Source organism: Erpetoichthys calabaricus, chromosome 15 (assembly GCF_900747795.2).
Source record: "Erpetoichthys calabaricus chromosome 15, fErpCal1.3, whole genome shotgun sequence".
Classification (NCBI taxonomy): Eukaryota; Metazoa; Chordata; class Cladistia; order Polypteriformes; family Polypteridae; genus Erpetoichthys; species Erpetoichthys calabaricus.
Genome location: NC_041408.2, coordinates 24,484,508 through 24,615,574, shown reverse-complemented (window position 1 = coordinate 24,615,574; position 131,067 = coordinate 24,484,508). Strand labels below are relative to the sequence as shown.

The 131,067-nt window shown below is 39.5% G+C and overlaps 1 protein-coding gene across 2 annotated transcripts; it reads right to left on the bottom strand.

Moving 5' to 3' along the window:
• Positions 1-9,541: 9,541 nt before the first annotated feature.
• btbd3b (BTB (POZ) domain containing 3b) lies at positions 9,542-70,723 on the bottom strand. Of its 2 annotated transcripts, XM_028820443.2 has the most exons (5): positions 70,353-70,723; positions 47,704-47,953; positions 46,190-46,280; positions 42,778-42,896; positions 9,542-12,170 (listed from the first exon to the last, which is right to left on the bottom strand). In XM_028820443.2, exons 2-5 carry the CDS (start codon positions 47,838-47,840, stop codon positions 11,138-11,140), a joined length of 1,380 nt encoding a protein of 459 aa, XP_028676276.1. In that variant the 5' UTR covers positions 47,841-47,953; positions 70,353-70,723; the 3' UTR covers positions 9,542-11,137. The 2 variants fall into 2 exon arrangements, with proteins under 2 accessions (XP_028676276.1, XP_028676275.1); XM_028820442.2 differs by lacking the exon at positions 70,353-70,723 and having other exon boundaries at positions 47,704-48,418.
• Positions 70,724-131,067: the final 60,344 nt, after the last annotated feature.

The following is a 131,067-nucleotide window of genomic DNA, read 5'->3' as shown; positions in this document are numbered from 1 at the left end:
TTTGGTGCTGGAAGCACTGAGTGTGTGCTGGGACTTTTGGTGAATAAAAGTGTGTTTTATAGTTGTACTGGTGTGTCTGATGGTGTTTGGACCAATTCTCACAATGGCATCCTATCGAAAAAATAATTTTGAGAGCGGTCTGGCACCTCAGGCCACCACACACACATGCCGCATGGAAATGGCCCGCACATGCACCACGGACAAACTGCAACTCTCCCCGCGACTGCCAGCTGTTCACAGAAGCGCCATCTCCAACCCGATGGAGTCTCGTCTCGCAGGACATGAAAGTATCTCTCTGAAAAAGTCACGTCTCATCCCAGGATTTTTTTATTCTAATAGAGAGATTTATATATCCCAACTTTTGCATGGAAAGTTGTGTATGCATATTTTCAGGCCTCTTTTTCTGCATACACAAGTTTTATAAATCTGACTCCAGGTTTGTTTTTAAAGGAATACTCCACCTAAGAATATTTTTTCCTATATGTTACTTACTCCTTTTAGTTTGTAGTGATGGACAAGAAAAATTTTTAGTTTTCATGCAGAATAGTGAAAGTTTCTAATATAACGAGCGTCTATGGTGACCAATGCTGGACAACAACAAATAGTATCAAAAACATCCACGCTACTCGTGTCATATAATTCACATGTAAAGTTGTCTATTTCTATTCTCACAGTTCTAAACACTTGCATTATTTCTCAAATGTTACATAAATCACCTCTGGAAAAAGCTTTTGTGAACAATAATGGAATGCATACAGAGGAAACATTTGAATTGACAGACCTGCACCTCATTACATTTATATTCAGAGCAGTGGTCCACAACTGGAGTTCCTTGGAATTATTTAGCGGCAGCCTGTGAAACTGCACGGGTGAACGGACCTTCTGTTTCATTGTGCTACACAAATAATGTGAGATTAGCTCATGGACAGTTTCGTATTGTTTGCTGTGGTCCAGCATTACTCATCACAGACGCTAATCAGATCAGAAACTTTGTGATGTGTGTTCTGCATGAAAACATGAGAGTAACATTTTTTTTCTTGGCCATCACTACAAGGACTGCAGCCAGGCCTTCAATGGCCTGTTGGGCACAGCCATCAGCAGTGTGTGTCTATCTGTGGAGAGAATATCGACCACATTGAGAGGTTTACTTACCTCGGCAGCAACATTCATCTCTGGTGACTGTTCCTATGAAGTCAGTAGACAGATTGGGAGAGCACTGGGTGGGGCATGAGGTCACTGGAAAGGGGTGTGTGGCACTCCTGATATCTTTGCAAAATGATGAAGGTCCAAGTCTTCAGTGTCCTGTTGCCTCCTGTTTTGCTATCTGGTTGTACATGGATAGTATCCACTGACCTGAGATGAAGACTGGACTCCTACGGTACTGTGTCTCTTCAGAGAATCCTAGGGTACCGCTGGTTTGACTTTGCGTTGAACGAGTGGTTGCTCCTGAATCCTGAATGAGGCACTTTGGGGGAGCGTCAGTTATGCCACTACAGGCATGTGGCACGATTCCCAGAGGGTGATCATTATTTAGGACCTGAGCAGCTGGACCAGGCCAATGGGGACCCCCACGTAATACCTAATACCTGGCTGTGGCAAATAGATGGTTATTTTTTTGTGGTTGGGGGGGGGATTGCCAAACAGGATCAGAGATGTTTTGTCAGGTGGTGGGTGCAGCAAAACATAGTACCAGTCCATGCTCCCCAACCTGACTTGACATCACTACAAACTACATGAGGTAACATTTTATACATATTTAAACACACACACACACACACACACACACACACACACACACACACACACACACACACACACAGAGGGGTGGCCAAAAGTACACGAAACATAATTTATTCTTGCATTATTCATTATTGTATTACTTAATCATAATTTGTCTTCTTATTAAAGTGTGCTCGAGAATTGTGAAATTGTGTCACCAGTGTCTGAGGAATCAGCACTGAATTTTTTTTTTCTAATACAGTGCAGGTATTTCAAAACAATTAAGTTTTACATTCTGTTACACTCCAAACAAACCATTCACAATGTGTTAGATACTGACCACAAGTCTAAAGCATTGACTTTAGACCTAAAGCATGGTGGTGATGAAATACTACATTTGTAGCGGAGCTTGAAACTTCAACTCCCAGCAGTCCCTGCAGTGGCTCTGATTGGTCATCTGCAGAGGGTGCAGGGGCTGTTGGGTACAAAGAGGCCGGCGTGATATTTAAAAGGGGGCTAGTGTTACCAAATGAGGAAGAAGTATTTTGTGTTTCGTTGTCTAAAGTTCTTATCTTGTCTACTTTCCGTTGCGATGCCTGTGCCTTCTCATTTGGACCTGGATCGTTTCTGGGGCCAGGTCTGGATTGTCTACTGTCCGACTCTTATGGGAGGCTTGGATGTGGATTTATGGCCATCCTGTGAAGAAAGGAGCGGTCCTGAACCGTCCACTCGTCTTCACCATTTCAGGAACTACCGGTAGGACGATCTTTACATTCCCACTCAACCTGTGGATCTCTGGACTATTTACCTTCATCTTTACATCAGTTGCCGTTTTTTCATGGACTTTACTGTGTGTGATTATTATTGTGGTTTATTATCGTGTTGATTGTACATCGCCGTAAGGGGAACTGGGGTGGGATCGTTGTCTTCATTTATTATTAATATTCTTTATTTGCGGTTTTATTACCGGTGGCTTTTCGTTTCTGTTTGTGAGTGCGTGAAGGTTGGGCCAAGGCTGGGAGCATCCCTGGAATCTCCACTAAAGAAATAAATAAATCACCATCTCTTTGACGGTGTGAATCTTAGGGGCACCAGACTGCTACAAATTGATGGAACTGCATTAAACACCAGTCTGAAATGTTTTGTTTTTTAATCAATATTAATTTTCATTTTCTTAGAAATATTCTATCATTACTGCATTACCATTTTGTGTGGCAGTTGGTCATGGGTGCTGTCATGACGTTCATTGTGCTTCCAATTGAGCCTCTTAATGCCTGACTCGCACATTATATGCAAGCTGAAAAGGTGGTGCAGGTTAACGAGTGTGAAAGGAGGTCCAGTGGAAACCGTCATGAGCAGGAAGGGGTGGAAGTTCTTTCAATTTAAAGCAACAAGAGTAGGAGTTGTGAGACTTAACCTTGATGACCACCTCATCACTTAGGACATCCTGTCATTTCTTATCAAAGGCAGATAACCGCTGCCCCTTTGGTTTAGTGATTTGAGACTAGCGTTAATGTCACAGCACAAGTCCATAATGGTGCCAGACTTCCAGGCCAGTTCCACTCAGTGTTTGGCTCATAAAGGGTATCAAAGAGAGAACCTTGAAAGCTGTAATGCCAGCAGCAGCAGCATAAAATAACTGTATGCAGAATTTTTATTTTAAAGCTCACTTAAAAAATAATTCTACTGTTACTACAGACAATGGCTCTTTTAAAACTCCCTGAAGTCATCAGAAAAATTTAAAAAGACAAACTAATTAACTGTGCTAGTGTTTGCGTACAAAAGAAACTGATTTTATGAAAAGGGACACTACTGCAAATCCCCTTAAGCACAAGAGAGGGGGGGTGGAAGGGAAATAACAGTATCGGCATCATTGCGTTTGTGTAATTCCTATGAAAAGATGCAATAAAAATAAAATGGAAGTCCCAGGTTCAGGACTAATCCTTTATGCTTCAAGAGCACAAGCAGCATTGTTCACTGTTGCAGCGGTGGCATTTTAACTTGAATCCTTGGGCAAACATGATGAACCTATCAGCAATTTGACCACACTGACTGGAATAGCACAAGCAGATCTTATAAAATATGCATTGCTGAAAAACTAATTCAGGCACAATATGAAAGTAGTGTACTGGATTACCTCAGCAGGGGGCTTCTTGTAATGGCTGTATGTGAGAAAGAAAAATCAGTAAAAATAAGTTTGCCATTTGTCATACACTTCACACCTCTGCTATTCAAAGCACATCATGAATCAGACAGCCTAATCTTTACTGGAAATATGATGTATTATACATCTGCTGATGGGAAAAAAAAAAACCAAACTAAACACTAGAGTTTAGTAAAGGTCTCCTCCCACAGTACCACCTTCAAGTTTTGAGTCTTGATGTAACTCACAATGTAGGACATCCTTGCAGGTACTGACAGTGTTTTGTTAGGTTGAAGTGCCACAAATACCTTTAAAGACCTGCATTTAAGGAAAAAAGAAAAAACAAACAAACAAAACAACTACTTATCAGCCGAACTCCTACACATGCTTAGTTCTGGTCAGGTTTACAGGCCTATTACAGGACAGTCACACATAATTAGAAAACTTAAAAGCTGAATCACAACCTAACCAGCATCTCAGACACCAACCTGATGCAACTGTTTCCCAGCAGGGGGCGCTTGCTCCCTGGGATTGTGTTCTTTATAGAAATGCAGGACATACTTGTATGTATACACCTCTTCAATAACCATAGCTGAAAAAAGAAGAAGGGAGAAATATGGAACAAATATATATTATTTAAACTTGTTTTTAAATACAACTTTTCTTTCCAATATACAATGTAGACTACATATTTATACAGGGTAGGATTCAAAAGTAATGAGCCTTTGTTCAAAAAGACTAATTTATTGAGCAAATCGGTACAACTAATTAATAGTCTTCAAAATAGGCACCTCCTGCATCAATACACTTTTGCAGGCGGCTTTTCCATGACTCGAAGGCATCCACGTAGGCCTGTTTCCGGGATGGCTGCAAGGGCTGCCTTGACATTTGCTTGGATGTCCTCGATCGAGTCGAAGCGTTTTCCATTCAGCGCTGATTTTAAGCGCGGAAACAAGAAGAAGTCAGAAGGTGACACGTCCGGACTGTAGGGAGGCTGGGGGACCACCGGAATGTTCACCCGGGCCAGGTAGGCGCTCACGATGAAGGTGGTGTGGCTGGGCGTGTTATCGTGGTGAAGCTTCCAGCTGTCCTTGATGTCCCTGATGTCCCTTCGCTTGCGCGCGACGCTTCTTTTCAATGAGCATGGTCTTCGTCTTCAACGCGTACCGTTGCTCCAACGAACTTTCCATATGGCTGTGTAACGCACTACCGCACAGGGGTTCCCATCAAGGCCGATCCTACCGCTCCGAAAGCTCGGAGTGGTAGGAGCTCCGTTGCGTTGTGAAGCCAACACCCACTGTCGCCGTCGCTGGCAAGTGGGGCGCGCGGCGAGGTACGTTCGCGTCAGAACAAAATGAGGCTCATTACTTTTGAATCCTACCCTGTACATACATATCCAGGCCGAAAAGAAGCGATTGGAGCACTACAATCACCAATCGGTGGGGAATGCTGCTGATTATATTTCTAGTTCAATGAAGAGGAGGAGGCATACATGGCTTCTAGAAGGTCCATCATCATTATAAATACTCACACATTTTGAATATTCAATGAACTTAAACTTGCCAGGTATCGGTGACTAACATCTGAGCCTCTGTTATATAAGGACTGTGCTCTTCTAAGACCTAAATACCATCATTTCTTCCTAACTGTGCACCAGCTCTACTCGCTCAAGTGATGGGTCAGGCCTGCTATAATCAATCAAAACCCTGCCTGAAAGAGCCATCCTTAACTGAGCTGCATGTATGCTAACACAGGTTCACAAAACACAATGATCAAATAGTTGATTTTCAATTCTGGTTACAGCAACATAGAAGGCATTAAGTCAAGGTCCAAGTCTTATGATGCCACTATAAGCACTCATATGAATCCAACTGTAATTAATGATGACAGAAGGTGCCCATAGTCTTAGATGAGTAAGAACAAGTTGACACCTCATTGGGACCTGTAAGCGATTTTGTCAGCTCAACAGCTAAATTACTGTACAGTATGTTGTTTAAGGCCAATACCCTGATCTCACAGGAAGCTTCAATTTTTATATACTTCAATATGGATGCATCGGCACAATTCTCTTTGAGAGCTGCAAATAAAATGTATCATTATGAAGACAATGAAGTTTGTGTTAGGCTTGCCATTGCTTCTTAATAAATGCACCAAACTCCTGCAGAATAATAATAGGAAAACATTTGTCCAAGTTATGAATTGCAAAGTAAAGGCAGTGATTTCCATGTGGTCAATAAAGGAAGAGTGACTTGGTTCTAGCAAAGCTGCAAATTATACAAAAATACAAATCGTTCACCCTTCGTAAAAAATAACTCTAGACACTGACACACAAAAGTAGTAAGGAAATCAACGTAAAAAAGAATTAAAAGCTACTATAAATTTTCATCATGAGCAACACTCACTACTTTTATTTGGAACAGTGCTTTAGTACATGATACAGGCTCTGCCTTCCATCCCAACATCTTGAAGTAAAAATAGGGTTACCTAGATTAAAGACAGACATGGGCTATTTACATACAGAATAATCTGGGATGACAATCAAACATCAACCAAACTTATAGCAGTCCTGGCAGGAACAGAGGGAGAAATTCTGTCAATTTGTTAACAGGACAAATCACTGCAAAAGGCAGTTCAGTAAATCTATACAAAAGAGCAGCTTATGTACACCCACTCAGCCACTTCTCTGGTTGAAGCTTTACTAAAATCTACCAAGGTTCTACCACTATAGTCTAATGGAAAACTGTAGAACACAGAAAATATAACTTGATACTTTAAATCCCAGGTCTTTTAGATCCAAACTGATGACAAAAATCAAGATCTTTGAGGCAAATGACACATCATGCCAAATAACACACTGCTCACAAGGGTTTGTGAAGCACTGGTCTGGCACATAATAGCTCTCCAAATACAGTGCATCCGGAAAGTATTCACAGCGCATCACTTTTTCCACATGTTGTTATGTTACAGCCTTATTCCAAAATGGATTAAATTCATTTTTTTCCTCCGAATTCTACATACAACTCTCCATAATGATAACGTGAAAAAAGTTTACTTGAGGTTTTTGCAAATTTATTAAAAATAAACAAATTGACACAGCACATGTACATAAGTATTCACAGCCTTTGCCATGAAGCTCAAAATTGAGCTCAGGTGCATCCTGTTTCCCATGATCATCCTTGAGATGTTTCTGCAGCTTCATTGGAGTCCACCTGTGGTAAATTCAGTTGATTGTACATGATTTGGAAAGGCACACACCTGTCTATATAAGGTCCCACAGTTGACAGTTCATGTCAGAGCACAAACCAAGCATGAAATCAAAGGAACTGTCTGTAGACCTCCGAGACAGGATTGTCTCGAGGCACAAATCTGGGGAAGGTTACAGAAACATTTCTGCTGCTTTGAAGGTCCCAATGAGCACAGTGGCCTCCATCATCCGTAAGTCGAAGAAGTTCGAAACCACCAGGACTCTTCCTGGAGCTGACCGGCCATCTAAACTGAGCGATCGAGGGATAAGGGCCTTAGTCAGGGAGGTGACCAAGAACCCGATGGCCACTCTGTCAGAGCTCCAGAGGTCCTCTGTGGAGACAGGAGAACCTTCCAGAAGGACAACCATCTCTGCAGCAATCCACCAATCAGGCCTGTATGGTAGAGTGGCCAGACGGTAGCCACTCCTTAGTAAAAGGCACATGGCAACCCGCCTGGAGTTTGCCAAAAGGCACCTGAAGGACTCTCAGATCATGAGAAACAAAATTCTCTGGTCTGATGAGACAAAGATTGAACTCTTTGGTGTGAATGCCAGGCGTCACATTTGGAGGAAACCAGGCACCACTCATCACCAGGCCAATACCATCCCTACAGTGAAGCATGATGGTGGTAGCATCATGCTGTGGGGATTTTTTTCAGCGGCAGGGACTGGGAGACTAGTCAGGATAAAGGGAAGGATGACTGCAGCAATGTACAGAGACATCCTTGATGAAAACCTGCTCCAGAGTACTCTTGACCTCAGACTGGGGCGACGGTTCATCTTTCAGCAGGACAACGACCCTAAGCACACAGCCAAGATATCAAAGAAGTGGCTTCAGGACAACTCTGTGAATGTCCTTGAGTGGCCCAGTCAGAGTCCAGACTTGAATCCGATTGAATATCTCTGGAGAGATCTTAAAATGGCTGTGCACCGACGCTTCCCATCCAACCTGATGGAGCTTGAGAGGTGCTGCAAAGAGGAATGGGCGAAACTGGCCAAGGATAGGTGTGCCAAGCTTGTGGCATCATATTCAAAAAGACTTGTCGATGCACCTTTGGCAGCAATTACAGCCTCAAAGTATTGAGCAAAGTCTGTGAATACTTATGTACATGGGATTTCTCAGTTTTTTTTATTTTTAATAAATTTGCAAAAACCTCAAGTAAACTTTTTTCAATTTGTCATTATGGGGTGTTGTGTAGAATTCTGAGGAAAAAATGAATTTAATCCATTTTAGAATAAGGCAGTAACATAACAAAATGTGGAAAAAGTGATGCGCTGTGAATACTTTCCGGATGCACTGTATAGGCAGATCAACACCACACCCTAACACAGGTGCATCTTAACAACAATTTATCATCAATACAGTATTAACCTATCCAACAACCTGCCAATACACCAGAAACATGATACAAGTAGAGTAACCACCTCAGTTACTTGTCTTTAACACAAGTGAGCAATTTTGAAACTCGCTTTTTCACTTAATCTGGAGGAAAGTATGATGCATCACATCTGAAAGGACTGCATTCCTAGCAGACACATGCCGCCACACACTAGCAAGTGGAAGCTCAAATGGAGATCGATACTATCATGGTTTCAGGCATTATCTACAGTATTTGCTTTCTTAGTGACTTGAAGGAGAGTATCTTACCAGTTCCCCCCCCCACGCAAATTCAAATATATTTTCATTTATGGAGTTTCACTTCTACTGCTTATATAAGGACATCCATCTTTGCCTTCTGTTCACATTTTTCAAGTATGAGTAGCTTCTTGTCCCATATTGTAAACGCAGACATCTGAAAGTGGAACTGGATACAGCATGATCTAAAATTAAGTGATCTGTTTCTCATTTCGTCTCCATCATCACCCATATCCCTGGACATTTCAGTTTTAACTCTGATATAATAAAAAAAAAAACACTATCCAGTCTTCTGCTGTTAAAGCAATATCACCCATCCACAAAAAATTAACCTTATTAATGAAATGCAGTTGTCATCCAAATGGCTCTCTTAACCTAGCCAAGTAACAGTTTAACAATTGTACTTCTTCAATACTATGCTCACTTGTTTGAAATTCAGCTGACATAACCTTGGCCTTCTTGACATTCAGCAGTTATCTCTTCTTCCAGAATGTGAAATTTTGTGCAAATTATTTGAAACAGATTTTTTTTGGCCTTAGAAAAGAAGAAACAGACAGAGAAAATTGAAAGGCGAACTTGTCAAAAAAAGATAAAAAGACCTACAGACGAAGCATTTGACTGAAGACATGAAAAAATAAATTCAGCAAAACAAAAACCCACAGAAAGTTGTCTATCAAGATGGTTTGCCTGCTGGCAGAATTCTGAACAACCATCCCAAGTGTCTGTGAAACATACTGTACGGCACTCAATTCTTGGAAATTGCAAAAACTGCAAAGTGATAATCAGAGCAGACTGCCAATTGTGCATATTTCCTTTATTCAGAGAGCAATGCTCAACATAAAAATTTTACCACCACTTTTTACATAATACGGAGTAACTTGTATCTGATGCTATCATACACATTCATGTGTCTATCAGCACTGTCACATCAAAACGTACAGTACAGAAACATTCACTGCGAGGTACTTTAATAAGCAAAATAGACATGTTTTCCATCAGTGGAGGCTGAGCCAAAGAAGTCAGTTGCCACCTCACCTTACAATTGAGTAAATGCAAAAGCAAAATTAGTGTAGAGTGTGTTAAAATACATTTTTTTAACTAAACTTCTAATGATTATGATCAAATTGACAGGTAAATACAGAGCAAATCATAAAGCTAAAAGAAACCCAAAACCAGCAATACACTAAAGTGTGAACGAGTGTTATTACTGGCATATGGAACGGTCCAAAGAAATAGCCTCTGTATCTGCAGATCAAATACACTTTAAACAAATACCTTTTATTAATGAATCTTTAAAACTTGGTTTCCAAAACAAAAAGGCAATCCTTAAAATAAAAAAAAATAAAAAAATGATATCATATACAGTACAGAGGAAAAAACACAACAGAAATGGGCACAAATGGCCCCACTTACTGCTGTTACCTGATCCCGACAGAAATTGAAACTTCCTTAAAGTCTATGAATATACAGTTTTGTTAAAATTTGGAAGGAGAGCAAAAGGTAATGTTGTCCACAAGTCATTTAACAAAAAAGAAAAAGAAAAAAAAAAAAGTCAAAAAAATTCTGTCTGAGGTGTAAATTTAAGTGATTTAAAACTGTCATATAGTCCCTTAAATCGACTCTGCTCCTTTGCTCAGTTGTTCATCTATATTGTATTCACACTTAGTTATATAGTACAAGTAGTTTACAGTAAATTAAAACTAAAATAAAAAAGGTGCTTTGCTTTGTTATACTTCTGGTGCATGGTTCTCAGTGAGGAAAAAGAAAATCTGCTACAAGTTGCCCAATACTGTTGGCAACATAAATAAATATCTACTGCATGCCCTTAAACCTTTATCTTAAGTTGGTGACCTCATTCAGTGCTGTCAAATCTCCTTTTGTACTTTAGTTAAAAAAATATAACATTACACATAAATGCAGCATACAATTTATGCAAAAAACAAAATATGGTTTTTATAGCAAGTATGAAACTGCCCCTGAGGCTCTTTTTTTGTAACACGAAGCGGAGAATAATTGACCAACTTGCATTTAAATGCTGAAGTTGCATGTTTTAGTACAGAAATCCACTTTGCTTGCAGACAGTATGTAACTAAGGGCAGCATCAGACCCTTTATAGCACTACTAACTTTTTATTTTTGTTTAGCCATTTTCATTAATGATGCACAGCATCAACTTTCTTCAGAAAACCCCATGAATTTCCAAAGCCTGCGATTGGTGAAAATTCAGTTACTACAAGTAGAAAGTATAACATTAAAAAAATAATAGAATGAAAAGAAAAGAAAAACTGACACTGTTAAAATAAAGCACTGACAAAGTTAGCATGATATGCAATTATGTGAAAAACAGAACTCAAAAGTCTTAAGATAAAAGCATTCTGGGGTAGCCTAGACAACATTTAAGCATAGAAAATAAGTTCTGGGATCTGCCCACCTTGTACCCCTGTCCCATTAGTGCTGTCAGATGAACACTGAAACTGGAAAGTCACTTTACCACACTGTACTTCTGTCATTCCTTCCTGTCCAAAATAGCTAAGTTCATTTCCATCAAGAACTACACTAGCAGTATAAAAAGTATCAGGCTCGATCTGCACTGGATATTCAAACCAGACAGGGAAAGTGTTGCTAGAGCCATCAGAAAAGTACTTGCTCAGGTTCTGACCAAGAATGACACCTTGTCTTTTGAGCTCAATCTTTGCACTATACTCTGTAGAGCCACAGCTGGAGCCATATAGACCAAAGCCTGCAATAAAAACCCGTTTGTCCACTGCAAACTGGATGCTGTCACATCGACCCCGGTAACGCCACTGGTTGCTTCTATATGCACATGACTGGAAGCGATGGCATCGCTGAGGGACCAAGCCCTTCCGGGGCTTGCACACAAACTGCAGTTCTGGTTTTTTAGCTGCTGTGTACCAAAGGAAGATGTCATTGGTTTCACTGAGGGTTAGTACTCCAGACTGAGCAGCACCATTAGCAAAGTCATCCAGCGCCATGGTAGGGATGCGTATTAAGTAAACTGCTTTTTCCAAGACCTTCCTCTTGTTGTCAATAGTGACAGTCAAATCTTGCCTCTGGCACTCGGCCTCAGCCCAACTGAGAGCAGATTCAAATACAACAATCTCTTTGGCGTTGAGAGTTTCTCTGCGAAGAATACTCTCCAGCGTCTGAAAATCAATATCACAAAAACCTTCAGATTTCAATGCCAGCTCAGCTTGAGCATCGATCACTTCCCAACATCGTTGAGTTAAGTCTGGCTCCTCAAACAGGCAGCTCTGGGACAGTAGCACACAGGCATTCTTGGCACTCAGGCTGGTTTCAAGGAAGTTGACACAGGCTCGAGCAAGATGGGGAACAATGTACTTCTTAGCAGCATACAGAGTGGCTAAAACTGTGTCGGCACCAAGGTCAATTTCATCACAATATATGTACCTGCAAAAGAAAAAAAAAACCTTTATTGTACACAATTCAAGTAAACATGCAAACAAGCAAACTCATGATTCAAATGTAAATAAGAGTTAAAAAAAAAAAAAAAAAAAGTCAAGAAATTAAATTTTGCTGTGCTTTGTTTATGCAATGTTTGAATTTACTGGGTTGTAGGGATCTAGTCAGAATCTGTATTTAATTCACTATATCTGCATATATTTATTATATTCACAATCAGACAATATAAATGACAACTGTTGTGAGAAAACAGGACATACAATGAAAACTTTTTTTAGGCTTTAATTCAATGGTCAGCTGTATCTCTGCTGCTCACTTCTCGAGGTAAGAACAGTCTGCTTCAGCACCTTGAGATTCTTTGTTGCTCTTATGACTGTAGACATGTGAACCCTCATGCTGATGTTTTTCAGCAATGTACTGGGTGCTGATGGCTAATGGACATCCTTGCTTTGCTTGTCCTGCCCTTTATGATGGATTGTACAGCATATACTTTTTGATGTACTTTCTTGGATAACACCGCAGCATTTGGACAAACAACCCATGTCACTTGTGTCATGAAGACAGAGACCTATTCACTTGAATAAAAACACATTGTAGGCCCATACACTTGATTTTAAGCATCACCCTGTATAGCACTGTGATCCAAAGGTAGCTGAGCTCTTCACAGCTTGAGATGTTATTCAGATTATTTAACAGACTGCAGAGTACCAAGACTCAAGTTCTGAATTTGGTACATTTTAGAATAAGATGGTAATCTTGTTAGGAAATTTTAGCATGGTGAGCAGAGCCTGAGGTACTTGAGGATTTTCAATTATCTAGTACTCTTTTGGTTGAATGTCAGCTGTAACAGGGACACACACAGTTATCAAGACTAGTTATTTTGCTTGCCTGCAAATCTACAAAAAAGATACAGAACATACTTTAAATCTTCACTTTCAGCAGAAACACATTCATGACCCATCACATAAAGCATGGCAGGTTTTTTTATGAAGCTTATTAGCAGAAAAAAAAGGGTGAGATGGGGGCTGGGGGAATAATTTCAGCACTGTGCTCTATTACTAGTAATACAGCACCAAGAAAGGGTAAGGGAACCAAAAAGGACCTTACTGAAAAATGTTATTTGAGGTGTAAATTATGTAAAACTAGCTGTGTCAAAGGGTGTAAGTATAGCGCCATTGGTTAATCGGATGTATCAAAAGTACTAAGTACATATTTTTCTGTATAAAATATTTGCTACTTTATTTTCGTTTTTTAACCAAGATAAGTATTAGTTCACTTAAGCTGCTTGCTACTGAATATGCTACTTGGTGGTGGTGAAAGAAATTATAGCAAAGCTCTATATTAAAGGACATCAACAAATTAGGATATTCAGTAATGATACAAAGGTAATTTAAATTTGATTCATTCAAAGGTAAAAACTACTAAAAAGTGACTCTCCATTAGCATCAAAGCCTAAAATCAGTACTGCCTCAGGTTACAGTAAGTTTGAATAAATATCTTTAAAAAAAATGTTACTAATTACATTTATTCACTCAAAACTGCTTATCACATTTTGAAAAACAGTATCTCTGCCAGCTATAGAAAAAAGTTGTACTTCATTCTGTTAAGATGTGGCTTTGCTCCATCACTTCATTTGCCTGTCATGTATTTTTTTTTTCTTCTCTTATTTACTCTTTGCTTTTTTACTTTCTCGTATACGAACTATAGGGAAAGTATTATAATTGTCCAAAGATTCAATGTCGAGATTCATCAAAATCTTGAAATGGAATTTTTGGTGGATTCCAATACTTTACTAATACTTCATATATGAGAAAGTACTGGAATCCACCATAAATTCCATTTCGAGATTTTGATGAATCTCGATGTTTTAGACCTCCCTGAGTGTCAGTGTGTCTGTGGGTGTATGTAAACACAATAACTTGAGTATGTTTTTACTTACAAGCATTAGGTACAAAACATAATTTCTATCAACCTTTGGGCTATTTCTGTTAACCAGTAAAGTGGTACTTTACTTTTTATTCATGCAGCTGTAGAGTTTGATTTATTCAACGTTACTTTTATAATAATTATTCAATATATTATTAATCCTTAAACCTCTGGAACCGGCTATAGTCAGTTCCCAACGCAATTTGCCAGCATGCCGGAGCAGAGTATATCTGGCGACGTACATTCATTGAACGCCGCAACCGGCTATAGTCGCTTCCCAGTGCAATTTGCCAGCATGCTGGAGCTGATCAGTCAGTGCCGTACATTTGTTGAGCAGCCAGCTCATGACCACTGCCACCCCCTGCAACATCACTGTCCCTAGGATTCAGCCACTAGACTAGCCTGCAAGCATCAGCATTTACCTCTGTGTACTTGCGTGCAGCCTGTTCAAGCGCAGTTGGCTCAGTGATTTACTGAATTTCATCAAAGGCGTCAGTTGAACCTTGTACATATTGTTCCAGTAGTTTTTTTTAATAGTTTTTATAGTTCACTGCTAGTGTGTAAAATGATCAGTGTTGCAGTAATTGTGATGCTCTTTGCATGAAAAAAAGTGCATTCCATTAAAATTTTACTTTTTCTTTTTGAATTGTGACATTTACTTAAAAAGTACAGCGAAAAAGTATCTGGCATCCAGGGGTGCATTACCCCAAGTATGTGGCAGGCAATGTTCCCTCTAAGCTGAGCGCGTGAGTGATCGCTCACACGAATTCAGAGCGTCGCTCATACTTCCCACACGATCGCTCATTCCGACAGCGTCGCTCATACTTATCGCACGATCGCTCACTCCGACCGTCGGAGTTGGTGCTCATAAATTTTTGGCTTAAACAAAATGTCGCTCATAAACAACGTTTTTTGCTCACTATATGCTACTGCTTAGAGGGAACATTGGTGGCAGGTTAAGTGTTAATTTGACTTCTTGATGATGGTTCTTTAATGTACGTACACAATATAAAAAGATAATCATTGTTCTGCGGTTTACTCCTTAAATATCCATCCTCGTATGAGAAAGTCTAGGGGAGACCACTCCCGATTTTTAACTTAACATTTAACATTGATTGATACTGCAAACTTAATGATAATAACCAGGTGGACAACAGTGTTGTCTTTTTCAAAAACACTTGGCTATGCATGGATTAAAAAATGTAATCCTTTAATTACAGATTTATTGTCACATATTGCGGACACAGTAAAATGAACTACACGCTTATTCAAGTGTATCATGCAACTACTGTTCAGAAGTCTGAATCTCGCTTCTTGATAATGTCGAATTCAATATCATAGTAAGTAATCATAAACAAAGCAGCTGAGCTTCCTTTGGAATATGTTACATTTTGTGTGGGAGTTTGCAGCAAGTACAGTTTTGGCAGCATAATTTTGAGAAAAGTGTCCAGATTAAAATAAACAGGAAGGATGTGTGTTTTATAAATGTAACATACCTAAAATGAGACAAAAAGACATACTCCAAGATAAACTCTGTAATCCAGTGAGACAATGAAATTGTTATCCCAAATTGCTTCTATAAGCAGCTTTCATTTGCATAAACTGGCACTCCCCATTTCTCTGTGTGATAGCTGTTAGCACTGTGGCTAAATGGCAACACTGTGCATTAAAATGTCCCACTCTCTAGAGAATTATTAATGACAAATATCAACAAATAAAACAATACATGTCTGCTAATTCTCTTTATTCTAGATAGATAGATAGATAACAACATCAATGAATTTCAATCAAATCCGTAAAGGCATTTTTAAAATTTCAATGAATTTAGTATTTCTATTGTGGGGAGCTTTTTACCCCTAAATATTGATAAATTGTAATGTCCTACCTTAATTTATGTCTACAGCCCTAGATGTCCAATCCAGCCAAATTTTAGCTAAATGGGAAATCGTATTTGTTGTTGTTGAGTCAGTTAACTTTGCCATCCATCTATACCATACATACATACTGTACATACATACTTCCACCTCCTGCAAGTGAACTATTATACTTAGCGCAATGACAGAAGTTGCAAAAATCAACCGGAATGTTCAAGCAAATTATAGAAAAAAAACCCAGATCTAAATCCATTAAGTAGTTCTCTCATGAAAAGCAGACATACAGACGTAGGATTATATATATATATTTTATGAGAGAGAGATACTATATATACATAAACATATATACACTATACACTATATATATATATATATACACATATACATATATATATATACACATATATCTACTATGTATAAATACATACATACATTTCCCATCTTTTAAGGTGACTCTCAGCGTGCCCATCACTACCTGATATTTGCTAACTTGGTAGGATATTAAACTGCATCCAGCCCTGCAATCAGTCCTTCAACTTACAGGGAAAACTTGTGGGTTGGTGGCAGGATTAGCACTCCAACCACTGTGAAAAATACATGCAGCTCCAAAAATGCAGGAGTATCTCAGCTGCAGCCACACATACGAAGGCTGCTTGCATTATGAAGGGGATGGGGTCAGGCTGGTTGGGGATCAGAACTGGTGCAGTGATGAGGCGTCACCCGCTGCACTGCAGAACTCAGTCCCAATTTGAGGCGACCCACCTGAGTAGGCGCATGTTACATCTTTTCTCTCTGGGTACTGTCTCTTCAGAAAATTCTTGGGTACCGCTGGTTTGACTTTGTGTCGAATGAATGGTTGCTCATGGAGTCTCAAAAGAGGCACATTACCTGCATTGTGAGGGAGCACCAGGCACCAGAGCCATGTGCAGTGCTTAACCAAGGGTGATCCGGGTCACAGAATCCTCATTGTCGAGGACCCAAGCAGATTGGGGTTTTTTCTATAATTTGCATGAACATTCCGGTTGATTTTGTGACTTCTCTCATTGCGCTAAGTATCATAGTTAGCTTGTGGTACCAATGTATTTGAGAGAATCCAAGAGAGACACAGGGGGCTGAGGGGAGGGGACCCTCCTCACTCAAGCGACAGCCGCGGGGCATACTGACTCTTGACTTCCGGTTGAGTGAACACTGGTGTGACTGGTCGCTAGTGCTCGTCAGTAACTTTTTATCTTTAACTTTTTTTTACGATTAACTTACAATCTAATGGACTAAGCAACTGTTTATTTTCATTTTTGGCAGATTTATTCGTTGAGTTTTATTTTTCAATCATTTAAAGCTAGACTGATTTCTAGCTCGACTGCTGATTTGGCTGTGTATGAACTATTTTTCAGCCTATCCCCGCTTTGAAACTTACTTTGCTTTGTTCACTGGACATCTGAGTTGTCTGCGTCTTCGCTTAACATGTGGACCGGTAGGATATTTATTTGGTTCGTGTTTGTTTGGTCCGTCCTGTCACTCGCTATTCTTCCTGCAACAGGCCTGCTTCAGTACTCAGCTGCCGAGCTCCTCCGACTGCGCTTCCACCTATCCGAGCCTCTGCTGACTGGGCTGTATCTCCGCCCAGATATTGTATTCCTCCCCCATCGAAGATTCATCCACCGCGGGTCCCGCCGGAGTATCCAAGCTGACAGTTCAAAAATAATAAACTCCATCTGGTCCAGTTCTCGACGTCTTCCACGTAATTTAGGCAAAGTAGCTGACCACACCCTAGCCCGGTTAGCTAACACAGTTGCTAAATGCGATAACGCCGTTGTCAACTTCGGTCTGCTGAACTTCCGCTCACTTATGAGCAAGGGGCCTCTCATCCATGATCTCCTCACTGATCGTAAGTTTCACTTTTTCTGTCTAACCGAGACATGGCAACAACCTCATGACTTTTCCCAACTTAACGAATCCACTCCCCCGGGGTTTGTTTACATCTCTCAACCCTGTGGCTCTGGCCAGGGAGTAGGTCTCGCGTTAATGTATCAGTATCATGAGAAGTGGAAAGTCCTGCCTTCAGTTCTTTTGAATCTCTTGTGTGTCAATTAACTGGACCTATTCCTACTATTATTGTAAATGTTTACCGGCCCCCTAAATCTAATGAAGACTTTCTGAACGACTTTGCTGTTTTTCTTACATACTTATCTACTGCTTCATCAAACATAATACTTCTGGGGGATTTCAATATACATATGGATAATATCAATGTCCCTATTACTAGAGACTTTACATCCTGCCTTTAGAGTTTTGGATTCCAGCAGCATACTGATGTTCCCACTCATTCTGTTCTGTTCATGTTCTGGAGTTACCCCGCTTGATTGTACTGCAGATGAACTCCCCATAACTGATCATTTTCTTATTTCATTCAATGTTAAACTTGCACTTTCCAATACTAAGCTTTCTCGTCTCATGTCTGGACTTAATGGTATACTTAACTCTGTCACTTCATTAAAAACTAGATCTGTTTCTTTCTCCTTTTCTGCTCCCTGGCTCATGCCTGAACTTCAAGTTGCCAGCCTTTGGCTTTCAAAAGCTGAACGGTTGTATAAAAAAACTGGACTCTTTGTTCACAAAGAGATGTACAAAAACCATATACTTTATTACAAGGACTGTATTGCCCAAACTAAATCTAACTATTATACTCACATTATTTCTTCCACTGAAGGCAACACCAAGTCATTGTTTTCACTGCTTAATAATATCACACAACCCCCAGATTCTTTACCTTCTCACCTTTACTCAACTGATTTTTGCAATTCCCTTATGTCCTTTTTTAATGAAAAAATCCAGAAGATTCATCAGTCTCTCGGTACGGATTCCTCCAGTACTTCATTTGAATTTCACCCACCAACTCACTCATTTTCCTCTTTTCAGCTTCCTACTTTCTCAGAAATCTCAGATCTTGTCTGTAAGTCTAAGCCATCCACCTATCAACTGGACCCCCTCCCTACAGTTCTGGTCAAAGCCTGCCTCCCCTCTCTGGTCCCTCTTATTTCTGCTATAATCCACTCTTCTCTCACTGCTGGTACTGTTCCTTCATTCTTTTAAAACTAATGCAATAACCCCAATACTTAAAAAACCTGGCGCAGATCCGACTAATTTCAGTAATTTTCATTTTATTTCTAAAATACCCTTCATTTCCAAAATTCCTGCAAAAAAATAGTGGCTATTTAACTTCATTCTCATTTATCTCAAAATAATCTGTATGAACAGTCTGGTTTTCGCCCCCTCCACAGTACTGAAACGGCACTTATAAAAATTACTAATGACCTCCTTATTGCAGCTGATTCTGGTTTAATTACTATTCTCATCCTCCTTGATCTAAGTGCAGCCTTTGACACTATTTGTCACACTACTCTTCTCAATAGGTTATCTTCGATGGGCATTACCCACACTCCACTAGATTTGTTCAGATCCTACCTCTCAGGCCAGACTCAGTTTGTTCAGCTTAAAACTTTCACATCCCAACCCACCGCTGTTACTTCAGGTGTAACAGAGCAGTTGCTCTGCTCCCCCAGCTCTGGAACTCACTACCATCTGAGCTTAGAAATATTGAATCATTTTCACTTTTCAAGTCTAAACTTAAAACTGCTTTTTCTCTTTGATTACAATTGCTCTGTCTGATTTTAATTTTTGTATTTTAGTTTTGTTTATAATCTGTCTTTTATCTATTGTTCGGTGTCCTTTAGTGTTTAGAAAGGCGTCTACAGATAAATAAAATTCATTATTATTATTATACCTTACATCCGCTTAGCTAGCGAATGAGAGAACTACGTAATGGATTTAGGTTGGGTTTTTTTCTAGAATTTGCTTGAACATTTCGGCTGATTTTACGACTTGTCTCATCGTGCTAAGAATCATAGTTCACTTGCAGGTTCGCAATATATTTGTGCTAATCCAAGATAGAGGCTGCAGGCAGAGGGCAGGGGGAAGAGTGACGTCAGGAGTGGGAAGTCGGTCTACCTCTACATTTTGAAGTGTACCTCCCCTCCGCTTAACTAGCGATACCTTTTTGTTTATTGATTTTTAAAGTTCTTCCTGTTTCACTACTATGCGGGCGGAGCCGCGGACTGACGGCTAGTTGGGTTATACTATTGGTTAATTTACCATTTACTCTTCACCTGTAACTGTAACAGGATTAATGATCTATGCTTTTCTTAATGCGCGGGGTAGTTGCAGGGTTTGATATTGTGCAGGAATGGATCAGATGCTCTAAACAATATTTGAATATGATCCTTCACAGGCCCACGCTTAATAATCAAAAAGCACAACACTTTACATATACAATGAATAAAAAAATAAGTATGCAATAAAACAGCACATAATATTTTGGAATCCTGCATAAATTTAAATGTACACTAACAGTACATTAAAAGGACATACTAGTTAAATAGATCCAAAGCACATTTTTAATGACTGGGGACTCTACCTTAATCTTATTACAAAAGTGTTTCACAAACATTCTTCAGAAAAATAAATAAAAAGTACTAAATTCAGTGATCTTATACAGCTCTGTGACAGTACTTGTCAGGGGTTTGGAAAATGAAAAAAATAAGCATATTCAAAAGAAGGAAACATGAGAATATCTTTTTATTTAGTATGTGCAATGAATGTAAAGTGCATATACAAGTCCAAAAAAATAGGTTCTGTCTAAATGTTAGACAAAAGTGAGCTCTGTTCTAGATATATTTTAGTTTAGACTTCGCATTTTAACTGTTGGAAACATTAAAAAATAATCCTAGGAACAGGACTATGATTCAGCTTGGTTATCTCAGGCCTCAACAATATCCACAAAAACTATGCTACTACTTTACTTATGGTGTCCAAATTCATCTTTACCATAAGTAACTGCAGATAAAAATCTCAACAGTACTTCAGCAAAAACGAGACATGAAATAGTATATTAATTGTTGCCTACTATTTTCTATACATCTTTAAAAAAGATAAACTCCTTGAAAGCTGAAAAGTGTATCTCTCATTAATTTCACCATCAATATTTCAAATGCAATTTATAGAATTGGTTGCAGTTCTGATCCTAGTTTTTGAACCTTGAACAAATTAGAGACCCACTGTCTAAAATTATGTTATCACGGAGGAAGAACCCAAAGAAGATTTAACAAGAATACAGCAGTGGAGGCAGAAATGGCCTCGGTGAGAAATTCAAGTTCCTTAACATAAGCCAATAGCTAATGGACAAAACTAAATTCATTATACAAAGTTTGCCCTCTATTTTTTTTTTTTTTTTTTTTTAAAGAAAATAAAGAATCTGTTCTGCCAGCTGACTACAGAAAGCTTAGTATCTGTACGACAACAAATTCCACCTACACAGCATGGCCCACTCAGTTCCCATCGAAAATAATGTAAATTCATGAATTGTTAAGGGAGGGGGAAAAAGACTAAGCACTCTTGATCCCCCATGACAGCATACAAAATGAAAAGCCTACTATGGTTTGGTGGGATCTCTCAGGCACATGGACAGGATAATGTATGCTGGCAAGAGCACATCCAACAAAGTGAAAAAGTGATTTAACTAGTTTCTATTATTCTATTTAAGAACAATACTGGCATGAATAATTACTTGAACAACTACTACACAGCAAGATAAATATACCCAGAGTTGATGGCAAGAGGGTTTGTTTTATTGAAATCAACAATATATGTGGTATCTTTCATAAAATATCACTCTACAAACCTAGTAAGGCCAAAATATGAGATGTACAGATCAACCACAGAAAAAAAAATATTCTAGATTGAGCTTGCAAATGTTTTGACATCAAACAAAATACAGTAAAGCAAATGTACAATTGAGCTGAAACTCAGCACTCTACAGTAAGCATCAGTGCTGTAATCATAGAATATTCCTTTAAAAATACATGATATTAAATACAAGAAATGAGAGGCCCAGGCTCAGACATGACTGAGCAGATTGATTGCTCCAACTTCATATTCTAAGAAAGCAGTTCTAAATAGAGAATGCTGCAGAGCTAAAGGTAAATCAGCACTCAAGTAAAGTTTTATAGCCAAAAGATTTGGGACAGAGTGTCTGCTAACATCAAAACATGTCAGATGTTTAAACAAAACACACAATGATAACATGATTACCTGGTGTTAAAAATACACTTTGTTAAGTTAAAATCAGAGTTTTGCTCCAGTTGGTCCAAGCTAGGACTTCCTCAGTACTGCTTTGATCATATTATAAAATGAAAATATTTTGTGAAAACAGACACGAGAGGAGATTGCAGGACCCCAGCTGAGATTAGAGTATGACAGATCATTCACACATACAGTATGAGTCTGCAAGAAAGGAGCACACAATGGCATTTGTGAATTACCTATTCTCTAACTATAACCAAGATGAAATATTCAAAGTACTGTTGAATACAACTCCACCGCCATTGGCATTGGAGGACTGGAGTAGATGGAAGGATCAGAAATGCGTGTGAGAGTCTTTTTTTTTTTTTTTAATTTAGCTGGAGATATCAAATACAACAGTAGTTTATATTATGTTGGCAGATGTATAATTATGGACATTATACGGGCAGGCAGTAATCTGTCCAAGGCCAATTTAGACCCCAAAGTGATGTTCATACAGAAAAGGATGTAATCAACATTAGTACTAGGCTACATCTGCCAAGTATCACAGTGGTTGTATGCTGGTAGCAAGTACATTTATATTGTTAAACTATATTGTTCTATATTCTCACTAAGTAAGCTTCATGTACTGCAGACATGCAAATTTTACTATATTTAGCCCTTTACGAAAACTATGAAACAGAGCCATGATCCGAGTTAAAAAATATACATACATATGATCAGGTCTGCCTACAATATAACAGAAAATACAATGGACTCAATCTGAGCTTTAGCTCTGTCCCATGAGTTCAAAAAGCAAGCCATTATCCAATGTACTCAAACATTGCATTGTAGTAAAGAAGCATCAGTCTACACTTCACACAAGTCAGTTGTGGCTACAGGGTTTGATTCTCAGTAAGCTGGAAAAAAATTCAGTTTAATTAGCACAATGCAGCAGTTCTAGGATACACCACTACTAAAGGGAATGAACATGAAAGTCTGCAACTATCAGCACTCTCCATTACATTTGTCTGATGTCACCAATCTCTTCAGTTTTTTCCACTTTTATCTCCATTTCATTCTAGCAGGTAGTGAATTAAACATGATAGATTGCAAGTTACTTGTCAGGATTAATAAGACACTGCCACACAATCTCTGACACAAACTCAATAAAACCACAGTAAATAAAAAAATATAAAGAAAAACGTCAAGTACATGCAATAAAGACCAAGCACTGCAATTGAAATGTGCCTTTGGTGGAGTTTGGTCATCATACATGACTTGGCACATGCTTAACTGACTGGCTGCAAGAGCTAAGCATTCAAGGTAGGTCCACTAATAGAAAGGACACTTACACATAACTACAGAGTCAGTTATGTCAGGAATGACGAGATGATTGAAATCTGTGTAATGCATGATTAATGCAGGTTCACTGCAGGTTCACATTTTCAGTACTTGTACAAACTTGTGAAATGACAGTCTATACCTTTAAGAGGCCAGGACTGGTCTATCAGGGGAGAGTTCAAGTGGCAGGAAGTTAATAAAAGGAATGGTGGTATAAAGCAAAAAAAAAAAAAACACACCCCACACACGACTCCCCAAATATTGCTGTATTACAATGAAATTCTTTGCCTAACACAATTTGTCTATAGTTGTACCTGCCACAGTCTGGAATCTGGAGTTCACTGTCAGATTGGTTGACACCATGTAAAGGAGGTGTGCCTCCAAGATTGGTTGGATAAAGCCAAAAGTGGGATTTAAATAAATTGTCCGTTCTGGGAGGAAGTTTTTCTGCAGAATTGCAGTTCAAATCCCTGATGCTTGCCTACAGAGTAGTCAGTGGGTCTGCTCTTATATACAGACACTTCTGAGGTCCTATGCTACTTTCCATCACTCAGGAGATACAAACCTATGTCGGGTATCAAATCTCAAGCCAGACTCTTCTCATGTCTGGCTGGTGTAATGAGCTGCCCACCTACAACACACCTACAACAGAACTGCTGTCTCCATCACTGTGTTTGAGTAGTGTTTGAAGACTCTTGTTTGGTGAATTTCTTTGTAAATCTTTTCTCGATTATCATGACCTCCTTTGTAAGCTGCTTTGGATAAAAGTGTCTGACAAGCAAAGAAATATAAAATGACTGATAAGCAATTAAATTTAAAGTGTAAATGTAAACAAGATGATTAATGTTCAGCGGAGGTAGGTATCAAGCATAGACAGAAACATTTAATTGCAGGGTACATTAAGATGTACTGACATTGAGTCAATTCAGTGTCACCACTTAACCAACCACATATTTTTGGGAGGTGGAAGGGAATGGGGTTACTTGCTGAAAATCCACAAACACGCAAGTAAAATATACAAACTCTACACAGTGACTGGACCAAGTTTCTGGGTTCTGTGACACAGAAGAACAAACAACTGCACCAGTAAGCCACCCATTATTTTGCTCCATTTCTTCATATTTAGTTAATACTATTGGCTTCTTCCTTGTTATTGTATGTGTTTCAACTATTTGACTACCAAAGCAAAAAGAAAATACATGACCATTACAAGTTTACCCTCAAGGTAAAAACGTTTCAGCTGTCAAACTGTCTGCATAATTAAGGCACAGCAAGCAGATCAGCACGAAAATAATATGGCATGGATTTAATATTGTTTATGAACATTTGAGAATGCCAGTTCCTACAATGCATTGTATCATTTAGAATATATAAAGCAAATACTAAGTGAAATGATGGTATACCAACAGCACATAAGAAACATCAACAAGTATGGCACTTTGTTCATGACACAAGAGAAGCAGGTACAGGTTTGATCACAAAGTGGGGGTCATTTTAACCAAAAGAAGAATGATATCATAAAAGCTTCACTACAGTAAATGCAGTTCATTTTTAAGGCAAGACACAGACCATAAAAGTAACAGTGACTGTATTAAGACTGCAGACTAATCTGTGCTGCCACAGGTTCTGCACACATCTCTGGCAAACTTTTGGCTTTTGTTCTCTTTAAACAGCAATTAAATAGAAACTGAAAACATTTGTGTGTATTGCATATCAATGTTTTCTGAAGAGGTTTGTTCCAGTATTTTGTTTGTTTTTAGTATATACTTTCTGACTTTAAAAAATCCAATTGTTTTTTAAATTATTGAAAACAGAAATGTATAAATGTAAAACATGGGTTAATGTAATTAAAAATAAAGACAGCACTGCACATTAATTACACAATTTGTATACAGTGGTCACCATCTCATAATAATACAACATGCTTGCACATACTGATCAGCTGAGCAAGTGAATCACTAGCTAACGGAGTATGCAGAACATTTGGCTTTGTGGATAAGGTGCCTTAGGATACCATTCTCATGTTGGAATACACTTCCTTAGTTTGCATAGCGTATATGGGCAGTATTCTCTGCACTGCAACAAATTTCAACTGGTCATGGGTGAATTAAAGGAGGAACGTACATGTGATAAGTTTCAGCAAAGCCCTATTTTAAAATAAATCTGGCATTTACGAAAAATTAAAACATGCATTTACTTTTTGGTTTTCTGTTGACAGTTCACTGTCCTCTACTCAACAAGGGTGCTTACTACAACATTTTCAATTATCCAGAGTGGTGAGGTTAGACAAGTGAGGATAGGTTAGTCTTCTATGGCTTACAACCTTGATACATTACTTTACTAGTATGATGCTAAAAGGAATTGGCCAGAGTACATAGAATTTTGTTTCCTGGAATCACTGCTAACTCAGCAAAAAAAAAAAACATCTGCTTTACCCTTTAATCGGAAATGTGTTTGTTATATAATTACAAAATACACTAACGAGAGGGTAAGGAAGAAAACAACCTAACATGTTCATCAGCATTGCATAATCATTCCTCTCACTGCATAATAAAATTATGCCACAGGCAAGCACAAGAACTCATGCAAGTGAAATCTTTAGTAATCGTGCAGAAAGAGTTACAAGCATATACTATTCAGTGGACACAACTGTGGTACTGAAACCTATGAGACCACGACTGCGTCTGCAATTGCTTAGCATTCCCTGAGCATCTCATTAGATTCAATTATACATATTATACACACATACACTTAATATAACACACACAAAAAAAGAAAAAAAACATGATTGGGTCAATAGGGAAGAGCAAAAAAAAAAAAAAAAAAAAAAACCCTACTACAGATGTGTTCAATTATAGCGATTGAATCGAACTGATAGCCCAAAAAACGTGTATCAAAATGTACAGGCGAGTCCTGGGTAGCTTGGCCTTTTTTTCCCCTCTACCTCAGACTTTCATTTGATTTCTAGGATGGTTACTCTTAATTGCTGCCACACATACTACAAGACCCAGTTCTTAGGTGTATTACTATATATCCTCTTTGGAAGAGGTGTGTTCTCCCATGTCAGTTGTCTTACCGCCAAGGTCTTAATTTAAACTTCACAAATAACTGATGTGCTTTTATAGTCCTAAACTGTCTGGATGCAATGGAGTAGTGCATGGGAAAGAACCACTCTGGTTTCATAGGACACTATCTGTAATTATCCAAACTAAGTAACAGTATACAGTAGACCCCCACAAAGTCATGGTTCAGAGTTCATGGCCTCAGTCGTTCGCAGATTTTTCCTTAGAACCTAACTAATATCTGTTAGCGGAAACCGCAAATATCCTCCGCAATTTTTTTTATGGCTTTTTCCATGGCAATACCGTACTGTAGAGACAACACAAACCATAGAGGAAACGCAGCTTGGGATGGTGAAAGTACCCAATCCGAGAGCGTTATTCATTTCTCCTTGCTGCTGACTGACTGCTGCCCTGTGACGCATCTCCGGCAGATGCAGCCCAGCATTCCACCATCATAATAATTTACCTTGTGTAGCTATCTCAAGTGTTTCGCCGAGTGTATTCGTGTTTTGTTTTGTTCTTCGTAAAGCCCTAAGATGCCGCCCAAACACCTTGCACCTTCTAAGGCTTCAGGCAATGAACCTAAGCACCAGAAGAAGTTTAAGACACTCCAGGAGAAGGTTGAACTACTGGATTTGCTCCAGGAACTAAAACGTTATGCCGCAGTAGCCACCCGAGTTGTAAATCCTCTGCTTTGCTATGCAGTCACTATCTTCATCGTACTGCACAGCTAATTCATCATCATCATCTTCAATCAATATCATTCATTACTGGTGAGTACCCATACATTTTACTGTATTTTTTATTAAATTATTACGTATTTACCCTACTTATACCAAAGAAAACGACAGCACATACCAAAGTATACGGGTTTACCTTTACATTCTTTTTTTTAGGATAATGTATTAAGCAGAGTTTGAAATGAAATTAAAGTGTTTTGGAGGCATATTTAGGGTTTAAACGATAAAAATAGGTATGTTTGACCACATTTTAAATTTGAGGATGCTCTAGGAACATAACCCCCCAGAATTTTGAGGATCATCTGTATGCTATTTTATTTATTATATTATATATATATATATATATATATATACACACACATATTATATATACATATACAGTAATCCCTCGCTATATCGTGCTTCGACTTTCGCAGCTTCACTCTATCGCGGATTTTATATGTAGGCATATCTAAATATATAACACGGATTTTTCGCTGCTTCGCGGACAATGGGTCTTTTTACTTCTGGTACATGCTTCCTCAGTTGGTTTGCCCAGTTAACTTCATACAAGGGATGCTATTGGCGGATGACTGAGAAGCTACCTAATCGGAGCACACAGTTAAGTTCCTGTGTGCTGATTGGCTCAGCGACGGAGTGCTGCATTAACCAGGAAGTCTCATCTCACTCACTCAGCATTAATGTGCTCCTGCTACTGCTTCAGGGGCCATGTCCAAGCGCCAACAGAAGATGCAAATGATTGCAGAAAAGGTAAAAGTTTTGGATATGTTGAAGGAAGGAAACAGCTACACCGCTGCAGGACACCATTACGGCATCAATGAGTCCACGATTCTTTTTATTTAAAAAGGAGGAAAAGCATATAAGATCTATGGCCGCAGTGTCCTTTAACCAGGGCGCAAAACGAGTTGCAAGTGGACGTAATAAGGCAGTAGTCTGGATGGAATCTGCTTTAGGGATTTGGATTGAAGACTGCCGGAAGGAGAACAACGGCGGTGCTACACAGTCGCCTGAAGATGCTCCTTTAGAAGAGCTGTAACGCTCTCCTTTGTTGTGCAGTAAAATTAAACTCATCGTTATCGGACAAGTCGTCGTGTCATTGTTGGTGAGTAACCATAATTAATTATCTATGTACAGTACTTATTACATGTACATAGTTTACTGTCACTGTACACACATTTTACTGTATACAATTTTTCTTGCATTGTACGGATTTATTGCTGGTGGCCCGTCTGTCGTAATGGCTGTAACATAGGTGATATCAGAGACACTTGATATCTTTAAAATATTTAGGTTTTACTGTATATAAACTGTGTTTACATACATAATTTCAACGAATCTTACCTAATATCTAAGAGAATACAAAGGGTTTATGCTGTATAATTGTGTGGGAAATGTTTATAATAGTGTGGGAGAGTTTATAAGGGCTTAAAATACATAAAAAGAACCATATGAACATATGGTTTCTACTTCGCGGATTTTCACCTTTTGCAGGGGGTTCTGGAACGCAACCCCCACGATGGAGGAGGGATTACTGTATACACACACACACTGTATATCAGACAAAAATGCCTTTAACAAACATTTGGGCATAAACCCAGCATATGCAAACTTAAGTAGAACAGGGTCATAATAAATAAAACGTTACAACCTGTACCCCCCCAATGAACTGTGCTATATATTGCCTTTGATTCTTGTAAGTCTAAGCATTATCCTCTGATGAAGGCTCCTGGTAGGGGCTGAAAGCTCAGGAATAAAAACTACTTTATGATATGTGATTCATTTTTTCTCCCTTTGTGGATCTCCAGCTGCTAATATGCAAACCGTATCACAGACCTTCGCTTCCATTATATATGAAGCAAACAGGACTTCATACATATATTATATATAATATATATGTAAGAAGTCCTGTTTGCTTCATCAGGCCGTGATCTTCAGCTCTGTCTGGATTGGTTCGCAGCAGAGTGTGAAGTGGCTGGGATGGGAATCAGCACCTCCAAATCCGAGACCATGGTCCTCAGCCGAAAAAGGGTGGAATGCCCTCTCAGGGTTGGGAGCGAGATCCTGCCCCAAATGGAGGAGTTCAAGTATTTCGGGATCTTGTTCACGAGTGAGGGAAGAATAGAGCGTGAGATTGACAGGCGGATTGGTGCAGCATCCGCAGTGATGCGGGCTCTGCATCGGTCTGTCGTGGTGAAAAAGGAGCTGAGCCGCAAGGCAAAGCTCATAATTTACCAGTCGATCTACGTTCCTTCCCTATGGTCATGAGCTATGGGTACTGACCGAAAGAACGACATAGCAAATACAAGTGGCTGAAATGAGTTTCCTCTGCAGGGTGTCTGGGCTTTCCCTTAAAGATAGGGTGAGAAGCTCAATCATCCAGGAGGGGCTCAGAGTAGAGCCGCTGCTCCTCCGCATCGAGAGGAGTCAGATGAGGTGGCTCGGGCATCTGATCAGGATGCCTCCTGGACGCCTCCCTGGTGAGGTGTTTTGGGCACGTCTAACCGGGAGGAGGGCCCCGGGGAAGACGCCACCCTGACCACAAGTGTTTACCGTAAAGAATGCTACGCAGACAAGATATTACACTTCACCAGCCACCACCCGGTATCTCAAACGGAGCTGTGTTAAAACTCTATTCAGAAGAGTCCACACCCATTGCAAAATGAAGGAAACAAAAATGAATGAGAGACGCTATCTCTTCCATCTTTTCACTTCAAACGGATACTCAAAAACATTCATTAATTGTAGCTTACAAAGAAGACGCCAAAAAACTCAGAAAACAATCGACTTGAATCAGAACCCCCACCCCACCTGGCACTCACTCCCTTATCACCACAAGGTGTCTGAAGGTAGGGCGCACATCCTTGCCAAGTCAGGCATCAGAATAGCACACAAACCCACGAATAATTTGCGCATGGTCCCCTTTAATGCTAAAAACTAATCGACAGCAGAAACACAAAACGCAGTTTATAGTATTCCATGCAGTTCTTCCTCAGCAGTATACATAGGACAAATTTCAAAAAGAATCGCAACACGTATACAGGAACATTGCAACGGCGTCAGAAGAAAGGACTTACTTTCATTGATCTATACGCATACTAAATCAACAGGACATACATTTAACTGGGACAATGTACAAGTAAAATTTAAGGCCAGTACTAAAAGTGCCAGAGAGCTGGCCGAATCTTGGCTATCAAATGAGAACACCATCAACAGACACTTGGACATAAACCCAGCATATGCAAACTTAAGAAGAATATGTTCATAATAAATAAACTGTACACCGAATTACCCCCCCCCCCCAAATCACACTGACTTAGCCACCTCCCCCACTCCCTCCACGTAATTTTTTGCTATACATTGCCTTTGATTCTTGTAAGCCTAAGCATTATCCTCTGATGAAGACCCCTGGCAGGGGTTGAAAGCTCAGGAATAAAAACTACTTTATATATACAGTTATCCCTCGCTATATCGCGCTTCGACGTTCGCGGCTTCACTCTATCGCGGATTTTATATGTAAGCATATTTAAATATATATCGCGGATTTTTTGCTGGTTCACGGATTTCTGCAGACAATGGGTCTTTTAATTTCTGGTACATGCTTCCTCAGTTGGTTTGCCCAGTTGATTGCATACACGGGACGCTATTGGCAAATGGCTGAGAAGCTACCCAACCAGAGCGCGTATTACGTATTAAATAAAACTCCTCAAATATATTGTGAGCACGGGGGCTGTTCGCACCCCTAGAGGATTTTTGATTGTTTGCTTTTCTCTCTCTCTCGCTCTGACATTCTCTGCTCCTGACGGAGGGGGTGTGAGCAGAGGGGCTGTTTGCACCCCTAGACGATACGGACGCTCGTCTAAAAATGCTGAAAGATTACCTTCACGTTGCGCCCTTCTTCCCACACGGTGCTTCGCATACTTAAAAGCTCGAAGGGCACGTATTGATTTTTGATTATTTGCTTTTCTCTGTCTCTCTCTCTCTCTCTCTCTGACATTCTCTGCTCCTGACGGAGGGGGTGTGAGCAGAGGGGCTGTTCGCACACTGGCCTAGAGGATACGGACGCTCCTCTAAAAAATGCTGAAAGACTACCTTTACATTGTACATCCTTGCAGCTGCTTTATCTGGCGGTGTTTCGCATACTTAAAAGCCAAACAGTCCTATTGATTTTTGTTTGCTTTTTTCTGTCTCTCTCTGACATTTTCTGCTCCTGACGCACACTCCTTTGAAGAGGAAGATATGTTTGCATTCTTTTAATTGTGAGACGGAACTGTCATCTCTGTCTTGTCATGGAGCACAGTTTAAACTTTTGAAAAAGAGACAAATGTTTGTTTGCAGTGTTTGAATAAAGTTAACGTCTCTCTACAACCTCCCGTATTTCTGTGCAAATCTGTGACCCAAGCATGACAATATAAAAATAACCTTATAAACATATGGTTTCTACTTCGCGGATTTTCACCTTTCCCGGGGGGGGGGTTTGTTGGGGGGGCCTGGAACACAACCCCCGCGATAGAGGAGGGATTACTGTAGTAGTGTATATATAAAGGCACCTGACCTGTCACAGACTGACAACGGAGGCACGTGAAAAGTAAACAAAAAAGATTTAATTTCTTAGTCTGTGGGTTACGCCTTCCTTGTACGCACAGACACAACACAGTCCCAGAAGCACACAAAACAAAAACTAAAGCACCAACAAAACATCAAATCTTCCTTCACCACCACTCCTCCTGGCAAGCGTTATCCTCCTCCCGACTCTGGCTCCTCGAGTAGTGGCTGCAGGCTGTTCTTATAGCCCACTCGGAAGTGCTTCAGGTGATAATTAACCTAATTCAGGCTGCACTTCCGGGTATGGCTGAATTCCAGCCCACACGGGCTTATTAAGCCGTGCAGCTCCTCCCGGTGGTGGCCACGGAGCCCAACAGGGCTGAGCCCTGAGCCAGGAGGGCTGTCACCATGCGTTCCCATGGCTGCTCCCCTGGATCCAGTGTCAAAGGGGCATTCCGGCCGGGCATTGGACCTGGCCGTCTGCCACTATAATATATATATATATATATATATATATATATATATATATATATATATAGAACCAGGGGCGTCAGCAAGCCCCAATCCCCAACATGAACACAGTCCTGGGTTTAAATAAAGGTTTTTTTTTTTGTTTTTTTTAGTAGCACAAGCAAAATCATAGGTTCTTTCTCCACAATACTCTTCTCTCACCACCGCACTACCCTCCTCCAGTTGAGTGTTGCCTGCCTTCCTCCCAGGTTCGCCTGGATAAGGGAGTGAGGTCCCTTTTATTGAGGACCCAGGAGCACTTCCGATGCTAGGTCCACTGCCTGTTGGAAATACTTCTGGGTGATATGCAAGTCTCATATTTTGGGGAGTGCATCTCCCTGTAGCGCCCCTTTGTGCTGCCACACTACAACTCCTGGGATTTCCTGCTGGTTCCTGAATGGGTGCCGATACAGAGGGTTGCTGCCATCTACCACCTGGGGGGAATAAACATCCCCCAGGGATAGTTGTTCCCTGTCCTCCTCTTTTGTCGTGGCCAGGGAAGGTGTCCGGCCACACGTTAAGGCTGCCAATTCCAGGTGCAACCTCCTTCTCTCTCTTGGCCAGGATACCTTTACATTCCCACAAGGTGTCCAGTCCAGGTAAGGGATCATCTGGACTCTTGGCTGGTGTGCTCGTCCATCCTGTGTGTCTCCTACAATATAAATTTCATGTTCAAGAGGTCACATTCAGGAGAGATCAGAGAAGTGGAGAGTGGGGGTAGTGCAAGAATGTGATGACATGGTGAAGTTTGCTATTCTGCACAGTAAGGTTTATCTGCATACTTAATGACTAATTGTAAATGTGCATTTTTGTCACAGAATGAAAAACAACCAACAAAGCAAGAATGTACATTTCTAAATGTGGCTGATAAGCAATAAAATGCAACCATATTTCTTACTGCCTTTCACCCACTATAAACCTGTCAGTGCACTCTCAAATATAGCTTGATTTGTGTAGGCGAAGAACATAATCCATGCACAGCACACAGATTTTATTTATTCCTTCCTACTTATTTATCGAACTGTGCCAATCTTAGCAATTTAAGAGCACTATCATCAGATTAATAATTTAGCTTTATTACAGTATGTGGGTTGAAAAAACAAAGAGGAATCACTTTTATTTTACAACTATTAACTAAAGGTGCTGAAACTGAATAAGAGCTCAAACAGTAAACAATCAATATAATGGAAGCTCTTATACCAATATTAATTATCCAAAATATTCTTAGAACAACTAAACACAGACACAAAAGTAGGATAATAAAAAAAAAAAAGAGCATTTTAAATTCATCTCCAACCAGGTTCTTCATAAGGCACAGCAAGCCAATACAGCATGTAGAAAAAACAAAAACAGACAAACTGATGGGATCAAACTCTTACACTGTGTGCTCTATTTTTTTGCTGGTGCTCTTTGAAAGGTACTGTATACAGAGTCATCGACAGAGCTACAAACTGTAGTCTGACCACATGCAGACCACATAATGGAAGAATTACTGTATATATCAATCACTGTCAGTTTGCAAAAAACAACAGACTTTTTCTTTCAAGTTTGTTTTAATTTAATATTCAATACAAAAAATATATTTATGTTACTTACTCAAAGTAGTTTGTAATGATGACCATAAAAAAGTCCTACTCTCATGTTTTCATGAATAATGAAAATGAAGTTTTTTACATAATCAATGTTTATGACAAATGCTGGACAGCAACAAATATCAAAAATGTCCATGGAAAAAAAAAAATCATGTTATACGTATTAAAAAGTCTACATCAAGTCACACGATATGCTCACAACAAATGAAACATATCCTCTTAAAATGTTGTTAAATAAAACGATTCCAGAAAATGCTCTCATAAACTAAAATTGTTCATGCTCAAATGTGACATAACATTTTAACTGAAGATGGTAATTAGCATTTCCTAGAGGTAGATGGATACCCCAACCTCCGAGTTCAGGATTTTGTACTGGAAGCTTGCTATACATTGACATTGTCCATCAAAAGTTCACTAATGTTTTCAGGGACTAATAAAATAAGGATGAAATCACATGAGGAGGTCAAACTTGCACTGTTCTTCAATCCTGGCTTGGACTGTTTCTTTCAGGAGACATTTGCTTACATCTTTGTCCATAACAAACAAGAAAATAAGTTATAAGCCAATACAAAAAGCTAAATGATCTGTGAGGCTAGTCACATTTTCATTCTTAGGTTAAAAAAAGCAAATGTTGCCCAATAATGCACCAAAAACAGTCAGTCATTTTAATCCAGAAGTAGCACTAAATAAGAAGAATATCTATATTACTAAACGACAGTTTAATTTATGCACGGCGGATGCACCGAAGCGCATGCGCACTGCGCCGCGGCGCCCCAGAGTCAAATGCATGGGATTGGAACAGTGCACCCTGAGCCAAATCACCACTGCAAATTTGCCCAAATGTACGTGTTAGATCTGGATGACGCAGTTTATCAACGAATGAACCTTCCTGAAAACAAGCAATGCACAGAGCTGATAATTTGAAACGTGTGGCTTCCCAGAGTCAGTAGGTGGCGCCCAAACAACACAACCTATAAACTAAACTTGCTCTACTCCACTGTGCCAGCAGTCAGTGTGGCATATTTGGATCACATGACGGTAAATCAGTATTAAAAGTAAGTTGAATTATGATTCCTAACAGTAAACGACATCTACCTAATGACACGGCCACAGAACAACAAAGACGAGACCGCATAGATAAAAACAATAAGGAGTCACGGACTCCAAAACGAAAGAGCTCAACGATTAGTAATACACAAACGAGCCCGTATGGCTACGGCCTGTAAACTAAACCTGAGGTACAGCGTGCACGCCAGGTTGTACAGTATATATGCGAGACTGCATGGATAAAAACAATACACGAAGGCGCCTACAACGCGCTTCTGAAACACGCCTCATGACTAGCAGAATCGTACGTCAACGTAGCCGCCATACTTGGACTTACATGATGTAACAATTACAATTCCATTTTTATTTTAATAAATTGGTTAATGTTAGTACAAATATCTATATTTAATTCAATGAAAACTTTACCAGGACACTCCCGCCCTCCATCACTTTTCATTCCGGACGCAGGACGCACCGAGGCACATGCGCACAGCCCCTCAGCGCCCCAGAGTCAAACCCAGCGGCTTCCCAGAGTCAGTAGGTAGAACCCGAACAACACAACCTGTAAACTAAACGTGTTGTAATCCACTGTGCCAGCAGTCGGTGTCAGCAGAGGCAAAGGGATCACGGCTCCACAAGACGAAACCGCTTTAATACAGATATGTTTATTAAATGAATTTTCCCCGGACGCACCCACCCTCCATGATATTTCATCCCTCCAAATATCGGAGGGAACAGAAAGTGATTGCCATTCTTGGATTTGCGATTCTTTCGAGAATCGCGGGCTTACTGTTAAGTAACTAATAACCTGCATGCTTCACCAGCAGAATGAGGTTCTCCGTGCAAAACAAATGCTTTTTTCATTTCATCCAAATACAAAGAGGATAATGCCATCAAGACAGTTCTAATCTTCATATGTTAAGGAGAACTTGAGGATCGTGCTGGTGCATTCTAAGAAAGCTATACTGAACGCTCATTATTAATGAGCAGCGAGCCTTACTGCATTGCAATATAGCCCATCTGTACCATTTGTTCTTTCAATGATGGAGTGGTGAACACTGCCTCCAAACTAAGGTAAGAGAAATACATACTATCTACCTAGATGCCATTTTAGCTTTTTTTGTCTCAATGTCTTCATGAATTATCCTAAGTGTAAACCAATTTTCCTTTCTGGGGCAAAATTCAGGTAACAAACCTGGAAAGGGTGGCCCTCCACTGTATGATATTCTCATATACACAGCACAATTTCTCACAGCAAACAAAGTTAGAACATCTAAATAATGGAGCAGAAACTGGAGTATCTGATGGAGAGAAACACACACACACACATACACACACAGAGAAAGAATATGGCAGGGCCAGGATTAAAACCCAATCTTGTGGAATTTGGGCAGCACGGCTAACACCTGCCTCTCTATGCAAAGTAATTAAAAGGCTGATTTTAAGTTGGTTGAGTATATTGGGACCATAACTTTTTCACCTCTGAAGACTGCATGTTTGAATGCCTTGCACATTACAATAAAAGGAATCCTACCTGTCTTTGTTCACTCAACAACCTTTATGTACTACTACTGCTATTTTGTATAAAAAGACAACTCCATTCATTGCAAAAATATACAATAATAAAGTAAGGAAAGAAACTCTGTTTTTCAGTTGACTGACACATACATTACACTGTGTTTTTGGGCTTTACCAGAAACGTTTTTTTTCTATTTGTATTAAGTGTTATTCTCTGGTTTCATTATAATTTTATAGATGCAAGCAGTACTCGGAGCTTGAAAAGTTAGGTATCTGAAAAATAAAATTAATTTATTATGGGTCAACTATTGTGTCTTGTATGGTATATGCAGTACAGGGCAAACATGTAACAGGTGGTTATTTTGCCAGATTTAGACAAAACAGAAACTTAAAGCAACATAACTCATCTCCCAACCAGATCCATTCTTACTATATAACAACAAGCTATGGGGCATGGCAAAGAAAGGTGGAAATGAGTAAGCAAACGTTTTCATATTGCTATAAACTTGAAAAGAAAACAAGATTTGTAAAAAGTAGCACAAGGTGAAGGCTACACTTTTGTGATTTAAGAATAAGACTATTTCTTCAAGTGAATGAAAACCAGAAACCGACATACACAAAAACATGTCAAAAGTTCAGTCCATAAAAGATTTGTCAAATCAACTTTAAACACTGGATCTGACAAGAAAATTAGCAACAATGGACGTAGGAATTCACTCAAACCGTGTTAAGGTTGGAAAATCTGCCACAGGAGCTTCCATCAAACAAAATTTATGGATTAGAATACATATGCAACAGACATTCTGTATTTACTATTGACTTAGTAATCAGTTTTCTCTTTCATTTATTTATTTTCTTTTAAAGTTGAATATAAACTGTCTGCCAGTTCCAACACAGAAATGATGAGCAGCGTTTTGAAACACAACTTTTTTAAGAGGTAAAAAATATGCACATTTTATCATTGTATTTTGATGCACTGAACTTTGTATTTGTTACTATCATGCTGCTGGGCTTAGATGCAGGTTTCATTATGATTATTGTATTCTCATGTTAAATACAGGATATGGACAAGATGGGCAAGTAGAGGCATCAGACTGCAATGAAACACACAAGACATTTTCTCAATGAGCACAAACGCACAGCGAAAACTACACTTGAAAAACTGGAGTAAAGGAGGTGTGATAGCAGGTCATAGAAATCATTTCTATATGCTGGATCTTGCCCAAAGTGCTATTCACAACACAAGAAGCTTAATGTGTGAAATAATGGATAACTATTCTTACAACACTAAGAAAAAAATAATAAATAATAATAATGCAATGAGATAGAAAATTCTACAGCTACACTACCAACACCCTATTCATTACATATTTAAGAACTGAAAATGTGAATTACAAATTTGAGAGAATTTAGGATGTACAAGTCTAAGAAAATTTTAGCATTTGTCAATATTAGTCCCATTTGTAAACCCTTATTCTGATTACAGAAACCGGATTATTGGTCTCGAGAAACTTGGTTAAGAGACATACATTTCCCTGTGAGTAACCCAGTTATTTGGTCATGTAAAACCTTAACTAGGTTACGGTTAAGAATTTAGTAGTCTGTGCATGCCCAATTGCACTCTGTCAACCTGTGCATGTGCTAGCTTCACACATGCTTTTAACAGCTACTAATAGAACCATTGACAGAACAAATGTTCAGATAATCTCAATATTTCTCCTTCAGGTTGAAATAATCTAAATATCTGCTAATATGCTAAGCACAGCTGAAAAATGTTAGTGGAAGTTTTGCAGGTAAATTGTTAAAAGTAACGTGCGTTGAATAGTCCGATTACCATTTCAAGTAGCAGGTAGACAAATGCAATACATACTTATTATACTGAAGTAAAAATACCTGCGTTATTGTTACTGTATCTCAGCAGCAATGGGTAGAAGGCAAGAAGCAAATGTATTGTTACACCTCTCTTTTGCTGGGCTCATGCAAACAGCCAAGCAGAAAAGAGTGGGCGAAGTACAGTTTGGTAACAGAAACATGTTTATAACATGTTAGTTTAGTTTTCATTGAGCTATTTGCTATAGATATGTTAAAAAAGCGTGATCAGGTGCAGTGATGTAGAGCCATTTTTCATACTGCCAATCATCCTCTGCTCAGGCCAAGGATGTAAAATAGGGACGGATTTTATTTACTATATATCACATGAAGAAATAAATGAATTTAAAAAACAGAGGAAAATTACCACAGGCTTCATACTTGTTTTTGGATTCATGGTGCACATTTTAATGATGTCAGGGGAATCTAGGAAAGGAAGAAACGCAAACGCAAAAAACAAACAAAAAAAAAAAAAACACAGCATTCTGCTTTAACTGGATTACTCACATTATTCCATTTTTTTCCATTTTTATGAGTGCATGTAAACATACTGAATGATGACTGCTATGAGTCTTCACAAGTGTGTAGGTAATGTAAGATCACTATAATGTACATTTTACATGCTTAGTTATTTTAAAAGATAAAAATATACAAGTATGTGTGCGTGTATGTTCATACTGTGATAGCTGGGGCAGGACCATCCCTTCTTAAACCACAATAAAACCCGCAACCCTGTTCAAGATCAAAAAAAAAAAAGTGAGACAAGAAGGTCACCCATATAGTTAACACTAGAAACCCTTAAGCCTACAAAAAAAAAAAAAAAAATTGTAATCCCGGGCCACCTTAAATTCCTTCACACCTCTCCATTAGTGTTTTTTGTTTTGTAAGTGTGTCGAACACCACAAGCAGCAAGCATCCTGCTATCCCATCACCCTCAGCGCCACTGTCAATTCGGGCAAAAAGTTCTCCCAGCTCAAATCTGGTTTATCTGTGTGTGAGGTGCCTGGAGTTGTACACGGTAAATAATATATCGTTATTTGGAACACATGCATTTCACGTGTGTTCCCTGTCTACAATGATTTATGTAAATGTAGGATGACAAGAAATGCAAGAAATGTTGAACACATACCTAAAACAAACTTTTTTCATGTTACAGTACTAACGACAAAATTCTGACATGAAGCATATAATTTGTGAAGACTCCCGTCCCACTTTATACAACTGTTGTTACAGTTTCATAAGCTTTATGACCTTAGCTTTGGAAAGCCTTTCTCCCGTGGGACGACTGTGATCTTTTCCTGAATAAGGAGTGGCATTGCACATGTAGTTTGTCAGCATGCTCGTGTCGATCAAACACAGGATGCTCTACAGTCTACTTGACTTTTACGCTATGGGGAGATAAGAAAATAAAGCAAGGTAAATAACATTCAAAACTGCTTCCATGTAAGTAACATAAATGTTTTTCATATAAAGACCATCACAAAACACTCACAAACAGAACTTTGCACGATACTTTGGCGAGCTCTGCATGCCCTGCTGTTTTATTGAAGCATATGCGTGGCAGATTGACCAATAATATCCACTGGCAGGACAACGCCCAACCTCTTGCTGCATCCAAACGTTGCCATCTTACGCTTTTATGCCTGGTGCAGCTGCATCATTCTTATGGGTGAGTGGACGTTTCTTGCGAGGAGGGCTTCTGTTCTCTTTCTCCGATGCAGAACCCTCATACTAATCGGAGTTTACCTCTATTAGAGCACATCTTTATTTGAAAAGAACAGTGTCAGTTGGGGGGGGGGAATGGGGGGGAAGAGGGGATTGTGAATGTGACAGAGAATAAAACTGAAGAAAAAGAAGGAAAAAAAAAATAAACACTAACCCTTATGAGTCCCATAAATTTACACCAGCTGTTACAGACTCAAATCAAATGTATGTTTTTATTCTATAACAACAATAAAAGCAGCTCACTACTCAAAACGGTAATTCTAGTTAGTAGCCAGGCTCAAACCCGTGACCTCTTGATTATAAGTCAGCAGCTCTTACCACTGCACTACCCACTTATTTACCCTATGCAACTCCAGCACCTCACACCGAGATAAACAAGATTTGAGCTAGAAGAACTTTTTGCCTGAGTTGACTTCAGCGGCTTGTGCTGATTGACACATTTGCAAAACAAGAGACGCTAATGGAGAGGTGCAAAGGAATTTAAGGTGGCCCAGGATTACAAGTTTTTTCATAGGCTTCAGGGATTCTAGCATTAAGGAACAGAAACACTTAAAAGTTGTTTTACTCAACATGAATTTTTGTACCAAGAATTTTACCATGGTAGAGAGCATTGTGGCACAGGGTTTATTGCTGCTTCCTTTAAAAGGAAAGGATTTGAATGCTAGTTCTCCTATATCCCAAAAATGATGTTCTGAAATTGATCTGATATTAATTATTGAGTGGGGATGTGAACTGCAAGTTTGCCTTGTGCTAGACTGGCACCCTCACCAGCTTCTAATGCTGCCTTGTGCCCAGTGTTACTAGAATAGGCACTGTCTTCCCATTATTCTAAATTGGATTAAGATGGTTCAGAAAACATGAATGGATGCGAATCTCTTATTTAAAAAACTTAATTTTAAGCCTAGCCATGGGCATCAGGCCATAAATTTAATTAAGATATACAGTATCTTATTTGGTGCAACAGGTAATGACTGACTTGACTCATCCTCGGGCAACAATATCCTATCAGAATATTATTATGCCAGCTGGATTTATATCAAATAAAAAGTATTTTTATCATAAAAACAACTCTCATGCTCATACTAAACTAAACATATTCAAAAGAACTTGAGAACAGATAAAAAGAAATTGAGGTCAAGTACACTATTGGGGTACAAGTCTTAGTATGTAAAAAGGATTAAATTCATCTTCTAAAACTCATTCATTTCATAAAGTGAACCATGAGGAGCTCAGCATGCTGCAACTTTTAGGTCTTCATCAAGTAAGGACTTGTATGAACAGAGTACAAGCATGTATACTTTACACACATATAAACTTGAAAACAGATAAAGATGATGTGAACCATGGCTAGAGGACACCATGGAAATTTATGTGCTGCTGAGAACACTATAAAATAGAAACTTCAATATGACAGAAAATGTATATTGTACCATGCCATTAAAAAAAAAATAATAATATATGTAAACCATGCTTTACTCCGTCACACTTCTGGTAAGTGAAGTGCAAACTGAGGTTTATTATTTAAGTCCCATGTGCAACTTGTGTTAGTATTTTAGTTATGCGTGTGAGACTTTGAATGTAGTCCACCACACAAAATCATTACAAAACATGAATCCATCCAATTAAACTCTGGCTGCACGTCTTCCTCAGTAATGTCCCAGTCTCCACCAGCAAAGACTTTTTAGACTCTAATAGGCACTTACATTTTGCTGAAGGAAAGGATAAGGTGGACAGTAAGTATGAATGCTGATACAATAGATCAAACACTACTATTAGGTTGTGTCCTTTGTAAAATACTGTGTGTCTGTTCAACAATAAGCAGTAAGTGCACACTGAAAGGTTCCAGTCTGCTAAGCACTCTGCTTTCTTTAATGATACTCTGGACCCATTATTCGGAATCAGGCGTAAGGAAACAGTAAGTGTGTCCCAAAAATCACACATACTATACATATAGGTTTTCCGTTGCAGTAAATGTATTTAAAAACCACTACTACAGACCGACAAAGTTAATTACCTACGATTCAAAATACTCTCTTCAGGAACTTCAAGGTTAATTTTGAGAAGTATGACCCGCACTCTTAGCAACAGTAAAGACATTAGTGCTAAAACTGTTATTGATTAAAGAATGTCTAAAATTGGCAGCATAAAGTCTATAAAATTAAAAAAGCACCTAACACATTTTGTTAATGATTGAACTTGTGCAGGCATTAATCATCCATTTCACAACAGAGATATAAATAAGACCATGAATGCTTGATTTTAATGTGAAATGACTCACTGCTGTACACAGATCACTTGCATTTTTCACCCATAAATTTAAAATATACATAAAAAACTAAATTTCACAATACAGTATAGAACACAGCACTTCTGTCTGCTTCTGGTATATGTATTTTTATTTGTTCACTGTGATGGATGTATGCCATTTAAAAACAAGTATAGTCAAATCAGAAGGAAGAATGACAGTAAAAGTATATATTTGCCAAATTACATTAATAATGAAGTCTACAAAGCACTTTTTAAGTCTTGATGAATCAGTAACATCTAAATATGAAATTAAACAAATGCATCACTAATAAATATTCAAGCCTTCAAAAGAATTGTGCAAATCCAGTTATAATGTCAAATAACAAGGCTTGGCACATTTTCCATATCACAACAGTACTATAAAATGTGTATTTAGACCAATGAGAAGTAATTGAGAAATGGAATTTAAATAAATAAGAACTTACTTAAGCATTGCAAGAAAAGCAGCTGGTTCAACATCTGGGATTCGAATTTCATCCTGGTCTTCTGCAAGCTCTCCATAGAACATAGCATGAAATACTGAGCTCCCAACTGCCAACACATACTGCAATACACAACATACACAAATTCCAAAAGTAAAGTAAAAGTAAACAGGATGCAGAATGAGACTAGGCGCCCTCCACACAGGTGTGGCAGAGCAGTTTTTTTATATTTTATTACCATGCCATTTTCTTTTTGGACATTTAGTTTTTTTTTCTACTAGAGACACTAGAAAAGTATTTACAGATCAATATGAACAGCGTGTAGAGAAGGACATGTGGGATTTGAGACTTCTTGCTTGTTAATTTTGCTCTTGGCCTCACCATTCTTTCAAATGGCACAACAGCAGAGTTTATTGATCAAATGTCCTGAGAGTAAAGGGGTGCACCATCATTTGGGACTTGAAACCTCAACAGACAGAATATATATAGATTTAAAGAATGATATGCAGCTTTATTTCATCCAGTACAACATGGCACAGATGTATATGTTTCACAATAGTATTCATTTCTTAAATGTAGTATAATGCAGTGAGTGAAGGTATTCATTGTTATTGTTATGTTGCAGTTGCAATGTACTAACCCTTCACATTTTTAAAAATAACCTTTTCACAAAAAACAAGGAAAAAAAAAAGTCAACACATGCATAAAGAACATACACTGTGGGGTAGTCATGACCGGCCACTTTAAATCTTTACATTTTGACTATTCAAACACTGAGATATCAAAGAAAAAAATCAAAAGAATGAGGTGAGAAAGAGAAAAAAAGCGTGAAAAATCAAGGCAGGCTGCGTGTAACACACATTGTAGAATTTTAGGAAAAATATTAGGCATGCACACACTTACTACACTGTGGTTTAACATTGCTGAGAGCTAAAATAGGAAATAGTGACCGTCAGAAATAGGCAATTTACATCCATGAGAGGGTGTGTGTGTATATGTGCCTTTAGAAGATTTATCATCATTTTTAGGTTCAATGTCTGCAATGCATCTGTTACTGCAGATACAAGTTTGAAATGCCTATCGCCCGGACTAGTATGACGTGGCTTAATGGATGAAACTCACACTACATCTCTAAAGAGGACTTTTACTTTTTAGTCTCTTAAGGAAGCATTTGAAGTAATGAAAAACCAACCAAAGCTTTGCAAATCAGGGGCAATTTCAGCTTTTGTACTTTGTAACTAGTCTAGTTGTCCTAGATTTCATTAAGTTACTTTTTAAAGGTTGTCAAGTTATCTCCCTAAATTACATCACTTGGTATTTTGTATAGGATTAATACAATCCAGGGTCCAGCTTTATCTAGTACTTGGATACCAAGACTATTAAGCATAAACCTTAAGCTAAGGAAAAAAAAATGTCCTGCATTTCTAAAATACAGCAAATTTGTTTTCACATCCAAGATTAAACTTGCCAAAATAAAACATGTTAAAAATTATCTGTACAAGAGCTACAAATAAATTACTTTACAGCTAATATTGTTAAAAATAAAACTACCATAACTTTCAGTTTAAATATTACAAAAGTATCATGTATTTTGTGAAATATCTTCACAAGTGATAGGGTAACTTATATTGTGATCAACAATATTTTACACATCACCCGTTTTAATTTAGGTAATAATTTTAGCTATAATTTATCATAAATTTGGCTTAAACTTGGGTCATGGGGTGATATATGAGTTTAAAGTTGGGAGAATAGATAACCTGAAACACAGTAGCGATCCATTTTTCCATCAGGTTGCGCATCTCTCAGCTGCACGTTTACGTTGTTCTCATCATATATACTACAGTATGTACAGTTTAAATTGCAAATATAATGGTAATCAACAACAAGTCTGTGCTGTCACACTGATCTAAACCTCGTAGACTTTAGCCATTGCAGACCTGCATAAGCACATCTCCTTTCATCACAGTTGAGTTGCATAGGTCTCTCATGAGAGAAGTACTGAAGTCTACTGGCAACCAGCCTACATCTATAACTCCCAAGATACCGCCACACGTCACCAAAACAGCATACTAACTGCCTCAAATAATATTTACTACTTTTGATATCAACTGTTACAATGTTGTCTTGTATGGTAAATGAGGAAGGCAGCTCAGTGTACAGATATCTATTTTTTCCACCAAAGGTCATGTCATTTTGTTCCAAACCAGCCCATTTCTTTAATCCTCGAAGGACCACATACAATTCATGGAGACAAAATGTAATTTGTATTATTTATTTCCCAGTTTAACAGACTGCTCAATAAAACAGCTAAGAGTACGTTATAATTTTAATATGTGCTATATATTTTTTAAATCGGTTATAATTGCCTGTTAAAATTGTTTATAAGCTAAATAACTGACTGAAACTTGTCTCAAATGAAAAGTGTTCATTTTGCTACACTTGCAAGATCTTGTTCTGAATCTACTTATGATTTTCAGGGTAAGTGGAAATATAATGCAGGGACACACAAATGCAATGTATACATTTTGTGTAAAGGATGATATTATGCAAAGAAAGGTAAAACAGCTTGATCCAAGACCATGTTTCTATATTGTACTGAAGGATTTGACCAGCAGTAGAGAGTCTATATGCAGAATGCTATCAGAAGATATAGTGCTGGTCTGTAATATATGCAGCAGAAAAGGTTATGTACTCTCTCTTGGAATGCTATTACTGGTGCAAAAACAGAGCAGCCACTCAGGCCCTTGCATAAGGCTTTGTGTTGCCAATTCTGAAAAAAAAAAAAAGAACTCCAATAGACTCTGTGCACCTGCTGTGGGAATGTAAAAGCTCTACCTTATTACAGCCTTTAAGGCATTTCAGACAAACAGAGAAAGCTAGGCTTCAATGTATCACAATATAATTTGTCATCAAATCTATTATAGAAACCATAGGTACTTTCATATGAAATGAAATAGAACATTGTTTAAAGCACCACAATATCACAGATCCAAAATCACTGAAATAAAAATGGCAGTGCATGTATTTACTCAATTCTAAATGCTATTATGCAAAACTACACTAAATAAGGTATATCCAATACATATTTTGGTGGAGATCACAATATTAGTTTAAAATAGGTTTCACCTTAAAACAATTATTTACCTACAGTATAGTGAAGTAAAAAAGATGCATGAATAAATTAAACACTCATTATTAACTAAAAACAGAATCCTCTATAAACATCTAGTAGGGGTTACACATCAAAGTTATCCGATAAACAACAATGAAGTACTATTTCGCAAAAGTCAGCACATTAAGAATTTTGTGACTTCAGAATGAAAGATCAAGTGTTGATGGTTCAAAGCAACAATATATACGTAGACAAACTGCTACATTCTCATGCCCCTACCATTTCACCTGCAGTACTTACTTTGTGTCCTGGCACCCGCTGTGTTGCACCAGCAGGACCCACCACAAAATGAACGTCTGCCATCAATTCATTGTTAAACATCACAGAGTTTCTGGAAATAAAGTCAAGCAAATACTGCATCAATACAGTGGCACAATATAACGAATATGTGCCTTAACTACATATAATTTCAAATTTGTTTTTAGCATTGTTTTTAAAATCACAAAAATGAAGGGGAACAGCAGCCTTAAGAAGTAGAATTTTTCCCCGTTAATCTGTGCACTCTATGAAGCAGCACTTAAAGAAAACCCATGGAGTTTCTTTAATATCAGTAGAAAGCAAAGACAAACAAAAATTGCATTTTATAACCATTCACTCATTTTCCAGACTTATTAGTCAACAGCAGAATCACAGGGAACTACAGCCCTTTTTTTTTTTTTTTTTTTTTTTTTGAGTATCGGACACAGAAGAATTCAAACCAACAGTTCATTATAGGGTACACTAACTCACACCAACTAAGGGACACCAATGAACCTAATGTGGAAAAAACATGGACGTTGTAAGAACATATAAACTTCACAATCACACTTCCATAGATAAGAGTTTGATAACCAATGATAGAAAGGAGCAGATTCTTTGCTCAGATGAAAAACTTAATACTTTAGAACAAAAGAACAACAGAGAATGCACCAACAGCACTCTTTCTCCCTTTATACTAGAAATAACAGTCCAAATGTATTTTCATTTCGGGAACCAATCCTATGCACCCAATTCGATAAAAGTAATGCTAAGTCTTGCATATCACTAAATAAAAAACCTATCTTAAAATGTCTAAAGCTTGTTGTCAAATTGAAAAATGAAGTGGGAACAATGCACAAAAGTGGTACAATGTTGCAATTCAAACTGGAGATGCTTTAACTGCCTCAGCAGAGTAGCAGACCACTGCATCACTGACAAAGTTGTACTCTCTTATTTTGTATAGTGAGAATACAGGTTATTCTTCCACCTGACATCACATCCTTAGCCCTCACACAATTCTGTTAATCACTGTCTGTAACCACATCAACTCTGTATTATGATGATAAAGTAATATCAGTTGCATAACATGAGAAAGAAGGATGAAAATGTCCTTTCTAGGTCTGTTACAGTTAGCACTGTGATCTAGGAGACATACACAATGTTTTAACATAAAATTACCACAGTGAAAAAGCACATGCACATGATGTTACTGTATTTCTCCTTGCAAACAGGTTCACACACATGTCAAAAAAAACTTCATGCAAATTTTGATAAAATGCCTGCAATATGCAGATGTATGAGGAGATTAATGTTACCATACTACACTTCAAAACCGATTAGGAGAAGAAAAGACATTTGCAAGGAAGCATCTACAGCTGTATGTTCAAAACTATTTTTTCATTTAGGAAGACAAATACCAATACTCACAATAGTGACACTTTATAAACTCATGCAAGCATGTGGGAATGAAAAAAATACATTTTAAAGCACTGAAGGATTTATTATTGGCCACTTACCTTTCTCTGATGGTGGGATAAAGTCCCTGCCAGTTAGTCGATTGAATAGTATTGTTGTTGTTCAGATTCTGCTGCTGGTATTGCTGGACAGAGGTAGCATTAACAGTTTTTTTAGTGGGAAAAATATCAGCAGCCATCTTCTTCTTCTTCTTAGTTTTCAAGGTGATTATTTCATAACAGACAGGAGGAAGTTTTGAGTTTGTAGGGCTCCCCTTTTTAGGACCTTTCTTGGATCTTATCTTCACAGACTCTGGAAGCATCAAAAAGAAAGTCAGACATTTCATGTTCTTTCCTTTAGCATCTACCATGAGTGTGTTTGTCTGCTCCGCTTGGCAGTTGGAAGTCCAAAGGCCAACCACTCCACAATCCCAAGTGAACAAGAAATAAAGCAGCTAAAGATGAAAAAGCATTAAGTTTTCTTGCTCCTTCCAATCAGGCTAAATTGACCTTTTCTCTTAGGTAGGGTAGAGCAAAGCAATAAAGCAAGTGCCTCTTAGGTTTGATCTATTGCTTGACAGATTGTAGCACTCTCCATCATTGAAAGTTAACAGGTCGATTGCTTATTACAGTGCCTGGGTGCAGACGCCCTACAGAGCTACTTGCTATATATAGAGATTTTGCTAGAGATCCCGGCTTCTCTCTGCTGACTTGTTTTGCTGACTAGCAGACTTGAATGGGAGTGCAGAAATTGTAACCCTGCAGATGGAGTCAGGCAGCCAGACTGTAAGCCAATAGCTTTATCCAGCGTGCATGATTGGACCCAGATGCACAGTGGCACCTACTCCAATATGCAAACCTCTCCAATTAAAGAGGCAGCAACATACTCTGCAATCTCAGTTGCTCAACTAACAACCTGCCTTTATATACAGAAAACAAATACATTAAAGAGCAGTAAAATGTAAAATTATAGCTCTCAAATGGGAAAAAATGCACATGTATATATTTTTGGTTAAAAGTACATCTTTGAATCCACCTGATCTACACTGTTGGATGCGGCTCTCTTCGGTTTTAACCAGAAACACGGAGCTGTGTTGGGGGAAGGGGGGTATTGAAAATAAATTCCCACCAGTCGGAGGTAAACAAATGATCTGACAGTGGGCTCTCCTGTGCACAGCAGCTGCAATGATACTGCATAACCAGTCAGCATGATTATAAGACAAATCCAGTTGTTAGACATGTCTATAATATACAGCTCACAGGCACACACAAAGCTTTAAAAGGTTTTCTTAGAGAAATAAAGCTCAAGATAAAAATCTACCCTCACACATACATACATACATACATAAATATATATAAAAGCATTATGCATTTGCTAGTTCCTTGTCATTTCAGCAGTCACTCGGGGAAAAGAAACACACCAGCGCTGCAAAAATGAAGCCAGCTATATGTACAAGCTGTTCAGAGGAGGGACCTAGATCAAAATTAGAATATGCTTGACAGCTCTTATGACACCTTAAACCTTGACAAACCAAAATCTACTCATCAGAAATGCAACAAAATAAATAAATCAAGATATCAACTGCATGCACAACACACCTGGGAAAACATGCTGAAAAACCCCAAAGGGCTCACTGTGCACAAAATACACTCCTATAGCAAGGCAGCTTGAAACACACTCTCAGATCAACAAGGCCTTGCAAGGCCAAGGTTACTTAGTGTTGAAGCCAGGCTCCTGTGGCCTGGCGCCTAGAAGCACACTTTTTTTTTTTTTTTTTTTTTTAACCCACCCCCAGAAATGTCCTCAATGACATCAACATTTATTGTATAATAGATGGATGTCTGTAGCTGGCTGGATAATCAAGGCATAGAATCCACTTGTTTCTTTACAGAAGGCAACACATTTTGTCATGGATCAAGAGAAAAAAAAATTAAAAAGATCAGATCAGAATAATTTTATATAGCACCTTACATTACAAGCACTTTTATCAAGTGCTTTCCAGAGCAAATTACAAGTAATACTCTGTTACAAGTGCGTGCCAGGGACCTAAAAAATATTTTGCTGTAATGAAAATTTCGTAGTAATAAGATTCTGTATTTGTTGCTATAGTGCTTTCTTTAACTTGCGTTCAGGCGTTTGCAATCATTTCAATAGCTTCTTTCACGTTAATTTTCTTCTCCTTCTGTCTACAAGTTATGCTGACGAGAATTTTTCTCAGCATTTCCTTGTGATAATACACTTTCAGGATGTGAATGATGCCCAAATCCAAAGGCTGAAGCACTGCCATAAAATTGGGTGGGAGGAATTCAAGGCGAACATTATCTAAATGTGGAAGCATGCTGTGGACAGCACAGTTATCAATCAGAAGCAGAATCTTCCTTTTCTTCTTAATATTGTGAGTTTTCTGAACTCTTTTGAAACCCCCAGAAAGCACCACCCAAAGGGACGACACAACAAAGTGTGTCCCGAAGCGCGATTGCCATGTCTGTGGAAGACTGCTTGTCCGTTGCTGAGGCAGGGCAAACACAGGCTCACAGCGCTGCAGCTGAGCGCCGCAGAAGCAAATCCATTTTCCTATACACAGACATCAATCATGCAGGGTTGTGGCCAGGTTAGTGGGCCAAGTAATCCTGTTCCCTGCATTTACAATGTTCCTTGCATCACCCATTGAGATCTTTTGGAGTTGCTTCGGCGGCGAGCCGCAGTCAGCGCTGTGAGCCTGCAGTTGCCCCAGCAACAGATAAACAGCTTTCCACAGATGTGATGACCGCACTTTGGGGTGCTCTTTGGCATGTCATCCCATCGGGGGAGTTCCAAAGAGTTTAGAAACCACACAACAGTGACTTTGCTTTTTCTTAAATGAGTGGCGCTCTAATAGGAATGTTTCTTGAACGAGCATCACTGAACCACATAAAAGCTGTCTTTTCAACATCTTGAAATGCAGCAGTTCACATATGTTTGCGCTGAGGCCCAAAGTTTGCAACCCGAGATTTTTCTTGTTTTTTTGCTAAGTCTTTTAAGAAAGTTGACAGTGTCAATGGCGAAATTCTGAATTCACTGGCAATGTCTTTTTAAATTTGTACCAGAATCGAACGCTGCAAAAATTTCACGTTTTTTTTCGATTGTAAATTGTTGTCGTTTTTCGTGTCTGCCATTTCTATACGAGTATGACAATGAGTTAAATTCCAATGGATGTTTTTCAAATGTTGACGAGCAGTAAGCAAAAGGTATCACTGAAAACCACAGAAAACAAACACAGCAAAAAGACAATACGAGGAAAGTTCTAAGATAGAAAAAATTTACAATGTTTCTGTTTGGGGATCATTGTGCACAACTGATTTGTGACTAGTGCTGGGTGGTATTACCAAAATTCTATATCAAGGTATTTTTCAAAATTATACCGGTTCCATGGTATTGGGACAGTATTTTTTTTCCCCATGCATTAGTGGATGTTAACCACATTTTCCACTGCAATTACAGTGATCCCTCGCTATATCGTGCTTCGCCTTTCGCGGCTTCACTCCATCGCGGATTTTATATGTAAGCATATTTAAATATATATCGCAGATTTTTCGCTGCTTCGCGGGTTTCTGCGGACAATGGGTCTTTTAATTTCTGGTACATGCTTCCTCAGTTGGTTTGCCCAGTTGATTTCATACAAGGGACGCTATTGGCAGATGGCTGAGAAGCTAACCAGCTTACTTTCTCTCTCTCTCTCTCTCTCTTACGCTGACGTAGGGGGGTGTGAGCAGGGGGGCTGTGTGCAGCTGCTTCCTGAAGGACATGCTGCACTGTGCTTCGCATACTTAAAAGCTCAAAGGGCACATATTGATTTTTGACTTTGTTTTTCTGTGGCTCTCTCTCTCTCTCTTCCTGCTCCTGACAGAGGGGGTGTGAGCTGCCGCCTTCAACAGCTTTGTACCGGCGGTGCTTCGCATACTTAAAAGCCAAAAAGCCCTATTGATTTTTTTTTTGACTGCTTGCTTTGCACTCCTTTGAAAAGGAAGATATGTTTGCATTCTTTTAATTGTGAGACAGAACTGTCATCTCTGTCTTGTCATGGAGCACAGTTTAAACTTTTGAAAAAGAGACAAATGTTTGTTTGCAGTGTTTGAATAACGTTCCTGTCTCTCTACAACCTCCTGTGTTTCTGCGCAAATCTGTGACCCAAGCATGACATTCTAAAAATAACCATATAAACATATGGTTTGTACTTCGCGGATTTTCCTATTTCGCGGGTGGCTCTGGAACGCAACCCCCGCGATGGAGGAGGGATTACTGTACTGGCTAAGAATAACCTATTCCACTGTCATGAGAATTGTACATTGTACAAAAAAACATTTTAATATGCACACAAGTATTAATACAGGTTTGCATGGCCCCATAAAGTGATAGTTTTCAAGGGGGAGGCAACAGTAAAGAGAAGGAATCACATTGTATGACAGATGCAGTCAAAATATAGACCATTTTTATATAAAGAACAAAATTTGCAAAACAACTTTAACTAAAATTTTGACAACATATTTTCAACCAAAAAGAGGCATTTAGACTTAGTAAAATATCCAGAGGTGCTTGTCAAAAGTTGTATTGCACTGAACATGTCTTAGAAAAGGAATAAATAGTAAATATTTTTTGTAAACCAACTACACTAATAAACTACTAAACTAATAAATAATAATAAAATAAATAGTGCAAATTCCAGTAATAATACTATTACTTCAAAGACTTCAAGCCCAGATGCATTACACAGTATTCATCAAAAAAAAAATAAAAGAAAACAAGTGCAACTTGGTGATGACATCTTTACCAACTGAACCATCATTAAGGCAAACTGCATTAATATGGACCTTGAACTTTAAACTGAACTTTTAAAAAAAAGTCTTCGTTATACATGTTTAATTATGCCATCCATTCAGGGTTGCGCCCATCCAAGCAAGCATTGTGTGCAAGGCAGGAGGAAATCCTGAATGTGGCGCCAGCACATCGAATACAAGCAATGCATACACTAGCAGGGTTAATATAGCATAACAAAACCCACCATCCTACATGACTTGTAAAGGAAACTGAAGCACGCCGAGTAAACCCACCAGAAAAACATGCAAATTCAAAGCAGAGAACACCCGGGACCCCAGCAATGCAACCTCCACGCCACCGTGCCCCCACATGATTAATACATGCTTTAATGCATTTCATTATGAAAATTATATCATGTATTTATCTTAGAATTCTAAAATGTTCAGGGAGCAGGAATATCATGAAATTAATGTATTCTGTGTGCTATCTGCGCCTCCTCTTAGTGCAAGAGGAAGTCAGTTTAACACTAGAATTACCAGAGCCTACGAAAAAAACTCGTCGATCCAGCCCACCTTAAATCGCTTCTTAAAACCATTCTCACCTCTCCGCCAGCATCTTTTGTCATCTAAATGTACTGATAAAGACATGCTGCAAGCAGCCAGCTATTCCATCCCCCCCACCGACTTAGAACGTACACGAACTTCTCCCAGCTCATGCCTTGATTGATTATCTGGGAGTGAAGTGGAGTTTTAGTGTGGAAATAATAAATCGTTATTTGGAACACACGCATTTCATGTGTGTTGCGTTTCTACAGTAATCTGTGTAAACATTTTTAAAACAGAAACGTTTTTTATATTCTAGTAGCAAATGACAAAATGTAGGCATAAACTATATAATGAATGAAGCCTGAAGTCCAAACATCAAAGAAACACTTTCACAAAAGGTACAAAAAAAAAAAAAAAAAAAAAAAAAAAAAGCCGCCTTAGTGTGTGATATTGACACTCGTTTACTATGACTGCTGCTGTGGCACAACAGTATCAGTTGCTGACTGGCAATCAGAAGGTCATGAGTTCGATCCTGCATGATTCCCTTTTGAGAAGTGAAGCGTTCTTATTTTTAGTATTTTAGAATAAAAAGATACATTTGATTTCAGTCTGTAACAGCTGGTGTAATTTATGATATTTGCAAAGGTTAGCTTTTTTTTTTTTTTTTTTTAATTCACTTTTCATTCTCTGTTGTGTTCAGGATCCTTCCCTACCACCCCCTCCCCCAAACTGACACTGCTGTTTTCACATAAAGACGCGCTATAGCTCTGCAGTGTATCACAATACATACAACCACGTTTTTTTTTTCCCCCCACAATCTTGCCAGTCTCCACATGTTGCTGTATGCTGTTTCTTTTGTACTCCAGGACATGCAGAGGAAAGCATAGTAAAGAGTAGTAACTTCAGCGCTATATGCAATCATCAGACACTCCCCATCTGACACTGCTGTCTTCACATAAAGACACGCTATAGCTTTGCAGTGTACGTGTGACTGCATTGTCGTACCAATGCTTATGAACTGAAGTGTCTGCATGCACTTTTCGTGGCATTACACGTGTATTTTTTGAGCATGCCCATATAGCTCAAACACAGGAACATATGTTGATATAAAAGTATAACAAAACAAGTACACTTTTATTCAAGACTATAACCGAAGAAAAAAGAAAGCAAGTTACAGTAGGCGGTTGATATGACAGCTTGCGTGGTGCAATGCTAAGAAGTGCTGATTTCCATTCCGTGCTATATAACTGTTAACTGTTAACATTCGAATCTGATGATTGCATATAGTGCGTCTTATTCAGGGTGCGCAAGAACATGCTGGTGGCCAGTTGCTGCATGCTACAACGCACATTTAAAAAAAAAAGACAAATATATGTGATGTTTTGAAGAAATCATTTTATGACGCGAATAGTACCAATCAGAAAACATCGTTGAAGTAATGCAATATTATTTGAAAACGAACAGCGTCAGGTTGGGTGTGAAGTTATACTGGCGCTGTTCGAGTCAGATCAGAAGCTGAATAAGCTGAACAAGCTCCTGTTCTGACTCTAAGTAAAAACCATGAATTAATCAACAGAAATAACCGCGATCGACATTTTAAACTTAACGATTTACAGTGCATAATAATTTATACATTTTATGTCCGTTTGAGGAAAAAAAAAAAACTCTCTCTCCAAAGCTGGGAATCGAATTTGCGTCTCTGTAGCACGGGAGGGTTGCTGTGCTCCAAGTCAGCAAATCTTAGCGTTAAGCCACGGAAAGTGTTGTAGCATCCTTAAACCTTTTGTGAAAGTGTTTATTTGATGTTTGAACTTCAGGCTTCACACATTCTATAGTTTATGCCTACATTTTGTAACATTTATTACTAAAATATGAAAAAGTTTCTGTTTTAGCAATGTGTTTACACAGATTATTCCAAATAACGATCTATTATTTCCATTCTAAAACTCCAGCAGTTCAGTCACTCCCAGATAATCAAACAAGGCATGAGCTGGGAAAACTTAGTGAACGCTCTGCGACGATGGAATAGCCGGCTACTTGCTGCTCATCTTAATCGGCACATTTAGAAGACAAAAGAGAGGTGAGAACGGTTTTAAGGTGGGCAGGATCTATGAGTTTTTTCTTAGACTCTGGTAATTCTAGTGTTAAGAAGCACATAGCGATTAACATGGCTCCGGGAACACAGCACAAAGCATTTCATGTGCTACATAACTTATGACGGGGTTTGAGAAAATCTAGTAAATTAAATATTCATTTTAAGATGAAGTTTAGTTTACCGTGTTCTACTTTAATAACAAATTACAAGAATAAAGTCAACATGTCGACTTTAATCTTGACAAACGGCGAGAATAAAGCAGAATTGTCAACTTTATTCTCGTCATAAGCGTCGAGATTAAAGTGGAAATGTCAAGAATAATGTATGCTTGCTTAGCGGTGTAGCAGTGAAAAAGGTCCCCCCCTTAAACAGTTTCCTGCTGCGCCACGTTCCGAACGTTGTTTAGGCAATTTAAACTGGTGTTGCAGTACAAGAAAAATCCATATCATAACAAAAATAAAAAACAGTTTTCGGTATGAACCGGTATACCGCCCAGCACTAGCTGTGACCACAGAACTAACTGCTCTGTGGATAATTCATTCAGACATTTCAAGGTCTTTTGGGCACTTAACTGTAATGAAACTATCCGCTGAATGTATTTTGTAGTAACGAGATTTTGTATAAACTGTCATAGGGGGAACCTGTTGAGACCATAAAAATAATTTGTTGTAATGAAAATTTTTTGTAACAGAATTTTACCTGTATTACAAATAAATAACATACTGAGGGAAAATTGCACAGTGGTTAACCCTGCTGCCACACAGCTCCAACAGACTGGGTTTAAGTACCCAGCCTGAGCACTGTATGGAATTTACACGTTTTCCCTTTGTGTATGTAAGTTGCTGAAAGATAACTTTATTAATCCCAAGGGGAAATTCACATACTCCAGCAGCAGCATGCTGATACCAAAAAAAAAAAAAAAAACAGTATTAAATTAAACAGTAATAAAAAATGTAGGTAAAAACAGACAATAACTTTGAATAATGTTAACGTATCCCCCCCCCCCCCCCGGTGGAATTGAAGAGTTGCATAGTGTGGGGGAGGAACGATCTCCTCAGTCTGTCAGTGGAGCAGGACAGTGACAGCAGTCTGTCGCTGAAGCTGCTCCTCTGTCTGGAGATGACACTGTTTAGTGGATGCAGTGGATTCTTCATAATTGATAGGAGCCTGCTGAGTGCCCGTCGCTCTGCCACGAATGTCAAACTGTCCAGCTCCATGCCTACAATAGAGCCTGCCTTCCTCACCAGTTTGTCCAGGCGTGAAGCGTCGTCCTTTATGCTGCCTCCCCAGCACACCACTGCGTAGAAGAGGGCACTCGCCACAACCGTCTGATAGAACATCTGCAGCATCTTATTGCAGATGTTTAAGGACACCAGTCTTCTAAGGAAATATAGCCGGTTCTGTCCTCTCTTGCACAGAGAATCAGTATTGGCAGTCCAGTCCAATTTATCATCCAGCTGCACTCCCAGGTATTTATAGGTCTGTACCCTCTGCACACAGTCACCTCTGATGATCACGGGGTCCAGGAGGGGGCTGGGCCTCCTAAAATCCACCACCAGCTCCTTGGTTTTGCTGGTGTTCAGGTGTAGGTGGTTTGAGTCGCACCATTTAACCAAGTCCTTGAGGTTCCTATACTCCTCCTCCTGCCCACTCCTGATGCAGCCCACGATAGCAGTGTCGTCAGCAAACTTTTGCACGTGGCAAGACTCCGAGTTGTATTGGAAGTCCGATGTATATAGGCTGAACAGGACCGGAGAAAGTACAGTCTCCTGCGGCGCTCCTGTGTTGCTGACCACAATGTCAGACCTGCAGTTCCCAATACGCACATACTAAGGTCTGTTTGTAAGATAGTCCATGATCCATGCCACTAGATATGAATCTACTCCCATCTCTGTCAGCTTGTCACTAAGGAGCAGAGGTTGGATGGTGTTGAAGGCGCTAGAGAAGTCTTTGCCAGGTATTGACTGTCCTCTCACATTCTACATAGAAACACGATTGGTAGCTTCAACTGGGATAGCTAAAAGATTGGTGGAAATAGCACTGTAATTTTTTTAGACATACTGTATAAGAAAGGCACTATGAAATTTAGATTCAGATGGTTTCCTTACATTCAGCAGTTTTACACTCTTTTACAGTGATGCCGACATTTTCATAGCTAATTCCTCTCCTCAGCATGCATAAGTTCATATATTATATCTTACAATTCACTTCATGCTAAACAAAGACTAAATGACAAAGACATCCAGGTTAAGGTGGATTAGCAATGCATGTGTGGGTGTGTACACTCTGCGATGGGACGGTGTCCTGTCCAGGAATTGTTCCGATGTGCACCAGATACTTCCTGGGTCTGCTTTCCTCACCACTCTGGTCCAGAGAAGCAGACACAGAAGATAGAACGATGGACAGACCTTTGAAAAGGCTGTCAACCTTTAACATTCAGACAAAATTTGACAGTAATTCTCTACATTTGTCTCATTAAAAAAATGCATGAAACGGGTGTGACATGTTTTAGATGGTAAAGAATACAATGCATAGGCAAAAATGACAGTACACCCAGCAATTGTTATTCTGATTTGTCACAATGCCTATAGCAAAAGACCACAATTACAAAAATTAGTAACACCAAGTACAGAAATCTCAAAATTCAACAAAATAGGCTCCTTTTCATTTTTAAATAATCATCAGGCTGATGAAATCGTTGGTTTGTGAAGACAAAATTCTATTTTGTTTTAAAGCAAAAAAAGGTGTACTTTTTACTATTTTAACAATTATGTCCCTAAGTTGTTAAGGAATTAAGGAATTCAAGACCCTGAACAACCTAATTTTAAACCTTTTAAAACACTAAAATTACAAAGTTCTTTGCTGCATGTACCTTCATATTGTACTGTATGTTTGCAAAGCATCCAGAGAAGTAAAATTGTGCCTTCAATGTCTGAATCTGCAAAGAATTCACAGTCAGATGTTTTTCTCCAAAACTCATTTTAGACATGGGATCTAACTGTAAAAGGGTTAATAAGGTGTCACGACTGAAACAAGCCATACTGGATAGGCAGGTTGAGAAAATAAATGAACTGATGTCTCAACTTTCAAGTAGTCATACAAAATATAAACTTAATTACTGCGTAAGAAAGAAAAGGACTCTAATTCACAAACTGGTTTATGGTGAACTATCTATGAGGAATGCTTTGATGTTTCCATGGGCCGTAGGTTGAGAATATAAACATTAAACCATATGCAACATCATACAGATAAACATAAGTTCAATTAAATTGTCTTGAAACATGACTATTGCTAAGTTTTATGGTCACAAACTAGGCCCTTGGAACAAAGCTGTTCATTAATTTGCTACATTTATAAACAGGCTTTACTGCACTTTAATAAGAGCTGCCATCAGCATCATAAATTTAAGATTTTTATTTTTATAATACTCTTACCCAGATAGCACTTTCATTAGGCAACTGTGCAATAATTAGTCTACTACCCAGATGAGAGCCTATTAGAAGTTTAATATTATTCAACACAGGCAAGCACAGTTCTGATTCTTAAGGAAAAATTGCACTGATCTTCCGTCTCGAAGGAAGTACAGTGTAAATTATTGCTATGCTGCATTTACTGAGGAATATCTAATCTTACTTTGCTTCAAAAATAGTACAGTGAAAATAGGCTCAGTCAAAGGCAATATTTATTATTACTTCTAAAAATGTTCCCAGTGTACAACAAATCACATAACTGAAGTCATCAGTTAAGTGAAGGTTTGACTGCAATAAAACATGAACGTGCATTACAGAGAGAAAACATGCTTATGGATTATTTCTTGATAGTTCAATTACTCTAGTTCTTATCAGAAATAACTAGAGTAACAATACAAGGTTTTGTTTTTTTTCTTTAATGAAAACTCTTTTAAAACAAGATGGGCTATCACTGTGCCACAATGGAATGTCAGTAAAACATTCCCAAGTTATTCTATTAGATTTTTTTTTTTATATCAGCCTCTCTCATCAAAATAATGTTTCATATATTTCTCTATATCTCTATTATCTCTGGGCGGTATTCCGGTTCATACAAAAAACAGTTTTTTATTTTTGTTATGATATGGATTTTTCTTATACCGCAACACCGGTTTAAATAGCCTAAACAACGTTCGGAATGTGGCGCAGAGGGAATGTTTAAGGGGGGACCTTTTTCACTGCAGCACCGCTAAACACACATGCAACAGAGTACATGTGTGAGTGGAGGTATTGAACAGTGAAAATGGACAGAGAACATTCTGAAACTGAAGCTGTAGCAGAAAATAAAGTTGAACATGATGACACAGAAGAACTTTTGCAGAAAAAGGGAGCCGTGTCCGTTGTCTGGAGATACTTTGGTTTTAAAAGGGCGGATGTGGACCATTATGTTCAAATGTGTGAATACTGTTTCTATACTACTGGATAATAGTGCAAGCCAAGTTGTACTTGTTTTATTTTATTTTTTTTCCCCCAATACTGTGTAATGTACCAGGGTACTGTGTAATAGTGTGACGACATGTTGAATTTATTCTCGACATTTCCACTTTAATCTCAATGCTTATAACATGTTGACGTTATTCTCGTAATTTGTCATTAAAGTAGAACATTGTACAGTAAACTAAACATATTAAAATGAATAATTTACTTTACTAAATTTTCTCAAACCCGTCATAAGTTATGTAGCACATTAAATGCTTTGTGTTAAGTGTTCCCCAAGCCATGTTAATCACTATGTGCTTCTTAATCTGACTTCCTCTTGCACTAAGAGGAGGCGCAGACAGCGATCACCACACAGAATACATTAATTTCATAATATTCCTGCTCCATGAACATTTAGAATATTAAGATAAATACTTTATCATTTTCATGATGAAATGCATGTAAAGCATGTATTAATAATGTGGGAGCACAGTGGCGTGGAGGGTGCACTGCTGCGTCGCAGCAAGGGGGTCCCGGGTGTTCCCTGATTTGAATTGTTTTTCTGGTGGGTTTACTCGTCTCAGTTGGTTCAGTTTTTTTCAAAGTCATGTAGGATGTGGGGTTTTGTTATGCTATATTGACCCTGCTAGTGTATGTATTGCTTGTATTCACTCTGCAATGTGCTGGCGCCCTGTTCAGGATTTGCTCCTGCCTCGCACACAGTGCTTGCTGGGATGGGTGCAACCCTAAATGGATGGCATATTTAAACATGTATAACGAAGATTTTTTTAAAGTTCTGAACACTCCGTAGTCTAAGTTTATAACTAGTTTTAATTTCACAAAGACGTTTATCATGTGGTGATTGGTTAGGTGGAGAAAGAAAAAAGAAGGATAAGTACTGGGGGTTTGGTACGTAAGAGAGACGGAACACATGCAATAAAGAAAGCCCGCTCTGAAGAACATCCATTGAATTCTGTGTTCGTGTCTCTGACCACCAGATCACAAACCCAATACTTACACAATATTTAAGTTAAACCTTTGAGATACCCATTCAAATATCCAGTTTTTTGGAGCCTCATCACACCTGCCATAAAGTTCTCTACACTGAATGTACACCTGGGGACCACTTACTGCAAGGGAGCAGCACTACCATGCATGTTTAATACCTGTTTTAATGCATTTCATCATGAAAATTTATCTTAGCATTCTACATTTTCAGAGAGCAGGAATATCATGAAGTGAATGTATTCTGTGCGGCGATCGCTGCCTGCGCCTCCTCTTAGTGCAAGAGGAAGTCATTTTAAGAAGCACGAAGCGATTAACAACTGGGTTGGGGAACACAACACAAAGCATTTAATGTGCTACATTAACTTATGACGGGGTTTGAGAAAATCTAGTAAATTAAACATTGATTTTAGGATGAAGTTTAGTTTATTTTGTCATTAAAGTAGAATGTCGTAAACTATGAGAATAAAGTAGAAATGTCGACTTTAATCTCGATATAAGCATCGATATTAAACTGGAAATGTCAAAAATAGTTTTTTTTTTTCCTTCACCATGGCCCTAATACGCTTCCGTAGGGCTATACTACAAATAACATTATAAATGCAAGTTGCAGTTTTATTATTTATGTATATAGCTTAGCTTGAAGCAACGTTCATATTAAAGCAGTTTGCCTTAATGATGGTTCAGTTGGTAAAGATGTCATCACCAAGTTGCACTTGTTTTATTTTATTTTAAATTTGGTGAATACTGTGTAACGTACCTGAGCTTGAAGTCTTGGAAGTAACTGTATTACTGGAAGTTGCACTATTATTAATTTTAATATTATTTATAAGTTTAAATATTATGCAGTTTAATGATGGTAAAGTTGTTTAAAAAGTCATTTTAACGTGTCAGTGAACAGAGGTTATTAACATTAAAAAAGTGTAGTTGGTTTACAAAAAATATTTACTATTTATTCCTTTTCTAAGACATGTTCAGTGCAATACAACTTTTGACAAGCACCTCTGGATATTTTACTACTGTATGAAAATGTTAAAGACACATACAGTGCCACCCCACTGCCTGCACTTGGGAAAGCAGATCATAACCTGGTTCTGCTTCAGCCTCACTACAAACAGTGAGGGAGCTACCTACAACCACACGCTCATTCAGGAAGTGGTCCCCTGAGGCAGAGCAGGCTCAGAGACTGATTTGGAACTACAGACTGGGATATCCTGCAGGGATCATATAGTGAGAACATTTGAGGAGGTTGTTGACTGCACTACTGACTACATCAATTTCTGTATTGAATTGTAGTTCCAGTAAGAACAGTACACTGCTATACTAACAACAAGCCATGGATTACAAGTGACATCAAGGGCCTTTTGAACCAGAAGAAAAGGGCTTTTTAAAGTCGGTGATCAGCATGGGCTCAAGTACATGCAGAAGGAACTCCGAGTCCAGCTCAGGGCGGCGAAGGAGCAGTAGAGGAGAAAGCTGGAGCAGAAGTTGCAGAATAACAGCATGAAGGAAGTGTGCGATGGGATGAAGATCATCACTGGCTGCAGCTCGAAGCGGGGTGCCACCATCAAGAGTGACATGGAGAGAGCAAACCTGATGAACAACTTCTTTAACAGGTTTGACCACCCTAACCCACTCTCTCTCCTATGCTAGTATCAGTACTCCGAGGTGAGTTTCCCCCCACCCACAATTACAGCAGCCCAGGTAAGCAGAGAGCGGAGGAGACTTCGTGCCAGCAAAGCAGTGGGTCCAGATGGAGTATCGCCATGACTGCTGAAGGCCTGTGCGTTGCAGCTGGGGAGTCCTCTACAGCGCATCTTCAACCTGAGCCTGGAACAGGGGAGAGTCCCGAGGCTTTGGAAAACATCTTGCATCACCCCAGTCCAAAAGGTATCACGTCCTAGTGAGCTGAATGACTTCCGGCCTGTCGCTCTGACATCACATGTGATAAAGACCATGGAGCGGCTGCTGCTTCACCACCTGAGGCCACAGGTCTGCCACGCCCTCGACCCTAAGCAGTTCGCATACCAGAAGAAGGTGGGAGCGGAGGATGCCATCTTCTATATGTTACACCGATCCCTCTCCCACTTGGAGAGGCAGTGGTGCTGTAAGAATTATGTTTATGGACTTCTCTAGCGCCTTCAACACCATCCAACCTCTGCTCCTTAGGAACAACGTGACAGAGATGGGAGTAGATTCATACCTGGTGGCATGGATTGTGGACTATCTTACAGACAGACCTCAGTATGTGCATCTCTGGAACTGCAGGTCTGACATTGTGGTCAGCAACACAGGCGCGCTGCAGGGAAATGTACTTTCTCCAGTCCCGTTCAGCCTGTATACATCAGACTTCCAATACAACTCGGAGTCCTGCCACATGCAAAAGTTTGCTGACGACACTGCTATCGTGGGCTGCATCAGGAGTGGGCAGGAGGAGGAGTATAGGAACCTGATCAAGGACTTTTTTTAAATGGTGCGACTCAAAACACCTACACCTGAACACCAGCAAAACCAAAGAGTTGGTGGTGGGTTTTAGGAGGCCCAGGCCCCTCATGGATCCCGTGATCATCAGAGATGACTGTGTGCAGAGGGTGCAGACTTATAAATACAGTGCAGGTGGATGATAAATTGGACTGAACTGCCAATACTGATGCTCTGTGCAAGAGAGGACAGAGACGACTATACTTCCTTAGAAGGCTGGCATCCTTCAACATCTGCAATAAGATGCTGCATATGTTCTATCAGATGGTTGCGGCGAGTGCCCTCTTCTACACGGTGGTGTGCCGGGGTTGGCAGCATAAAGAAGGACGCCACACACCTGGACAAACTGGTGAGGAAGGCAGGCTCTATTGTAGGCATGGAGCTGGACAGTTTGACATCTGTGGCAGAGTAACAGGCACTGAGCAGGCTCCTGTCAATCATGGGGAATCCACTGCATCCACTAAACAGTATCATCTCCAAACAGAGGAGCAGCTTCAGCAACAGACTGCTGTCAATGTCCTGCTCCACTGACAGACTGAGGAGATCGTTCCTCCCCCACACTATGCAACTCTTCAATTCTACCTGGTAAACATTAACATTATAAAAAGTTATTGTCTGTTTTACCTGCATTGTTATCACTCTTTAATATTGTTTTTTTTTGTTTTTTTTTTAAATCAGTATGCTGCTGCTGGAGTATGTGAATTTCCCCTTGGGATTAATAAAGTATCTATCTATTTAAATGCCTCTTTGGATGGCTGAAAATATGTTGTCAAAATTTTAGTTTAAGTTGTTTGCAAACTTTGTTCAATAAAAAGGGCTCTACATTTTGACTGCATCTGTCATGCAATGTGATTCCTTCTCTTTATTAGTGCCACCCCCTTGAAAACTATCACTTTATGTGGCCATGCAAATCTGTATTAATACTTGTGTACACATTAAAATGTTTTTTTGTACAATGTACAATTCTCATTACAGTGGAATAGGTTATTCTTAGCCAGTAATTGCAGTGGAAAATGTGGTTAACATCCACTCATGCATTTTGAAAAATACCGTGATATAGAATTTTGGTCATACCGCCCAGTACTAATATCCATGCAAGCATAGTTGTTTAAATAAAATGGCATGAATATCAGGAGAGAAATTAAGAAACATTTCCACCGACATAAAATACCACTAAATCAACTTCTTTCGGCTGCTCCCGTTAGGGGTCGCCACAGCGGATAATCTTCTTCCACACCTTTCTATCCTCTGCATCCACTAAATCTACAAAACCTAAATATGCTAAACTGAAACACAAAAAATAAAAAAATAAAAGATAGCCCGTCTACCTGACTAAAAAGCCAAGTACTCTCATTGAGTTGATGCATCCATAACTGCAAATGCACATTGCTCCCTCCAACAATTCACTCGACTATTCAACCAACCTGGAGTATAAGCTTGGAAGAGGGAGTCAGCTCTAAAGGTAAATGGGATCACACTCCATTTCTTGTTACAACTATGCCAACCTTGCTGTCCCAGACATCAATTTCCAGACACGGCTCCTTCATACTACTATTTATTAGATAGAAGAGTCCTTCATTACCCATGTCACTTATGATTTAGGGATGCCCTGGCTTTTCAGTACTGTTGATTACAGTTTCCAGCATTCAGGTCTATCAATCAGTTTTACATAGTGTCTTTTATCAAGAATACCATGCTAAACCACAATAAAACTATGAAAGAACTTATCAGTGATGCCCCATACTGACTGGTTAAGTGGTCTGTCAGTAAACAATTTAAGAAAGTGACAAAGAGATAGAGTGGAGATGTGCAACTACATCCTGGCAGCTTCCATTCCAAAATACCTACTGTAAGAGCCAATCTTAGAAAGTTAATGTTTAATGTTAAATTCATATGTGTTTTCTTATTTTCAATAGAATTTTCTCATAGTTACTTATAATATGGTATAGCCCTTTACCCCCCTGCAAGTTAACACGAAATAGAACTTTCTTAGCTATACCTGTAAAACAGATTGTAAATTAAGACTGTTTCCTAATTGTCTTAACTGCTAGCATGGACTGTTAGATATGTTGGCAAATAAGATATGGCATACAGTTTTCTGACTGTGCTTAACAATTGTATGACCAAACTTAGACAAACAAAACAAGAGATATAAACCTTAAACAGAACTTTCTTAAATATCAATTTTTTCTCCGTTTTTGTGTGAATTGTTTTGCCTTGATTTTTTACTAAAACCTTCAAAATGAAGATATTTGGTCTGTGGAATTATGTGAACATGTGTCACACTATTGCCAAAAGCATACTATGAAGCAAACTAATAGCTGCACAACTTTGGTCATTTGGGACAAACACAGCTACACCTACTCTGTTGCACTTGCAATATAAAATATAAATACTTTTTTAATTTCCAAAAGTAAATTGTTGTGTGTATGCTGAAGAACTGACACCAAATATATGGCAAGCTCCTAAATTGAACATTATGCTACCGAGACTGTTTCTATCACCAAATAACAAAAGCAGTACTGAAAATGAAAGAATGGAATGGAGAAATCCTACTCAGGATTGCGGTGCTGCCTTTCAGGAACTTCCCACTATATAAAGCTCTCCATATTTCAGTATTTAAATGATCTCTGTTCATCTTCTACTGTGTTATACAGTATTCTATTAGCAATATTTCATTTTCAACTTTGTAAAATGTTTTGCCATAGCATACACTATACATGGCTCTACACAAAAAATATTAAAGTAAATAAACACTGACAGATCGGAATCCATGCACTGTGTTGCAGTATACATTCCAAACATTATACTTTATTCTGAACCACAAAATCAAAAGTCAGGGTATGATTCTTTGTTATTCTTATGTATAATGATAAAGTCTTACCAAAAAGGCAGCATACCACAGATTTCAAAATCTCACTTGTGTGCCTGTATACTAGTGCTGGGCGGTATACCGGTTCATACCGAAAACCGTTTTTTATTTTTCTTATGATATGGATTTTTCTTATACCGCAACACCGGTTTAAATTGCCTAAACGACATTCGGAACATGGTGCAGCGGGAAACTGTTCAAGTGGGCCTTTTTCACTGCTACACCGCTAAACACAGATTTGTTGCACTAGGGCTCTTTTTCACTGCTACACCACCAAATAGTGGACGGTAGCATAGGTATGCCGCACGGTGAAAATGGACAGAGAGCATTCCGAAACTGAACTAAAAGTTGAACATGATGAACAGAAGAACTTTTGCCGAAAAAAAGGAGTCACGTCCGTCGCCTGGAGATACTTTAGTTTTAAAAGGTCAGATGTGTAAATACTGTTTCTGTACTACTGGATAATACTGCAAGCCAAGTTGTACTTGTTTCTGTACTTGCTAGTGTATGTTTTGCTTGTATTCATCCTGTGCTGGCGACTCGTTCAGAAATGGGCGCAACTCTGAATGGATGGCATAATTAAACATGTATAACGAAGATATTTTTAAAGTTCTGAACACTCCGTCGGCTAAGTTAATAACTAGTTTTAATTTCACAAAGACGTTTATCGTGTGGCGATTGGTAATGTGGAGAAAGAAAAAGGAAAGATAGGAACTGGGGTTTTGGTAGAGAGCAGGAATATCATGAAGTGAATGGATTCTGTGCGGTGATTGCTGCAGGCGCCTGCTCTTAGTGCGGAGGAAGTCAGTTTAAGAAGCGTAGTGATTAACGACTGGTTCGGGGAACACTTAACCCAAAGTATCTGATGTGCTACATTAACTTGTGACGGGGTTTGAGAAAATCTAGTAAATTAAACATTGATTTTTAGGATGAAGTTAAGTTTACAACATTCTACTTTAATTATAAAATAAACTATGAGAATAAAGTGGAAATGTCAACTTTAATCTTGACATAGTCAACATGTCGAATTTATTCTCGACATAGAGTTTGTTTTTTTCTTCCGTGTCCATATTTTTTTTTCTTCACAGTGGCCCTAATGCGCTTCCATAGGGCTATACCACAAACAGCATTATAAATGCAAGTTGCAGTTTTTATTATTTATGTATATAGCTTAGCTTGAAGCAAGGTCCATATTAATGCAGTTTGCCTAAATGATGGTACAGTTGGTAAGATGTCATCACCAAGTTGCACTTGTTTTATTTTATTTTAAATTTGGTGAATACTGTGTAATGCACCTGGGCTTGAAGCTTTGAAGTAATGGTGCAACTATCAGTAATACTATTATGTATTTTATTGTTATTATTTATTAGTTTAAATATTATGCAGTTTAATGATGGTAAAATTGTTTAAAAAGTCACTTGAACGTGTCAGTGGACAGAGATTGTTAACATTAACAGAAAGTGTAGTTGGTTTACAAAAAATATTTACTATTTATTCCTTTTCTAAGACATGTTCAGTGCAATCCAACTTTTGACAAACACCTCTGGATATTTTACTAAGTCTAAATGCCTCTTTGGATGGTTGAAAATATGTTGTCAAAATCATAGTTTAAGCTTTTGCAAAATTTGTTCAATTAAAGGTTCTATATTTTGACTGCATCTGTCATGCAATGTGATTCCTTCTCTTTAGTGCCACCCCCTTGAAAACTATCACTTTATGGGGCCATGCAAACCTGGATTAATACTTGTGTGCACATTAAAACGTCTTTTTGTACGATGTACAATTCTCATAACAGTCTAATAGGTTATTCTTAGCCAGTCTACTGCAGTAATTGCAGTGGAAAATGTGGTTAACATCCACTTATGCATGGGGAAAAAAAATACCGTCTAATACCGTGAAACCAGCAGAATTTAGAAAAATACCGTGATATAGAATTTTGGTCATACCGCCCACCTCTACTGTATACCAAGAGGTCTTTCCTTGTATTCAACCAGTGTTAGCTTGTGTTGCTTTGCATACCATTCTTGTATGCTGTGTACACAGATTTAGGATTGGAGTTGCCAGAGAACAGTACTATAACACAAAAAATTATGAATAATATAAATGTTTTCTACTATATGGTTGAATATGTATATAAGATATAGTGGGCTCTACAGTATATCTCAGGCATGCAGCAGCATAAGAAGATTAGCAGGAAACTTGCTACATAACTGGAGAGTTGTGAGTGTTCCATTCCATAGCTTCCTTTCATCACTACTGCCAAGACTGGCTTGAAAAACAGCAGGGTGGTTGACCATTTGATAGCCCAGGTATCCATTTTCACTGCTGGCTCACTCCATTTCAGAGATGCTGGGGAAGGTGCAAATATAAATACTTGAAAAAACCTAACCTCCTTTATTCATTTATTCATTCATTGCATGTGTAGTCAGAACCTATACTGGCAGCATCAGGGGAAGGATACAGGCCATCTCTGAACAGAGCACACTTTCTCACACCAAGACAATTCAGTGTCACCAATCAACCTAACCTGCATACCTTAAAATGTACGCGGAAATAAAAAGTAAGCTAAAGGACTCACTGGAGTGACTTTTTGACTTGAAGACCCACCTTTCCCCATAACTCATTGGTTAAGGGTCCTGCCTTCAATTCAAATTGAAGAACAGGACTCTTGACCAATCAATGATGTGGAGAGTCAGGTCTTCAAGTTTCTTGTTTATTCCAGAGAAAAGCCAAGCAAAATGACACCTTTTATTGGCTAACTAGAAAGATTACAATATGCAAGCTTTCGAGGCAACTCAGGCCCCTTCTTCAGGCAAGATGTAATCATTGTTTATTCCAGAAATAACTATTTAACATTATTTTAGCATTAAAGGAATCGTTTTGGGCAAGCAACAGGAAAGCAAACATATGGAATAAACTGCACAGCTAACATTTTTTTTTTTTTTTTTTTTTTTTTTAACATGGTTGTTTTGCCCTTGCCATTGTACAAGCATTGGCCACTATTGATTTCTGTTATGTCATAAAACTTCTCTCTCCATTCTTCATGAAAACACACTACAAAGTATATGGGGTGAATAACATATTGGAGTATTCCTTTAACATGACTGAAATTCATTTTGAGATATTTCATAATCATTATCTGTAAAATGTGCTATATTTCAACAGAAATTAAGATACCTTAAAACGTACAGGAACCTGTTTGGACATTTCCGGATCTTTAATTGGAATATCTATACCTGAAAATGACATTCACATATCCATCCATTTTCCAACCCACTGAATCCAAACACAGGGTTACGGGGGTCTGCTGGAGCCAATCCCAGTCAACACAGGGCGCAAGGCAGGGAGCCAACCCACCACAGGACACACACACACACACACCAAGCACACACTAGGGCCAATTTAGAATCACCAATCGACCTAACCTGCATTTCTTAGCTTTAAAAAAAAAAAACTTTTTTAAAGATTTCTTAAAGTGCACTTCAGATATGTTAAAATAAGAGAGAACTTGGGATTTTCTTTTTAATTATCACAACTGAAAGAGAGTGCCATATTAAAATATCAGGAAATAAACTTAAAGACATCAGAAAATACATTTAGGGAACACACAGGTATGTCATTTGCGAATCAAAGAAGATACCCGAAATACGTTTTAAGACACTGACAACATTTTGAGATATCTGAAATGCATTTCCAGGCACCTTAACATAATGTTTTGTGCAATACGATACCTCAAACGCATTTCAAGGTATCTTAACAGGACAGGAAATCCTACAGAAAACATAGGAAATTCTACAGGAAGTCATTTGTGATATCTTGAATTACAGTTCGAACATCGCAAAATGCACTGTTAAGATTTTTTCATATGCTGATATGAACGTATTATCAGATATGTATGATTTAAAACGTTTTAAAAATGTACTTTTACAGGATTCCAAGTGTTAATTCGCCCCGTCATCGAAAAGCACTGAAATCGTTGCAAGACCGATTTTTGATAAAAGCCCCAATGCGATTTTGCATAATGAAAAGTTGAGATACTTGGCACGGTGGGAAGGTGAAGGTGCGACTGAAGAAAAGGAGGGTAGCCTTCGATCCCCACACTCGCTGCGAATTACGCAGTCTTCCTAGACCCTGATGAAGGTAGGAGCCCAGTGTAAATACGCCTTAAATACGAAGCCAGCGGCGCTTCTCCGCGACGCTACGCCTGCCCGAACACCCATCAACCGCCCGAATAAACTGCAGAAACAAAGCATTTTAAAACACAAATATATACTATTTAGAAACTAGGAGGGGAGGGGTGTTGCAGCTGGGGGCCCGTAGCTCGCTCCGCGCAGGCACCAGACGTTATCCGCCACAGAGCACCGGATTCGGTCGCCATACCCCCGCGTCACTGAGCGGCGCCAGCACAATGGCACTCTAAGCCTCACAAGATATAAGCAGCGCAAAAACAAAAAGAGAAAGAGAAAACGAGAGAAATGAAAAGGCAGCTTACCGCGTCTAGTCCAGCAACAGCGGATGGGAGATAAGAGGGTAGCGTTTATGTCCAAGGCCACTCAATCTCGGCGCTTACTGATTTAAAATTCCAAACACAAATAAAAACACTCGACACTGGGGCGCCTACATGGCCGCCGAGTGCACGCGAAGAACAATCCTGCTCCGCGGCCACGAATGTCTTCCAGTAAGTCAGGGTGTCCCTTTTGTTCCCCTTGTTTTGAAACTGCTCTTGGCGAAGTTTTCAGTCTGGGCGTCCTGTACAACTTCCCCGTCGCTTCCCATCCCCGCCCCTTTGTGGAAGAGTTCGAGGGGAGCGCACAGCGAGGCTGACGGGATATGCAGGAAGACTACGTAACGCGTCGTGTCTGCACGTACAAAGTGAGCGAAAGCAAAGGCAGATCTCCTCAAATGTAAAGCTCTTAATTTATTAAAAGAGTGCATTTTCTTTACGATCCGGTGACGTAAATCCACATCTTAAACAGATGACAATAGGAAACTGCAGTGTTTTACAAGCTGTACGATCACCTGTGCTGTTGGTCATCTGTTTTATTTTTGAATTCTTTATTTTTCCCATTAGATGACTGACCTGGGAGCTCTATAGGGAAGTTTGGAACTAGACTTGAGTGGGATGCCATGCTAGTTAATCACAGAGCGTACTCGCAGACAACACAAATGAGAGCCGCAATTCAACTTCACATAAATAATTTTGTAATCAAAAGAAAAGACACACACATAGGTACGTCATAATGTTTAAACTTGTAATTACTGCGCCCAAGGGTGAAAATAGGGTAAATGGAGTACTACTGGCAGGTACAGTACAGGTGCTGGTCATAAAATTAGAATATCATGACAAAGTTGATTTATTTCAGTAATTCCATTCAAAAAGTGAAGCTTGTATATTAGATTCATTCATTACACACAGACTGATATATTTCAAATGTTTATTTCTTTTAATGGTGATGATTATAACTGACAACTAATGAAAGTCCCAAATTCAGTATCTTGGAAAATTAGAATATTGCGAAATGGTTCAATATTGAAGACACCTGGTGCCACACTCTAATCAGCTAATTAACTCAAAACACCTGCAAAAGTCTTTAAATGGTCTCTCAGTCTAGTTCTGTAGGCTACACAATCATGGGGAAGACTGCTGACTTGACAGTTGTCCAAAAGACGACCATTGACACCTTGCACAAGGAGGGCAAGACACAAAAGGTAATTGCTAAAGAGGCTGGCTGTTCACAGAGCTCTGTGTCCAAGCACATTAATAGAGAGGCGAAGGGAAGGACAAGATGTGGTAGAAAAAAAGTGTACAAGCAATAGGGATAACCGCACCCTGGAGAGGATTGTGAAACAAAACCCATTCAAAAATGTGGGGGAGATTCACAAAGAGTGGACTGCAGCTGGAGTCAGTGCTTCATGAACCACCACGCACAGACGTATGCAAGACATGGGTTTCAGCTGTCGCATTCCTTGTGTCAAGCCATTCTTGAACAAGAGACAGCGTCAGAAGCGTCTCGCCTTTGGACTGCTGCTGAGTGGTCCAAAGTTATGTTCTCTGATGAAAGTAAATATTGCATTTCCTTTGGAAATCAAGGTCTCAGAGTCTGGAGGAAGAGAGGAGAGGCACAGAATCCACGCTGCGTGAGGTCCAGTGTAAAGTTTCCACAGTCAGTGATGGTTTGGGGTGCCATGTCATCTGCTGGTGTTGGTCCATTGTGTTTTCTGAGGTCCAAGGTCAATGCAGCCGTCTACCAGGAAGTTTTAGAGCACTTCATGCTTCCTGCTGCTGACGAACTTTATGGAGATGCAGATTTCATTTTCCAACAGGACCTGGCACCTGCACACAGTGACAAAGCTTCCAGTACCTGGTTTAAGGACCATGGTATCCCTGTTCTTGATTGGCCAGCAAACTCGCCTGACCTTAACCCCATAGATATTGTGAAGAGGAAGATGCAATATGCCAGACCCAACAATTCAGAAGAGCTGAAGGCCACTATCAGAGCAACATGGGCTCTCATAACACCTGAGCAGTGCCACAGACTGATCGACTCCATGCCACACCACATTGCTGCAGTAATCCAGGCCAAAGGAGCCCCAACTAAATATTGAGTGCTGTACATGCTCATACTTTTCATGTTCATACCTTTCAGTTGGCCAACATTTCTAAAAATCCTTTTTTTGCATTGGTCTTAATTGATATTCTAATTTTCCGAGATACTGAATTTGGGACTTTCATTAGTTGTCAGTTATAATCATCAACATTAAAAGAAATAAACATTTGAAATACATCAGTCTGTGTGTAATGAATGATTCTAATATACAAGTTTCACTTTTTGAATGGAATTACTGAAATAAATCAATTTTGTCATGATATTCTAATTTTATGACCAGCACCTGTATCCATCCATCCATTTTCCAACACGCTGAATCCGAACACAGGGTCACAGGGGTCTGCTGGAGCCAATCCCAGCCAACACAGGGCACAAGGCAGGGACCAATCCTGGGCAGGGTGCCAACCCACCGCAGGACACACACAAACACACCCACACACCAAGCACACACCAGGGCCAATTTAGAATCACCAATCCACCTAACCTGCATGTCTTTGGAATGTGGGAGGAAACCGGAGCACCCGGAGGAAACCCACGCAGACACGGGGAGAACATGCAAACTCCACGCAGGAGGACCCGGGAATCGAACCCAGGTCCCCAGATCTCCCAACTGCGAGGCAGCAGCGCTACCCACTGCGCCACCGTGCCGCCCCAGCACCTGTATATCAATCAAAATCCTCCTATCATCAATTCGGCTCCCATTTTGAAAATTTTCCCTCCAAAGTAATTTCCATGCATTAACCTCCTTAGCTTTATGTTCACCCCCAGAAAACATGTAAATACCTAAATGTCAGCATAATCATAGTAGTAAAAATATGTCACTGCTGTTAATGATGCAGATTTACATGCTTTGTATGATATGATGTTGATGTTGAAAGATTTTTTTATATTTTTTTCTGTTGCTTGCACATGAAAGGTGTAGGTGACATAGTGGATGGACCAGGAAGGAGAGTGGTCCATTACCCAGACCAGAGTGATCTGGATGTACAGACATCCTGGCCAGGTTCATTTATGGTACCTGTCCTGGCCAGGAAGATATAATTGAAGGACAGGGAAGGACGTTTCCTTGGGTTCATATAATTCCTCAATATGCCAGGTGGCAGCATCACTCTGGTGAAGCTCTCATTTGTACATCCAGAGGGCATCTTGGGAGTTGCAATTCTGATGGACAGCCTGGATAGATTACTTGGGTGCTGCCAGAAGGAGCTGTGGGGAGAGATCTCCTATACTTTAAGGAAGTTCTGTCTGACCCAGAAGTGATTCCTGGTTGTAATCGTGTGAAACCTGAAGTACTCCTGGGTCTGGCATTAAACAAGCCTCTTCATCCAGGTCGGAGTCGGGCGGAAGGAGACGACACTCACCTAGAGGAGCAGAAAGAAAGGGAAAGAACTGAACATTACTTGTATTTGTGTTATTGTGACTGTGCCTACTGGAGAAGGTACTGTCTTATCAATAAAATAACTTTTTATTTGAACTTGCAATAATGTCTATTATTTAGAGCTCAGTTTGCACCCCCTTATAGTCACGTAGGGTAGAATGTCAGTGCCAGACCTGCACAATTAACCCCACCCATTGTATTATTGTAGCCTACCACAGCCTAAGGTGTAATGATTTCCACATTTCCTCCGACACGAGCATTGACAGTTTCTGCATTATGAACAGTGCTTAGGAGTCAGTCATCTCCCTTGCTTCATTCACGCAACTGAAGTCACCAGCCATATTAGGGTGGTTTGGTCGTACAGTCTCATATGCATAAGTCTTCCTTTGAAGTATAATCTCAAGCCGTTTAGGTGAGGTATATGAACTGTCCATTGTTATACAGTAACCTTAGTCAAGAATCAGGTCCACCATTGAGAGCACAGATGATGTAGTGACAACGTATTGACTGTGCTTGCCAACCTACTTAGTCCCTCTACCGGTATGAAATATCGAGTTCCAGATGTATCCAATGCTTGCTTCACACAGCATGTAGAACTTGATACCGAACTGTACCACTTTGGATGCAATGTACTATGTCTATAACAGCCTTCCCTTGTAACCCATGAGACTTTTATCAATACTGCACTTATCTCACGATCGGGAACACACACCTTCTGCATATGTTTAATCACCTGATACACTTTCCACAGTTTGTACAGTTTCAGTTTTCACGCCACTGAGTAAACTCAACAACAGGTTTGTGGTTGCCATCCTTATCTTGTAGAAGGCTCACAATGACAGTGCTGTCTGTGAATTTCAGGATATGCCTGTCTTTGTGTGATCTCCTGGAGCCATTTGTGTCTGTGTGTGTGTGTGCCTGTGTTTGTTCAAACTGCAATAGACTGGCTCCTCATCCAGGTGTTGTTCCTGCTTTGCATACAATGGTTGCTGAGATAAACTCCAGCTGCCCTGCAATTCTGCAGCCTAAAAACTCAGACTGAAAGATTCTGTAGGAGCTTCAACCCATATGCCACCAGATTGTTAAACAAACACCATAAACAGATTTTTTTTATTGCCATCATTGTACAGTAGGGAGATAGATAGATAGATAGATAGATAGATAGATAGATAGATAGATAGATAGATAGATAGATAGATAGATAGATAGATAGATAGATAGATAGATAGATAGATAGATAGATAGATAGATAGATAGATAGATAGATAGATAGATAGATATAGATTGTTTTGCTGATGGTAAGATGTAGGCAATTCTTTCTGCACCAAGAAACAAGGTTCTTCCCTTGATTCCTCTCCTCTGTCTCATCCCCTTATCAATACACCCCATAAGTGCAAAATCATCTGAGAATCTTTGCAAGCTACATGACCTGCTGTTATATTTATAATCTGAGGTGTACAGAGTGAAGAGAAAAGGAGACAGAACTGTTCCCTGTGGTGCTCTAGTGTTGCTCACATTTGTAGCAGAGACACAGTCCTTGAGTCTCACAAACTGCAGTCTGACCAACAGTAGTCCATTACCCAGGACACCACAGGCTCATCGACCTGCAAATCTAACAGAGATGGCTGGATAGTACTGAATGGACAGAAGAAATCAAAAAATGTAATCCTTACAGTGCTGCCAGCTTTGTCCATGTAAGAAGAAGCTTTGTGAAGTAGATAGATAATTGCCCCCTCCACTCTTTGTGCAATAGGGAAACTTAAGTGGGTCCGAGTGGTCTACCAAAAGAGGACTCATATAGTCCAGGACCAATCTCTCATAGGTCTACATGATGTGCAACTGGTCTGTAGTCATTAGGTGAAGACGCTCCTGCCTTCTTTGGAAAAGGAAAAATGCAGGATGTTTTTCACAGTAGCACAGCACTTTCTGGAGTCTTAGTTGCAGACGGAACCGGTGACAGAGGACACCACAAAGTTTTTCAACACGGTATTAGATTTTGCTACCATTTCTGTGTTGTATTGGCATCAGGAAAGGCATCCAGCCATAAAATCATACCAAAACCTTTACTCGAGAAGTCTAGTAAAAAAAAAAATAGTGACCCCCTTATAAAAATGGGAATAGCAATGAAAGAAGAAGAAGAAGTTATGTTGTGTTTCCTGGTATTATGTTAGTATTAACTTTTTTTCCTTTGCGCAGTGTCTAGGATATGCTAGAAAAAAGAAAACATTTCATTGCATCATATACTCCTGTATGATTTTACATGTGACCAAAAAAAAACTATTTCAAACTCTTACTAATCTGTTGATGAGATTCTTCAGGCCTTGTAGGATCCAGCTACTCACATGCATTGAGGTTAGTCATGTTAGTAAGGTCTAAGCTTGTTTTATGTGCAAGACTCACAATTCAGGGAGACAGGAACACTGACAGGAGTTTTGATGTGATTTGTTTGGTTATGCGAGAGGGTTTTGTTCACAGTTAGAAATGCTGATGATGCAGTGTCTGCCACAGTATTATTCTGCAGTGTTGCATTGTGCTTTATCACAATAGGGCTGCTGAAGCACTTTTTTCTGCTTTTGCTGAATGGTGTCTCTTAAATGTTATTGCATGCATGTTGCTTTAGTTTCAGACATTCTATGAAACATTTAAACATAAAAAATAGACATTTAAAGTAAGAAATAATAGATACAACCTGAAAAGCAAACAAACCATAACAGCAGTATTTTTATGAAAAGGTACAGTTATGATGTATTTAAATAACAAAAAATGAAAACAGAGTAAATGTGGCTGTAACTGCTTTTGACGATGTTTTCCAAATGGTTCAAAAGAGTTCAAATGCAGCTACCAGATAGACATTCCAGCACTAGTACAACTTGTGGAGTGGTGGCTCTGAGGCTAGAGATCTGCACTGGCAATCGGAAGGTTGCCGGTTTGAATCCCGTAAATGCCAATAGGGACAAGGCCCTTAACCTGCAATTGCTGAGCGCTTTGAGTAGTGAGAAAAGCACTATATAAATGCAAAAAATTATTAATTATTTCAAAAAATACTCCACAGTCCAAGTGTCTTTGTTTTCAAGGATTTTAGTGAAATTCAAAGTAAACATTTCACACAAAAAATAGAGAAAATAATACATACAAAAATAAAGGAAAAAGGGGGAACTTATGATGATCTGCTTAAATACGAGGGACATTCAAAAAGTTTCCACATTTTTTTAAACTCTATTTATTAATAATTTCAAAAACAAATTACATAATTTTTCTACATAGTCTCCTTCGTTTGAGAACTCCAGTGTTTTATACATTCTTTAAGTCTTCCAATATTGTGCAACACTCAACAACCATGGGCTCTTCTTAGCAAAGAACCAAGGATCAGAAAATTAAACAACTGAGGGGAATACTACAAATAAGATATCAAAGAGCTTCCAGCTAGCAATTTCCATTGTCCAAAATGTCATTAAGAAATTGCAGTTAATGTGAACCATAGAGGTCAGAGCAAAATATGGAATACCGAAGGCCAAAAGATATGGAAGACAGATAGAGCAGCTCATAATCTGTGCAGCAAGGCAAAGGATAACCCCCATATGACTGTAGGGGACCTGCAGGGAGGCTTAGCTAGGAAAGGAGTGATGGTACACTGCTCTACTTTGCAACATGACTTACACAGACATGGTCTTCATGGAGGAGCCATCAGAAAGAAACCGTATGTGTAATCTCATCACAAAACACAACATCTTAAGTATGCAAAGCAACATGTGCATAAGACAGAGGCGTTTTCGAAAAAAATGTTATGGACAAAAGACATTCAATTCAAATTCTTTGGTCAAAACCACAAATGGTTTGTTTGGAGAAAGCAGGAGCAGCACTTGAAAATAACTACACCTTGCCTCCTGATAACTATGAGGGCGATCTGTTATGCTTGAGGGTTTTGTGACAACCAGTGGCACAGGAAACATTGTGCTAGCGGAAGAATGGATCCCATTCAAAAGCAAACAATCCTCAAAGAGAATGTCAGACAGTCAGTTAGGAAACTAAAGCTGAAAAAAGGACAGCTTCTACAATGATACAATGATCCAAAACACGTTTCAAAATCAACAATGAAATAGTGTTGGATCAGTACTAAAATGTTGACTTTGGTATTTATACCAGCCTTCATACCTCATGCTGAAGTGCTTCCTAAAGCAAATAATGGATAACTGATAACTCCAAAGCTCCCTGGTGCGCCACACAATTACTTGCCTCTCAGGTGCTTGATAGCCATAAAGTCCAGACTGCATCTTGGGGGGGGTGGGGGGATGGCAGTGCATTGGGAGTGAGGGACATGAAGTCCAGATCATGTCAAAGCATGCAGTTTCATTTCATAATGTTACAAAATAGATGTTTTTCCCCAAACTTAAGTGGCGAGAGAAGGAGAGGACAGCTGACATTTGCTGCTGATACCGAACATCCAGAAATGCTTGTACCATACCGTTTAAAAATTTCTCTCTATTATAAAGAAAAGCCAAGCAAAATGACTCTCTATTATAAAAAAAAATCCTGAGAGGGAGACTAGGGAGACGAGATGTGATCTTCTCTGAAGACAATTCGACGTCCCGCGAGAGACACTTTAATGTCACGCAAGACAAGGCAGTGAGACAACATTTTAAACAAGTTCACAGACATCGAACCAAGCATTTGTTGGAATGCTTTTGGCAGACAGACATCATGTGGTCCCAGCTCTTAAAACAACGACAAGCGACAAGAAGAACACGCAGCTTGCCAGCAGCAGAAGGCCAGCAGATGATCTGACCGCATCTCCTTAGCGTGCGTTCAGCCACCCAAACCCCCCCCCCCCACCCTTTCACAACGTGAGCGGTAGAGACGCGAAGTGGCAAAAAGACAGCTGCTGTACAGGCTTTTAAATGATCGACACAATGCGAGACAAGCAGAAAACGCAGGTCGCCAGCAGCAACAAGCCAGCAGATGATCCGACTGCTACTCCTTAGCGTGCATTCAGGCCCCACTTCACAACGCGAGTGGCAGAGACCTGATGTGGCAAAAGGACAGCTGCTGTACAGGCTTTTAAATGATCGAGGTGCAGCGTGACCAAAAGAACATGCAGCTCTCCAGCACCAGCAGAAAGACAGCAGATGATCCAACGGCATCTCCTTAGCGTGCGTTCAGCCGCCCCCCCTTCACAACACGAGCCGCGTTATACATCCTACAAGAAAGATTTAACCATTCCCGGGGCTGCAAATAAAGGACAAGTATTGTTTTTACAAAAGTTTTAAAGTAAAAGTTAAAATAATGCATCTGTAACAATTCCCATGAAAACAACAATCTCTTTAAATTGTATATCCAGTAAACCAAACCCGGGGGGTAGGCGAGCGAAGTGAGCAGGGGGCGGATCCCCCTAGTCTTTTTAAAAAATAAAGAAACAAAGAGAGTTAATTATGAATTTTGTGTTCTAGAGTCTTCTGTAGATTGGCAGAGGGGTGACAGCACAATAATTCTAAATGACAGATTAGTTGAGAAAGGGTTTCTAACTTTAGGAATTACATGAGACTTCTTGAAATCAGTATAGAAGATACCAAAGGTCACTGAGGCATTAAAAAGAGAAGAGATGTAGAGGATAATATAAAAAGACGTGAATGAATGGGGTCCAGAAAGCAAATGGTGGGTCGGTGGTTACAGAGCAGGTCAAAAAGTCAGTCATTTACAGGAGGAAAGAGAAGGAGGAAAGAGAAGAATGACACAGAGGAGAGTCAGTGGATGTTTTTACGGTCTGAATTAGCAATTAAGTAGTATGAATAAGTGACAGTAATAATAACCTAAAAGTACAAAAGGACACCCTCAGGAAAAATGTTTTCTAATTGTGATATGTCCTACACATTTTCATAATGATACCTTAAATTTAATTCTCACCTATAGTATTAACATAGAAATGTTATTTAATTTTGCTTTTTAATTACATATGATCCACAGCAATTTTTTTAGGCTGAAGCCAATTCATTTCAACATTTGAATAAATAAAACACAATTAGGAGATGTCATTCAGAAATGTAGTGTATTTTTTTTACTGTTATTTAAGAGAACTAAACAAACACATACAGTACATTAACACACAGTTCAGTCAATGATGCATTTTTATAAATAATACAAGAGTACAAAGCATTCTCCTATGGAAGCATAATGTTAGTTCTCTAATTTTAGATATCCAGCTAAACAGAAACAGAAAACAGAAACAGAATTATATTTATTCAGTTATGTAATAATGTAATTAATTCTTCAGGGAAATGAATCACTGGGTGACTGCAAATTATCCATTAATTCATCCAATCTTCCATCCATCTGAATTCAGTATTTTGGTGAGCCAGGAACCAGACAAAGATGGGGTGCCAGTCAATCAAATAGTTAAATGTTGCTATGTAACTTAATGGATGAGCCTTTTGAAAACCTGTGCAGTCAGTGAAAGAATAAAGAAATGTCACAAAGACAAGTGACTGAGCAAGATTTGAACCTGGTCTCCTGGAGCTGAGAGGCAGGAGCACTTCTCTAGTAATGGACAATTTTTGGAATGATTCACTATGTTTCTTTTCATTGAGATATACAAATCGATTCATTGGAGCTACGTGATGTCATCAATGTTGTTTCAGGGGCAGGTTTTCAAAGTGTGTGATCAACTATTGTACGTCTGATTTGTGACTCTCATTTCAAGTTCAAATATTTTTTTTTTATTATTAATGTACTACATTTTCCAATAGGCATAGCCGCAAAACATAAATACAAGTTATTTTTCCTTTCCTTCGGCTCGTACAGGTGAGTGTCGTTTACCTTCTCTCAACTTTGATTCCCTGATCAAGCCAAGAGGGCTTCTTTTACAACTTATGATTCTTTTGATTCTTTTGAACCTTTACCGGCAAACAAGAAATCAGTCAATGACGATTCTATCACTCATCATAAAAGTACAGTATGCTAACAAAACATTTATATCAGAATGTATTGAAATTGTTTTAAACAGAATATATAAACATAATATTAAACTAATATGTTTGTATCCTTTTGTTCATTAAACAAATTATTCACAAAAAACCGATTCTCATAAAATATTGTTTACATTTCTAACAATTATTTGCTTTCAACTTTACTTTATTGAACACATTTTTACGGCTTTTTCATTGCACATCGCATATATCATTCTTTTGAGTTTGAGCTGAATCATTACCTGCAAACAAGTCACATTATCTTGTTTATCCAATTCTTAAACTGAATTATTACCCGCAAACAAGTTGCACAATTCTTGTTCATACCATTCCAACATCAATACCTTACCTCACAAACACTCGTTTGGCTGAATGGACACAAATTCCCAAAGACACACTCCAAAATCTTGTGGAAATTCTCTCCAGAAGAGTGGAGGCTGTTAAAGCCGCAAAGGGGCAGCCAACTTGTTAAGATTTTGGAATGAGAGTTCTAACAGGCTCATGTAAGTGTAATGGTCAGGTGCCATGTCGTGTACATCCATCCATCCATTTTCCAACCCGCTGAATCCGAACACAGGGTCACGGGGGTCTGCTGGAGCCAATCCCAGCCAACACAGGGCACAAGGCAGGAAACAATCCTGGGCAGGGTGCCAACCCACCACAGGACACACACAAACACACCCACACACCAAGCACACACTAGGGCCAATTTAGAATCGCCAATCCACCTAACCTGCATGTCTTTGGACTGTGGGAGGAAACCCACGCAGACACGGGGAGAACATGCAAACTCCATGCAGGGAGGACCCGGGAATCGAACCCAGGTCCCCAGATCTCCCAACTGCGAGGCAGCAGCGCTACCCACTGCGCCACCGTGCCGCCCTGTCGTGTACATACTTTCATAAATCTATATTTATAATGCAAACTTGACTGACTTATTCACTCACTAAAAGGGACATTTCAAATATCAATATTTAGGAGTAATCCCCTGAAGTAAATACCTCAAAATCTCAAAAATGCTTTGTCGGATTTGATTGAAATTTGGTGACATTATGGAAAAAAGAAAATGAACTGACACACATTTTTTTGTTTTTGATTTTTACAAATGAGGAATACAGCAGTAGCAATTGACAGCAGCATTAACTAATAGGGTGGATGGACCACTGATGTAGAGGCAGTGTCCTGGAAAGAAAAAAAAACTGATGTCATTGCATTTGCTGTGTGAAATTGCATTTGAGGTGTGAAATGGAGTCGGTAAAGCCCAATGGTTAGTGAACGCTATACATTTCAAGTGCAGGTGCCAGACTCTGTGGTTGTGAGCATTGATGTTGCTAAGCTAACAGGAAAAATGTCACTGATCCAAGACAAAGAGGACAAATAGTGTAAGTTTAATTTTAATGGGTACCCCATTACAAAATACAGTGACTTACAAAGGCAGTATGACTCCAAAATAAGTTTGTGTGCCAACTGGGCCCACTCCTTTTAATACAGGCAGAATAATAAAATCAATCAACAGATTCATACTGGTACTAATACATAAACCACCACAGCCAGTCACCTCAAGTTTTACTTTGTGAAGGCTTCAAAATATAAAAAGCGGCAGGTTTTGGGGGAGTTGCATTCTCTCAGGCACTCAGGTCATCCGGGGACATCTGCTTTCGAAGAGTCTCTGGTTCAGTTGCCCTTAATGGGCATCTTCTTGGTAACTGCACCCGGCTATTGAGCAATTCTGGTAATTTCTGAACCCCCCCCCCCCCCCCCATCCTGTCCAGCCCTTCATACAACAAGCATTTAAGCATACAAGTTACATGACCTCACAGAAGCACGTAAGTGTATGGGTGGTTTATCCCTTTTCTCCTCCGTCTTTTGTGTTTATAGTGGTAAGTGCTTTGTACCTGGCCAATGTTGTGGCCTTCTTTCCACGTCTGACAGGAGGTGCTGATACGTCTACCCTATATATAAATGTCTACATATCTTTATGTGTTATTACAACATTATTTGTAAATGTGTCCAGTACTAGTAAAAAGAACATATGCAATGTAAGAATAAACTGAAAAAATAAAAAATACAATTTGTTTTGTCTTGTCACAGTTCCTGATGACCCATACTGTCTGTAATTTCTATTCCATTTATTTTCTTGTTATAGTCCAGTTACAGATGGGATAATAAAAAGGGGGTTTGGAGTTTTTGTTATTGAACTTTTTCTCCCAGTAATTACTCTTCTACCATGTTGTTGTGGTGTTATATTCATCAATTATTTATCAATTCATCAATTAATTTATTTCCTACTTACTTATTCCAATGATAGCAGGAACATTTTCCTTAAAAGTCTTATTACATATGCAGTGATGTTAATAACAAATTGACAAAATGCAGTCTTTGCAATGCATTTTATTAGTTGACATCTGTCTTCATGAAATGTCAAGTAGAATTTGCTCTGAGGTGGTCTGCAGGAGTGTTTATAAAATAGGCAGGTTGCCTACTGTGCAGTGTTTGAATCACACAAACGTATAACTGCACCAACCACGTAAGCCATAATGCCATTCTACCGGTAGCTTGCTTTTTGTGCAAAATCATAATACACAGCTAAAGCTGACAATGATGACAAATTCAGAGCCCATGTACTACAAGGTCTTTTCGGAAAAAGTGCAGCCATTGTTAATATAACAAGAATGGTTTGCACAGTGTGAGCAATGATGACTTCACTGGACTAGACGCTGTTGATGAGAATACAGGTGCTGGTCATAAAATTAGAATATCATGACAAAGTTGATTTATTTAAGGAATTCCATTCAAAAAGTGAAACTTATATATTATATTCATTCATTACACACAGACTGATGTATTTCAAATGTTTATTTCTTTTAATGTTGATGATTATAACTGATAACTAATGAAAGTCCCAAATTCAGTATCTCAGAAAACTAGAATATCAATTAAGACAAATGCAAAAAAAGGATTTTTAGAAATGTTGGCCAACTGATAGGTATGAACATGAAAAGTATGAGCATGTACAGCACTCAATATTTAGTTGGGGCTCCTTTGGCCTGGATTACTGCAGCAATGCGGCGTGGCATGGAGTCGATCAGTCTGTGGCACTGCTCAGGTGTTATGAGAGCCCATGTTGCTCTGATAGTGGCCTTCAGCTCTTCTGAATTGTTGGGTCTGACGTATTGCATCTTCCTCTTCACAATACCCCATAGATTTTCTATGGGGTTAAGGTCAGGCGAGTTTGCTGGCCAATCAAGAACAGAGCTTTGGCACTATGTGCAGGTGCCAGGTCCTGTTGGAAAATGAAATCTGCATCTCAGATTTCTGTGAACAGCCAGCCTCTTTAGCAATGACCTTTTGTGTCTTACCCTCCTTGTGCAAGGTGTCAATGGTCGTCTTTTGGACAACTGTCAAGTCAGCAGTCTTCCCCATGATTGTGTAGCCTACAGAACTAGACTGAGAGACCATTTAAAGGCTTTTGCAGGTGTTTTGAGTTAATTAGCTGATTAGAGTGTGGCACCAGGTGTCTTCAATATTGAACCTTTTCACAATATTCTAATTTTATGAGATACTGAATTTGGGACTTTCATTAGTTGTCAGTTATAATCATCAACATTAAAAGAAATAAACATTTGAAATACATCAGTCTGTGTGTAATGAATGAATCTAATATACAAGTTTCACTTTTTGAATGGAATTACTGAAATAAATCAACTTTGTCATGATATTCAAATTTTATGACCAGCACCTGTATATGCTGTGTGGCCGTCACATTCAAAATGATAGAGTGAGTAGAGCAACGAATCTACATCAAATTTTGCATTAAACTTGAACATTCATCTGCGGAAACTAGATTTGGAGGCCTGCGATGTCCGGCTTTTGCCAAAACTAAAATCACCTTTGAAAGGGTTGAGATTTCAGACTGTTGAGATGTGAAAAAGAGAGTGCAGGCAGGGTGGAATGGGTGGAGAAGAGTGGCAGGGAAGTGAAAGGGAAGGTCTACAGGACAGTAGTGAGACCAGCTATATTATATGGGCTGGAGAAGGTGGCACTGACCAGAAAGCAGGAGACAGAGCTGGAGGTAGCAGAGTTAAAGATGTTAAGATTTGTAGTGGGTGTGACTAGGATGGGATAGGATTAGAAATGAGTTCATTAGAGGGTCAGCTCAAGTTAGACGGTTGGGAGGCAAAGTCAGAGAGGCGAGATTGCGTTGGTTTGGACATGTGCAGAGGAGAGATGCTGGGTATATTGGGAAAAGGATGTTAACAATAGAGCTGCCAGGCAAGAGGAAAAGAGGAAGGCCTAAGAGAAGGCTTATGGATGTGGTGAGAAAGGACATGCAGGTGGTCGGTGTAACAGAGCAAGATGCAGAGGACAGAAAGATATGGAAGAAGATGATCCGCTATGGCAACCCCTAATGGGAGCAGCCGAAAGAAGATGATGATGATGATGAGGAGGAGGAGGAGGAGGAGGAGATTCAGGAAAATATGACGAGGCACCTGATGACAATTCCCACAAAGGATTTTGCAGAGTGTTTTGAACATTGGAAGAGATGCTGGGAGAACTGTGAGAGGTCCTAAGGTGTCTACTTTGAATGGGACTGAGGTGTCATTGTCCTATGTACAATGATTCTTGTATCATCTTGAATAAATAAATGACAAATTATACGATAAAATGAAGTACTGACTTATCCACGGGAAAACTTATCTACGTGTATATATGGTAAATGACTTCACAAGAGCACTGTTTTATGATCAATCCTAACTTCTCAGCTTGCTAGTAACAATCAGACAGAAAAACTGGTTTAAGCCTTCTCTTAAAAATTATATTTCTTTCCATCAAAATAAATTATTCAATCTGGGTGTGTTATGTCATCATATCAAGAAGACCTTCTCAGTGGTCCAGTTCCTTAGTTCCACATTCTATATCCATAATCTAAAAACGAACAGAAAAAAAATGTCTTGCCAGAGACAGAGTTGTTTTCCAAGTGTCCAACAGCTGAGAGATCTCCATTGAAGTGTCTGTTTCAGTTTTTACAAGGAAGAAGAGCGAAATCTTCTTTGCTACTGTCAATTGTTGCAACTGAGTGAAACTCTACAAAAGTGTCATAAAAACACCAGTTGAACTGAGAGAAAGCTTCGTTTTTGTAACAAGCAGCATCTCTCCATTAAAGAAGTCTAATTTAAAGGCATTCACTCTTCAACCCATCCATTTTCCAACCCGCTGAATCCGAACACAGGGTCACGGGGGTCTGCTGGAGTCAATCCCAGCCAACACAGGGCAGGAACCAGTCCCGGGCAGGGTGCCAACCCACCACAGGACACACACAAACACACACACACACACCCAGCACACACTATGGCCAATTTAGAATCGCCAATCCACCTAACCTGCATGTCTTTGGACTGTGGGAGGAAACCGGAGCGCCTGGAGGAAACCCACGCAAGCATGGGGAGAACATGCAAACTCCACGCAGGGAGGACCTGGGAAGCGAACCTGGGTCTCCTAACTGCGAGGCAGCAGCGCTACCCACTGCGCCACAGTGCCGCCCGACTCTTCAATCCTTCTTGCCCAAAATGAACACACAAATAAAACACCTGACTTGCTTGTTTTCATCTTGTTTTCATCGCCATTAGCAGAGAGCTCATAGTTTTCTGAAAACACACAGAAAATGTGAATGAATCATTATCACAAAAGTCAGTCATTTTTTCCCATGGGGTTCAAAAGCTGCATTTTCAACTAAGCAAAATACTATAATAATAATAATTATTATTCTTTACATTTATATAATGCTTTTCTCACTACTCAAAGTGCTTTTACATAGTGAGTGGAGAGCCACTTCAACCAGCACTAATTTGTGGCATCCAAATGGATAATGAGACGGCAGTCATTTTTGCTCAAGTACGCTCACCTCACATTAGCTGTTAAGTAGTAAAGTGATGAGATAGTTAATTAGAAACAGGAAATGATTAAGGGGCCCGAATAATTAGGCTGAGGTGGACAATTTAGCCACGACATTGGGATACATCCTATTCTTTACAAAAGATGCCCAGAGATCTTTTATAACCACAGAGAGTCAGGACCTTGGCTTTATGTCTCATCTGAAGGCTGGCACCATTTTTACAGCACAGTATCCCTGTCACTGCAGAGGGGCATTGGGATCCACATTCAGACCACAGGATAAACACCAACATCACTTCCAGCATCAACCCAAGCTTTTCCTGGTTAGTCTCCCATCCAAGTACTGGCTGGGCCCAAGAATGCTCATCTTCAGGTAGATGACCTCTTCTAAAGATCATGTGGTATGGCTGCTGTTTATGTCTGATGTTATTTGTGAAATATCTGTCTCAAATATTAAAATCCTTCACCATTTCTGTTTAAAACAACCAAAAAAAAAGAACTTACATGTTTTTTCTGGTGTATCTTGTAACAGGTCAGGTTTGAAACCTCTTGATCACCCTGTACTCATATACTACAGGCTGTCAGGATGAGATGGTGCCAGCTCTGCCATTTGAGATGGCAAACTTACTCAAATAAATGTCTCACAGGATAAGTACATGAGAAATCAGAGTTTGAACATCATTAAGAACTTAAAAACGAGGACTAATTTGAACACCATGTGAGGGCTGAGGGCTGCTTGTGTGCTTCTCTGTAGAGACTCCAATTAAGCAACTAAATAAAGTTATACGAAAGTAACCGTTGCTAGGTAACCATATTAAACATCAAATTAGAGCACACCAATTATAACAGGAGTTGTTTGCTTCTTTATTCCTTTATTTTTTTGACAGATCTTGGACCCCAGAAGCCAGAGGAGGCAATTCAGCTCAATTAACTTCAATTAAGTACCTTTTTCTTAATAGTGTATATCTGCTATTCACTGAAGACAGGCATAAGGCACTAACAGATTTAGAGATAACATACAGGAACACATAAGAAATGCTCAGGTAACACAAAAATAGACTCACATACTGATTTAAATGTAAATTACCCATATGCTGTTGGTAAAATGTAATAAAATTTAAGTTGTAACAAATTAAGCAATGGAGGAAAGGAAGCAAAAAACTAGTTGACTTTGGCAGTGCGGGGGATCTGTTTGGTTCAGCAGCAACGGCAGGATTTCATAAAATTAGGGGCCTACATCTGTCATAAATGAACCTAATGTCATTTTTTTATTATTCTTAAATATACATTAATTTTAAAAAAATTCTTTAAGTCCAGTGATACCAACGTAAATGTGGAAATCAGTTGTTTTTTTTTTTTTGCTTATCTAATCTGCATATTTTTGTTAACAATCTTTAAATCTACTTAAAAATGGTGTAATTAAATTGCCTGGCAACCTCCAGATGAAATGTACAAGGTACCATCCCATCACAAGGCACAAATGTCAGAATAACAGCCTTTATAATTCCATCCATCCATCCATCCATCCATCCATCCATCCATCCATCCATCCATCCATTGTCTCCCGCTTATCCGAGGTCGGGTTGCGGGGGCAGCAGCTTGAGCAGAGATGCCAAGACTTCCCTCTCCCCGGCCACTTCTTCTAGCTCTTCCGGGAGAATCCCAAGGCGTTCCCAGGCCAGTCGAGTGACATAGTCCCTCCAGCGTGTCCTGGGTCTTCCCCGGGGCCTCCTCCCGGTTAGACATGCCCGGAACACCTCACCAGGGAGGCGTCCAGGAGGCATCCTGATCAGATGCCCGAGCCACCTCATCTGACTCCTCTCGATGCGGTGGAGCAGCGGCTCTACTCTGAGCCCCTCCCGGATGACTGAGCTTCTCACCCTATCTTTAAGGGAGAGCCCAGACACCCTGCGGAGGAAACTCATTTCAGCCACTTGTATTCGCGATCTCGTTCTTTCGGTCACTACCCATAGCTCATGACCATAGGTGAGGGTAGGAACATAGATCGACTGGTAAATTGAGAGCTTCGCCTTGCGGCTCAGCTCCTTTTTCACCACGACAGACCGATGCAGCGCCCGCATTACTGCGGATGTCGCACCGATCCGCCTGTCAATCTCACACTCCATTCTTCCCTCACTCGTGAACAAGACCCCAAGATACTTGAACTCCTCCACTTGGGGCAGGATCTCGCCACCAACCCTGAGAGGGCACTCCACCCTTTTCCGGCTGAGGACCATGGTCTCGGATTTGGAGATGCTGATTCTCATCCCAGCCGCTTCACACTCAGCTGCGAACCGATCCAGAGACAGCTGAAGATCACGGCCTGATGAAGCAAACAGGACAACATCATCTGCAAAAAGCAGTGACCCAATCCTGAGCCCACCAAACCGGACCCCCTCAACGCCCTGGCTGCGCCTAGAAATTCTGTCCATAAAAGTTATGAACAGAATCGGTGACAAAGGGCAGCCCTGGCGGAGTCCAACTCTCACTGGAAACGGGTTCGACTTACTGCCGGCAATGCAGACCAAGCTCTGGCACCGATCGTACAGGGACTGAACAGCCCTTATCAGGGGGGCCGGTACCCCATACTCTCGGAGTACCCCCCACAGGATTCCCCAAGGGACACGGTCGAATGCCTTTTCCAAGTCCACAAAACACATGTAGACTGGTTGGGCAAACTCCCATGCACCCTCCAGGACCCTGCTAAGGGTATAGAGCTGGTCCACTGTTCCGCGACCAGGACGAAAACCACACTGTTCCTCCTGAATCAGAGGCTCGACTATCCGATGGACCCTCCTCTCCAGGACCCCTGAATAGACTTTTCCAGGGAGGCTGAGGAGTGTGATTACAGCCTTTATAATTACATCCGGTAATAAATGTTGTTGGGTGAGTTGATCACCAAACCCAAGAGAAATGTTGGGACACCAACCGGGTCATCCCATTTACGAGTTTAACGTCACTTAAAGCAAAACATGCACTTGTTGGTGTAAAAAAACAAAAGTAATCAAACATAGGCTTTGGGCTACTTTTAATTGGCTCTCTAGCAGTGGTCAACTTCCATAGGAGCCCCTTGCTGCAGTGCCCTCAGTTCATGAGTACAGGCCTCATTCTTGGAATGCCCAGGCTTTATAGGGGTCGGTCCAGAAGAGGCAGAGTCAATTGCCATCACTGGACATCTTCTCAACACAGTGAAGAGAAAGGGAGTTAACAGAGTTAGCGACAACACCCCCTCTTGTCCCAAGGTGGGGTCATGAGCGTGGAAGGTGATTCTCCAACGTACAACAGAAAACAGACAGACTGAAAATTTATCAAATCAAGTACTCAGACTCTTTGCTTTCAAGCTTCAAATTGTGGTCAGGTCCATCCTGTTTTCTTTAACTCTCCTTAAGATGTGTCTAGAACTTGATTGAGTCTTTCTGTGGAAAACAGATATGATTGGACATCGTTTAGAAAGGCACATAACTGTGTATATAAAGTCAAACATTTCAGAGTGCATGTCAGGATAAAAAAAACTAAGCCATGAAGTCTAAGGACCTCTCTCTATATCTCCACAATCAAATTGAGGTGAATTTGTGAAATGGAAGATGTTTAGAACCATCAGGACTCTTGCTAGAGTTTGCATACATCCAAACTGAGTAACTTGTCAAGAAGACCCTTTGTGAAAGAGGTGACCAAGAACCTAATGGTCACTCAAACTCAAACACTCATCAGAAGCTGTCGGTAGGACGACCATCTCAGCAGTACTCCATCAGTCAGATGTAGATGAAAGCCACTTTTGAGTTAAAGGCATATGACAGTTTATAGGACTTTGACAGCATGAGGGAAAAGATTCTCTGGTCTGAAGATACAAAAAATGAACTCTTTAGGCGAAACTCTAAGCACTGCATCTGACAAAGACCAGGCATTGATCATCACATAACTAATACTATCCCCATAGTGATGCCCGGTGGTGTAAGCATCATACTATGGCATGCTTCTCAGTGGCAGGGATATGGAGACTGGTGAAGACCATGCTCTGCTCATCACCTACCTAATACCATCTCTTTGGTGAAGCATGGTGGTTCTTCTCAATGGCAGGGGCAATGGGACTTGTCAGAAATGAGGGAAGAATGAATGCAGCCAGATACAGAGAAGTCCTTGAAGAAAACCTGCTTCAGATTGCTTGCAACGTCACACTGAGCTTACAGCTCACCTTTCAGCATGCCAATGACCTGAAGCATACAATTACACAGCAAAAATGAATTGGTTTAGAAGCAATCTCTGAGTGTCCCAGCCAAAACTCAGACACATCTGTGAAGAGACCTGAAAATGACATCTTACAGCCATTTTACCATCTAATCTAATGGAGCTGGAGAGGATCTGCCTGGAAGAATGAAATAAACTGCCAAAATCCAGGTATGCAAATCTTGTAGTGACTTACCCAAGGAGACTTGAAACTGTAATTACTGTCAAATGAGCTGCTGAAAGGTATATAACTAATGGTCTGAAACACTTAAAAGAGTAAAAGATGTTTTGATCTATAATACGTTTTCAAACCTTTATGAAAACATGTTTAAACTTTGTCATTATGTGTTATTGAGTGTAGACTGATGAAATCTACAAAAATCTACAAAACAATAAAGTGTGCAGAAAGATAAAGGGTCTGATTACTTTCATTGTGTCCATTGTGTGTTTTGAACATGCTTGCATGTTTGAAGATGTGTGCCTTTCTGGTCTCTGAATTCATGAGTGAATCTGTCTACAGTTAGGTTGCCATCAAACAGCCTGAACATTTATGCAATGAGAAACACATCTTTGGATATTCCAGCCATGTACTGTATCTGTGGGCAGCTTTATAACAGAAGTCAGAACGTTTATTACTGAGTGAGTAGGTGTCTTGTTAACATTAGACACATCCTACACCTGGCCATTCCTTCGACATCTGGTGGTGGAGTGGTCGTGGGTTTTCCAGTACACTCAGTATTAGCACTCTTATCAAACAAATTGCTAAAGGCAGCCCAGTAAGCAATGGGGTTTTAACTGTTATTGGGAAAACACCAAAGTTTTTTTAACAGACTCTGAAATGTTTTACAGTTCTGTTCATTTCCTTCTTCTAATAAAACCTTGTGTATCGAAACACTGTTAACACTTATTTTGCCTTGTTCACATAAGGACATACCCAACACAACTAGTAATTTCAGTAAGTTATTAGGTGAGAGTCCACCTGTTAATCTCAGATATTTTGAGTGACTAGAAAAATTAAAGTCAGTCTTATTTTTTAAAACTTGTTAGGTACACATAAACAGCAAAACCACCAGACATATATACAACTCCTTATACTTTGTTACTCTATCATTAAAAGAGTTAATTTGTCAGTGATAATTTGGCTGTGTATCTGTAAAATGATTAGATTTTTTTACTCAAAGCTACACACAGTAAAGGCCGCAGGAGCAGATGGAGTGAGTCCTTGAGTTCTTAAGCAACTTGCGAACCTTGGGACTGACCCCTAGTTCATAACACTGCTTTGATTCTGAAAAGTATTAATTGTAACTTAATAGAGTAAAGCCAGCTAATGTGTTATGGAATTGGTATCACTTTAACTGAAATATAATAACCTTTGTGAAGGAAAAGTATTTAGCTGTTTTAAGTTTCTCCCCCAAATCCAATAAAAAGGTTCAGAACAATCCCACATACACCACGTACAACCAGAAACTGCCCTTTGGTGGTAAACCAGTGCAGACCATCCATGAGTATATCAATGTCACCTACAAAAGGCAAACACATGGAATTTTATAACTAGATAAAGAACTTACCCATTTTGATAGAACTTATCCATATATATATATATTGTAGCAGTTAAGGCTTTTGTCCACCTCTTGAACCCTCTGGTACCACTCGAGACACGAGGTAAAAGTGTAACTAATATTTATTTTATAATTATACAGTGCACCAAGCACTCTCCACACTACACTCATATAATCAATACACTATTCTCTATAAACCAATCCTCCTCGCCCAGACACGTCGCCACCCTACCTTCCAGCTCAGCTCAGTGTTCTGGGCTTCCCACAGTCCTTTTATAGGTCCTGACCCGGAAATGGTTCCTGGGCAAACCCACAAGTCAGTTTTCCTTCCGGGTCAGGGCAAACAGTCCTCTTCTTCATCCCGGGAGCACATTGTTCCTTCCAGACACGTGATGCTGACGCACTCCCGGGTTATAGGGCACACAAGAGCCCACTAGCCCCCCTACAGCGACTCCTGGCGACCCCCAAGGTATCCAGCAGGGCTGTGTCACAACACTACAAAGTCCATGAAGCCCTGCTGGAACACGGGGCACGAATATACTGTCCGGAGGGCTCCTCCTAGCGGCCTGGGGGTGAGGGCTGGACTGGGAAGCTGGCAATCCTCCACAATATATATATATAAAACTGCTCTTCACAAACTGAGGGCATCGTGGCGGATGTTAGCAGATTGCTGGCCAACCACAAGCGTTACCTGGTAGGTAACCACCCATACAATCAGATTGTGACACAGACTTCGAATGCTGTGAATATATATATATATATATATATACATATATATATATATATATATATATATATATATATATTCACGACATTCGTAGTCTGTGTCACAATCTGATTCTATGGGTGGTTACCTATCAGGTAACGCTTGTGGTTGGCCAACAAGTCTGCTAACATCCACCACGGTGCCGTCAGTTGTGGGTAACCACCCATACAATCAGATTGTGACACAGACTATGAATGCTGTGAATGTAATTACCCCGATCTACATGCTGTCAAATAAACAAACCACACGCCGTGGCGCAACGTTAGGGGCATCGCCTCTGGCGCTGACGTCTGAGGTTTGATTCCTGAGAGGGAGTGCAGTAGAATGTGTACGCCTGATGAGCCCAGAATTAGGGCGAAACACGTGTCGCGTACTCTTTGCATTATTTGACAGTAAACTATTTCAACCATATATATATATATATATATATATATATATATATATACTAATAAAAGGCAAAGCCCTCACTGACTGACTCACTGACTGACTGACTGACTGACTGACTCACTCATCACTAATTCTCCAACTTCCCGTGTAGGTGGAAGGCTGAAATTTGGCAGGCTGATTCCTTACAGCTTACTTACAAAAGTTAGGCATTTTTCATTTCAAAATTCAACGCATAATGGTCATAACTTTTTTGACAATATACTGTAATGGACAGCAGCTCGATGGCTGTGGGAGGCGGAGTTGAGTGTCACGTCATCACGCCTCCCACGTAATCACGTGAAAAGACTGTGAACACAGTAGGGAGAAATGAAGGAAGAGCCACAAACAGCGAAGAACAAAAAATTCATTAAACAATTGAGAAGGGAGCGAAACAATAAGAAGCGAGCGAGTGAAGCATACAAGCATCTTCATAAGGGAAACAAAGCACAGTGTAAAATGTAAGTTTAAATTAAGTTTATAGAAACGCTCCCGCTGTGGATTGCAATAACATATTCGCGAGATAAAAGAACGCAGTAGGGAGAAATTAAGGAAGAGCCGCAAATAGCGAAGAACAAAAAATTCATTAAACAATTGAGAAGGGAGCGAAACAATAAGAAGCGAGCGAGTGAAGCATACAAGCATCTTCATAAGGGAAACAAAGCACGGTGTAAAACGTAAGTTTAAATTAAGTTTATAGAAACGCTCCCGCTGCGGATTGCAATAACATATTCGCGAGATAAAAGTTTAATGAGAAGACACGAGGTATAAACAAACCACACGCCATAGCGCAACGTTAGGGGCTTCACTTCTGGCGCTGACGTTCGAGATTCGATTCCCGAGAGGGGATGCAATGCGTGTGTACGCATGAAGAGCACAGAATTAGGGCGAAACACGTGTCGCGTACTCTTTGCATAATTTGAAAGTAAACAATTTCAACCATTCTATGATCTGCTTCTCGCAACTGAAAGACGGCACGTGGCGGATGTTAGCCGACTTGCTAACCGCAACGTTCAACTCTGGCGCTGACGATAGAGATTCGATTCCCGAGAGGGGATGCAGTGAGTGTGTACGCCTGATGAGCCCAGAATTAGGGAGAAACATGTGTCGCATACTCTTTGCATTATTTGAAAGTAAACTATTAAAACCATTCTATGATCTGCTTCTGGGAACAGAAAGAGGGCACGTGGCGGACGTAAGGCGACTTGCTGACCAACCACAAGCGTAATCTGGCAGGTAACCACCCATACAATCAGATTGTGATTCAGAAAACGAATGCCATGAATGTAATTACCACGATCTACATACTGTCAAATAAACGAAACACACGCCGTAGCGCGACAGCTGTGAAAAGGGAGGTTCACAAAAAAACAGATCCTTAACAAATTGTTATTGGTATATTTTCGATCCGTTTAAATAGGTTTTCTTTTCTTCTTAATAAAAAATTAAAAGCAGTACTTCGCCGCAACGAACCGCAAGAATTTGGCTATATATATCTGCTTCTCGCAATTAAAAGAGGGCACGTGGCGGATGTTAGATGACTTGAAGACCAAGCATAAGCGTTACCTGCCAGGTAACCACCCATACAATCAGATTGTGATTCAGACTAGGAATGCAATGAATGTAATTACCCCGATCTACATACAAGGCGAAAGTCTTGCAACATTCAAAGATGATGGTTTGGGATAAGTACACCATGGAACATAAAAGAGCTTATGAAGCCTTGAACCGAAAAAAGCAAGATCTCAGAGATCGTAAAAAAAAAAATAGGAGGTAATGTCGTTTTACTCGCTGTAGATTTTAGTCAAACATTACCAGTTATTCCACGAGGGAGACCAGCAGATGAACTCAACGCGTGTTTAAAATCCATGCTTCTCCCACGGTCAGTTATATGTCGCGTGTTCTCGGGTAGGTACAACAAAAAATGTATACATTTAAGCATGTAATGGGCAAACAAAAAATGAGATATACCCGAAGGCACTGCAGTAGTACTTAATGTAACTTTACTTCTTAAATGTTAATGTTTTCTTGTTTAATAATTTATACGCTTCTTATATGTTGTTCAAATTCTTTTATCAAAATACCAGTGACAGCGCAATGCACGATAACATGGAGTGAATACACCATACGCATCCGCCCATGGCCGCCCTGGTGTGCGCAGATAGGAGTTGATTCTACAATAAAAAAAATAAAGATAAAAAGAGTAATACAATCATCACCCATAAAGCAGATAGTAGACGTGACGTACTATATGTGTACCAGATTTCAAGTCAATAGGTGAAACGGTTTGCGAGCTACAGGTGATTTAAAATCCTGGACAGACAAACGAATAGCCACGGTAACAAATTATAGAAGAACATTTTACTGTTTAATAATTTATATTTATATGAAATGTGCTTCTTATATATTACTTCATATTCTCATATGATAATGATGTTAATGTTGTTTATATTGATTTCTATGTTATTGTAAGTGCATGTATGTGTGTATATGTATGTATGTATATATATATATATATATATATATATATATATATATATATATATATATATATATATATATATATAATATGTATATATATATATATATATATATATAATATGTATATGTATATATATATATATAATATGTATATGTATATATATATAATATGTGTATGTATATATATATATCTATAATAATAAAAGGCAAAGCCCTCACTGACTGACTGACTGACTCACTCACTGACTGACTGACTGACTCATCACTAATTCTCCAACTTCCCATGTAGGTGGAAGGCTGAAATTTGGCAGGCTCATTCCTTACAGCTTACTTACAAAAGTTAGGCAGGTTTCATTTCGAAATTCAAAGCGTAATGGTCATAACTGAAACATATTTTTTGTCCATACACTGTAATGGAGGAGGCGGAGTCACGTATCGCGTCATCACGCCTCCTACGTAATCACGTGAACTAAAAACAAGGAAGAGATTTACCGCACGAGTCACACGCGGGAACGAAGGTAAATGACGTTAATTTTTGACTGTCTTTTAATACTGTGTAAGCATACATATTAACACATGTGCAATTAAACAACGTGTGCATTTACGGGGTGATTTCTCAGGCTTAAAAGCTCGCCTTTTACTAAAAAGGTAAATGCAAAACTATTTTCAATCAGTTTATTGAAACGCTCCCGTTAAGGATTGCAATAACATATTCGCGAGATAAAAGAACGAAGTAGGGGGAAATGGAGGAACAGCCGCAAACAGCGAAGAGCAAAAAATTAATTAAACAATTGAGAACGGGGCGAGTTAAGCATACAAGCATGTTCATAAGGGAAACAAAGCACGGTGTAAAACGTAAGTTTAAATTAAGTTTATAGAAACGCTCCCGCTGCGGATTGCAGTAACATATTCGCGAGATAAAAGTTTAATCAGAAGACACGAGGTATAAACGAACCACACGCCGTGGCGCAACGTTAGGGGCAACAGTTTCAACCATTCTATGATCTGCTTCTCGCAACTGAAAGACGGCACATGGCGGATGTTAGCCGACTTGCTGACCGCAACGTTAGGGGCTTCAAGTATGGTGCTGACGCCACATCTCAGTGCCAACACTTTGCAGACTGTACTTAAAAGACACGCCCTCCTCACTGGCCAGTTAAAAACACCAATCAAACTAACGATGACATCAAGTATTACCCAATCAAAAGTAGGAAAGGAGGCATCTTCATAAAATGCGTGTGGGATGATTTGCATGAGACACTGCTTTAAAAAAAAAATGATAAAAAAAATACGGGATAAATCCCGTCCAGTATTGATTCAAAATGGGACGCGCAATTTCATTCTCAAACGCGCCACGATTCCATATTTTAAAGGACGGGTGGCAACCCTACAGTGCCAGGTAACCACCCATACAATCAGATTGTGATTCAGACTAGGAATGCAATGAATGTAATTACCCCGATCTACATACAAGGCGAAAGTCTTGCAACATTCAAAGATAATGGTTTGGGATAACTACACCATACAACATAAAAGAGCTTATGAAGCCTTGAACCGAAAAAAGCAAGATCTCAGAGATCGTAAAAAAAAAAAATAGGAGGTAATGTCGTTTTACTCGCTGTAGATTTTAGTCAAACATTACCAGTTATTCCACGAGGGAGACCAGCAGATGAACTCAACGCGTGTTTAAAATCCATGCTTCTCCCACGCTCGGTTATATGTCGCGTGTTCTCGGGTAGGTGCACCAAAAAATGTATACATTTAAGCATGTAATGGGCAAACAAAAAATGAGGTATACCCGAAGGCACTGCAGTAGTACTTAATGTAACTTTACTTCTTAAATGTTAATGTTTTACTGTTTAATAATTTATACGCTTCTTATATATTGTTCAAATTCTTTTATCAAAATACCAGTGACAGCGCAATGCACGATAACATGGAGTGAATACACCATACGCATCTGGCCACGGCCGCCCTGGTGTGCGCAGATAGGAGTTGATTCTAAAATAAAATAAACATAAAAAGAGTAATACAATCATCACCCATAAAGCGTGTGTGTGTGTATATATGTGTATATATATATGTTGATATGTGGATGTGTATATGTATATATATATATATATATATATATGTAGATATGTATATATATGTGTATATATATATATATATATATATATATATATATATGTTTATATGTGTGTGTGTGTATTTTATATATATAAAACACAGCAACACTCATAACAATGACAACACAATTACATTGACAATCATGTTACGTTATTTTTACAATGTTTCCTTTTTTTTTCATAACCTCTTTAACACACTACTTCTCCGCTGCGAAGCGCGGGTATTTTGCTAGTATATATATAATATGTGTATGTATATATATATATAATATGTATATGTATATATATATAATATGTATATGTGTATATATATATAATATGTATATGTCTATATATATAATATGTATATGTATGTAATATGTATATATATATATATACGAGCTGTATATACCCGGCGTTGCCCGGGGCAGAAGTAACCTAATCGGTCAAACACTTACATATATACCAAAGTAAACCTAATCGGTCAAACAGTTACATATATAAAAAAACCGAACCTAATCGGACAAACAGCTAATCTATATACATAAGCAAACCTAATCGATCAAACAGCTTCATATATACAGAAGCGAACCTAATTGGTCAAACAGTTATGCATGTGCAGAATGATTTTACAAACATTATGCGTGTTAACAATCATTAAAAAGAAAAGATTGAGGAACTGTTCTTCTATATGTGATGAAGCCACTAATCAGACAGATTTTTTTCAGGACCCAGCTGTTTCATTACTAAACTACTGCCACCCCAAAGTAATGCCTAATAGTGGTTTTTGGGGTAGCTGTGGAATAAAAAGGGTGTTTTTTAGTCAGTAAGAATCTGACAGTACCCTTCAGTATACGGGCTGAAGGGTGCCTATGTAAGGTTTTACATCCTTCCCGTATGGAAAAAAAAACATACTAAACTTTTTTTTCATCATTACACATAATCTCAGTCAAATGGAAGTACGCATTCTCAATTTATTTTTATCTAATTTTTACTTTTTCACAAAGCCATCCCATGCCAATTTGTATGAATAAACTTTTGCTAGAGAGTTAGCAAAAGTTTATTCATGCACATATTTTAATACGGATAATCTATCTCTAATCAAGGTTCTCATTTTCATTCTAATTTAAAATAATAATAGATACTCATTTTTTTCTTCTGTTTTAGAAAAACCAATCTATGCCACCTACATCTTTGTCAAGTCAGCTTCATCCAGCTTCATCACATATAGAAGAAGAGTTCCTCAATCTTTTCTTTTTAATGATTGTTAACACGCATAATCTTTGTAAAATTATTCTGCACATGCATAACTGTTTGACCAATTAGGTTCGCTTCTGTATATATGAAGCTGTTTCATCGATTAGGTTTGCTTTTGTATTTATGTAATTGTTTGACCAATTAGGTTTGCTTATGTATATATGAAGCTGTTTGTCCGATTAGGTTCGGTTTTTTTATATATGTAACTGTTTGACCGATTAGGTTTACTTTGGTATATATGTAAGTGTTTGACCGATTAGGTTACTTCTGCCCCGGGCAACGCCGGGTATATACAGCTCGTATATATATATATATATATAGCAAAATACCCGCGCTTCGCAGCGGAGAAGTAGTGTGTTAAAGAGGTTATGAAATAAAAAGGAAACATTTTAAAAATAACGTAACATGATTGTCAATGTAATTGTGTTGTCATTGTTATAACTGTTGCTGTCTTTTATATATATATATATATATATATATATATATTATATATATAATATACACACACACATAAACATTTATATACATATACATATATATATACATATCTACATATACACATGTACATATATATACACACACATACATAAACACACACATAAGACTTACTGAGTGAAACGGGCTTTCATTGACAATCATGTTACGTTATTTTTAAAATGTTTCCTTTTTTTTTCATAACCTCTTTAACACACTACTTCTCCGCTGCGAAGCGCGGGTATTTTGCTAGTATATATATATATATATATATATATATATATATATATATATATATATATATATATATATATACATATACACACATACATGCAGTTTTAATAACACAGAAATCAATATAAACATTAACATCATTATCATATGAGAATATGAAGTAATATATAAGAAGCACATTTCATATAAATATAAATTATTAAACAGTAAAATCTTCTTCTGTAATTTGCTACCGTGGCAATTTGTGTGTCTGTCCAGGATTTTAAATGACCTGTAGCTCGCAAACCGTTGCACCTATACACTTGAAATGTGGTACACATATAGTACGTCACGTCTACTATCCGCTTTATGGGTGATGATTGTTTTAGTCTTTTTATCTTTATTTTATTTTATTGTACAATCAAGTCCTATCTGCGCACAGCAGGGCAGCCGTGGGCGGATGTGTATGGTGTATTCACTCGATGTTATCGTGCATTGCGCTGTCAGTGGTATTTTGATAAAAGAATTTGAACAACATATAAGAAGCGTATAAATTATTAAACAGTAAAACATTAACATTTAAGAAGTAAAGTTACATTAAGTACTACTGCTGTGCCTTCGGGTATACCTCATTTTTTGTTTGCCCATTACATGCTTAAATGTATACATTTTTTGGTGCACCTACCCGAGAACACGCGACATATAACCGAGCGTGGGAGAAGCATGGATTTTAAACACGCGTTGAGTTGATGTGCTGGTCTCCCTCGTGAAATAACTGGTAATGTTTGACTAAAATCTACAGCGAGTAAAACGACATTAGCTCCTATTTTTTTTTTTTACGATCTCTGAGATGTTGCTTTTTTCGGTTCAAGGCTTCATAAGCTCTTTTATGTTGTATGGTGTACTTATCCCAAACCATCATTTTTGAATGTTGCAACACTTTCGCCTTGTATGTAGATCGGGGTAATTACATTCATTGCATTCCTAGTCTGAATCACAATCTGATTGTATGGGTGGTTACCTGGCACTGTAAGGTTGCCACCCGTCCTTTAAAATACGGAATCGTGCCGCATTTGAGAATGAAATTGCGCGTCCCGTTTTGAATCAATACTGGACGGGATTTATCCCGTATTTTTTTTATCATTTTTTTTAAAGCAGCGTCTCATGCAAATCATCCCACACGCATTTTATGAAGATGCCTCCTTTCCTACTTTTGATTGGGTAATACTTGATGTCATCGTTAGTTTGATTGGTGTTTTTAACTGTCCAGTGAGTAGGGCGTGTCTTTCAACGGAATGAAAAAAAGGCCCACCCGACGACCCACCCATTCCATTTTTATATATATAGATATATATATATATATATATATATATATATATATATATATATATATATATATATATAATATGTGTGTATATATATATAATATGTGTATATATATATATATATATATATATATATATATATATATATATATAATATATGTGTATGTATATATATAATATATGTGTATTGTGGTGTGTGGCCGGCTAAATATCCCAGCCCTCACCCCCAGGCCGCCAGATGGAGCTCTCCCAACAGCGTGGACGTTCCCCGAATTCCAGCAGGGCCTCATGGACTTTGTAGTTTGCTGGATACCTTGGGGACCACCAGGAGTCGCTGTGGGGAGACTGCCGGACTCTTGCATGCCCTATAACCCGGGAGTGCATGTCAGTCACGTGACTCGAGGAAGTGACGCGCTCCCGGGATGAAGAGGAGGACTGTTTGCCCTGACCCGGAAGGAAATGGACTTGTGGGTTTGGTTTGGAACCACTTCCGGGTCAGGAGCTATAAAAGGACTATGGGTAAGCCCAGACATTTGAGCTGAGCTGGGAGGAAGGGTGGCAAAGTGTCTGGGAGTGTGGAGGAATTATTGTTATTGTTATTATTATTGTTATTGTTATTATTGAGTATTGTGGAGAGGAGGGTGCTTTGTGCACTGTATTGTCCAAATAAATAATAATTGGACTTTTATCTGGTGTCTGACGTCTGATCCAAGGGTTCAAGGGGTCACGGAGACCTCTAATCTATCACAGTATGTATATATATATATATATATATATATATATATATATATATATATATATATATATATATAATATATGTGTATGTGTATATATATATAATATGTGTGTATATGTATATATATATATGACAGCAACACTCATAACAATGACAACACAATTACATTGACAATCATGTTACGTTGTTTTTAAAATGTTTCCTTTACTTTTTCATAACCTCTTTAACACACTACTTCTCCGCTGCGAAGCACGGGTATTTTGCTAGTGTATATATATATTGTGGCAGATGACTAGGGATCCTGCCCCATCGGGATGCCTGGAAGAAGGACGGACCGGGAGAGGGGCACTATCTTTCCCTGGGCACAAGAGGGCAGCCCCCCTGGATTCCATCAGGGCCACGGAAATGTAGCTGGGGAGCTCAACCCTGTGGGGATGCGTGGCCACCACCAGAGGGCACCTGGATGGTCCTGGAGCCCTGGAGGGGCTGCCACACCAGGAAGTGCTGTCGAACCAGGAACTATGTACGCCCGAAGTGCTTCCGGGTGCAAGGGCAGCACTTCTGCCACACTAGGAAGTGCAGCCGGAAAACCATTACAGTGGACCTGGAGCACATCCGGGGCGAGGTAAAAGGGGCAGCCTCACTCCATTCGGGAGCCGGAGTTGGGTGTAAGGGGACGGAGCTTGCGAGAGATGAGTGAAGGCGGCTGAAGGAAGGAAAAGGACTGAGTATAGTGTGGCGATTTGTGCACTGTGCTGGTGTTGTCTGTTGCACAATAAAAGGTGCATGTTTTAAAGATTTGGAGTCCATGTCTGTCTGTGCCGAGGCTGGTCTTTCACAATATATATATATATATATATATATATATATATATATATATATATATATATATATATATATATATATAGTCATACAAATGCACATGGGGGATGGTTTACAGGCTCAAATAGTGATATTTGTCAGCCAGACCAGGGGTCGGCACTCTGATCTGATCCTTTCTTCTCTTGTCCCTCTGCAAACCAGCCAAATGCTATGGCTCTCAATGACATCACCACCGGTCCAACCACAGATGACGTCAATTCCACTACCCAGAACCCATATACTTGCCACATCAGTTCCTGTTTCGGTCTCCCTGACTCCATCCATTTCTCTAATCCACCATATTTATAGCCCAAACTCATCCTGTTAGTCAGTTTGGTTTTGAACTCTGCTTTGTAAAGATATGTTTGCTTATTTTTTTTATTTTTCAGTATACAGCGTGGCCATATATATATATATATATATATATATATATATATATACATATATAGTGACATACGTGCACTTGAGAGACCGTTTACAGGCTCAAATCAATGTGTTTTCGGTTGATGGTGTGTTCAAACTTTATCTCCCTTTTTCCTCTGCACACCATCAGAAGAGCCCTCCTCCTAAAGACATTACTTCCGCTTCCGGTCCCTGTGAATTCTCCTCTTCCTTTCATACAACTATATAACGACCATGTATACGGGGTGGCTACCCCAAACCTCTTTTCTGTGTTTGTTCTGTTTATGTTACTATTTGTATAAATATATATATAGTGGGGGGGGGGGGTCACCCACCATAGACTAACTATGAGGAGTAAATGTCACAGAACAAACATAAGAAACTTAATAACTAGATAAAGAAATTATCCATCTTGAACACATGAGTGAAAAGATCAGAATTCATAAGTTATGTGCTTTTTCTATAGGAGAGATAAGTTAAAGTAAGTTTTCGCAATTTTATATTTTGTATTGTTTGTTATTGTCTTTTGTCTGTATATCTCTATACATATACTGTATAAATATACTTGCATAAATCCAACCTATATTATACTTATGTTGTAAATAAATAGTATTATTTGGTTTTTTTGCAGCCAGCATGTCTTGGCTATTTGGTCAAAAACAGCCTATCACCACAGAAAAATGTAGTTATTTAATGTAGATTTATGATCATAAATTGTATAGACCTCTTTATGGTTCTGGAGTTCCTTCTGAAAGGGGAAACAAAGACTTCTCTCTTGTCTCCTACAGAGGTCTAATGGTGCATGCATTTAAAAAAAAATCGTGGTAGAATTTGAAGAGCAAATGAAATTGCAGCTACAGAATCCAACCTGAGAGAAACCTCAGTGTGTCATTGAGGCAGAAATGGAAGATCAACTGGAGCACAATGCTTGGGGAGTTTACGTTTTCTGTTTTCTAGACCAGCCTCTGCACAGCTATGACAAAAGACATTGATTAATGAAGCACCAGTTGAAGACTGTCCATCACTGACTCACTGCGTGGCCCTGGGTAAGCCACAGGAGCTGTTAGAGCTTTTATAAAGATAGGAGTAATTGTTACTGCACCCTTAAAATACTTTGGAGTTATGTTCATTCTTGTATGATGCTGTATACAAGTTTTTTGTTTGTATTATACTAACTTGTCAGACTAAGTTCAAGATGCTGGTTGTGCAGCACGTGCACCCTACAGCTCTTTATCTGCCCCAACCTTGTGTCTCAAAGAAAGAATCTCAAGCATTATCCTAGACAAACAAGTGACAATTTTTCATCAAAGCCAACGTAAATCTGACATAAGGTGCCACATGAAGGCCCAGCATGAGTTGCATAGTGAAGAGTTCAAACAGCATCTCCTTTGTCTCTAAATGTTCAGTCAGAAAAATGTGATTTGTCAGAATCCTGTCATCATTAGGGGTCAGAAAGTGAAGAGGCCAGACGCAGGGCGAGTTCGGGATATCTGTTTGAATGTTTACTCAGCACAAACCCTACATACTGATGTCCTTATTGATGGGAAGATCTGCTTTTGACATATTTATGTGAAAAAGTGCTGGAGCCAGACCAATCCAGCTTTACATTCAGTGCCACACTTGTGCCGGTGTCTGCCAAATCTGAAAGCATTCTCTCCTGCCCATTTCCTTTCAACCGCCACAAATGCTTCTTTCCTTGCCAAATAGCTGAAATTCAGCTGTGCTAAATTCTTCTTCAAATAAACAAGGTTTCCTGGGAATAGCACACAAAAATCTAAATATCTTGTGTAAACTACACATTGACTTTTTATCTTCCTAAATGTACGCAGTGGTTTTGCAGCAGATGGTGGGGACTGCTGGCTTTGGGGAAAGACAACTAACATCTGAGTATGGTGTATGATGGCCTACAGGGTACAAATCTGTACAGACTACAAAAGAAGCGATGGCTTGGCACAGACTGCTGTACTCATTCTGATTTTCTTTAAACTGCTTTTCTGAAGCAATGAGGGAAGACTCACATGTGCCTTTAAATTCTGAAAATTGTATGCAGTGTCAATGTTAAGTTGAGCTGCTGTGCACAAGTAAGACAAACATGTGACAGCCTGATGGTTAGTTTGTAAATGGATTTGTTAGTATAATACAATTACTGTGAGCCTTAATATCAGAAACAGTGCCCTTCATAATAGGACAAAGACACATATTTCCTTGATGTACCCCCCAGCTCCACAGTTTAAAATTACAAATCAAACAATTCAGTCGTGATTAAAGCGCACATTGAAGACTTTCAATTCAGGGTATTTCCATACATTTCAGTCTCAGAATGTGAAGATTGAGGGCACAGTGGCAACAGGATGGTCCTGCCTTTGGGTCTGCACCTACAAAGTACAAGGAAAATAGTCGAACAATTCATTACTCATAGAAAGTAAAACATAAACAACTTTAAAAACACAGAGCTCTGTTATTAAAGAAAAATCACACAGAAACATGAAAAAAACTAATGTAAAGTTAACAAAAATGATAGAAAAACAGAAAATAAATACAAGTCTGGGAATAAACACTGGCTATAGCATAACACTAACATAGCAAAAAAGGCTTTCACCCTGAAAGTTCAGCAAAGCAGGTTAGGACTTTCTCAGGCCTGTATAGCAAAGGGCTAATCTCAGGAAGCCAGCCCCCCACCTACCTACACAGCACTAGAAATGGATAAAATGACTTATAAGAGAGAGGAAACCATTAAACCCCTGGCTCTGTAAGACAAGACCCACAAAAATAAAGATTTTACTGTAGTTAAAGTGAGCAAAGCACACAAATAGGATTTACCTAAAAAGTCAATCAAAGGTAAAGAAGTTCCAATATGAATTGGAAAATCAGTAACCCCAAGAAGAGAAGCAAAAATATAAATAAACCAGAAAAAATCAAAATAAAGCAATAGGAACGATAAACTCCAAACAACACCTAATAACAAAATGCGGGATGCAGTCTCGTTTACAAAAATATTGAGGTGGAAGGCAGTCCCTGATGTGTGACATCATGGCAGCCCCGTGATGAACATGTATAAATTTAAAGACACAGGACATGAATACAATAAAATAAATAAACATTTCAGAAATTATATAAAAACAAGAAAAATAATAATAATAAAACACAACAATAAAACAGACAATACTCATAATACAACTGAAACTTAGTGGTGGCTCTGAGGCTAAGGATCTGTGCTGGTATCCAGAAGGTTGCCGGTTCGAATCCCCGTCACTGCCAAAAGAGATCCTACTCTGCTGGGCCCTTGAGCAAGACCCTTAACCTGTAATTACTCCAGGGTCGCTGTACAATGGCTGACCCTGCGCTCTGACCCCAAGGGGTATGCGAAAACTAACAAATTCCTAATACAAGAATAAGGCGAAGTAAATGAACAAAAAAAAAATCTTAAAAGATAATTGGTGCTAAAGGCAGTGATTCCAGCATCTTACAAACAAATGTCCTCCTAGTGTGGTCTCTAGAACATATAGAGAAAGGCCAGATTAACAAAAAACATCCATTGAGAAGCAGTTCTGTGGGTGTAAACCCCTTAAGTATTTTCACACTTAGATATTTTTAAACAGTTTTGGGTGAACTCAGGAGCGATTTCCTCCATAGTCTAGGATATTGAGGTAAATGTCACCATACTAATTACACTTTTGAGGTTGGTCAACCAAAAATGAAGATCACTTGAGTGTGCTCCTGCTGGTGGTTTCTGAATGACACAGAGCAGACTGAGTTAATGATTCTCTTTTGTGCTACTGTGTGCCCTCCAAATCTTTCCCCTGTGCCCCTTTTAAATCAGTCCTTGTAAAGGTTGCTGTTGTGAACTGCCTGGCTCATAAAACTGTGAATGATCCTTTGACTCCAAAATTGGCTTCAAGGCTTCATTTTAGGCCTAGTAATTAAAATGTGCCTCTCCTCAAACCAAAGAAGTAGGCCTCTGGCCTTCATAGGCCCAACAAAAAAGGATTCTCTTTGCAATTTCCAAAAGACTCATAAATGGAAGGGGAGAACCACAAAACCCCAGACCCAAGAACAAAACAGTGCTTCTTAATTACAGTGAAACATTATTACCAAAATATATTAAAATGCAAATCAAAAAAGAATTAAAAAGAATGTTTAAAATGGCAAACAAAAGAAAGTAAAATAAGACCACCATTTCAAAAAATCTAATCCATTAAATAACCACCACCTCATGATTCGCTTGGTTCTTAAATAACAGTGGGGGCAGTCCCTAAACTACAGCATTAGGTGGCCCTACCCCCTTCGACTAAAATAAAAAGCATATTGAAAGATGTTCAAATACTTGACACTTTGTTCTAATATTTTACACTAAGGATGCATGCTGTTCATTACAAGATAACTAACTGAATTAATAATAATAAGAGCACCAAAACATGTTATATGAGAATAGCAAATGATATAAATTTGCACGTGTTAACATTGAAAAATAACAAAAACTAATTTAAAAAGGGTATTAAAAAAATAAACTAATTAAAGAAAAGTATACTTAGGCCAGGGATGGAGCCCTGACAAAATCATAACATTACAAATATGATGCTGAATTATGTGCCATGTCACAAAGTACACATCATCTCAAGCATGAAGCCATTTTTTTTAACTTAAATGGCCTTTACGGTCCCAATGATATCAATCAAACTGAGCTGCTTTAGGATGAGGCAGAACGGGAGGTTCATAGTGTTAACTTATATATTATGATCTTTTTGAAAAAATATCAAAAAAGAGGATGCAAATCTAAAACACAACACAAAAGAAAGACCTGTCCTCTTTGGGCTCAGTGAGTAGGGCTCAAAAATAAGTGTAAAGCAGGCCAGTATTTTCACTGGTCAGCCCAAAAGAGAACACACCAGAACAGATTAGCTCAAAACCAGACTTCAACCTTGTTAAGCCCAAAGTGGGGAAAACTGGCTAAAAATAAATATTCCAAAATATAGCAGAATGCTCCACAGGAAGGAGGATAACCCATAAACCCCTGGCTTATGCACCAAAAATGAAAACAAATAATCATTATAAATACATGATTTATTTAACAAATAGAAAAATTCAGAAGATCAAAAAAGATTTGCCTAAAAGGCAATCCTAAGTGAACATTTCCCCAAACATGTAAATGCCAAATCCAGGAACAAGCGCAGAAAGTAGTCAAAAACCAGAGAATCCAACAGAAATAGCAATACTTATAAACACTCCACACTAACACGATGATATCTTACTCCTGAGCCTTCTCAGTTGACTTAAATAGCCAGAGGGAGGTCTGAGGAGTGGTGACGTCAGGGTGGCCCCGCCTCCTGTGGCTCTAGCCAGAAAGAACCAGGAATATCAGAACATTTACAGTTATAGGACGCAATTACTAAATCAAAGACAAACACAGAGTAACAGAAATTACATAAAATGTGAAATTTCATAATTCAAGAATAAGAAAAACAGTAAATGATACATTAACATATAACAGAAGCCTTAATTTGATGTAATTATAGTATTCTTGGGCAAAAGGAGTTGCAACTGGTGCTAGAATGGTGGATCTAAAAAAGTGACCACTAAGTTTATATGGCAATGCAGACTGAAAATGAAGCAAATGCAGACACTAAAATTTTCTAATGTAAAATGAGCTACTGGAGTTAAAAAAAATATCCAAAGTTTGGGTTTTATGTAAAACCAGCTGACAGTTAAAGATAAGAAGTTGTGCATCAAGAGTGTAAAAGGATAACCTACACCAGCAGTGAGGCCAACTGTAACACACAATGACAATTCCTGCCCTTTCTGCAGCATGCCAGGTGCCCCATCTGTTTCTGCTCTTTTCTGGATGGAGACCAGTGGAAATAACTTGTTTAGGTTAAACAGGCCTGAAGCCACTTGGTGGACAGTGGGAACATTCAAATGGCAATGAAATCCTCTGTATGCTGCCTTTTTACAGAACACATTAATGTCTGCCATAGAAAGACACTCTTTAGTTCTTGTCGGCCCAAGTGTTTCCACTCCAAAATTGAAAGCACAGAGAGATGTTCGGGTCAACTTGTTTCATCTATCTCAGTGAGCTCTCTAGGTTTCAAATATGTCAGCACTGATGTGGTTAGTTTAGATAGGGAGTGTAGGACCAGCCACCGGGCAGTAATGGCATCATTTTTCCACCCCCAGCTTTGTTTAGCGCACTCACCTCACCTCTTTCAGTGTTTGCTCATCAAGTGCCACATAATACTTCAGCGAAGAGTGGGCAGCACAGGTTTTTACTCTATATTATACGCTAGTGAAGTATTCAACCTCGAGGATGTAAAAGGGCAGAGGTGGTGCTTGTGAATGAGCGCGGGTAGGACTGGGTTTTTTACTTTCCTTATGTGTGATATTTTTATTCCACATAATTAATATGTGAAAGCTGATCATAAATAAATATTGTTGGTATCTGACATGAACTCTGTCTGTAGTGTACTTTTTAGGGAACTGAATCCATTACTGTTTCGAGGATTCTATTTAAATAACCAATAATATGTACATATATATTTTTTTGATACACTTTATTAATCCCTTAGAGGAAATTGTCTTTTCGCATGACTTTTGGACGTCAGGGCACAGATTTGTGATGGTCAGGGTTAGCTTCACACTCCCTGGTAGCTTCTGGGAGCCTCTTAATCCCATAACTGTCCATGGTGATGAACCGAGATTCGCAAATGAGGACACACACATTCAGCCGGGCATGTGAGGGCACACACATTGGTGTAAAAATGTCCAGTGCTTTTATTGAAACCAAACAGTGCAGTGCCAAAATGATCCTCAATAAATAAATAATCCATTAAAATCAGGTGAACACAAAGGCTTAAATTAATAAATACTGTATATCCATAAAAACAAGGTTAAAATACACAGCAGGAAGCAGTAATAAAAACTCAAAATCCCAGGTGCATCCATCTCCAATCTTGACATCCCCTCTGCTTACCCCAAATGGGATCCTGCTGCCAGAGGAGACATCCTTCCGACAGGCAGAGCCAACCTTTTAACTGGCCTGTGCCCCTGCTGCCGTCACTTCTGACAGGGCGCCTCACCAAGCCAGACTCCTGCTGCCATCTCTGTGCTTTACACGAGAGAGCCCTCCTGAGCAATGGCTCACTCCAGCTCCCTTGAACTGCTCAGCCCCCTTAAGTGTTGGCCACACACTCCATCTCAGGGCTCTCTACCTGGCTGCCTGCCTCAACCCTAGCTCACGCTGGCGTCTCCTGATCCTACTGTCTCTGCTCTTCTTTCCTTTAACCTCCATCTCTTTGTTTTTTCTTTTTTGATTCTCCTTCTCTGCCATGTAGAGTTCCTTTTAAACTGGTTGATTAAGGGCAGGTGTGGTATTCTAAGGTGTGAAGGAGACACCTGACTGACCCACTCACATCCACTCACAGCCAGCCAAGCATCCCAATCAACCCCAGAGTGGCACTTGTTCGAAAACAACCCACACCCGTTAGGATCCTGAATGCCCCAGGACTCAATAATTAATCCTTCGCCATTGAACTTCTTATGACAAGGATCAGCCATTGTACAACACCACTGGAGCAATTTTCAGGTGAAGGAGCTTGCTCAATGGGCCCAACAGAGTAGTATCTCTTCTGGCAGTAACTGGAGTTGAACAGGCAACCTTCCAGGTAGCAGCACAGATCCTTATTCAAAGAGCCACCACTACACCTATCAACCATTATTTTATATAGCACCTTAAAAAGGCAAACAATACCCCCAACTGCACCTTATGCCATCGCCACCCCACTTTTATCTAAATAACTGCAGCAACAGCTTTGAAATTATTTAATTTAGAACCAATAGAATCGACCTGCAGGTCACCAGATCTCCACAAGCCAATCAAATTGCACACAACCAATAACATTTAACTGCCTTTGCTTTACACATCACTCATGTTGCTGTTATAATTAATTTTTAATTTAAAAAATTTCTCAGTCTTCATTTATGTAGTTTCTAAATGTTGTCTTTCTTATTTAGGGAATCAGGTATGGAGATTTCACATATCTTATTAATTTAATGTAAAAGCGTTAGGTCAATAGTGGTATAAAGATTAGCTCATTTACTTTCATAACCATCTGAGCTTTCAGATAATTCTATAAAGACTTTGTGTGTAATTCTTAGTTTTGTTTCTCTCTGGCACTATGAATTTAGGCAACACTTTTGACCACAATTTCTGAGCTTTATTGTTATGATTTTAGACTTACGAACTTTGCATGGATTTTGATGACATCTCATTTCCCAGGTTGTCTCAGTACAATCCTGTCTCAATTTTTCAAGTCAGTACAGTTGCGCCTCTCCCAACAGGCTCATTTCAAGGCACACCTCGTGTGTCGTTCTTATAAAATATCGCAACACTATGGTTAAGGCTGTTATGTGTCACAAAGTGGCAGAAGATTATTGTGAGAAGGCTACAATAACCAGCAGATGATAACGTGTGGCAAGAATCCTAGTAAAGCTGAAATCAGGTCAGAGCCGAAGATGTCAAATGATCAAAACACGAGAGTAAAAGAAGAATTAGAAGTCAATGGCAAAAAGGGGGTCAATAAACTCCAAGCGCAACCTGACAGTAGGACTAACTTGTTAAAGAAACAATCGATATATTGAAGGCATTTTCACGCACATAGTCCGTTTGCTTTCTTCCGAATCAGGAGGTGTTTTGTTACGTTGTTTCAGTTCCCCTGTGATGGGCTGGTGCCCTGCTATTTTCTTTTAGCTGTATGCTGTTGCGTATTAACTCTCTAATATTCACAATTTAGTTTATCTCAAACCATGTTTGCTGATTTGCTGATAACACTGACTAGAACATCAAATTTAGCACACACATTAAGAGGATGCCCCAAATACGCTCATCACAACGGTAGTGTATGACTGTGGCCAGGTGTAGCAATGACAAGACAGGCAACGGTGCAAAGCTGGGACACCAGCTGAGTTGTCCCATTTAATATACTGACTCCAACACAAAACTGAAAAGAAATATGACCACTCGGGCTCAAAATAACAAGCTCTTTGGATTCTCTTAGAAAAGGGTTGTTTTTTTAGGAGCTCCGTCCAGTGGTTCACTTTCAGGACAGAATGACGACTGCTTCTGGTAGTCTGCATACCATAAGGGTGGGGCTAAATGCCCTCACCGGATGGTTTCTCAGAGCTGAAGAGAAGAAGTGAAGGTATGCATCAGCACCCCCTCTTGCTCTGGCAGGTTATTACATACCTCAATTAAGCCCGTGAGGAGGTTTGTTGGTCTCACTAGGGACTGCTAATCATTTCTCAACATATGTATGTGTTTTGGTCAACCATATAACAAGTGAATTTATTCCTTTTTTGCAAAACACATGGTCAACTGCCATCCAATCATGCATGTGAGAGGTGCTGTGACTGAGTCAGGTGCTGCTCTGAATATGTATTTGTTCGAGTTGCTTTATGTAAAATGTGTTACATTTATACCTGTGTGCATGTTTATTTTTACTGTTATATTGCTTCTAATTCTCAACTCATCTCTATATATAAAATCCCTATGTGCGTCCAGGTGTCCGTGTGTGGGTGTCTTTTGGTGAAGTGCGCATGCGCGGGGCACAGTGCGTGCGCGATATTACTGTCAGAGAAAGTCAGAGGCATTTTACGGAAATACAAACCAGTATTACTGCGAGAAGAAATTAAAGGTACACAATACAGTGACGCATATTACAGCCACATACAAGGCAGTATTACTGTCAGAGGAGATTAAAGGCATATTACCAACGTGCACGCCTGTATTACCGGCAGAGAAAATTAAAGGTATATTACGGACGTACAAGCCAGCGGACGTACAAGACGGTATCCTTCAATAAGGGCGCGCACAAAAAGGCGAGCCTCAAAAGGGCGACCTCAATTGGGCGCAGCGAATAAAGGCGCGCGTAAATAAAGATCTGCACCATTGTTGCTCTTCACATATTCCAGAGCCATTTGAACTAAATTATCTATGAACGCCTTTATTCGCCGCGGTCAATTGTGGTCGCCCTTTTGAAGCTCGCCTTTTTGTGCAAGCCCTTATTGAATAGAGCCGTACAAGACAGTATTACTGTCACAGAAAATTAAAGACACACAATACACGGCGGCAGCCCACGAAGAACGGTCAGCTCAGCAAGTAAACATCAACAAAAGAAAGGCTGAAAGAAAGAAAAATACAACTGACAAAAAGAATGAGGTCAAAGTCCCTTGCCATTTAATATAGACTGTTCCTACTAATGTTTATGCACTACTGTTCTAGCGCCCTTTATTGTAACGGGCTAAATGACTAGTTATAGTATAAATGACATTCCACAACTACCAACAGTAGACCCTCAGTGTGATCACCACAGTACATCTAATTTCACATACTGCACAGTATTTCACATAATTATATCAGTCTCATGTTGGATCACATTCATACCTGAAGTGAACTGCTCCAGGGTTTGCTTGGTGCCGCACTGAGACCACCCTTTCCAAAGGGTCTCCATGTGGTTGTTTTGTGGGGCACAGATAGACCCTTCTTGGAATTTTTGCTGTTTAAATCATGTGACATAAACATGCAATCCAAATGGCTGTTCATCAGAGCTCCTATATCATGGAGCTCTTGAGGTCTTACAGCAAGACCCTTCTTGGGCAAACACAAATACTTGATTATCTAGTAAGCCTCCCAACTGCCAAACATTGGATTAGGGATTTAAGTTTGTGTGCTCAGAGGTGGCCTATGCAGTTTGGGTGCCAATGCGGAGTGTTCAGATGCCTACACAGAAGGGGCAGGGGCAAGGGCGAGACGTGGGTGGAAACATTTTAGTGCTATGTCCCTATTGACAAATTTATTTGTGTGCGCTTCAATTGGCATGGGTGGACCTCTTCTGTGTCTGCTTCACAACTAGCTTCCTGTCCTTTCATTTTCCTCCTCATATGCTTTTCTACTGTCAGCAAGAAGTAACATGTAAAGGGTATCAAAAGTGGATTTTTGGTTTCCCTCAGCATTTGAAACATGTCAAAACTTGCCATCTCCTTTAAGATTTTCTCCCTTGACCCTAATCTTAATTCAAAAATCTGTTTTGGATCTCTTCTGAGCACAGTGCAGACATTTTGATGCAAAAACATGAGGGGCCTGCCCTCATCAGCACACTGGAATTTTGGAGTTTTTAGGTGTGTCTTCTACTTTGAGGGACTTGAACTTTTCTGCAGTATCCCTACAGGTCTTTTTAACAGGATGGAGATGGTGTTACATCTTTATTTCTCTGAAATGAAGTTCTGGTCTTTTGGCATTCAAAACAATTTTTTTAGAGCTTTCTTGTAGGTGGTGCTCTAGTTCCCCCAGCTCTTGTACTCTGTCTGAACAAACCTTTTGCAACAGCTCTCCACATTTTGGTTATTTGGTGTTAAATCTTCATCCACCGCAGCTGCTGTACCATTTCACGAAATACTGCAGAAATTGTGACACCTGGCTCCACCTCTTCTTTGCACCCTATTGGCTCTTGGGTTTCTTCAGGTTTTCCCTGAATCATTAGTATATGAGCTTGCCAACTTGCTGTTCTTAATGTGGTCGATAGACTGCCCAGGTATAGTATGACTCATCTGATGATGTTCTTCCATTTCAGGTAGTTTCACATATTTGCCATGTTGCTTGAAACCTCTGTGGTTTCATTTGGATCTGTTACTGCATCTGGAACAAGCCTACTTTGACATCACATTCCAGGCAAATGACTGCAAAAAACAGGCCTAGTTTGCTTTTATGTGGAATCCCCACAAGAACACGTGGGATTCAAGAGTCAGTAGAGCCTTAGGCAAACTGGTAATTCTCCTGATTGTTAGGCTTACCCCCTCTCTACAGATTAAGTCCTCTTATTAAGTCATTCTGGGCCCATTTTTGGCTTTTCTGTGAAATGAGGCAAGGATGCTAGCAGTTTTTGATCAGCAACATTATTTTACATCCTTGGAAACTCCCTCCAAGATTCTGGATTCACCTTCTGGTTCGTCTATGGTTTATTCCACATTAACAGTGTGGACAGTAGAGGGTACCAGAGAGCACCTAATCTGACGAATCCTCACAGACACAAGTCCCGTTTAAATAAAACCAGTTTATTTATATAACTACCTTCCACAAAGTTTCCAATAGTGCAATAAACACAATTGTCTTTACTTTTTCTCCTTCTTTCCACCACCTAGACGAGCTTTGTACGTCAAGTGGCTTCTTTTATTTAGGACCCAGGAGTACTTACGGTGCTCGGGCATAGCCTGACAGAAGTAACTCAGGGTCCCACGAACGTCCCACAGAGTAGGGATAAGGAATCCTTGTAGCACCCCTTGGTGGCCCTGATGGTACCCAACAAGACTGATCTAGGGAACTACAATATCCAGAGTGCCTTGCAGGTATCTGCAGAGGTAAAATTGCCCAAGGAAGTTGTCTCCCTTTGTTTCAAGGGATCCTGTAGTCCTGCTGGGTTGTCTCCCCCTGTCCTTTCATTATGTTGTCCTCCTGGCTGCGTATTATCCCAGGGTCCAACCCAGCCAGGACACCAGTGCACCCACTCTAGCACTGGAATTTAGTGCCCTATTTCTTATGGCGGCATTGGGCTGGCCTCCATTCCACTTAAGGAATCATGCTGGCTGGGATGCTCGCACATGCTTGTCGTCCATCACAACAAATAAATTACAAAACTCTATTCTTATTTTAAATGTTTTCCATCCCCATTAATATTTTTGCTTCCGGCTGAGCATGTAACTTGAACAATTTACCTCCCCATGTCCTTCCTTCAATCTGGCCTTCTGGTGGGGTAATGTTCCTCTGTCTAATCCTGCTGGGATGCCAGCCTACCCATTCTTCAGATGGCATCCTGTGTCCAGATCTTTGTGTAGGCAGGAAACCTCCTGCCACTTTTCATGCCTATCTGCCACCTGGGCTTTCCAGCTAGACACAAGAAGGGAGTCCATTTTGCCATCCATTACATAGTGTAGACTAGGTCCATAAAGCATGCTCTCACTGTTGTTCTTTTCCAGAAGTCTGGTCACTTTAGGATGGAAACTGGGAACTGATGTTCAAGAGACTACCAGACAGTGTTGAAAAGCACTTAATTTTTTGTCATGGTATGTTTTGACTCATTGTCCATGTGTGCAGTTAAGTGTTGTCCTATCAGGTTTGCAGCATTTGGCTGAATCTGAGCAGATATCTCAATTAACACCAGTGACTGACTTCCATTGGCAGCCATACATTATCATGCCATAACACTGCCTCCAACATGTTTCCCAGATGATGTGGTATTCATTGATCATGAGCCATTTCTTATTTTCTCTTTCCATCATTCTGGTACATACTAATCTTAGTTTCCTTTGTCCAAAGAAAATTGTTTTCTAGCAAAGTCTAATCTGTCCTTCCTATGCTTGAGTTTTACTAGTGGTTTGCACCTTGTGGTAAACCCTCTGACTTTACTTTCATGAAGAATTCCCTTACTTGTAGACTTTGGCAATAATAACTCTACCTCCCGGAGAATATTCTCGGTTTGGCTAAATGTTGTGAAGGGGTTCTTCTTTACCAAGGACAGAATTCTATAATCATCCAGAACAGTTGTCTTCTGTGGATGTCCAGATCTTCTGATGTACAGTATGTGCTCAGCTCACCAGTGTGTCCCTTCTCTTTAAGAATGTACCAGTTGGTTGATTTGACCACTTCTGATGTTTCTGCTATCTCTCTGAAGGGTTTGTTTTGTTTTCTCAGCCTAATGACTGACAGTTTTAACTTGTATGGTCAGCTCTTTGGACTTCCTATTGATAGTTCTCAGTGACGGCTTCAAAGTGCAAATTCCACAGTTGGAATTAATTACAGACCTTCTACCTGCTTAATATTTAATAAAATAATGAGGGACCTGCTCACACCTGACTATGGAGCAGCTTGTCAGTCAAATGTCCAAATACTTTTGAGCCCCTGGAAATGAGGCGGTTATACAGAAAAATGACTGTTATTCCTAAACATCTCATACAACATTTTTTGTAAACCCCTTACATTAAAGCTGAAAATCTATACTGCATCACATCTTGATTGTTTCATTTCAAATCCTTGTGGTGGTCTACAGAGCCAACATTATGAAAATTGTGTCACTGTCCAAATACTTGTGGGCCTGACTGTATAACACACTAGTGAGTCCACAGCTGGAGTACTGTGTTCACTTTTTCTCCGTATTTTATAAAGCACATAGCAGTGCTGAAGAAAGTGCAGAGGAGGGTGACTAAGCTGATTCCAGGACTAAGAAGTATGAGCTACGAGGAGAGGCTGAAGGAGATAAACTTTTTCAGTTTATGCAAACAACAAGTAAGAGGTGACATGATTGAAGTGTTTAAAATTATTAAGAGAATTAGTCCAGTGGATGCCAACTGTTACTTTAGAATTAATTCTTAAACAAGAACACTGGAACTTCATTGGGAACATTTTAAGGGCAATTTTGCACAAATGTTAGAAAGCACACAAAGAACCATAAACACATGCAATAAACTACCAAGTACCTCAGTGGAGATTAGGTCTTTAGGAATGTTCAAATCTCGGCTTGATATTATTTTGGACAATCAAGGTAAAGAGGATAGCTGCGGTGAGTGTATGGTTCTTGTCATATTTGTTCTTGTAGTTTTTGTTCTAAATTGGACAAGTGTGCATCAATGCACCCTGACATTGGCCAATGACCCCTTGGTTTACAACTGATGCTGCTGAGATAGGCTTCTAACCCTTGGGGCCCTGAACTGAATCAAGCGAGTTTGAAAATGAACAAGTGGATGAACTTCATTTATGTAAAGTGGTTGCAAATTGCCACTCAATAACCTGGGTTGAATGTTTGTGTAAAGCTGCTGCATCTGCCGTTCCTGATGAGGAGCTGAGGATTTTCCAAAGGAGACGACCTTTACATCACCCTTCTCCTGAGAAAAGCCCAGATGTCTCCTTCTATACCCACTGACTTGTACAGGTGCGCAGTGCAGCTCATCCTCAGGGCTGCCTACATCCTGGAATGGCATGTGGTCAGCTCAGGACCACAGGGCACTACAGAGAGAGGTGAAGGCAGCTCAGGAAATTACTGGGAAGCATCTGCCTAATGTCCCTGACATACTGTATATAACATACACAGGCAATCTTGGCAGGAGACCTCAACTGTCCTCGAGAGTCACCTTTCACCCTGGGCCACTTAGCACTCACACCACAAAATTCTGTAACTGTTTTCATCCTCAGGTCATACAGCTCCTCAACACCTACTGCATGAATGATACTGTAAAGAAGACAGGCCAGTTTTTACAAAAAAAAAACAGTAAAGCAGGAATGTTTTTAAAAATTATGTCATGAATAGTTTTTATTAATCAATAAATTTCCTAGAAAGTGCAGTAAACAGTAAACATGTGGTGTGACCACCCCTTGCCTTCTGTTAGGTCCATGATCATGCAGAGTCTGGAGGTCCTTGATTGGTCAGTTGTTCACTTGTCACAGGTCCACTGCAGACTTTGGCCATCTTAGTTGTAATTCCAGACTGGTTAGATGATGTTGAGTGCAGGGTGTTCTGTGGAGCCACTCCATCTGTTGTAGGATTCTCTGTTCCTCTTTCCACTGCAGATAGTTTTCATGATGTCGGCTATGTTTTAGGGTCATTATTACTTTCGTTGTGAGAGGCATCATTCTGGAACTGGCAGTTGTGGTTGGGATCCTTACCCAGCTAGGACACTAGTGTAAAAAGTTGTTTAGATCATTACCTCCTCCAGCATGCAGGGTGGCAGCCTCTTGAAAACAAACTTTTCATTCCAGGCTTCAAGAACCCCTAGTGGACCCAGTGTAATCCTTACTCTTTAACCCCCCATTATGACATCCATGCACATTGGGCAATGTGTAGTTTTTTTAAGTCAGTCCTATTGGGCGCCACCAGGGACTGCTGAAGGGACTAGTATGCCCTACTTTGTCGGGCTTCAGCCTCACCCAGAAGTACTCCTGAGCCACAGTCTTGAGACACTGGAAGTACTCCCAGGTATTACTTAAAAGGAGCAACCAGTTTCAACACGGGGAGCCAAAGTCAGGAGGAGGAAAACAAAGCCTGCCTGGAGGATCGGAGGAGAGGTGGCAGAGTTGCTGAGTGTTAGAGTTATAGTTTGTGGTGTGGGAAAGCTTGTGTGTAAGTGTTTCACACAGTTAAACTCTTCATTCACACTGAAACTTGTGTCCATGCCTTTGTGTCAGGATTTTGGGGAGCTGCATTGCCCCCGATAGTCACAACATCTTGTAAATCACTTTGAGCTATATTGTTTGTACAAAAATGTGTTATAGAAATTAATGTTGTTGTCATTGTTAAAATGACAATGTTGCAGAATGGAGCTGGGACTGATCAGACCACGCCCAATGGTGTTTTATAATGGATAAGAATCCTTCTGTTCTTCTCAGAATTGAGGGGGCCTTCGGTTTTGATCAAATCAGTAAATTTGTTTGCAGAAATGGAACCCCAAACCTGCAAGAATCCTCAACCATGCTTCACTGTTTCTTGTAGACATTCATCCATGTACTGTTCCCCAGTGCTTTGGCGGATAAACTGCCCTCTGTTACAATCAAAGATTTTCAGATACAAATTTTGACTCCTCATTCAGACACTTTTCTATGTCCCAGTCCTTTGTGTTTTCATACATAGGTGAGATGTTCAGCTTTATTTCCACCACCAGAAGAATTACTTTTTGGTTGCAGCTCTTCCATGAACATCACTTCTGACAAGACCTCTCTAGACAGTAGATGGGTGTACCAGGGTCCTAGCGGTCTCTGTCAGTTCCGAGCTGATAGCGGTGCTGGACATCTTCAGATTTCGAAAGGCAGTAAGCTTGATGAATTTCTTGTTTTCTGTTTTCTTAGCTCTGTGTTTCCAGTCCTCAGCCTTGCCTGTTTTATTTGTGCTTCTTGAGAAGAGCTTGGACACCACACCTGGAAACACTTGTTTGCCATTGGAGAGACCTTGATGATGCAAGACATTTACCTTGTGTCTTGTCATTATGCTCTCTTTTGACATGGTATAAACCTGCACCTCCACCACAACCTCACCTTTTCAGTATGTTGACCTCTCATCCTGTTTTATTTCCTCTACATAGCTGTTTCTGTTTCTCCACATGATGTCATTGATCATTAGTACCTTATTCAAGTATTGTGCTATATGCCTACAAAGAGCTCACATTTTTCTAACTGAATGTGCTTTATTACGGTTACATAGTTTCTTTTTGTAAGGATATTCAAATATCTTATTGTTTTGCTTCACCTTTTGCGAAATTAATGTTTCAAACTTTAAAATTAACTAAGGCATATATTTTTGTGGACATTGTGGACACTCTTGACTTAAGTGCAGCATTTGACACTGTTAACCATGAAATCCTTCTGTCACGTCTCTCTGCTGTAGGCATCTCTGGCTTAGCCCTTCAATGGCTCACATCTTATCTTTCTAATAGGCAACAGTTTGTCACACTTGGCCGATATAAATACTCCACCTCACCTGTGTCGCATGGTGTCCCTCAGGGTTCAGTCCTTGGGCCATCACTTTTTCTACTTTATATCCTTCCTTTGGGTCAGATTATTTGCAGACATGGCCTTAACTTCCACTGTTATGCAGACGATATACAGTTATATCTTAGTACAGACTCCCCTACAGATTCACCTTCCAGCACACTCACAGAATGCATCACTGATCTTAAGCTATGGATGGAAAATAACTCTCAAACTTAATGTCAATAAAACTGAAGTGTTACTGGTACGTCCAAAATCCCAACTTTCTAAGGCATTCAATTTCTCTATTTCTATTGATGGTACACTTGTCAAACCTGCTCCTGTTGCCAGAAATCTTGGTGTTTTGTTTGATTCATCACTTAACTTTGAGTTACACATTAGGTCTCTTTCCAAAATTTAATTTTATCATCTCTGTAACATTGCCCGCCTCCGTCCATTTCTGTCCTTGTCTGATGCTCAAACTCTGGTTCATTGTTTCATAATGCCTCGTATTGATTACTGTAATTCCCTCTTCATTGGTCTTCCTGTAAAATCTATACAGAAACTACAGTATATTCAGTACTCTGCAGCTAGAGTCCTCACCCCTGTTCTCTCCTAGCTTCACTGGTTACCGGTTCCATCAAGGATTAAATTCAAGATTCTGCTTCTCACCTTCAAAGCCCTACATAACCTTGCTCCCCTCTACCTCACTCAGCTACTAGCTCCTTACACTCCTTGTCGCTCTCTCAGGTCCTCGAGCAGTAATCTCCTTACTGTCCCACGCACCAGACTCTACACCTTGGGAGGCAGGTGCTTCAGTGCTATAGCACCTCAACTCTGGAACTCTCTTCCTCAGTCTCTTCGAGATTATTCCTGTTTCTGTACTTTTAAATTGCAACTGAAAACTTTCCTCTTGTACGAACTTTTGTCATCTGTGTAATTTTTTTTTTTTACTCTGTATGTAAAGCGACCTTGGGTTTGTGAAAGGCTCTCAATAAATGTAACCTATTATTATTATTATTATTATTGTGAAGTCCACATAGTATTGAAGTAAATAGTAAAAAAGGAGACACAACAAAGTAGAAGAGTTTGGGGCACCACCTTGGTGACCCCGTATCATTTGAAAGAACAAATGCACAGGCAATAATCTGCTGAGATGTTTCTTTCTAGATGTGTGTTCAAAACAGAACTGAGAACAAGATGGCCGGTTCAAGGTTATACAGCCACTCGAAATGAAGGGGCAGGTCAAGGAGGGGGCAGACAATGGAAGTGATGTCAGTGGTGGAGAGGCTTTCAGTCTTCTGTTCAGCAGGGGGAAGAAGAGAGAAGACATTAGACCACAGTGCCATACCCTGGTTCAGCAGGAAATAATCATCACCACTGAGATATTTCATACCAGTTCATGATTTGTGGCAATTCTAAATGAATGTTGAATGAACCAACTTTGAATAATTTTTGCAATGTTATTGAAAAGTCACACTGGTGCTGTCTCCTGTAATAATATGGAGACCTGCAGTGATGTCTGTGATCCAAACCCCACCCTGACTCTTCCTACTGTTGATGCTTTTTGAATCCATAGATTCATTTATTCAACAAGCCATCTACATTACTAATGTAGGATCAAACATCTGTTCATGGAATCACAGTAAACCAGAAAAATGGTTCATGGTTCCTTCTCAGCAAGGAGTTACCGCAATTATAAAATCCAATCACACACAGAAAGAACAAATTCTTGATTCAGGAGGACAGAGACATTGATAGAGAGGTAGCAGAGATGGCAGGTGGGACAGCTGAATTTCAGCCACTAATGACAAATAGGTCATGCTTGCTTTCTTACCTTAACCCATTTTCCAAATATACCTGGTCAATGCCGGTTACTTCAGTTCGTTCAGTAATCATTCTCAATATAGCACACAATCAGGCTCAGATACATCCCTCAGGCGTGGTAAATTCACATATCAGAGGGTGTGGCGGAATAGCCCTCATTCTTTAAGCTTCTCCTGAGAGAGCTGTGGTTGTGTTGTTTATGGCCAGCCAAACTATGGGTGTCTATTATTTGATGAATTCTATTTTGTCCACTCTGTTGCCAGAGTTTCCCTCCTTTGCAGCAAATAAATAACACCATGCTGGTTATGTCTTCATATATTTAATTTTTCTTTAAATAAATAATTGACAATAAGGGAAAGAGCTAAAGACTCACTACTTTCATCTGGCATACTCTGACTAGCTGTGCATACTGCGTTTCTGTTTGTTAGTCATTTGTACAGAAATAAAAGTATCACAATATTTTTAAACCAAGAATAACCCCCCTCCCCTATTCGGTTTCTCTTTTTGGTATCTGAATGTGCCATTCCTGTTCTGTCAGGCTGCTCTCCTGCATATGGATAAGTCATCTTGAATAAATGGGCATTGGAATTATCAGATGGAAAGATTCTCTCATCAGATAGGACAGCCAGCACAGACTCCACTATAGAAAACCCAGGAACGGGTATGTGTCCCATTGGCCGAGGTCTCCAGGACTCAGACCTTATTATTGACTTTCTCCTTTACGATTTCAGTCTACGCCGTTGTCAACTGGCCATAGTTCCTCAGTTAATTAATGGATAGATATTGTTGGTATCCATTTATGTTTAATCTGTTTCAAAGAACCTGTGTTCTTTGTGTGTTTTAACAAGTCTGCATTTATATATGTACCAGTTCTGTATTTAGTAATTAGTATAATCTGTACTTGTATTTTAACAGGGAATTATTCACAGCACTCTGCATCTGCACTCAGTGAAGGGTGCTACAGAATAACAAGTTGTATTGTATTATTGTAATGCTGCTGCCTCTTAGCTCCATCAGCAGGGTGGATTCATTTTACAGCTCAGTAATGGATCCTGTAGTGTATACTTTACACATTATGCCTATTTTATTTTGGATTTTCCCTGGTTACTATGGTTGCCCTCAAAAGATGTATGTGTGTAACTTTTAGGTTAATTAGTGTTTCTAAATTCGTCTGGAAAGAGTGAGTGTTGTTGTGACAAATTAGGTTGGGATCGTGGGCTTTGCTCCTAAGGGTCCAAAGCTCAGATTTTTGAGTCATCTTCAAAATGAGAAGAAATCCGATAGCAGCGCTCCATTAATTCTTAATTCACCATTTTGTATTTATATTCCTACACTATCCAAGAACTGTTTTCTCTGTTTAAGAAATATAAGAAAATCAATATGACTTCTGTCTAAGCATGATACATAAGTTAAGCAACTGTGTTAGAGATTGGAGTAAAACTGCATATTGGTCACTCTGGAAATATGTATGGACGGAGGTTTTATGGAAGAAGATCCATTCCTGGCATTGTGTGAGCTGGTGAGCCATAACTTTTCTCTCTTGGGGATCTTGCTGTTTAATGATCATCTCATGCCAGCACTATTGTCATCCTGCCAACGTAAATATCGTAAAGACGAACACGATCCAGATCTGCTTTCTATACAGGACTTCAACAAAAGAGCAGGCCTCGACATTTCAGGAAGCCTAGGCCTGTATCAGACTAAAAACCCAGCTAAGATTCACACTGTTGATAGGACGGTGATTTATTAATATTTTGGTGGAGATCCCAAGAATGCACCCTGCCTTGGCCCGACTCACACACCCTCCCACACAGAGACAAATAAGCAATTGGTGATAAGACAGAAAAGGAAGACTGTATTAAACAATAATAAATGAAATATAACTACACAAACAAAAACAATCCCACCCCAGTCCCCTTTACGGCAATATACAATAAAAATAAATTCAACAATAACAAACAACTAACAAAAACCACACACAATGAAGTCCATGAAAAATGGACAGATGAAATGAAATGTTGGAGGTAGATAGTCCAGAGATGTATGAGAATGTAAAGATCAGTCCTATTTCCTGAAGAGATATTGATGTGTGATGGGATCAGGAGCGCTCCTTTCATCGCAAGATGACAACAAATCCTCAGACAGTCCTCATGCAGCAGGAGGACACCAGACAGTCCATATACCGAAAACAGGAGACGATCCAGGACAAAACCAGAATTCACAGGTAGTAAATGGGAAGGCAAACAGACAAGCAACTCAAGGCACAAAACAACAAAAAACTTTTCTCTTTCTGTAGAACTGGCCTCCTTGTCCCCAGCAGCCCCTGCACCTTTAGCTGGTGACCAATCATAGCCACTGCAGGGACTGCTGGGAGTTGAAATTTCATTCCCCAGTAGCGCCACTACAGGTCCAAACTCAAAAGGTAGGCTTGTAGCCTGTTGTTATGATTCTGCCACAGACATATAAGGATGTTGTATATGTGCTTATTGTTAGTTTCATTTATGGCTATAATGTTATAGAAATTATTTATGTTATGTATTGAAATTGCTATGTCTTTTTTCTTTTATGGGCTGCTATATCGAACTAGTGTGGTGCTGAGGTGTCACTCATTACACGGCTGCACTCGGGCCCTAATTTGGACAAACTGGTGAGGAAGGCAGGCTCTATTGTTGGCATGGAGCTGGACAGCTTGACATCTCTGGCAGAGCGATGGGCGCTCAGCAGGCTCCTATCAATTATGGAGAATCCACTGCATCCACTAAATAGTATCATCTCCAGACAGAAGAGCAGCTTCAGCAACAGACTGCTGTCATCGTCCTGCTCCACTGACAGACTGAGAAGATCGTTCCTCCCCCAAACTATGCGACTCTTCAATTCCACCCGGGGGGTAAACGTTAACATTATACAAAGTTATTGTCTGTTTTTACCTGCATTTTTATTACTCTTTAATTTAATATTGTTTTTTGTATCAGTATGCTGCTGCTGGAGTATGTGAATTTCCCCTTGGGATTAATAATCTATCTATCTATCTATCTATCTATCTATCTATCTATCTATCTATCTATCTATCTATCTATCTATCTATCTATCTATCTATCTATCTATCTATCTATCTATCTATCTATCTATCTATCTATCTATCTATCTATCTATCTATCTATCTAATTTGGGGTCCTGAGGTTTGTTGTGTGGTGGGTTCGGCAATGCACTGTATCAGTACATGCTCCCAACCTCAACCTCCTGTAGTTTAAAACACACAATCAGGTTCCATCGTAGCTGTTTTCAGAATTTGTGCCGAGTTAAAAACTTAAAGGTGGCATCAAGGACACCTTGTTTTCTAAGATTGTGGATAGATACTCTAAAAGGTCTTGTGTATTTTTGGTTTAGATTTTATAGAAAATGGTTAAGTGACCATATTTCCAAGTTCAATTTTTCAATTATGCTAGACAAAAGATAGGTTTGTTTTTCTGGTTTCAATTTCAGTACATTTATTTTATCATGCTTCATACTCTAATTCGTCTTTTTCTGCCTTTGTTCCCTGCCACTTCCTAACTCTTGGGAATACACCAGCATAGGCCCAAAAGTGGGGCAAAGGCCTTTAAAGTTCAAAATGTTTGCAAAAGGAAAAGAGGAAAACTGTACAATCTGTGGTCTGTTTATATTAGAAGATTTATTCAATAAGAGTTCAAAAATTGAACAAGAAAAGTAAGGCAGCAACAAAAAGGGGCAACGTACATAGACTACAAGGCAAACGGTACCTTCAAAAAGATTTAAACAACACCTTTAAATAATAGCAGGAGTCAATGTAAGGATATCCAAAGCATCAGAAAAAAAATAAATCAAAATGGGAATCAAAAACATAGTCATAGCTGCTTCTTATATAAGTTGCTCTGCTGCTTTATTAGGTGGCCCTTCCCCTTGTGGACAGTACCCAAACCCAACACATCAGACGCAAGACAAGTTAAAAGCACAAAGAGTCTTTTGATTCTTTGGCAAACTCTTCACAGCAGTGTTTCCAACCACCACAGACACAAATATATTTATTTCTTCCTTTCTTTCATTCTGTCTGTCTCTTTGTCTTTGCCTCCTCCACTCCTCTCAGCAAGCTTCATCCACCTTCTACCCGACTCTGGCTGGCCCCTGTGAGGTCAGCAAGTCCTTTTATATTGGCAAATCCGGAATTACTTCTGCTCTTCCACCCGCATGGTCTGTAAGCACTTCTAGGTAAGGTGGATACCCCATGCCATAAGGCTCCCCAGTCTTTGAAGCACTCTCTGGCAGAATCCATGGTACCCGACAGGGCTGAGGTAAAAACCTCCAAGTCCCAAGATGCCCTGTGGGAATCTGGGGCACTGCTACAACCCAGGGAGGTTGCCATCTAGCATTCTGGGGAAGGCAGTTCCCAACAGAAGCTGCCTTCCACCATCTTTCCTTCTCTTGGGCTTCCCAGCCGTGTTAGGCTACTAGCCATCCCTTACACCTTGTAGGCTCAATACAAAGGAGGCAGGGCAGAGAAGAAATACATTAATATCAAAAAACTGAACTTCAGAAATGACAAACAATACAATAAAACAAAACCCAGAAAGAACATTAACAAAATAGAATTAATAATAAAATATGCAAAATAATACAGTATCTGAAAAACAACAAAAAGAGTAACTTAAAAACACACTCAAGACAGGGAAGAAGCTCAGTCTGAAATACAACATAGCCCTAACTCAGCCAAAAAAGTAAACAGAATAAAAGTTAATTTTTGGGTGAAGAAGACAAGTCAAAAAAGTCCATTGGTTAGAGTAGAGGACTAAAACGGGGCAATCTTGGACTTTCTGCTGTTGAGACAATTCATAATCACACTGACAACAAGGTAAGGAGAACTTTATCCAGCCTGGAGAACAAGGCATGGAGACTATCCCTGGTAGTGAAGATGAGACGAGAAGACCATTTCCAGACAGGAAGGACCAGGCTGTAACAGGCAAGCTAGGAGATGACTGCTTTGAGTAGATACCCACGTCTTGAACCTTGAGACACTTTGGAGGTAAGGGTAGCTCAGAGCACTTAGAATGTGAGGTCAGTTTGGGATACTCAGGCAGTGAGAAGATAGCACCCCCTTCCTGGGGATGCAGGAGGCAACATCAACTTGGAGGAGAATGGATCAGCCTCAGTTCAGGCTGGGTACGAAAGACAGAAACTGAAAATCCAGGCTGAGCAGCAAAGACAAGCTCTGGCTGCTCAGTCAATGTAGCAAAAGGAAAAACTGAAGGTAAACGTTCAGAGGGATCAGCAACCAGGGTGGGAGTGGGTGGATCAAAGAGTATAGTGGTACCAGCAAAAACAGGCACTGGTGAAGACAATTTCAGAAAGAAAGCAACATATGTTTCCTCATAATGGAAATGCCTGCTGGAATAGGTGGCTCAATGAAGGAGGTAGAATACCTGGGTGCTGGATATTCTAAAAGATCAGCAATAAATGTTGGAGTAGGTGGCTCAAAAGACTCAGAAGTGATAACTGGAGATGGCTGGAGCCTTGAGTTTCTGGTCAATCTGGTGTGGTGGATTGCCGGCTTCCTATTCAGGGCCTCACCCCCAGGCCGCCAGGAGGAGCTCTCCCAACAGCATGGACGTGCCCCGAGTTCCAGCAGGGCCTCATGGACTATGTAGTTTTTATACACAGCCCTGCTGGATACCTTGGGAACAATGGGAGTCACTGTCGGGAAGCCCGTGGACTCGTATGTGCCCTATAACCTGGAAGTACGTCCTGGTCACATGAGCAGGAGAGATGACGTGCTTCCAGGTTGAAGATAAGGACTGTTTTACCCTGACCCGGAAGGAATAAGGAACTGTGGACTACTGGGCAGGAACACCTCCGGGTCAGGGTGTATAAAGGACTCTGGGAAAACCCAGTACACTGAGCTGAGCTGGGAGGTAGGGTGGCTAAATGTCTGGGAGAAGGAGGAGAGAGAATTGTGATTATTATAGTCTTTATTGTTTATATGAGTAGTGTGGAGTGGAGGGTGCTTTGTGCACGGTATACGAAGAAAATAAAAGATTCTTGTACTTTCACCTGGTGTTTGGAGTGGTACCTGAGGGTTCAAGAGGTGGACACACGCCTCAACTGCTACACTGGATACACTTGAATGCAGGTTGGTACCAGAACAAAAGGTATTGAATTTCAGTTTAAATCCTATCTAAATAATCTTAAGTAATTACTAATGTTATATCCTCCAGACCAGCAATTCTGGATTAAAAAGATAACACTGCCGACACATTTTCCAGTTATATCTTATGGTAATTATAATTATGAACAAAGAATTTCAGGAGGTATTCAACCATTAAGTGCTTTATCATAATACCAAATATTTCATCTACCTCCTTAAGAGACTTCTGCAAAATATGTAGCTAACTTTGAACAGAGCTACTCATAATTTTAAGAAGATGTACTGTATAAACTAGCCAAGATCAAAACCGGAATATGAAAAACAAGCTCAGGATGTTAGAGCAAAAATTATAGTCAGGGGGTGTAGCAAGAAAGTCAAAAACCATCAAAAGCAATCAAATCGAGCCAAAGGTTCAAGGCCAAAAAGGACAGAGCAAAAAGCTGTAATCTGTAAGGAATTCTTATTCAAATAAAGAAATGCTAGGGTTTTGAACTTGTACATAAACCAGAGAGCGGATGATCCTGTCTTTTAAAACTCGTGGTAATGACGACACATGTTACGCACTCCCAGCCATCCTGTCTAACAACTGCATACCAACCTTCAAAGAAGTTTTATCATGATGGCGCTGCTATCGAGAAAAACTGTTGTGAGTGTATCCAAATATCAAAAGGGTGTGTGTCCTTTAAAAAGACCCATAAAGCAGGCTTGAGCTGTCCCGTAGTCTGCCTACAATAGGCCACACCCTAGGCAGCCTGACCCCAAACTCTTTAGAAATGAGGATATTTTTTGAAGATCACAAAGCATTGGCTAAATAAGGACAAAAGGGATTTGACTAATAAATACAATCAAAAGCAGAGAAGCCCAATTTACAATCTAGTAAACAGTAATCCCAAAACCAGAAGCAGAAAATCCAGAAATCTGAATTAAAAAAAGAAAAGCAAGACTATCAAACTCCAGCAACAGACAATAAACTGCTAAGGGACCTGCTCCCCATCCTCTAACATATAGGTTGAGGACAGTCCTTCAGCAGTGTCATCAGAGTGGTCCTGCCTATTGGCGTTCCACCAGTAAAGCACAAGGAACATAGGAGAAAAACACAAAAAAAACACAGTGAATTCACACAATATTCAGACCCCTTCATCTTTTTCACATTTTGTGATGTTGCAGCCTTGTGCTAAATTAATTTAAATTAATTTTTCCCCTCACCAAGCAACACTCAACACCCCAGAATGACAAAGTGAAAACAAGATTTGTGAATTTTTTGCAAACTTATGAAAAATTAAAACTGAAATATCACACTGGCACAATTATTCAGATCCTTTGCTGTAACACATGAAATGTGGCTCAGGTGCATCCCATTTTATTGACCATCATTGAGATGTTTCTACACCTTGCTTGGAGTTCACCTGTGGTCAGTTCAATTGATTGGTCCTGATTAGGAAAGAACACACCTATCTGTAGAAGACCCTTACATTTCAGAGCAAAAAACAAGCCCAAATCACTCATTTTTCCCCATAACTAGAGGTGTTCAATCCCCTAGATAACATAGTAAAAGAGAATTTTAGACATTTTCCTAATTTATTAAAAATAAAAAACTGAAATATCACATTGACTCAAGTATTCAGACCCTTTGCTATGACACTTAAACTGTGGCTCAGGTGCATCTTATTTTAATGATCATCTCTGATATATTTCTACACCTTGTTTGAAGTCCACCTGTGGTCAAGTCACTTGATTGGACCTGATTATTAAAGGTCCATTCCTGTCTGTAGAAGGTTCCACAATTCAAAATGTATATCAGACAAAAACCAAGCCATGAGGACAAAGGAATTGCCCGCAGAGTTTAGAAACAGGATTTGGTCAAGGCACAAATCTGAGAAAGGCCACACAAATTTCTGCAGCACTGAATGTTCACAAGCACATTGGACTTTATAATTTTTAAAAGGAAAAAGTTTGGAACAACCATGACTCTTCCTATAACTATCCAGCTAGCCAAAGTGAACAATCATGGGAAAAGGGCATTGGAAAGACAGGGAACCAAGAAGCTAATGGTCATGTTGGCTGAACTCAAAAGA

Coding starts and splice junctions, on each gene's coding strand:
- btbd3b (XM_028820442.2), bottom strand. CDS start 48,011: ATGGTAGATGCTAAAGGAAAGAACATGAAATGTCTGACTTTCTTTTTG. Junction 46,281..47,703: donor TATCCCACCATCAGAGAAAG/GTAAGTGGCCAA, acceptor CTTTATTTCCAG/AAACTCTGTGATGTTTAACA. Junction 42,897..46,189: donor AGCGGGTGCCAGGACACAAA/GTAAGTACTGCA, acceptor TGTGTATTGCAG/TATGTGTTGGCAGTTGGGAG.